The sequence below is a fragment of the Amblyomma americanum genome, chromosome 5 (genome assembly GCF_052857255.1).
Source record: "Amblyomma americanum isolate KBUSLIRL-KWMA chromosome 5, ASM5285725v1, whole genome shotgun sequence".
NCBI classification, from domain to species: domain Eukaryota; kingdom Metazoa; phylum Arthropoda; class Arachnida; order Ixodida; family Ixodidae; genus Amblyomma; species Amblyomma americanum.
In genome coordinates, this window is record NC_135501.1 from 149350023 (window position 1) to 149494201 (window position 144179).

The window sequence follows — 144179 nt, forward strand, 5'->3', positions numbered from 1 at the left end:
ATAACTCATGGAGTCGATGATGTAGCTGGCGCAAAAAACAGCAGTGATCCTAACAATCAGGCATGCAGCATGAAGCCAGTATTTTAACTCTATGGCCTCATTTTGTGCACCATGGAAAATTACCTTTTGCTACTGATGACGACGTCGAAAAAACTAGTGCCGCACCTTATCTGATGAGCGGCACTAGAGTCTTCAGCCATGGCCTCCGATATGTTGCCTCATAAGATGGATGATGATGATGAATTTTTATGGCTCAAGGGCATCTGCGGCCAAAGAGCAGCATGACCTAAGGTTGTTTTTGCCTCAACTCAAGGTGGGGTCAAAGACCCATTTCCCAAGCATTTTGCCCTAAAGAAGCCGAGCACCAGGCAGGGAAAGGGTGTACCCTTTGTATCACCGGTGGGTGCCCGGCGGCACTGGGGATCGAACCCCGCAACCCCTGCATGCGAGGCGGATGCTCAAACGACTACGCCACCGCTGCGGTGTCTCGTCAGATTAAAGATATTGTGAATATTTCTTCCACGTACGAAACAGCCTTATACGCTGATGACACTGATGCTCTCTTTATTATCTTGAGCTTAAAAGCTATAGAAAACATATAGAATTATTGTTTAGACAGCTTAACAGCACTCCCCGAGCCATGCAACTGCGATGCATTGTGCGCCAGTCTTTGGGACGGCCCCATGCGATCCTCCGGTCTTCGGACGGTCACAGTGCTCACTTAATAATTTGTGTTTTTTTTTTTGGTTGCCTCTCTACTCTATCAGTGTACTTCGTTGCAAGCTCTCTCGCACTGCAGCCTCTGTTACGTATTGTATCGCACAGGCAGCAATTTTCGAGAACATTCTGCAACATTCGAGAACATTCGAAACCACCTGCCCCCTTTGTAACTTGATTGCTGGCTTCTTGCTGAGCTTGCCGCGCTGAATCGAGGTCATCTCCTCAGTGACCGTAACCGCTATCACCCCTCCGCTCCCCCGCACACATACACACACTATAAGAGTGTTTGGGAGTGCACTCAAAAAGTCGCCAATGGGCCTCGCTGTCGCTTGTAGAGTATGCTGGCACATTATATATATATCCGTCCTGTTCACTGCTGCACTTTTTTCACATGGGTTAAAAAAGGATCGACAACACACTTTAGCCACTTCATTTTAACGTGATTGACGGGTAACGACTCAATGCTTTCGCGCATCGGCAGTCACACTACTAAATCAACGGGCATAATAATGAAGTCTTCGAATGTCAGCGACATAATACGCTGTTTCAGAAAACGGGTCATTGCTTTTCAAAACATGCCAGAATAATGACGCGTTCAAAGCGTTAAGTGGCGATTACACAATGGAGCCACGGTGGGTGTTGAGCGGTAGCTGGTATTTCTAGGTTGTGATATTCTGGCCTCTTTCACGAGCGACCTCTGCTTTTTAAGCCAGCACCCGATGATCATGGTGTCTTTAAGGACCGGCTTTGCCTCCTCGGGCACGAACACCGTGGCCCGTGCCGTGTTTCACGAGTGACTTCTATCTCGCGGCCGCGCACCTTCGGATCCGTGTGTCTCACGTCGATTTTACTTCGAACGCGTCGGTGGGTACGATAGGCCCTGCGCTCTTTTGGTCTCCTGGGGCCACGAACTCATCGGTTTGCATCGCGCTGCGCCTATGTGGGTATACGAAGGGCGTGGTCGTGCTTCTCAGAGCGTTCAGTTTGAGAGTGTCTTCTTCACAAGCCTTTTAATGCGCTGGACGTGGTTTTGTTGCAAACGGGTAGCCTACCGGATTACAACTAAGGTAGTGCGATGCGGGAGGCTCAGTTTATAACCAAAGGTTTGCGCCTGTGATCATAGTAACGAGAAGATTGGCCCGGGGGGAGAGGCATCGGCTCTGTGCAAGCTGCGGTCATGTGATCGCTGGCGTTTTTTGACTACGATGACGACAGCAAGTGTTAGCATGAATACATCGCAATAAAAGCTTAGCGATCTAAGCAGCGCCATTCTGTAGAACACCAGCTATAATTTTCTTAACCCTCCATTTTTCAAATATCCAATATAGTCACTAGCATAAAAGTTTTTTTTCCAGTTATATACCATTTCTTTGCCGTTGTTCGTTATTGTGGCCTTTTTTGTACAGGTGATTTTATATGAGAGTCTGTATTTGGGTTGATGATAACCTTAAATTTTACGATTTATGTTGTTTTGTGACATTAGTAGAGGTGAAAGCTGTTCATTGCGTTCCGCGTGTCACTTCAGTGTTTTATAATGATGCGTCTACACAGGGGTGTGGGGTGCTTAGCTACCTGTCAATCATTTTGCCCTTTTCCTGCCTGGTAGATAACCTTTGTTGACTGAACAAAATGATTTGTATAGCTCATGAAGGGAGCACTGTTTTAAAACTTCATGTTACTTAAAGTTGAGACTGTGTTTACAAGAGTGCACGCAGCCGTCTCCTCCGTGGCCACCATACACAAGGCATGAAAAGACTACAAAACTCGCTTTTGGTAAAGCAAATATTGAGAGAATAAATATTGCTGCATGTAAATCACATTTTCTGAACAAGGCTGTTTATCAAGGTTGCAAGCACCGCGCTAAGCGAGATGTAATATTACACTTTTGCGATAATAGAGCATTTGATAGAGTTTTCACTGTTTGTATCTGTACACACAACAGCCGGGTGTGCTATATAGGGATATGAGTTCGCCACTTTTAGCAGCCGTTTTACCTGTTCACGTTCGTAAGTTCGAACTTATTTTAATTACAGTCTTTCCAACAGGTACTCGAATATTTGTGCAATCGCTCCTCCATGCCGACCACGCGCGCACACAGCAGTCCAGTGAGCAATGTGAATGAGTGCAGGAACGCTTAACTGGAGAAGCCTGTAGTGCGTCGTGTCGATGCTTGAAGACCAGTACGGAATCATGAAAACATCAAATGATCTTGCAACCTTTAAACTTGAGCGATAGTAAATGCTTACGTCTCCAAACGACCTACGATGATATCAAGCTGTGCATGCAGAGCGGGGAGATGAGGGCGTGCACCAGATGACGCTGCATTTTTAATGCCTTCAATGAAGTGTTCGTGATCAGTTATGCTGCAACGAAAAGAAGGACATACCGTGCAGCGCTCAGATAGCGGTCAGTCAGTGCATTAATATTAGACCCGACCTTTCTTGTTTAGGTGCTTAATTCCAGAATCGAGCGTTATCATCCTTCGTCGGAGTTATATATGTCTTGACGCCTGTACTTCCTTATTTGTATTGTTTCGATATTCTTATGGAAGGCATATTCATTCTTCACTACCTTGGAGGTGGAGTAGAACATTTACATATACCACTTCCGCTTCCTGGTTACACTGTCGCTTAATGGCTACATATCTTTTAGTGTATGCCCTCTCCAAGAACGAACTCTTTACGGTTGTTTCCAAATAAACCGCCATTCCCCAGCTGCGGCTACCTCAATCCTGGAACTTCTAGAACTCATACGTCCAACAAATTCTCTCTCGCCCATGGCTACCCTTGGAGTACACTTCTCTTCTCTTGTAGAACATCTCTTACCTTAAGTAGCTATGTATTACCTGTTCTCAGAATTACAGAGTCCATGACTTCCACTTATTATACCTGGCCCTTGTTAATATATATATTTACCTTAGGTTGGTTCCCTGGCTGACTTCAGCCTTCTTTGCCCATCGTGCGCCCTTGCTTTATGCACAAACAGCTTTCGAAAGCAGCTAGCTCAGGATAACATATTTATCAAGTTAGTACTTAATAAAGTAAGACTGGGAGAATAAAATATTGCAATAAGAGGCAGATGGTTACTTTTTCTTCAAGCTGTCAACAAGAAGCACGTTTTGTTTGCCGAAACCTAGGTGTATGTGAATTTGCAAGGGACTTTTTCTGAGCAAATTATGTTGCTGGGCGGCTTGGTTAAGAGTCATTCTGAGAAGAACAGCGCTGACAGACAACGACAACGGATGAGGACAAAGAGGACACACAAGTGCGCTAACAATAAGTTGTTAGAGCATTCGTGTGTCCTGGTCCTCGTCGGTTGTCTGCCAGTGCTGTTCTTCTTAGAATAATCTTTTACTGAGTTCGGCTCATCCGTGCATAGGCACAAATAAGCCTACCCAGAAAAAGTGTAAAATAAAGACATTTCAAAGATGTGCAAAAGACCTAGATATTGCTGAATTTAAACGTCCCAAAATTCGCGCTAAAATCTCCGTATTCTTTAAGTAAAAACACAAAATAGAGCAAATATCTAAAGCTGTTTGCTTTCCCGAGCGATATCAGACGGAATGCTGTTCAGCCGTGTATTAACACACTAACTGAACAATTTTGGTAACCCTATCGCTCGAGTTGAAGGCGCCGTATGCAGCAGTGGTTTTGTGACATGATGCAGCTTCGGCGGACATAGGAAAACAGGTGAATAATGCTAATTAGACGGTTGAATATTTTGTAATAATTAACACTTATCTATCACAGTTCGGCAAATCTTGGCAATTAGAGATGCGTAGCCGCTCGTGTAAGAGCCATATCAGTTTGTAAAGCTTCCAAAATGCGATTACCTTCGGGGCTTTGGCCCCCAAAACTTTGGCTATATCGTGCGACAGTACATGCGCTATCGAAAAGCATGCAGGCAAAGCAGTCCCTCCTGTGCATGTAGCTATTCACATGTAGCATGTAGCTAGTCATGTGCATGTAGCTAGCCACAGCGCAAAGGGCAACCGCCTTTTCGAAATTTGAGAAACTGATATGGCTATTAGAAACAGCCAGATACAAAAATTCAATTGCAACCAGGTGCCGAACTGCAATTGTTAGAAAGTTAATTATCAGAAATTGCTTGGGCGGCTAAGTAGTTAACGTTATTCATCTGTTTCTGGTGGCCTCCAATGTAGGTATTGCTTGTGCAGCAGATCCCCTTCATACCTCAACGACCCTATTTTTAAAAATTACAGGTATTCCCTGAAACGCCTGGTATATTTTAGCAAGTCCATCATTTCCATGTAGATGACTGCCCAATTACTTCCTCGGCCACTCTGAATATTATTCTCGCCTCAGCGCATGTGCAACTGTGTCTTAGCTGCATCCAGCTTCAAGCTTGGTTTCGCGATTCTTCCTGTTACATACGTACCGCCCAAGAATTAAAATTACTGTCAGACAGCTGTTATTACTTTAATGGTTTGGGAGTATCACGATGGGGTGTTTGTTCATACCGGTTTTTTTTTCATTGAGCTTGCAAAGCCCCCCAAACTGTCCTGTCCCCTACTGCAGTGTTCCAAATCGCAGTTGTTCTGATTAAATTCTCATGCAAAAAATACTTAGTCGGAATTCTGCCAGCACTCTGTCGGATTTTGTTAAATTCGCAAAGTGTGCCTCAAAATTAGATTTTGCATTCTGTTGTGTGGTAAGCTTAGGAGGAATAGCCACATTTACGTCAGCAGCTCCCAATTTGCTTATAAATTCTTGCTCCCGATTTTGTGTCTTGTTTGTACATAGTTCTTGGATACCTGACAACTATATCTGTCTTGCCTAACCGTATATTTTTTTAATTTTGCAGGCTTAAAACTTGCTGCACTGCTTGCGCTCAATTGTTCATTTCGTTGTCGTGCCTACTTTTTGCATGTCGATTAAACCTGACAGTTCCCTAAGTGTCGCTTTATGCAATGAAATATCAAGATATAGTTCTCTTAGTCTTTTTATTTAAGCCGCTGCGGAGGCTCTGTGTGTATGGTGTTCGGCTGCTGACACAAAGACGTGTGCTCGATACCGGCCACGGCAGTCGCGTTTCGATGGAGGCGAAATTCTACAGTCCTGAGTACTGTGCGATGTCAGTGCATTTTAAAAAACCCCAGGTGGCCGAGATGATCCGGGGCCCTTCACTACGGCGTCCCTCAAGCCTGAGTTACTTTTGGACGTTAAACCCCATAAACCAAACGAAACCAGTCTTTTATTACATTTCCTCTTTCAAAAAAACATACTGCTAGTATAAAATGTCGTTTCCCATCTTTAGCTCATTTCGGTGATTTCTCACTAAAATCGCACTCCGGTGCAGTCCAATGAGTAGACCGCAAGTCTCTGTAGGTTCGTTGTACGCGCTTCCGCTTCTACATCTGTTTTTGCTTTCTGCTGTTATAAGCTAAAAAACAACTAGTGCTGGATTAACTTCTCACGCATCACTTGGCACAACTGTTCGCTATAAATTTTTTCACTTTTCAACCAAACGCTAATACTCTATATCGCCAACTTGCACCGTGGGGGAACTCCGTCAAACGTTGTCAGGCGGAACCTAACTATAGGATACTGGCGTATGCAATACATCACAGTAGATGTATACCATGAAAATAAGCTAACACCAAAGGAAGGGCTGCAGTACGTTTAATAGGAGTCTCTATGATGTATGGCCACCAGCTTACCAAAAATTCTCCAAAGGGAATCATCAGAACGAAGGTACCCTATCAAAAAAGACATCTGAAAATTTATGTTTTCGCAACAAGTTTTTTGTAGTAGTTTGGGGCATCGCTTTTATTAACCACTACACATCTCCACTGCGCACCTGAATGTCCCATTCCTGCTTTCAGAGGTGAGCGCGAGTGAAGCAAGCGAAATTTAGACAGCTTGTTCCGCAAGTGATGTGTATAACGTGTATAATAATTTATAACTTGCGTTTGACATCCTTTCGCTTGCAGTTTTCTTTTGCCTTGTTCACGTTTAAGAAATGAAGTTATGTCAGAGTAACAACCATGCTGAATACGAGAATATGTGCATTGTTTAGAGAACCTGCACTTTAAGAGAAACTAAGAAAAAAAGGCATGCATGTTCCACCCTTCCACGTTAGAGGGGCACATAAAAGCAGCTAAAGTTACTGCTCCTTTCAAAAAAGATGATAAGAAATGTTTATCCAGTTACAAACCAGCGTCTGTTTTTCCAGCATTCTCTAAAGGACCTAAAACGTAATTCATATACGAAAAACTTCTTCCTGCGAAGCTCATAAACTAATCTCTGACGCTCAATTCAGTTTAACAAAAAACAAATCCCCAGAGCTAGCACTGATACATATCAAAGCACATATTTTAGAGAGTTTTGAAAATAGGGAAGTCGTACTGGGAATATTTATCGATTTTACGCTGGCTTTTCACTGAATTAATCATAGCCGGATTTTCACTAAAGTGGCCAGATATGGTTTCCGAGGACCGTTCACTCATTACTTACCTCGTATCTTTCATACCGCAGACAGTGCGCTAGTGTAAAAAAAAAACAGCAATCTTCAGTTAGACGATAGTGGGTGTCCCTCAAGGCAGCATCTTACGACCGTTCCTTTTTAATTTATATATTAATGGTATTATAAAACCGTTTACAGATTCTCGCTTTGTACTATATGCTGATGATGTGACACTGAAGTGTTCTGTATCAACGGAAAGAATAGCCCATGAAGTAGTTGCGGCATTGAGGGCACTTCAGTCCTGGTCTGTCGATAACTATTTAATAGTAAGCGCAGATAAAACAAAAGCAGTTAGCAGTTTTATTTAGAGGACGAAGTAAAGATGTAGTGCTTGCACACTGTGTCCAGATCGGAAAAGAAATTTTAGAAATGGTCGAAACTATAAAGTTAGTGGGAGTTTATTTTAAATATCACCTCAATTGGGACAACCATATAAATGCTGTCTTAACTAAGCTATCAGCAAATGTAGGCTTTATAAATCGGCATCGTTACTCGGTGCCGACTACAGTTATCTCACTGTTATATTTATGTCATATTAAAACTTTGCCGAGTTGGTCTGGGGAACGACCACTGTAGTTAATAAACAACGTAATTTTTCTCTGCAGAAGCGTGTATTATGATTCATTTACAATCTTGATCTCAGGCCTCACACAGCTGATTTGTTCGAAAAAAACGACCTGGTCCGAATTTTTCTATTACATGATGTGAAACTAATGTAGAGGTATACAAAGGGCACTATAAAAAAATCTTAATAGCCTACGCAGGCTTGTTAACCTCACACGAAACATGCCAATCTGCCGTAGTCAACAATCTCACCTCTGAAATGTTACCACTTGTAGAACAAACTTTGGCTTACAAAGCATATCATATGCGTTACCGCTCATTCTGAAAAACCTTTAAGCGCAGCATGTTGATCTATCGCAATTGTCCTTAAAATAACTTAAAATATACATTTCCTCGAAATAATTTCCAACACAAGCACTCCTGGAATTGAACTACACCAAGCATCATGAATAAAAGCCAACTCAGGTTCAGGACCTAATTCGCACATTACGATGCAGCACTTTATTATACACCAGATAGTAGCCGCGCCATCGCTTCAGTTCTATCTAAGCATAAATCGCTAAAGTTATCGCTTTAAAGTAGGCTGCGTGGAGATTTGTATAGAACTCTTCCTAAATTTCTCCCCTGTTGATAGTGTAACTTAGGCGTGGTGCGCTGTAACGTGCATCACAAAAATTGGAAGCACTCTTAAGCTCCTCTTTAAAGGAATGAGCGATAGCGTTAACACGTTAATACCCACATATGCGGAATAAGTGATTCTCTAGTGTACATTCATAGGTCCCTGGGAGTCCTCATAGTACTCTTGCTGCAGTGGTGCAGCAGTTGCGAAATGCGCCACTGCCCTGCGATAGCAGATACTGCCCCCGGTGCGGCTTGTGGGTCCCAATTTGCTGTTCTCGAGGAACCTCTTGCACCAGGGGTTAATTTAACTGCCACCGGCCATGGTGGGCAGTTTGCGAACAATACGGAGGGCACGTTGTGATGGCGCCACAAGGTTATATTGCTTATCTGACTCACCTGCCGTTCACGTGCCTCCCAGGTTGATTATCGGCTGATTTTTCGTTCGTTTTTCGCTCACGGCGAACCACGCCGACGACGGACTGCGACGACGACGCCGGCTTTTCTGCGACAAGGGCCCCTTAACGCTACCGCACTAATAAAGTACAGCGTTGGCGAGGCTAGCTGTCACGGCTCCGAAAGGAGTGCGAGGCACCTTCCCGAACCGATGAAAAAGGGGTGGAGCTTGACGCCCAGCCTTGGCTAGTTTATGTTCAGCGTTGCAAATGAGGACACAGCCACAACGTCAGTCAACAAATAACAAATGTATTCTGAGGAATATACACAGGTGCATCGAAAGTAAGGATTTCCACGCATTTAAGGACAACATCGACGGTTACTACAGAATAATTTCTACATGCGTACACTGTAGGCGTACATTCATAGGTATGGTAAATACCATACAAGCGGTTACAACTATTCAGTCAAATGTAACTTTATCGGGCTGCATGCGTACTGCACACATGCGCTACAATTACAGAAGACTAGTGCGGAAGAGCTCCCATTGAAGTGAAGTTGGCAAAAAACGAGCATATAGTTGACCGGCGTGCCAGCGGCAGTCCTCCCACAAAGACGATGCCGGAAGAGCGTTTCTCGAAGAGGACAACCCTTCCTGACCCCTTGGGCAGTCGCGAAGTTCTCTGCGGCGGCGGCTCGGTGATCCGGGAAGGCTTGGTGGGAGGAGCGCACTGAAGCTGGGGGGATTGAGTGCGCTTCTTTTGAAGCCATCGGTCGCATCATTGTGAACAAGGCTTTCGTGGGGGAGCCGAAACGTCATCTCATCCTTTCTTTTGGTCGGCGCCTTCTATTTTCGTCATGTAACATCCCGACCAGACGGGTTTCCGTCAGACGTTAGACTTCAAGCATATTCGCCAGGTGTATGGCCAACCCATCAAAAAGACGCAGCTACGTTACGCCTCATTGTGAACAAGGCTGCCGTGGGGGAGCCGAAGCATCATCCCATCCTTTCTTTTGATCGGAGCCTTCTATTTTCGGCATGTACCATCCCGACCAGACTGGTTTCTGTCAAACATTAGACTTCAAGCATATTCGCCAGGCGTATGGCCAACCCATCAAAAGACGCAGCTACGTTACGCCTCATTGTGAACAACGGTCCCATGGGGGAGCCGAAATGTCATCCCATCCTTTCTTTTGGTGGCGCCTTCTATTTTCGTCATGTGCCATCCCGACGAGACAGGTATCCGTCAGAGATTAGACTTCAAATTTCCTTGACTCAATCAAGGTAATAAGAGAGAAGGGGTTGCTAAGGGCATTCTTGATAAGATTACGCGTCGATGAGAACGCAAGAATCTTGATTTAAGATTTGCGTTTTAGCAGAATAATCACCGGACACACTCTCTGATGTTTTATAAAATTGAATAATGAAGAGGACCTGGGCATATGCAGAGAAAATCATTTGCTTGCCATCAGTTTACCCTCTTCTTTGGGCTCTTTTCACTGAAACCTGGCCAATCCTCTGTCGTGGGTATGTGCCATGTCATTAAGGCAACAAAAAGTGGCCATGACCGGCTGCCGAAATTTTTTCAGCTGAATATATTTCAACCGTCAGAGGGAAAAAAAAGCCAGCCACTCCGAGCAGAAAGTAAGAAAACGGTTGCACATGTAACAACTTGGACTGGGCATTTATTTATTTATTTATTTATTTATTTATTTATTTATTTATTTATTTATTTATTTATTTATTTATTTATTTTACCCTCAGGGCAAAGCAATACAGAGGGGAGTGGGTAATACATAAAACACTGAAAATACAAACAACATCAGAGAACAATAAATTATCACAACATTGATAAGTTAGAATAAGGGATCAACACAATATATCATTCAATAGAAGCGGTAACAGCAGACCTAAACAATACAGGGTCAGGAATTGTGGCAACTGAGGAAGGAAGGTGGTTCCAGTCATATGACGTACGAGTAATAAGAGAATCCGAGAATGTTTTAGTTTTGCATGTAGAAATGCCTACGTTATGTAAGTGATCTGTGCGGCGTGAAATATATGAAGGGGGAAGAAGTAACTCGTAGCGAATAGACTCATGACGAAATATTTTGTGAAAAAGGAACAGGCGTGCAATTTTGCGCCGTGATGCAAGTGAAGTTTGGCCCTGACAGCTTCACTGACAGCTTCGTAAACTCCAGGCTTCGGCGGAGTCAAGCTGTGATCACCAAGACAGGTTTGCGTGTTAAGTACCGAGGCATCAGGTTACTCTAAAAAGGCATTTTTTAACTGTTGCCTCATTTTGTACAATTTCCGATACCTTCACTCAACGCAGGAAGATCCTAAATAAATTTGCTGCGGAAACAAATTGTTGCTTTGAATGGTGAATAAAATTCGTTCCTGCTGTGTTAAAAGTTTCATGCTGTTGTCCGACTAATGTCGTGCGCGAATTCCTGTGCGATAAAAATTAAATAAAAACTGGAATATCTTACCTTTTTCTTCACTCCTGTATGTCGATGTCAACAAGATTCTGCGCACGAACCACATACCCAAGTAGTCCCTAAACAAGCGTTCAGTGTTCCTCGATCCCCATGATTCTTCAACATATTTCTTCGAGCTTTCATGCGAGAGATTTCGCAAATGACATGTTTTAGTGTTGCAGTGTTAGGTGCCGCACTTATGTGCCGCATAAAAATGCAAAAATCTACGGCAAGAAATTCAGCTGACTAAAGACACAAAGGCGTAGGATGCCATTGCAGAGTAACAATGCCTGTTTATTTCAGTGCTACGTGGCCCGCCTGCAGTATCCGTGACACCATAAATTAGCGCCGACGCAGCCGTTGCAGCCCTCATAGCCGCACACGTCCTGGTGACAGTCCTGCAAAATAAATTATGTGACATATTAATAGATGAGTAACGCTTTTTGGCTGTTTAATTGCTCCGATGACTAAGTACAAGTATGGGCTCAAGAAATGGTATGAGGTCGGGTTGAAGGTTCCCAGCTGTCACTCTTGCTACTTCCTACAGACGCGGGCAAAATCCAACCACCTCACAACCATAGCATTGATCATCAGTAGGATCACGTCAGCTCCGGATAATGGGCTCTTGCAGTGATGCTGAGTTACCCTTTTATGCTCCAACCACGTCCAAGATAGAAAAGATGACAGAAATGAGGATGCAGTCTATCATGCCTTAGAAGTTTATAGGTGATGTGCCCATGTTCTGAATTTCACTCATGAACTTGACGAAAATGGAAGCCTACAGGTTCTGGATTTTCGTTTTTTCTTTGGTGACTCGCGTTTGGAACAGTGGCCCCCCAAGGTCCAGAAAGGAAATTTTGACTTTTGAATGGCAAGCCGCGGCCATAAGAATAAATATCGGTTTAATCCGTGCTACGCCTAGGCTACTCAACTGCAGGAACACGCGCGTGCTTCCCGTATTTCCGCTTCTGAAGCGTTCTTGAACTCAATTCTGTTGTGTGCTCAAATATTTCGCCGGACGCTTCCTAAGGTAATCCTACTGTCGGTCCTCTTCCATGGTAAAATTATTGCCTGCGGCTTCAGATTGCGATTGTGTTCGTGGCGACTGGACGCAGTACTTGCAGACAGTACCGCCGATGTCAACGCTGTTGTGCTGGGTCGCAGGAGCAGAGTTCGCGTGTGACATTTTCAGAAGCGCCTCAAAATGATGGTTCCATCTCGAGCGCAGTTGATAAGAGATTGTTGCGCTGCCAGTGCGCAACTGCTGATTGGTCGCGACGCAGCAGGCCAGCCCAGCTTACTGACACAATCGCGGTATCTTGTGCCCTCTCGGCGTTTCTTGCCTATAGGGCAGTATACCGCGTGCTACATGTCGCAGGCGCTAGAAGCTCCTCCTCACTGCTGATGCCTGGTGGTGCAACTTTATTTGGATGCCGTGAGTGTCTGTCTTCAGAGCGTCGTTATTTTTAGTGATCATATAGAACATTGCGTAGTTCTCGAAGCTCAAACGTAAGATACCGGAATTTAAATTTACAAGAAATAGAAAACGAGAATCTTGAACCTCATTCTAGCTCACTTTACTCTTTTACGTTGGTCCTAGAAGTGCTGATTTGGACGGACGAAAACCGGTGAGACAAAACTTGCTTACAAAGAGTGGCCTAAACACAGCCGTTAAATGCATTTCTGGATTCAAACTTCCCGTTAATCGTAGCGCAAACCCAGGCAGGAAAAGTATTCCGCGCTTTGCAAAGAGTCTAAGGCCTCGTCGATACGCGTGAGTGGATGTACATATCTGAGCGTAATTGTTTTCAGGTGCCAACAGTCTACTCGTATCGAGTGGATGCACCCCTTCTCAAAAAGTGGCAAGTGCAGACTACCGGGTATTATACGATTCCTGAATAACACAGCGTTGCAGCATGTCGTCAACTTGTTCGGCGAAACCACGGCGCTCAGTAAACTACACAAGGTACCGGTAGTGGTGCATAAGGGGATGAGCGCTGGTGTTGATTTTGCAAGAGACGGCAGTCGTCCATCCCAAGGAAGCGGAATTTCGACCGGAAATTAAGAAGCTGCTCGCGTTGGATCGGCTCGAGGGTGAGGAAGGCATAATGATGGATGATGTTGCTCTGCAGTAGAATTACTGTCAGCGAGAAGAGACTGTCAGCAACAAGGTCGAAAAGAAGAACAGCAGGCTCAATACGGCCAGCGCAGCTGCTGTGAAGCAACGTAGCGGTAGACAAAACCGGAATGACCGCGAAAGTTATACTGACCCCAATTCGCAGGTCAAGGACGGCGAAAGGCAAATATATTTGGCGTCGGCGGAAAACATGAGAGGTGAAAAAGATCTGTGTCTTCAATGGCAGAAGAAGCACGAGGAGCGACGGGGACAGCGCTTACGTGTGTGATAAGAGCGTCCTGAGCAACGACGAAATTTCCGAAGTAACTCAAACGCGTCACTTCAAGGATATCGTCGGGCGCCCCGACCCAGGCCCGGAGAGTTCTCCCTGCGAATGGGCAAAGCCGATGAGGGAACAATGTCGAGAAAGGAGATTCTAGTCGAGAATGGCACTAGGGGAACCATATTTTTTAATGTGTAGGCTCCTGGAGATTAGGAACTAGGACGGTGCCGAGGGCACTAGGCTGCACTTTCTATGCGTCAGCGTTCTGAAGCGACCGACCTGGAACAGGTGTCGCCATCTTTCGAAGGGAACGACAGTTTCTACTCAGAACAGATATGAAAGCACCAGTAGCGCCTTCAACGATGGCGGCAAAAGTGTTAGCGGGAGAAAGCCGACCAGTAACACCTTCGTGGATAGCGGCGATAACGCTATAGTGGGAGCAAGATGGGCACTTTGATATTCGAGTGGATATGCGGTTCGTGCCTCGGGAAATGCAGCGAGGTAGCACATTCCTAAGAGAGAGCGACGATGACGTGAAGTAAACCCACCAGATGTGTACGCCCAGTTGTCAGAATGCGCATCTCGTGGAATCGGGGAAAATCGCTACGGCGATGGCCAATAGTCGGAAGACATCGGCAAATTGTTTTCTACTTCATAAGGGGGCCTGTTCTCCTAACGTGTCTTCTCTATATTTGGCCTTGGTTAGTGACAGTTTGGCAGTGTAAGGAAATCACCTTGTGCCCTCATTGTACCAATAACAATGGCTCAAATATAGTTCTTACCATGGGAAAACATCGACTGCTCCTTAAACACCACTTATCATTCACGTGCATGCCAACTGCAATAATTAGTGACCGGTTGACATCAGCGGTGGAGCATTGGCGAGAACAGCTGATTGTTGAAGAATCTGTGAATGTAATGAACGCAGGCACTTACCACTCCTACACACCATGGGTCGCCACTTCGCTTTCTTGGCCGCGATTTAGGGTCACAGCCGTTGACGCTGAAAACAGAAAAAATTGGTACCATACTGGCTTGATCTTTCCTATCGCTGAAGCTTACAGCCTGCACGACAGGCCTGTACAAACTTTAGAGGGCCTTAATTACCGGCCTCAGCGGCAGAATATTTTGCAAGCAGCTGTGTAAGCATACTTCAAAACAGTTTTTAAAGGTTGTGGATGGTCGAATTAATATATTCACGTGGCAGCGTTAGGGCTTCCGTTCTGCAGAAAATCTGGCGTGGTCGTCGTCGGTGCTGTGAGCGCAAAATTACCGCAGAAACGGCCTACGTGAGCCTCTTTGGCCACATGACCTTGCGGTGTCATCACAACCTACCCATAGCATTGTGAGAACAAATTGAACGCAGTGGCAGGTGGCGGTCACAAAAGGCCGCCACCGTCTAGAAGACGAAGTAACGAGCGTTAGCAGTTTGGTTTACTAGACGAGGAAAGCGAAGAAGAACGCGCCTATCGTCTCAAGTAACAGAATGCGATAGTACGTTTTGAAACGGGGTGGATTGCCACCATGCTCGGCTACGCGTACGCGCACGCCACCTAGCGGAACGATCACCGCCTAGCGCCGTCTATCAAAGAAATTACGATGCACGTCAACCTTTTGTCGAGTTGGACCCCCACGAGATACGTCCGAAACGTAATTTGCTACGGAAACCTAGAATTCGGCTTGCGGTGCGACATGGTAACGCTTCAATTGGTGATTGCATGTATACATAGTTGACCAATGAAGTAATTGTGGTTTTATTTCTGTACCACAAGCCACAGGTTTTATTCGCCTGCCAAATTCGGCATACCCAACTGTACCCGGATGGGTGCCCGTTGTTGTCGGCGTATATATAGCGGAACCAATGTATACACGTATAGCGATCCCGTAACGGGACAGGCTGCCGGTCTTCGTGGAACCAGACCCACCAGCCTAGAGCAGAGCGAACCTCTGGACCCCGCCATCTCGCCCCCTGCCGGAGGCCTCGCCCTCCGGTGGATCGTAGTCCCGGCACCGCGCTGCCCGCCGGCTGCCCGGGAGCCGCCTCCTGGGTCGGTCCCGCTCGTTCTATACAGACTGCGGCGTCCATGCCGCCTCCTGGTCGTGCTGCTGGTCCGGAGAACCGGGCGCCTCTACCAAAGGCGCACTGCATAACGTTCGTGCCGAGCACGAGGGCCACGGACGACGACATTGTCGACGGCACCGAACTCATCGTCGGCCCGAAAGGGCTGCAAAGCCTCCAACACGAAGGACGGTGGAGGTTCTGCATCACTGTGTCCTCCGCCGGGGCGGCACAGAAGCTTCCAGTGGAGGGAACGTTCCCTTGAACGGGACCTCTGTTCCAGTGTCCTGCGTTGGGCCCCTCCGTGATCCACGTGACGGCATTTCGGGTGCCCCTGTTTGTCAGGGTCGCGGCGCTGGCCTCGCCACTGTGCCCCTACGGCAAAGTGCTCGAGATCTCCAATCAAACGCCGAAGGGGCGACGCCACGTGAACAACGGCCCGCGACTCGTGAAGATGAAGATCAAACAGGTGGTGCCAGATGCCATGTTTGTTCAGGGTCACCGTGTAATGTTTGGTCAGAGGGGCATCTGCAAGGTTTCCTCCGTGACCAGAGCGGAGATGTCGGCGCGGCCTGCCGCTCGCCGCGGTGCGCCCGATGCGGCCTATTCGACGGCTGGATGTGCCTCGACGTGCCGACGGCACTCCACGGCTCACGCGACGGCTCACTGCCTGCGCCCGCGTTCCTACGCGGCGGCGGCAGCGGCGCCCAGAAGAAAACGGAGCCGCCTGCTGTGCAGCCACCGCAGGACCCGGTTCTCGCCCTCGCGACGGTACCACCTGCGGAGACCACGGCGCGCTAGGACGACGACACGTCTCCCGCTCCAGCAGAGCACGTGTCAGAAGCCCTGGCCGAACCACAGCCTGCTGGCCCATCGCAGGAGGAGCCGAAGAACACGGCGGACACGGGGTCTACGGACACCCTGACATTTCCGGTGCCCGGCGATCTCCCCCCGATCGTCTTCACGAGCTTGTTATATTCGTCCTCCTCTGGCGACAGCGACTCTCCCCGATCGGCGGACGAGAGCGGCGGAGCGCTCTCTCGTGGCGCCACGGGCCGCCTCACCGGGGACGTCCCCTGCTAACAAGCGACCGACCTGCTGAGCGCCGCCGGCCCATCCTGACGTCCACGGCGCCGAACACCACCAGAAGCGGAGAACGGCAACGCCCAGGTCTCTGCCTACTGCAACCTGACCACGACGCCACCTGCGGACCACGCCTTCCGAGGTGCGGTAAGACACGCCACCGACCGCTACCCGCCGTACAACCCATGGACTCCGGCAGAGTTTCGGGGAAGCACGCCTTATCGCAGTCCGCGGACTCGGATGGCTCACCTGATCCGTCCCTTCCCGAGCAGCTAGCGCAAGCGAGCGATCCCGCGAGGGGCCCGTTGAACTTGTCGGCAGAATGTCGGCGCCCTGTTGTGTCACCATGGCGGGGGTGTATCTCCTCTCCCTGAACGTTCAGGGATTTCGCAGGGTGAGGTGATGCACTTCGTCCGCGCGCAGGGCGTTGACATTCTCTTCGTTCAGGGATGAAATTTCCGTACCGCGCAGAATCGCTGCCTCGTGCCCGCTTTCTTTTCACTCACCGCTTTAGGGTCGTGCGGTGTCGGTGAGGTATTCATCAAAAGCCACCTGCGCTCAGGCGCGCATTATACGTACGGCGTCGACGGTCGCACGTTGGCCGTTGACTTCTCCCTTAACGGCAGGCGAGTGAGAGCATTGGCAGTGTACGCGCCAGAACGACGAGGCAATTCTTCATTTTTTATTGATTCATGCCGGACTCGTACCCCACTTTCCTAGTGGATGACTTTATTTGTGCCCTGGGCCCCACGCGCGATGTCTCCGGGCCCGATCAGAGTGGCCCTTGTGCCGGCGCACGATAACTACGGGGCCTATGCACGTAGGTCCATTTGTCAGACGCATGGGTCTCCCTGCATGGTGACAACTTCGGGGCCACGTGGGCGAGAGGGAAGATGGCCAGTAGGCTTGATAAATTTTTGTTTCCGTCCGGCCTCCCGCGATTCGTGACTTCCTGCCAAGTACTCGCGGTTACCGCGAGCACTCTACGCATCTCCGATCATCGACCGCTGTCAGTTGTGCTGGATTTCGACGGGTGCGACACGCGAGTAGACGCCTGGCGAATGGACGCCAGCCTGCTGACAGATTGGTCGGCCGTCGCTTCATTGCAGCGTCCGCTGGGTGCTCCGGGCTCGCTCGATGACACACCACTACCGTGGGATGAGAGGAATGGCGAGTGCTGTGTGATCTTTATCGCGGAAGGCTGGCTGCGAAGAGCACTCATCACCCGCGAACTAAACGACACTCTGGCTCACATGCGAGTAGTTAAGAGAAGCGCGCCGCTCACGTTTGCGATACGCGAATACCTCAACTTATTGAAAGCGCGCTATCAGACGCTTTTGCCGCAGTACTCGCGCGCGGCGAGCCGTGCCCTCGTTCAGGACAGGCCCGTAGCTGATCCCTCGGTTTTGCGGCAGGTTCACGCAGGTGCCCTCGAGGGGGACGCGCCTGCATTCATTGAGGAAGTCGTGCTGCCCAACGGGGCCGGGAGCAGCAGCGTCACGGACCTGCGCGACGTGCTCACAAGTCAAGTGTCCCAGCTGTTCGCTTCTGGTGTCGAGTGGGCGGGCGGCCCCACTTTCCGCGTTGCGGTTCGCGATTTCTGTCAGGGCTTCCCCGCAGTTCCCGACGAGCTCTCGCAGCAGCTCTGCGTGCCGGCGACGCGAGATGAGCTCCGCGCCACAGTAGCTAAAATGAACGCTGCCTCGGCCCCTAAACCTACCGGTATCCCAGTCAGTTTCTGCGCCAGGCTCTACGATGACTTAGATCGTCCCTGCTCGATATGATTAACAGCTTTCTGACGTACGAAGTAAGACCAGTCTTATAGGGAGGGCCAAATCGTGCTCATTTTGAAGCCCGGTGGGTACCCATCCGACCCTCAGGCGTGGCGCCCGATCACTCTGCTCAACGCAGACTACAAGATCTTGGCGTCATTGCTGGCGAACAGGTTCAGCGCGATTCTGCCCTCCCTGGTCAGCCCTGCGAAAACGTGTAGCGTGGCGGGCCGTTCTGTGTTTTCCGCTGTCGCACTTACTCATGACTTGTTCACGTTCACCTCGAGAGCGGGGATCCCGGCCTGCTTTGTCTCGCTGGATCAGTCTAAGGCTTTTGATCGTGTCGAGGACCGGTACTAAATGGGTGTCCTAGAGGCCTTCGGCTTTCCCCCGGCCTTTTTAGCGAGAGTCGGGCTTCTTTACTCGGGGCTTACAGCCCGTCTGAAAGTTAACGGAGCGATCAGCGCCCCTTTTTGTGTTTTCGGAGGCGTTAGGCAAGCCTGCCCCTTGTCGCCTACGATGTTTGTTTTATGCCTAGGCAAGTTGCTGCGTCGTATCACCCAGAGCCCGTCCGTGAGCGGGTTTCCACTGCCAGGCTAAGGCCAGGTGAAGGTTTCGGCGTACGCCGACGATGTGTCCCTATTTCTGCGTGACCACGTACAGTTACGTAGGGTTCTTGCGTCTTTTCGAAGTGTACAGCGAGCTGTCTGGCGCCATGCTAAAAAGGGGCAAGTGCAGGGTGCTTCGCTCTGGCACTTTCGCGTCAAATCTGTTCGGCGACGTCGAGTGGGTTTCGGCCGTGAAATTACTCGGTGTTTTTTCTTGTCCAAAGGAGATGTGGCCCGCGAGAGATGGACGCGACTCAGAGCGACGGCAGGGACGCGCTTGGCAGTGGAGGTACATTTTCGTTTGTCGCGACGGGAGCGCGTGTTTATTGTGGAACAAAATTATGCTCTTCGCTGCTTTATGTTGCTCGCGTGGCCAGCCCGCCACGTGCTTTCGCATGTCGTCTGGCCACTCTTTGTGGTTCTTTCGTTTGGGCTGGAAGGACGGAGTTGGTTTCCCGTGCCCTACTCCGTCTTCCAAGTCGCATGGGCGGGTTTAGACTGCCGGACTTTCGCGTAATGTGCTGTATCTTTGCTCTTAGCGGAGTGCGCGACCCCGTTGGTGCCCCCGACTATCCGGGGAGGGACCACCTTGCTTACCTCCATGGCACATCGCGGCAGCTATTTTTTGAGCGTTCCTCTGGCCCCACAGCCGAACGCCAGGCGAAGTTTTTCCAGTATGTCTGTCAGACGTTCAGGTCCCTAGCGCTACCTTGCCTGGGGTGAACGTGTTTCACACGACAGCCTCCCACGTCTGCGAGCTCCTAGCAATAGAGGACGCTACAGATGAACAAATCGAGCGGTGCAGGCAGGTGCGGTGGCGGGACTTGACATCGTCGGCCCTTCTACACGACATCCGCGACTTCGGCTGGCGGCGAGGCAGGCAGGTTTTGCCCATTGGTGACCGCATAACGATGTGGGGGGTCGCACCCTCTGGCCAATGTCCGCAATGTGGTATAGTCAAAACGCAAGTGCATGCCATGTTCGATTGTGTTGTCTCTGGGACTTTCTGGGGACTTTTGTCACGCATGTTTTTCACCTAATTAGATGCTCGCACTAGAACGCGTGATGCATTCACGCGGTTGTTGCTCTGCGTGGGAGCTTTTGTTTTGTGGCGACAAAGAGGTGTCGCGTCACTACAGCGGCGGTCACAGAGGGCAATGTTCCCACTGGTTCAGCGCACGCGGCCGCGCCTGTTTGAGCCGGCCTGCGTCGACCTTGTCTCCTTGGAAGAAGCGGAGTTTCTGCGGAGGTGGAGCACCCACTTCATCATTTTCAGCAACGGCCGTGTGTCCGGGTGGCTGCTACAATACTAGTGGCGTGGTAGTACGCGGAGCGCGTGTGTGTGGCGTGCGTGCTTCCCCCGCGTTTCGTGCAGACTTTGGAACAATAGTGACTCTGGTGGACTCCAGCGTGCTGTGTCTTTTATAGGTTGTACTAGGCGACAGCAGACGCATTATTCTATAATTATTTGTTCCCTTGAGGGACGACAGTCCCTAGGTTGTTTTGTTTCGCCTAATAAACTTGCCTTTAAACCTGCTTTAGGATATTTTTTTTTGGTGGGGGGGGGGTTGAAAGGGATGAGAGGACACAACCAATTTTAATGGCTGCCATCTTGAATTAGATAAACCGAAACTATGCCGCCATTTCGTCCCCTGACGTCATACTCACACCGCTCCACCTATATCCACCCTATTGGACCGTGACGTCATCATTAACACGCTGCGGGTGGTTGTTTCTACAATGCTATTGTAGATGGCGCTACAAGTCTCAATACGCGATGCGCTGTTTTCTAGTTGCAGCCACATATGGCACTTTGATCTCAGGGTGGTAGGAGACCTCACGAAATCTCGAAACGTGATTAGTAGTTGATGCCACAGATGGCGCTGTGATCAAGGGTGGTAGCAGACCCCACGAAATCTCGAAACATGATCAATAAGAACTAACGCTCTTAAAGATGATTGGTCACGAGAGCTTGCTAGGAAAAATCAACCGGTGTCGTACATGCCCCGTCGGTGGCAGCACCTGCCACCGCAAGCCACTGGCGCACAGATTAACCGCTAGTACCAATCAGCCGTTAGTCGTATGAGGACTTCCATGTGTTTATGAATCTAATGTCTAGAATTATCAATGCCACATATATGCGCATTAGCCGATTAACGGTATCACGGCACACCCTTAAAGCGCACCTGAAATGCAAATTGTACACATTGTATCTTTCGGAGCCATGACTGATAGACGGAATTCTGTTACTTGCTTCGACAAGACTGTTCAGTAGGTGTTCTCAACAAGGCTAGACTTAAAATAAATACGTCTAAGATCTCTATCAGGTTTAAGTTTTGTCACATTGCTCGAGTTGGAAAGAACAGTTATAAAAAATGAACTTTTTTCTAATAATCTAAAATTCGTCGGTTGGGGAGGTCCAGTATCTGGCACGTTATATATACCCGTGCGCTCAACAATAGCACTATTTTCACAGTGACTAGGGGAGAGCGCAAAGCTAAATTAGGCCATCTTGCTCATAGTGAAATCAAGTAACGGACCTGTAATGGCGTGTGCCTGGTCTGACATCTACAAAATAGCGGTTGGCCATTTTACTGATTCCAAAGTGGAGATGATGGTCTGTGCTAGGTACGGGGCTGTCACCTTAGAACTGAGGTTTTTATTAGACGAGTTTAAAAACCCCTATCCGTAAGACATGCACAGTGGTTTTCTTTTCTGAGGCTACACGACACAGACAAAAATTAGCGAAGACACTTCAGCTTCGCCTAAAAGTTATGGCTTGACAGCGTTAATGAGTTAATTCCCATGTATGCAGAATTGCTTTATTCTCCACTTTACATTCATATGCCCCTGGGAGTCCTGACATCAATAATTTCCGAATGTTGCAGCGGTTATGCGAAGCGGCACTGACCTGAGATTGCAGGTGCTGCCACCGGTGGGGCTTGTGCGACCCAATTTGCTCTTCCCAAGCAACCTCTCGCTATCAAACATTAATTTAGCAGCCACGTGCCATGGTGGTGAGCGCTCAAAATCCCTTGGGCAGGTTGTGGTCGCGCCTCAAGGTCACCTGACGTAGGTGGCCAACCTAGGTTGTTTCTCCGGCGGGGGCCACCTGGGCCACCCTACGCCACTCTATTTTTCGCCGACAACGCAGACAACGCCGACGCCGGGTTTTCCGGGTAACGGGGCATTTAGCGCTGTCGCGTTCATAAAGGTATATGCCGAATTTTGAAAACATTTTCTATTTCATAACCATCTTTTCCTTTCATACTATTGCTGCAAAATTAGAGTCCATTCTTCAGGAAGTGCACTACTCTTAGCATTATTATTTAGTTGTGATATTGAATTTCTCATAAATTTATGTATTTATTTAGAGCGCCATAGTTTTTGATGATAGCTGTTCAATTACCTATCTTGTAGAACTACAGATTGGGCTAGTTGGTGTTGATGCATAGTGGTGGTTCAACAGCGCTAACACACACAAACCAAGTAAGAGGATTGTGTGTCTCGTCTCTTACTTGGTCTGTGTGTGTTCGCGCTGTTGGACCACCTATCTTGTGTCGCTTCAAAGCTGTTGAATTTTACATATAGGCGTGGGTGGTAGGAAAGGATGCTGCGGCCAACATTTTGCCCTTTGCTTTCCTCGTGTACTTGTTGTTTCAATACTTTGCTATTTACGCACATGGAACGCCTTTTTGAAACCTTCGCGCTGTCTTCGCATGGAACATGTGATTGGTAGACTGTTATGAACACGTCACAACTCGCTTTATGCTCGATCCATGCTCAGCGTACTCTTGTCGTGAAATGTTCGCTGAAAGCAACTTCCAAGCAGAAATTTATAATCTTCTCATCCAGTGCCCATTGTTTGGCATTTATTCATGGAGTAATTCACAATTTTAGAAACACCTTGGTGATGTGATTTTTATGCTTCGTGGAAGGACAGATAAAAGAGTACGCTTTTCCGTTAATACCGGACGCAGTAAACAATTCACGGTGGGCACACGAGCACAAAACTCTGACAAGCAGTATAGCGACGTGCATTTATAGCCTTCGCATATTTTTAATAGCATGCGTTAGAGAACAACGACAGGTGTTAATTGCCGACTGCCGATCAAGCTTTCGAACGTTAGCGGCACTGCTTTTCGGTACTCACCACATGTACGCAACAGTTCAGTAAAGCAACTGGGCGGTGTCCAGGCAACAATGCACTCAGAGGTCAATACCGCTTTACACAGAATAATTATAACGAAGAGGAAAGCATGAAAACATGCTGCCGTCTAACTTCATCCAGAAGTAATCACTTTCCGGTACTCCAGAATACATACCTTGGAATTAGACTGTGCACACACAGAAGGAAGATGACGGCGCACACCAGACAACGGTGCATTGTGAATGTCTTCAATAGCTCGCTGTATCGATGCTTTTTCTTTCTTGCTGCTGCAACGAGAACCAATATATGGGCCATGCAAGGTTCGTTTAAGAATTCGACTAAATAATAATATTAAGTCCCACAATTCTGCGCTGAGGCTTTCAGGTCTCAGGAATTAACGCAAATACCTACCCTCAATTGAGTGGCAGCGAAGTGAAATAAGCATATTAGAGGGCACTGAGATTTCGGCGTGAAACTTAACAACAAGCTGTCATCAGGTAAACGGCCTTCATATATTGTTATTCATATATTATTGCTGCATGACTGCTGTTCTCTCCACTATCTTAAAACCCCTTTTTGTTTCTATAAATCCGTGTGTAGGAGCTCAATTTATTCAGCGCATTTCTCTGTAACATATACGGAAGATTGAATAAGGTCTACTACTGAATATTATTTCGGAACGCCCTGCACTTTCTTTTAATCATTACTTATCAGTGAAGCATCTGGTTATGACGCGGCACGGCTAACGTCGTTTCTGGATGAGAAAAGAACCCTTATGTAAAACTAACCTGCCTGGCATTTAGACCTAAAGTGATATACCATTAGCATGCAAAGCAACGAGTTTTGAAATGCTCATCTTCTATTTGGCCTAGTGCCTAAATGAGCACAGGGCTTGAAATTATTCTGATTTCCTATAGTTTCCTCTTCTGCTCGAAGGAATCTGAAAGCAGTTCGAAATGCAGCCAATCTGAAACGAAGAAAACTGATCTGAAAAAAGAAAACGCTGATATAAAAATATCATAACCGCTTCACCTGTTTTTCATCGAGAGCCTTTAGTTTCTCCGAGGGAGATCAGCTCTCTTTTAGGAAGGCACTTGTTCTTGAAATAAAATGCATACCATAAACCACCAAGCCTGCCTGACCAATTCAAGCAGCTCGACGCAGGTATTTTGTTTTTTAGTGAAAAACGCTAATTTATGCGGTCAAACCAGCTCATCGGTTTGTGCGAACCTTGACCTTGAGGGTTACCTTTAAGAAATCATTAATAAATAAATAAAGTGTTTTCGCGACTACGATTTCAACCTGCGGCGGCGCAAACGGATCAAATTCGCTGGCCAGTGCACAAAAGCAATATGATATCGCCGCAGCCGATCACGCTCCTTTTTAAACTACAACACACTCTCGCCTTGTGCATTGCACATCGCTTCTTAATCAACTAATGCTACTATAAAACATATATTTGGGATTTGATCTATATGGCGGTAGTAACAGAGAGATGTGCGCTGTTTGAGGTGGCGTGGAAAACGTTGTGGCAGAAACACGGCCTTATAGCAACACGCGTAGGCGTTGACAGCATTGCAGCAGAAACGCGACACGGCAGTTTAGAACGCCGGCATGCATTGGGAAAAATGGCGTAAACGATGAAAAAAGTTGAAGACTCGCATAACTGCCTCCCTGGGTCAGTGGACGGGTCAATCGGATTTTCATGCACTACTGAGGACAAAAGTTTCCGGGACGCTAATTGTAGGAACAAAGTTTATATAGCTCCACCTCGCTACACCCCGTCGCCTGATATGGTATGAAGGCATAACAGGCCTAAATGCTCCTTCCTCTCTTCACAATATCACGCGACTGTGTAGCGAGGTGGATATGAAATCAACTTTTTTCCTGGAACTAGCGTCCTGGAAACTTTTGTCCCCAGTAGTACGTGGCGGTGTTGTCACGTGCAAAAAACTGTACTTTCTCATATTATTCTGTACTTAGAGGAGCTATACCACAAGCCAATTTTTGATTCTTCGTTTTGCAGTGCCAGAAGTCAAGGTCTTCAAAGTAGCTCCTTAGTAGTAACATGAAGTCGCAGAATTTCAAACGCGTATCAGTACCTACTGAAACGCGGAACGAAGTTCAAGTGCATGAGGTTCTAACGCTCATAATATCTCCCTCGTACAGATCCCATCCTTGACAGAACAGGAAATAATAATCATCTAAGCATCTCAACTCCCTTTAACCTTTTCATGGAAGTTCTCGTCAATCTCTGCATCAACTCTGCCAGTAAAAAAAAGCACAAAACTATAGCTACTTTTGGTCGGAAAATTAATAATGGCATCTGAAAATGCAGCGCGTTTGAAAATACAGCGAAATCAACAACTTTAACACTTTCGCAGCAGATCAACACTGTTCTTCACAAAAACCAGCTGGCAATAGTAGTATTCCTCGACATAAAAAGGGCGTTTGAACGCGTCTGTCACTCCGGCTGGCTGAAAAATTAAAAGCATGTGGATTTAATAATAATTATCTCCAGTTCCTTGCTAGTTACCTTTCTGACAGAAAAAAAAGTAGTTGTGAAGAAGACACACTCCGCATTCCTACCCACCACTTGTGGGGTTCCGCAAAGGTCTCTATTGGGTCTGGTTTTGTTTTATATTTTCCGCAAGCTATTTGATTTTTCCCGCAAGCCATTCGATTTTCAAAGGCTCTAATGTACGCGGATGACACTGCTCTTTTGTTGAAAGCTGAATCGCTGTCTTTCCCGCAAATCAGGATAACATCACAAGTGTCTTATATTTCCTCATGGTTTTCTGCAAATAAATTACAATAAATGTAAATAAGACTGAAGATGTAGTATTCCACTCTAGGAGAACAAACATTGATAATGGTACGATTCACATATCATAAAACAGCGTAGGATTCAGCAGGTGTCTTCTTACAAATAACTCGGCGTCATCTTTGACCAATACCTGCACTGGCAAGAAGACATCGAAAACATGTGCAACATGATGGCTCTCAGCTTCTACGCGCATATTCAGGCAAAGCAGTATTTTCCGTACAATGTACTTCGTTCCTTGTACTTTCCGCTGTTTCACTGTCACATCAGCTACTGCTGCGAATCGTGGGGCCAAACATAGAAAACCTATTTAGTTTCCATGCAGAGATCACAGAGGAGAGCTTTGCAGGTAGTTGGCCATGCGCCTTCAAACAATAGCTGCAGTTGTCTATACAAGAAGCTTCGCATATTATCAAATAAATCCATGCTTAATTACGAAATATGTGTATTGGAAAATCATATTATGGATACTAATAATCCTCTACCACTAAGCTCTTTCTTATTCCCGTACCTTAATGTGATATGTTATCAGTTCAAGCACGTGCCTATGACGTAGGACCGTCTCGGCACATGCTATAAAAGCAGAGGCGTCGTGGAACAAAACACATTCGTTCCTGCCTTCGCTCGTGCGTCGTGTCTTCTCTCGGCCACGACAGAACAACTGGCGACGAGGATGGGATGATGCCACGATTCTGAAGCAAGCACCGGCGCAGCGCTGCAGCGGAACGGACGGCCGGCCCACGATAAGAAGGCAAGCGTTTCAAAATGGCACTCCCTGTAGCTTCGCAACGTTTCGGAAGCATGCCAGAGTTTAACCCAAGAAGCGACGATATCAAGTCGCATTTCGAGAGGTTTGAAAATTTTGTGGCCCTTAACGACGTTCCGGAAACTAAGAAGTTGAGCTTGTTCTTGAACGTAGTAGGCAGTAAAGTGTACGGGGAGCTCAAGAAAATTCTAGTCCCTGACAGTCCTACTGACAAGACCTTCGCAGACATAAAGAAGGTACTTGAACAACACTTCAGTTCCGAGTACTCAGTAATAGCCGAACGTTGCAAGTTCAACAAACGCACGCAGCAGGAAGGAGAATGCGTCAAGGAATTCATGACGGAACTTAAACATCTGGCGCGTAATTGTGAGCTCAAGGCGTTTCTGAATGATGCTTTGAGGGATCGCCTGGTGGCAGGATTGCGCGACCAAGAGACTCAGAGGATATTGTTCGCAACGGAAAACTTAACCTTTGAAAAAGCTTGCAAGATTGCGCTCGAAAAAGAACTTGCTGCGAAGCAAACAAAGGAGCTGCATTGCCAGGCAGAATGCTCGGCCGACGTAAATGTGGTTCGAGGAAGAGTGGAAACGAAAGCCAGGCTGTCAGGAAGAGGAAAAGAAAAGGTGCAAAATCGGACAGTTTGTTATCGCTGTGGAAAAGGGCACGATTCAGACAAGTGCTGGTATCGCAACGCGAAGTGCCGCGCATGTGCAAAGACGGGGCACCTACGAACGATGTTCCAACAGAGAGAAAGTCGTCCGGTGAACTACGCTGAAGCGACGGGCGAAGAATCTGATTATTCTCAGGCATTTCACGTCGTGCTATGCACGAATGATAAGAAGCGAGGCTATAAGGTTTCCGTGCAGATTGAAGGGAAGACCCTTCCTATGCTTTTGGATACGGGCGCAGCTGTCACGTTGATGCCTGAAAGAGTTTTCAAGCAATGGTTTCCGCAGATTAAATGCAAGCCAACCAAAACAGTTTTGAAAACGTATACAGGTGAGCCTGTAAAGCTGCGAGGAAAGGCGACCATGACCGTTGAGCATAACGGCTGCAAGGCTGAACTTCCACTGCATATAGTAGAGGACCAGGGCAAGGCTATGCTTACACTTCTAGGCCGGGATTGGCTTGAAAAGTTGCAACTTGACTGGAAAACCGTCAGTGCTATCACAGAAAACACTGATGTCGATTCTCTGCGAAAGACATTTCCAGAATTTTTCCGTACAACACCAGGAATAGTCCGCAATTTCGAAGCCAAAATAGCCATAGACCAGAACTGTACGCCTGTGTTCTGCAAAGCTCGGTCTATGCCGTTCGCTACTAAAGAGGCAGTAAGCGAAGAACTTGGTAAGCTGGAAAGTCAAGGCATTTTAAGAAAGGTCGCCAGCAGCAAGTGGGCGACGCCCATCGTACCGGTTCCGAAGCGTGGAGGTGGAATCAGAATTTGTGGAGACTACAAAGTAACAATCAATGCAGTACTCAAGACTGATTGTTACCCGCTCCCGCTTCCTGAGGATTTGTACTCAATGCTAGCCGGTGGTAAGGTGTTTTGTGTGCTGGACTTGTCCTCTGCGTACCAGCAAGTGCCTCTCAGTGAAGATTCCAAGCCACTGCTCACGATAAATACACATCAGGGGTTGTACGAATTCCAAAGGCTACCATTTGGAATTGCGAGCGCACCAGCTTTATTTCAGGCCATGATGGATAAAGTACTAGAAGGAATTCCTAACGTCGGGTGCTATATAGACGACGTCATCATCACCGGCAACAGTACAGAAGTTTGCTACACAACTGCCACAAAAGTTCTGAAAAGACTTAGCGACCACAACATAACCCTCAAAGAGGAAAAATGCAAGTTTTTTCGTGATTCAGTTGTCTACCTAGGGCACAAGGTTTTGAAGGAGGGCATCTATCCCACCGCTGAAAAGATAAAAGCAGTACGAGACGCCCCGGAGCCCAGCAACATCACAGAACTCAGGGCCTACTTGGGTCTTCTAAACTTTTATGGCAAGTTTTTGCCGAATTTGGCAACTGTGGTAGCTCCTCTTTACCAGCTTTTTCAAGAAAACCACAAGTGGAAATGGACGAAACAGTGCAAGAAGGCATTCGAAACAACTAAGGGAATGATTTTGAACAGTGAAGTGTTAGCCTTATATGACGTCACAAAGCCACTTGGACTTAGTTGCGATTCTTCCGCTTACGGCTTGGGAGCTGTGATTTTTCGTGAAATGCCAGACGGAACGGAACGGCCTATCGCATTCGCGTCTCGTACTTTAACAAGCAGCGAACGGAACTATGCTCAAGGGGAGAAAGAAGCGCTCGCGCTCATATTCGGCTTGCGCCGGTTTCATCGTCATCTGTATGGGCGCAAGTTCAACCTATACACCGACCATCAGCCGCTTATCGGACTTCTTGGGCATGATAAACCACTGCCATCTTTAGCAGCTGCACGGATGCAGAGATGGGCACTGACGCTAACAGCATATCAGTACGATCTCAAGTTCAGGAACGGCAAGAAAATGGAAGTCGCTGATGCACTGTCACGGCTACCGCTGCCGACAGCCTCAGGCAACGACGAGCCGGAGTGTTTGGCTGTTTTTGACGCAACCCCGCTGACAGCTAAAGAAGTCGCTCTAGAAACAAGCGAGACCCCCTTCTAACACGCGTTTTAAGCTACGTTCTTTTGGGATGGCCAGAGCATTACTCTGAAGAGCTGCGACCGTTTTTCACACGGAAAGATGAACTGTCTGCTGAACAAGGATGCGTAACTTGGAGCAATCGAGTGATTGTGCCGAGAACCCTGCAGGATCATGTGCTCTCTCTGCTGCACGAAGGACATCCAGGGATGCCTCGTATGAAGATGTTGGCACGGGCATACGTGTGGTGGCCTTTCCTCGACAAAGACATAGAAGAAACCGTTCGGAATTGCCAAGTTTGTCAAAGCACTCGGCCAGCAAAGTCGGCCGGGCCTCTGCAACCATGGAGGTATCCAACAAAAATTTGGGAAAGGATTCACGCTGACTACGCTGTAAAAGACAGCGTCAATCTGCTAGTAGTGGTCGACGCTTATTCTAAATGGATTGAAGTGTTCGGCATGACATCGACAACTACCGCTAGAACATTGGAAAAACTGGACACTCTCTTCGCGGCCTACGGCTACCCCGAAGAAGTAGTTACCGACAACGGCCCGCAATTCACTTCGGATGAATTTGAACAGTTCATGAGGCACAGGGATATCAAACACACGAGGACACCTCCGTATCATGCAGCTTCAAATGGAGCCGCAGAGAGACTCGTAAGAACGACGAAGGAAGCGCTCCTAAAACAGGTTCTGCACGATAAAAATGAGAGAGTAAATAGTACAGTACAAGACCGCCTGAATAAATTTCATTTCGTTATCGAAACACCCCACATTCGATGACTTTGCGGACGCCTGCTGAAGTTTTCCTCAAGCGTCTGCCCCGACTTACTTTGTCTCTTCTCAAACCTAGTTTTGCAGGGGACATGGCGGAGCGTCAGAGACTAGACACGGAACAACGTAACGACCGAAGAGGATGCGCTGAATCCTTCTCCGTGGGCGATGCAGTCTACGTGAAAACTACACGTGGTGAGCCTGTATCGTGGCTTGAAGGTACTGTTGAACAAACAAGTTGTCAGCCCAGTCACGTACATGATTAAGGTTCAAAGCCGACTACAGTTCACTCACGTTGATCACCTGCGGACCAGAAAGACCAGCGTATGGACTGAAGCCACCAATCATACGACAGCACTAACCGGTCAGGAGAAAGATGGGGCGAATGGTCTAGGAGGTTCAGTAGATCCGCGATGGGTTTCCGAAGATTTGTCTTCTCAAGAGGTCTTTTCCAGGTCCCTGGATCGGACAATCGAAGTGCAGAGCCAACCTTCTCCAAGAAGAGATCCAACTCGGGGGACCTCTTCAGAGCCAAGGGTGTCCGCCGACCAACAGACTCCTCGGGCCCTGCTACCAAGACCACCACAGGACCCACAAGCAGTGGTAGGTGGAGGGCATCCAGAGCGCGGCGAGACCAGATCTAACGGCACAGCACATGAGGAGCCTACCCCTACAGGAAACCAGTCATCAGCAGTAGCATTGCGACGAAGCACCCGTGCGCGAAACCCTCCCGAGAGATACACTACAGAAGACTTCAGGAAGAAGAGATAGTAGTAATTAAAATGACTTTTGTTTCACTAAGAAGGGAAGAATGTGATATGTTATCAGTTCAAGCACGTGCCTATGACGTAGGACCGTCTCGCCACATGCTATAAAAGCAGAGGCGTCGTGGAATAAAACACATTCGTTCCTGCCCTCGCTCGTGCGTCGTGTCTTCTCTCGGCCACGACAGAACACTTAACACAAGATATGCATTAAAGGGAAATTTCAATTTACCTGCCTATCGCAATGTATACGGGAAACGCTTAGTTTAATTTACAGGCGCAAAAGTGGAATACAGTGCCTATTAATGTGAAGCTTGCAAATAACTTTAAAGTGATCTGCAAGTTTTTCTTTCTTAAAAACCAGAAAATTCCTGGAGCTACATCCTTTTTTAACGGTTTGTTTTACCTTTATGAAGTACTTGCTGTTGGGCTAGTTGGTTCTTCATAAAATTGAATGGCGCAATGGAACAAACACAGGAAGGCGCTCTTTATGTCTCTTGTGTCATCCTGTGTTTTTTCCTTTGCGCCATTTAACTTTATGACCTTCTTTCCTGTTCCTTATCGCTCTGTGTGTTTCTTTAAGAGTTACTTCAAGTGCGCCTTTTGTTCCAAGCCGTTCTTTATTGCTTACTGAAGAAGTTGGTGCGGAACAACGAGGAATAAACCTTAAGTTGTGAGTAGCGCTCGTCTGTGTTTGTTTCGCTTGTCCTCGTTGTTCCGCGCCAACTTCTTAAGTATGCATATCAACCAACAAGCCCAACTTTCTGCTCTCCTAAGCGTTCATTATTGCTGTTTGTGTTTCTTTTATTTTCTTTTTTTTTCAATTTTTGCTAATTACGACTGTTCGGTGCATCTTATTTTATTTTTGTACTAGACCGTTTCACTAGCCGCACGGCTATCGGTCCGAATACTTTTTATGTAATCCCTTGTACTGTCAAAATAAAGAATAGTTTGCTTTCACTCCGAATTTAAATGTCACACTCCATGAGATGGGAAGTTAGAGAAGCAGTTTCAAAATTATTTTTGAGCGCTCCACTTTGCAATATTCAATTTTGAAGCGGTCCTTTCAGGCACGCGCAAACACATGAATATAAACTCTGCATTACAGGAAAAATATCTTCCTCGCTCATTATTTCTCATTATTCCTTGATGTTTCTCTATTGGACTAGACAGATACACTCTCACACTGTTTCCCCTATTACACTAGAGATATACACTGCCGCCCTGCATCCTGAATCAATCGCTACCTTGAGTCAACTTCAATTCTTTTGTTATCGTCGGGAAGTTTTCTGTAGTAAGCCTTACTTCGAGCCGGTAGCGGTAGACATTGTTTTCACCCTAAGACTCCCTATCAAGTGCTCTGCAACCAGCTTAGTTCACCTGCTTAATTGTTTTATTGTCTACGTGCTCTGTCCTTAACTGTCCAGATGCAAAAGCGCTGTCTCAGGTTTTCCAGTAGACTGTCAGTTATCAATAATGAGATAATAGTTCTCGAGAATAACGGTCCATGAGTCGCTTATAACAAAAAGTCGTAAAGTAAACGAAAAGAAACTCTCTGAATACAGGATGTATCTCCACATGCCGCTTTCTACTGAAGTGTTAATTAGGCAGCATCTTGGCCACCAGAAGAATATTTACGCCCTCATCATTATCTTTAAAGATAGTTAGCTCAGGATGAAGATAATCGTGGGGCATAAGTCGCAAAGCGGCACCCTTTCTGGTATGGCTGCTTAGATCTCAAAAGCACCTGTAGATATTTGTACCCAGGAAGCTCATAAGGGCTGAATGCGAGTTTGACTGCATGAGAAGCAGCTACAAGAGCGTCTACCCATGCATTTGCACAGCATGGCAAAATGAAAAATTCAGACATCTCTGTAGTACGAAGTAGGAAAGCGCTAAAGAAGAAAAAAGTTGTAGTCACCACGGCATTTTAGTCTTCTCACCACCCTTCCCTAGAGGCCTCCTCTAAGATAAAAATGTTTGATCTGTTTAGCATAGTGTTGATTTTCTTCTCAGTGGTGTCGGCATTAACGTGAAAAAAATTTACAAAAGTCAGTCAGCACTGCGCACTGCCATCATCTCCACTGTCGGAACAACGAGTTTTCGTATCAACGAGGCGTAAATGAATTCGCAGTATTTGTCCGCACAAACATTGTCTACATTTGAGTCGTTCAGAGTATACGTAATGTACTAACGGGGGACGGCCTGTTGCTTTAAATATGGTAATTTTGCTTACCAGAGGGTTATAGGCTGCTATCAAGGGCGAACTTCGTTTTCGTGGGCAAAGATTCATGGTGTTTTATTTACATCTATTTAATCTCTGATTATGAACCTACTTTCGCCAACGTTTCTCTGAAATATAGGGTTATATGTGTCAGGATTGGCAACTTGTGTTGTGTTGCTCTGCACGCAAACTAGAGTGCCGGTATCACAGATGAATGAAAAACTATCCGATCCTATTAACACAATCTCTAAATCTATACATCAGAACAATCCTGTCGCTGTCATACCCCCAACATTGGGGTGTATCGTGCTTTTGGTAGGATTAGTTGGTTCCTTAATTCAAAACGCAAATAACCGTGTTTTCAAAACACTACAGAGAAGCCTAGTAATACACGCTGACGGAATTGTTGGGCTATGGTTTCATAAAGAGGCAAAGCGCCAAATAGGACAGCACAAGAATAAGAACAGCTCCCAGTTGCGCATACCTCTTCTCCCGCCCTAGAGTGCTGTGTTATTACGCTTGGTGTTTTTATGAAACAACACGCAAGACTTTCATTTCCTAGGGCTGTTTTCGATTTGCAAGTCAGTTTGCTTCTTTTCCAAGCATATGCTAACGAGGACCTCATCTCCCTACACCTGCTTGCTCAACTTCTACTCATGTCAAGTTGTACATAAATATCGCCTCTGCCTGCGCCTAACTTCTTCACATGCAATTGTCACAGTTTTCTTTCATGCTTTATTAAGTTCTGAGCCTTGGTGTTGTTACACTTCTATCACTTGCCTCTACTCGCCAATTTAACTGCTTCTTTCTTTCTTATTATCTTTGCAGTGTGAGAGACTCAGGCACGGGGAGTGAGTTTCCATAAGGAGTTCCGGTTCCTGGAAAAGCTCGCGCCACCATCCCTTACTACTCACCTTAGTTGGCAATTATTTAATTAAGCAGTTCACAAGAGTAACTATCAGGCAAAGTTATTCCTAGCAATCTCTCATTTTAAGTTAAATTCGAAAAATATGCCTCGCCTGCTGCTTTTAGCATTGCATCATGTTATAGGCTTACGAAGCATGACCTACTTGCGCTCTTCCAGAGACATCCAAGCTCACGCATTTCAAAAGAGGCACAATAGAAGTCTTGGTCCCAAAATATTTCAAATTTTCTGGTCTTGCGCAGTTGCGTGCTTTATCTTTCCAGGCTGCTACATTGCTCCAGTGCCTCTTCACATTTCTTCATTTGATAGTGGCACTTACCTTCTGCTCAGTATTAATTTTGACTGCTTCACTCGTTTTACTTTATCTCTAAAGTCTAAGTATTTTTTCCGCTAAACATTATGTTAAGTACTCCTATTTTTCTAGATGTTTCTAACCTCATCAAAAGTTACCTAATATCGTATCTGTATTGCACCATTTACGGTCTACAATTTTATGCAGGGAGTTCCAGAATAGGCTGTAAGCTTTTACTGGTTCTCAACCTGTTTTCCCGCTTTGGCTTCAGTATTTGGATATTCTGAATGACAAAAAAAATCAATTTTGTTTACACATTCTTACGTCTTACGCTCCTCTTTGCAGATACGGTTGCCATCATTTATTTCACTTTATTACCTATCTTTATACATCGCATTGCCAAACTACACTGTCTAGTACTCAGTTCTAGTTGTCAGAGCAAATTTCATTATGTCTGGGTTTTAGCGGCTGCATAACATTAAAAGAAATACATTCTACAACAATACATCAAAAGAAAACATTCTCCGCATAATTATCGACCCATCTCACTTACCAGCATTCCGTGTAAAATAATGGAGCATGTTATTTACTCTCACCTTGCATCGTTCCTTGATTTTAATGCCTTTTTTACGGACAGTCAACATGGATTTCGGAAGTGGTTTTCTTGCGAAACACAGCTTTTAACCTTCACACATGATCTAAACTCATTCCTCGACAGGGGTTCTGTTGTCGACTGCATTTTCCTCGATTTCTCAAAGGCGTTTGACAAGGTCTCTCATCAACTGCTTTTTTTTTAAACTTAGTAAACTTAACCTCGACCCTAACGTTCTTAGGTGGCTGCATTCGTTTCTCACTAATCGTTCACAATTTGTCACCGCTAATAATGTTTCTTCCTTCACTTCTCCAGTTGGATCTGGAGTACCACAAGGCTCTGTTCTAGGGCCTCTGCTTTTTCTTACATATATATCAATGACTTACCTGACGATCTATGTTCAACAATAAATCTTTTTGCTGATGACTGTGTCATATACCGCGAAGTTAATATTGACTCTGTTATAGCTCTTCTTCAATCGGATATTGATCATGCTCTTGAATGGACTAACAAATGGAACATGGAACTAAACATAAAAAAGTGCAAGTACATGCGGGTTACTCGCCGTAACACCACATTGCCTTCATATCGTCTTAATAATTGCAGCCTTGAGTCTGTGCCTTTTTACAGATATTTAGGTGTCTTCATTTCCCATAATCTTTCTTGGAAAGTACACATAGACTATGTAAGCAATAACGCTAACCGCATGTTGGGCTACATACGCCGTAACTTTAATCTTTCTTCTAGCTCCGTAAAACTGCTTTTCTACAAGTCGTTGGTTCGTAGTAAACTAGAATATGCTGCATCTATCTGGGACCCCTATCAAGAGACACTAATATACCAACTCGAATCTATACAGAACCGTGCGGCCCGTTTCATTCTCTCGAATTATCACCGTAACTCTAGTGTCAGTGCCATGAAATCAAGCTTATCACTCCCACTACTGTCGCAACGTAGAAATATATCCCGCCTTTGTCTATTCCATAAGATTTACTACGATAACCCCATCCTTAAGAGAAAATTTATAACGCCACCTTGCTACGTTTCAGCTCGGATCGATCACTATCATAAAGTTGGTATTCTTTCATGCCAAACAAACCACTTTTACAACTCATTCATCCCCAGCACATCGGCACAATGGAATCACCTTCCCCGATCGGTCGTCGAAATAAATGACCATTCTGTGCTTAAATCGGCTTTAACTAACTTGATGGTAACATAGTACATTTAATTCTTGCGCCCTGCCGTTCATTCTTTTCAGCTTATGTGGTAGTTAAAACAGACCTGGTCTGCGTGGTATGCTTGTTTGCGTGGTATGCTTACTTTTATGCTTACTTTTATTCTTTGCTCATAATTTCATGTTAAATGACTATTACTTTGTTTGATTGCATTTGCTGTAACGTACTGATTTGCGCGAGCCATATTCTTGTTCACATTTTTGTGTTACTTGTGACTGCTGTTTCTTTGTTATTTTGTCTATTGTACCCCACTCCCGTCTGTAATGCCCTGAGGGTACTGAAATAAATAAATAAATAAATAAATAAATAAATAAATAAATAAATAAATAAATAAATAAATAAATAAATAAATAAATAAATAAATAAATAAATAAATAAACAAACAAACAAATAAATAAATAAATAAATAAATAAATAAATAAATAAATAAATAAATAAACACAAGAAAGATGGTTCGCACTAACCTTGTTATATGTTCTCAATGACGAATGAACGCCTGACCACCAAATCCACTCCAATACGATGTGTGAAGCTGATGTACAATGGCTTCAACTAACTTGGCTTCACGTCTTCAATGAATAGGAAAGCGGCGGATCGCGATGAAACATCTCACAGGCCTGATGATAAACACTGCTCTATCATAGCCGGTCTCGACACCAAGACAACCTCAGATAAAACGCGCCTTGTTGCTCGGTCGTAGCTTTTGTGTCACACACCAATCCTCTTCCTACAATATTGTTCTTTTGAACCGAAACCCAAGTTCTACCGAATAACTTGATAGAGATGGTTAACGCTGAAAAAGTGTTCTGAAACCTAATCACAGAATACAACACATAGGACGAATGAATTTTAATTCCTTGTGTGGGATATCACATGTCCATGGGGAAATAAAGTTCGTGCTAGATTAATAACAAGGCTGAAAATCAAAACGTAAACATCAGCAAAATGTTCAGCCAAAGTGCGTAGTTGCTCAGAACTGAAACGGCATCTTGTGAGCGGCTTAGAAAATTTCTTAGCGCTTGCAGCGTCGGTAATGCTGCTTTAGTTTAACACTTTTTCTTTTTAATTACTTGAAATTGTTTTGCAGCCCTCACTGCAACAAAATTGGAGGTATAGATGCTGCATGAAATCTTCGATCACAGTGCCACTTACCCAGAAAGCTGGTCCGAATGGTCAGCATAAACGCAATTATTTATGCGTGGTAGGTTTACTGGTGTGTTCTCCTCAACTTTTACAGGAACCTGGCCTGCAGGATGCACGTGTTGGATTCTGTACGGTGCTTTAAATAGGCGGCCGGTAAAAGGCTGAGTGTGATTTGCTTCTCGACTTTTTTAACATACAGCAAATGAATTTCTTTGGCTGTATGAGTAATGTAATTTTATTGTTGTTTTTAACCCTTAGCTAGTGCAATGCCTTTCAGTACTGAGAAATGAAAACATAAGTAATAAATGAAACGTTCTGCGGCCACATTTTTATTTCTTCTTACACGCCACTTTACTGAGGCTGTTACAGTAGGAGGAAAGAGGAGATAAAAATGTAGGAATTTTTGACATAATACCAGCAAGACAAGAAATCACAAAATATTTACAAGAGGCAATGGCTCTGAAAAATTGTTGTATGAATAAGAGCCCAATGGTTCCAGGCTGAAAACTCCAAAGTTCAATGGTCAAAACAAAAAAAAACAATATATCAAGGCACTTTGGCGATAACAAGGAAGAGAGTTGAATATTCTGGAAACTTCTATTTGCTGAACACTTGTTGAAGTTCAAGAAACTATTTAGTAATATAAAGACGACAATGAAGCATGCGCGTAGTAATTTCAGGCATTCTATGCGGGGGTGTTGAAAGTGTTGTCACGCTTGAAATTGTATAATGAGAAGGAAAGAACAGCCGCGAACTTTCTGATGATAATCAAGCAATGCGAATATCGTTGAGTACTTCTTTTTCTCCACTGGTTCAGGTTTATAGCTGGGCAGCTTTTTGAAAGTTCTATACGAAACAAACATAATCAGGAATGAGGTGTACGAGAGCTTTGCATGGTAACGGTTTGGTTGCTTCTGGTTCTTTACGTAATGTTTAAATGCGGGTATTCGAAGCAATTAAAAGTTCCTTACGTGTGACTGACAACTCTTGACCGAGACATATGAGCGAAGGTTTTATGTTCTGATATATTTATGTTTCTAGCAGTCTTTTAGACTGAAACCCTAAAATGAGGACTTGAAACGTCAGCACAATGCACGCTTAGAAAAAAGTGTGGACAGTTTTACAGAATCAAATGTTTATTTTTCATTTTGTGCCCCACCTGAATATTTCGCAACTGAATCTCTAAATAACTCGTAATCCAGCAGTGTATCAGTGTTGCGTTGCAGTACATAATCTACATCGCAAAAGAGGGATCATTAGAGTAACAGAATGCACTAAAATTATCACATCAGAAGACATGTGGGCCTAGGTTGTAAGCTTCTGGAAAGTGTGATGATACGTTCACAGCAGAGCGCATGGATGTGCTGAAGTGCACAAGGTGTGAATTATGAGCTACGAAGCTGGCTATATAATTCCTAAAGAAGGTTTCATTTAAGTAATACAGTTAGCTTGCTGGGCGAATTTTGGATTACCCTCTGGGCTTATGCTTCGATAACTCAACAAAATGCCACCAATATTCCTGCTCTCATTTAATGAGTGAAAAAACTCGTACGTGACTTGAAACGACTTTGCAAGGACTCGGTTATTACCAGAAACTATGTTGAAATTGTTCAGAATATTGAAGCCTTCAAAAAATTCAATAGCTTGTTTAAAAATTATCTTACAGCATTCTGTATGAGTGGCAGTTAATGAAATAGGTCTGTATTCGGAAGGAAGTGAGTGCACTGGAAATAGTAAAAAGACTCGTGTTGCAAGTATTGAAGACTGTGGAAGATTGTCGGTAGATAGCAATTCATGAAAAGCAAGGGTAATGATACTGCTTGTCTAATTTTAAGTAGCGAACAAAAAAGACGTTAAATGTGTAATCAGCGTTGCTATTTTTATTATCTACATAAATAACAGTAATAAACACAGCTTTTCTTCAAACGACATAATATGTAGAAGGGTACAACTAACATCTGAAATTAAGAACTTTGAGTTATCGAGAGCGATCATTTAATGTAATTAATTACGCTTAAACGCAAAAGCTTTTGCTAGTCAATATACGCAAAAATGCGTTGCCATATACGTTAACTGTAAGGGAAGTGCGCTCACTTTGTTGTGTGGATTTCAAGAATTTCGAAGGTCTTATTGTACTCTGTGTGGCAAACAAATGTTTTAATAAAAAATCCTGTGTGGATTTTCACATGCGCAGAAGTTTGTTATTAAAATCCCTAATGTCTGCATCATTTACAGGATCGCTTTAGGCTTGTGCTTGTGTAGTGTCGATACATGGCGGGATAAACGCATGATTATTTTCTTCACCCACGGCCCACCAGCATTATATATTGCGTTCAGGGCAAAAATTTGCAAGTCTCTTCTACGTTTTAAACTGTGAAAAGCCCGCTAAACCACTCACATCACCGGTCAAAGATGGACCTTTAACCGCCTCAAATGACTCGCTCATATTAAGTCTTATGCCTTAGACTAAGAGCCGCTTATAGAGTCTTATGTTTAGTACCATAATTAGTATGAACGAGATCACAAAAACTACATTATCAAAAGTGAGATTTGAAAACGATATGAAGAAAAATACAGCCTGACAATATATTGAGTCATCAATACCACAACAATAAAAAATTCAAAAATACTCAGAAATATAGCGCTCAGGACAGCAGCGGGTATCGTTTTCTCGTGAGAAATCTTATTTAGTCCTATCTGCTCAAGCAGTGCAAATGTTATTGAGAAGAAATACTTTATCGCAAAAGCAGCTGGCAGGATTATGAAACGCACCAACTTTCACAGATGCATGACAAATTAAACTTGCGCCAAAGGTACGCAGTTCACACAGAGTAGGAGCAGGGAAAAACTTGAGACAGCAGTGTGTACCAGAAAGCCAATAAGGTCAGCCTAACACTACAGTTAATGCAACAGCGAAATCGTTTATGCTGCTCTGTAACAGAATGTCGCCAGTGCTAGTAATGAGGAGGGAATTTGCAGTAATTATCGAAAGAAAGTAAAAATACAACTGACAAGTCTTGTTGCGCAAGTATCCAACACAAGCACGTCGTTATTGCAGCAGTAATGCAGCCAACACGAAGTGGCTGGCGTTTTTGAAGCATTGTTTTTGAAATGTTGCCAGACACTTTCTCGAAAGCATTAGAAATACTACTCCGGATAAAGCGGGCGTTAATAGAATTCTACACTAGAACCTCTAGAGAAAGTGGAGCCAATATCCCTAAAGTATTCACATGGTTCCCTATGTGTTTAAGTTGTTACTCTGTACACAAACTGCTCAATTTCTTTTAACCAATAATGGTCGTTCAGCTTGATTTAAAATATAGTCTGCTGAAAAGCACACAATTTTAATCCACTGGTTCCACGAACTCCTCCTATTACTGTGCCATTGCTCCCGGTCAGGGTAGTTAAATTTTTATCCAAAACATTGCGCACTTTCTCAAGACAGAGTTCACTCTTTCTTTTAGATGACTGGGGAGAAACCGTGTACGACTAAGTTATTTCTGGATGAAGGAATTTGTGAATCATAATTTCAAGTGAAAATGAAATGTAAAGTACGTATATCAGCCACACGACCCAGAAGTTCACTGCTGAGTCTGTCGTGGTCGGTGAAAGGATTTTAACGAGGACTGTAATGCGCCTACACGTGAGAAGTGTGAAGTCACTCTGAACAATGCGAATGATATAGTAGAAAAGGCTAATAGCGTGTTGGGAAAACTTAACTCATGGTCTGAAAAAAATTCCCTACTAATAAACACACGGAAAACGAAGGCGATATTTTTTAGAGCTAAAAATGTCAAATGGGCTGTACATACAGATTTAGTATTGGGTGGTAATATAATAGAAATAACTAATGTTGTAAAAACACTTGGTGTTCACTTCAATGAATTTATGTTATGGGACTACCACATCGAGCAAATAGAGAGTAAGCTAGCTCGCGTTGTCGGCATACTCAGAAGGTTAAAGTGCATGATACCTACTAGAACAAAACTTGTTATTTACCATGCCCTCTTTGACTCTCATGTTAAATATTGTCATTTGGTTTGGGGTACAACGACGCAAAATAATATTCAAAAGGTTTTGACATTAAAAAAAATGCAGTCAGAGCAATTGCGGGTGCCACATACTTAGCACATACGAGTGCTCTATTTGCAAAATACCGCATTATGGATGCAAGGGTTATTCATCAGTACCGTGTAATTCAGCAGTACAAATCTCAGGTACATAGTGACACCACATTTTTTTCTGACCTTGCGAATCTACGGGAAAATACCGCTGTTCACAACACAAGACACTACGAATATTGGTATGTACCTTGTCCACGCACAAATTACGGTTTTCAAACACTCAGGTATGTGTTGCCATCTTTCCTTAATAGAAATGCTTTCACTAATCAATCCGTTCTTTCCGTTTCATATAACGCTGTCAGAAATATGTTCTTACAAAACAATCAATCATATCCAACTGTAAAATAAACTAAGTATCCATGTGCTGTGATTAAACTATCATTTGCGTGTGTGTAACAGTACCGAGACTATTCTGGTGATCTGGTGTGAAGATATTGTACATATTTGTTATTTCATGCATTCTTTTGTTATTGTTTTACTGCTGCTTGTCATCGCCGTGCCAAGCCACTACGGGAGATGGGAGCTTTGTCAAGCCGCGTGCGCGGCTTTTTTTCCTTTCTCCTCAGCCATTGTACATGACTGAAATAAATGCAAATGCAAATGCAAATGCAACAAGCTTGAGATTCTTCAACCCCAGCACTTTTAAAGTGTACAGCAGCTAACTCCAGCAGCACCAATTTAAAATTTTTGCTATATGATAGGTGCAAATTATTTAGCAGTTCTCAGTATTCTTGTTGTTTGTGTAAGAAGAAAATATTAAGATTATACCGTTGGAAATTTTCGATGGGAAAGAGCAACAAGCTCATTGAGTTGTGACGGTGGTGTAAATAATTTAGAAGTGCTCAGTATTCTTACTCGGTGTGAGAAAAGAAAATATCAAGATTATGTCGTTTGAAATTTTCGGTGGAAAAGAGCGACATGCTCATTCAGCGATGATGGTTTTATGTACGTCGACACCTCTGCACTTTTTATCTACGTGGACAGCTCGGGTGACCGCATTGGTTGTGTAAATCACCTTAAACAGGGCCCAATCATCTGGCCTTCTGTGCTCAAGCTATAGGTCGACGACCCCTTACGTGCCACATATATACACACACCCCCAACTCATCAGTCTCCCGTAGGCTTCAAAGATCGCCATCAATCGGATGCTGTTTTCAGCTCTTCTGCAAAGAAATTAATCCCCTTGTTCCACACTGCACACAAAGTTTTCGAAAGACCTGGTACACTCGTGTCATATGTATTTCGTCCGTGCGCGATTACTGAATACATTTCACGTAGGTCCAAATATGCCATATGTACCCATATATGTCATGTGTTTGATACATCTAATAGATATAAGAATTTACTGGGGGGGGGGGGGGGGGGAGGCGGAGAGATTACCGCGGCAAGGAATTAAAACAATTGGCGGTGGTTTAGCTCTGATTAAACCTCGAGTGGCGCGACAGCTACAGCTGGCCAAGTGGAACTTCGTCACCTGACCAACCACCTGACGAAGCACGTGATGAGCCACGCGCCGCCGGCAGCTTGCCCGCACCACGTGACCAACCACATGACAGCGTGCCGGTGCCACCACAGGGTGGCCGCGCAGCCACGCTGAAGGCTCGAAATGCTACCCTAATATAGCTACTACTATAAAAGAAGTGACCTATAATACCGCTGCTATGCAAGTTCGGAGAGTAAAAGGTAAAAACAATATACAATGGTGATAAAAAACCACCTTTACCATGATTTGAACCGACATCCTTCACAGGGGCAGCTCAGTGCATTAACGCCTACATCATGACTGCGTTCTTTTTTGTACATGGCATTTACTACACTGAAATTATGTTTTATTTGCACGTATTCACAGAGCGTTCAGGAGCACAATGGAAACTGATAGCATTTGCCTTAAATGAGAAGACGCACCATTTTCCTTCATGTCCGGTTCTTTCTCTCACATGCAGTCCGTAACCAAACGATCCCGTCTTAAATGTACCGACTCTTCTGGCAGACTCTGGGGTTGTTCTTCTGACATTGTGAAACTCGATTTGCACTGTAATGAGCGTTAAACATCTTGGCATAGTTCATGATTCACAAAACACCAGCTCCTTTCTTGCCTGTGTTCTTTTCGCGCAAGTATTTTTTTCCTACACGAGAATCTCGACCACGAGAATGTCTGGCGTTATTTGTTACGTAGCCTACGACTGAAAGCAGAGGAAGTCATATTTGTTTTACAACTAAACGTGTATCTAAGCATAAGCAGATTGGTAACTTTCGCGAGCCGTTCTTTACAACAAAAAGTTTCCACAAAAAGCGAAACACTGAGAAAATTTTGCCTTGGTTCGTCACTTGTTAGACACTTGAGTTGCTTCTTTTTCGTGTGTTTCTTTAAAATTCGCGTGACCGTATACGACGCACTCAAAAGTGGCCGTTTCACACAAGGCACTTTGAGTTCATCTCATACACGTCAAATTTTTGAATTCACGAATGCTACTTTTTGTGACCGGAATGAAAACGTATACAGCACGTGCGTGTTCATTCGAGGCACTTGTGACACTTATGAACTTGCATGCAGCCCGTATCATTTCAGATGAGACACTTTAGTTACCCATATGAACTCGTATGAAGCATATGCGTTCATATGAAGCACGTTTCTTTACACATATAGCCCATATGCTGCCCATATCAGCTGACACATGGCACATTTCTAACATATGACTGATGTGTGTAACAAATATGGATTCATATCAGATATTTTAGTGCGGAATTCTACAAAAAAACTGACGGTTTTAATAACCGCTCAGGCTCAGTAGAAGCACCGTTCAGGCGCATCTGCAGTTGTTTTGTACAATGTACGGTATCACTGAAAATACCAATATTATGGTGAGGCGACCAAACAATAAAAACCTTGTTATTCTTGTAATGTGTTCACAAAATTCAAAGAACGACGTCTTCGTTTATTCGGCGGTATGTGTGATTCAGGTCACTGTCAGAGCATTCTGGAAAACCCAATGGATAAAAAGCAAATTTCAATTTAAGACAGTTCGGTCATAATTCAGCGCTATTGTTAAAACAAAGTATGCAGGGCCACTGAACGCTATTTGTTGCAAATGTTAAACATTTACGCCAATGTAGCCGGAAAGTCAGGTCAGCGGGCAGTTGCTCCCATTGTTTGCTAATAATATATTATATTTCATGTGCCCGTGACAAGCGGCATAGACGATGTTGTTGACAATTTAAGTGGCTGGCGTCAAGCTCAGATACCTCTTTATTGAAGTGCCCTATTAAATTAAAGATCTCTGCCGGAGAAAGCGACCAGTGCATACAGCAGCCGGGGAGAAGGATAATGCCCGCTGCTCATAGCTTAGCTCGTTTGAAAATAACAACGAAGTTATCACGCACAGTACCTAAAATGGTTTAAGAAAATTTCGCTATTGTAGGAAATTTCATGAATTAATATTATCGTTCCAACATGAACTTGTCTCGTCTCGCTGAGGAAGCAATGAAATAAAGAGGAGTTTTATGGTTTATGGGGGATTTAACGTCCCAAAACGACTCAGGGTATGAGGGACGCCGTAGTGAAGGGCTCCGGAAAATTCGACCACCTGGGGTTCTTTTACGTGCACTGGCATCGCACAGCACACGGGCCTCTAGAATTTCGCCTCCATCGAAATTTGACTGCCGCGGCCGGGATCGAACCCGCGTTTTTCGGGCCGGCAGCCGAGCGCCATAACCACTCAGCCACCGTGGCAGCTAATAAAGAGGAGTGGCGGTGCCGATAAACAGGTAGCATAAAAATATCTATAATTTTGCTGAGACATCATCATGCAGTACGGTCGACAAGCTATTCAGAACAGAGACAAGTAAGAGTGCGTTGAGCCTGTAAACTGTTTTTTTCTACCCAATACCGAATTTGAAAGCAAAAGCACCGCAGCGGCATTTCCAATGTTTGCATTTGAAATCATTTCCATCAGCAGTTGCCGCTCCTCTTGGTAGCGCGCAATTCAGTGATCACAGCGAACTTTGACGATGAAGTTCCTAGGATACCAAGAACAATTCTGGACACTGCCGTTGCTCTCACAAGGGTTATGGTTGCTCCAAAATGTTATGGACGCTTCAAGCACAGCAAGCAGCAATTGATGCAGGCGGTAATCAGTAAAGATTGTATGAAAAATATCTTATCAAGCACCGCGGCAATGTCTCTTTTTAAACAGACATCCAACGAATACTGATCAAAAGCCTGAGAAATTAAATTTAACTCACAGAAGATTGGTTTATGGTTTGTGGAGGTTCAACGTCCCAAAGGAAGTCAGGCTGTGAGGGAAGCCATAGTGAAGGTGTGAAGTTCGCTGAACTAGCCGTGGCACCAGTCGGTCTCGTGTTCGCGAGGATTGCAACACCAATGGAGTCACTCAACCGCAGAGGGACGCCCGACGAGGACTCGGCGGCTGCTGTATTGTTGGCAGCGTGCCGCCAACAAAGGAACCCGCCCGTCGCTGCCTCCCCTTCTTGCAGTGAAAGTCCCTGTGTTCTTGGCGCCGTCAAGGGAATAACCCGTCTTGAAGCAGCTTAGGCATGCAAGGTGGTCGATATGTGTGCGGCCGCAAGGAGTCACCGAGGCTTCGGGCATGCAGAAGTGGCGTCTGGGTAGGAACAAGTGACCATGAAGCGCGTTCTTTCCATGACGACTGTCTTTTTCTTTTTCTTGTTACTGTAAAGAACTGAACGTCTTGAGTGATTGTTCCTTCGGCATACGTTTGTCTGGCATGCAGGTATGCGAAAGCGAAAACAGATGACAACGTTAGGAATGTAGTAACTTCTGTGCGGTGGGGAATGGCAGTGGTGTTTGTGCTGTTTGTTTGGCTGCAACCTCTCTTTTCCCAAATGTTTGGCTGGGCAAGGCAATTGCCTACTTTTGTATTTCCTTTCCTCAACCAATGATTAGTCGATATTATTTGCCCAATCTGTGATTACTTGGCGGAAACCTTATTTTCCTTTCCCTAACCATTTATTGGTGACGAAGGTCGCTTGGTAGCTTATTGGTTGCTGCCCCCGCTAAGGGCGGAGACAGAGGTATTAAAAGTAAGAGCTCTGCGTTGAATCTGGGCTGAATTCGCCTGATCAACGGTTTAGTCATGATGTAAATAGTTTTCTCCTTGCTCTCTTCTTATAGTTTTATAAAAGTTGCCATAAACAGTTACCTTCTCCTTTCCTCGATTGACGTGATTGTGCGCGAGTTATAACCACCAACTACAGGGTCATCAAGAAACCCCGATTTCAACAACAAGGTGTTTCCTCTTATAGCCACATTGAAGGGGATCGCAACTGAAGGGCTCTGGAATTCTGACCGCTTGGGGTTTTTTAACATGCACTGACCTCGCACAGTACACAGGTTTGTAAATTTCGCCTCCATCGAAATTCGACCGCCGTGGCGGGGATCGAAAAAAAGCCTTTCGAATCACCAGCTGAACGCCATAACCACTGAGCCACCACGACGGCTAACAGGTAAGAGAAATAAAAAGGCAATATAGCATTCATTAGAGCGCGAAAAGAGGTTTCAACCTGGACAACATGAACCCCATCTGGGTGTGCGCATCCCCCATCCGTCTCGAATTACTGCGCAGATAAGTTCGCCGACTCATATCACAATCTAATATCACAACAACGGTGCAGAGATTTTTCACTGAGTCCGGGGCTTGGAATCAGCATCCACATTCACACTCCTTAACTAGTCTTGTACTTCGTATTCTTTCGCGCAAATCGTTGTGTCCGGCATCGGTCTTTTACTGCCAACAACGAGTCTAACAAGTGAAAAAAGAAAATTGGTTTTAGGGAAAGAAAAAGAGACAGTAACGGTCTGAAATATTGTTGGACAAGCCAACCACGACGTGAGGAAAGGAATGATTAAAGGGACACTGAGGAGAACCCTATCAAATTTTTTTTGTTAGCAATATCTGATAGTTCGGCATTTCATGGCTTTGTTGACGCTTGTCCGGGAGCGAAAGATGCATTTATTTCAAACAAATTTGGATCCGAAGTTGAAAAAATTTTTCCCGCTGCTCCGATTCAAACTCGAGAACTCTTATGACGACACAGAGAACTCTTATGACGACACAGAATGGAGTGACGTGAAACGTGACGTAAACGGAGACTCCGTGATTTCTGGCCGCTAGCGGTGCGGTCTAGCAGCTGCCGAAATGAAAGCTACCGCCACCGCACGTTGAAGGCATCTATCGGGGGTCGCCACCGTCGCTTCGTTTACGTTTGCACCGGCGTCTTGCCAGCGTTACGATGGATCCTGTTCCCGAACCCGACGACGTAGTTCTCTCAAAAACTCTGGCCTGCATTTCAGCGACCTCAGCCCCAGAGAGCGTCCGATGCTTTTGAGGGAGCACGGTTAAGTTAGGCGTCGGCGGGTGGTTTCCCCCTTCCTCAGAGAGCAACCGTTGCAAACTAAATATCGTAACCCCCGTGCGGGGAGCCGCGAGGGGTGCGTTGCGCCTATCGGAGGCTGGCCGGGGCTTTGGGGCCAACGGATTGTGATACCTAGAACGGAGCGGTTGCACAGCCCAGCAGGCAGCGTCGAGGTCTCCTACGGTTGCAAGGGCCAACTTATTTATTTTTTGTCGCAAAAAACAAATGGGTGCTCGGGGGCAGTCGCGTTTAAAGTCGGCGGCTTTAAACCAAAGCCGGCGCACGACGCTTCAACGGCTTCCGCTAGATCCAACGGGCCCACTGGATCTGGCTCTCTCGCCAACTTGCATGTACCTTCAGATATGTACTGCGAATGGATTAAAATACCCGAGCTCGAAAAGAACAGCTCCGCCGAACTGCCGCAGCTATTGAATATAACGCGCACCTCGCCGCGGAGCCAAATCAGTCTGGCCGGGCCGGCGGCGGCTGGCGCACTCGGCGCGAAATAGATACATGCTCCAATCTCCCCGCCAATGCGGTCAGAGTGCGCCGAAGCCGCCGAACGCGTCGGCGGTCAAGCGCAGTTGGAGTATAGAGGGTCTCGCTTTGACCGACGTGACATTGCCGTGCAGGGCGCGCGCGCTTCGCAGCAGCATAAACGCGCGTCTTACCAGAGCCTGCGCTTAACCGCTAACCAACGTATTCAGCGGCGGCATCCATGGTAGCCACGGAAACCCGCCGCCCACTCACTAAATAAAAGAAGAGAAGTCCGGTGCGAGGTTCGGAATCGAACCAAGGCCTTCGGCGTTTGATGCGGAAACGCTGCCGCTCCGCCACGACGGCTCAAGTTACAGCCGTCAATAAAGGCGCATCTAGTGAATGCACTCTTCTGATGCAGAGATCTCCGCGCTCTCGCTAGGTATATCCTGGCCTAACAGAGCTAGGCCATCAGCAATTTTTTTGAACTGCCTTGTACCTTGTCTCCCGTCCGTAATGAACGATTTCCGTTAAGTAGTTTGAAGTTGACTGGCACAGCCGGGAATGTTTCTCCGGGCAAACGTGCGAATACACAAGTGCTGCCTTGTACGATCACCGACCATCGTGCCATCATAGCTTTTCATCGACCGTGGCAATCATCTGACAGGCCTTAACAGGCTCCTTCAAAGGTTAACTAGCACTTGAAGCGGCACTTAGAGTTCCTCTGCTGTTCGGCGCTTGTAATTCGAAGCGCGTCAAAAACACAACCACGGGGCACGCAAAGCTCATAGGCGCGAAGCGCCATAACAAATCGAAACTCTCCTGGCCGCCTGTGGCGCCGCCAAGCATCCGTTTTCTTTGCTTCCAACATTCAGGTTGTCTTTTGCCTGCCTTCCTTGTGTGATAAAAAGTGCACTATTGGTTTTAAAACAAAACTTACTTCAATATTGATCTGCGCAACCTACATTTGTCAGCCTCAGATTCGCGAAACCAAGTGGATGGAAAATTCCTTCAAGGTGGCGTCTCTTGTCCTATGGCGTCACCACGCTTGTACTTGCGAGATTGGCCTGTGGTGGCGAAACCTGTATTTTAGTTCTTGCTATTTTCTATTTTACAAGAGCATTGTTTTCAGTAAGAGCGGCGTTTTTGTGATCAAGAGCTGGTATTCTATCGATACAAGTCAACTTCAATTTTTTCTCAGTGTCCCATTAAGGGGTTACAAGAAATAAAACCTAGAAAAGCTAGACGGCAATCTCATTAAAACATACTCCAGATTTTGTCTTGATAAACCGGTGCGGAGAAGAGCCCGCTTCACTCACGGCAGGCTTCAATGCGCGGAAAGAGCGAATTTGTCCCCGGGGCATCGTACAGAGCCAAAGCGCACAATACCGAAAATTATGTTCGGAGCGGAAGCAATGGCCTATTATCTATGACCTCCAAAGCCGTGGATCAGCGAGGACCTTTCACTGTCTATACAGAGGCCTTGAGCCGGATGCTAGACGACAAACAGTAGTTTCGAGGACGGCCAGATCCGGCTTGCCGAGCCACCAAAGTGACAAACAACATGTTCACCTTTCCTGGTACGTCCTTTCTGGTTACTCCCCTCCACTTTGGAACCTTTAATAAAAACATTCACAAAAACTAACTCTTGGCACTAAGAGGTGTGTACCACCATAAACGCAACTGAAGTCTCACACGTCTACCCAGATTAACCAAAATTTCCTACTAGCATGAATATTCTGTTCCCAAATGTTGCTATTCGCATCAAGCATGCTAACTGCCTCTTGAAGTGTTTCGTTTCCATCGTCTAGGAAGTGGGGTTCCAAAAGATTAACATAGTGGGTCGAAAGTGACTATTCAGATGGCCACCTATTTTTCTTCAAATTTTAAAATGGTTTCCTGCATTATGTGTTCTCTCTACTGTTCGAACGCGTAATCACAACATGGCCAGGACATGCTCGTTTCATGCCCGCTTGGTCTCCTGTTTATTATTAATTTTGAGAATGCAATAGTTTAGGCATGTTCAAACGTCGATTGTCTGGAAACCATGATATACGTGATTATTAGCAGCTCTAGGAGTGAGAGCTGCTTCGTGTCCCGAATATTTAGAACAGCCGGCTATCGTTACAGCCCTTTCCACTTTGGGTTCAAACTGGTGCTCTCTCATGTCTCCGTTTCAATTCATCAGCTTTGTATTCTGTCTTCCGTTATTCCTGAGCTTCGAAATGCTCGCCGACAGGAGGGCGGCACACGATGGTCATAAGGCGGCCCAGGCGGCCTATCGCGTTGCTTTCACCGAAGAGGAGCGGGTAAACAGTATAGCACCTCAACAGCCGATGGTCTGTTATGGAGCTGCCCGGAGCTAATATGATGAACTTCTGAACGCGGCGAACAGAAAACACTCAAAATGGAAATATAACCCCGAGAAGTTGTTCAGCTATAAGGGATGCGGCCCATGGCACCAGGTCTTGAAGCCCCGAAAAGAGTCAGAGAGGTCGTGCGCGCTTTTCTGGGTAGAAGATTTGAAGCGGAATAAGGCGTCAGGTGGCTTCCCAATAATCGTGTGCGGCTAACAGCATCTATTAGAAGTGCTGGAATGTGCCACGCATCTCATGCGACACATATTATGTATAAGTTTTCTCCACAACGATGTAGGCTGCTATTTTGCGCGATTGGTAGCGTATATGTGCATTTGGTAGAAAGGAATACAGAAGGCCTCTACCAGCTCTACGCCATTCATTTACACCTAACACGGCTCGAGCAGACAGGAGTTCGGCCGCTATGTGCCTTGGCTTGCCGCTGTCTTGACCTCTATTACTCAACCACAACCGACACGAGAGACAGTTACGAGCACCAAGACACCGGCACTTAAAAAAAGATAAATCCGTCGTAGCCGGCCACAGCACACTTTTTTCTTTCCTCCTCAATGAGCACACCATCAACCCGACTCTATACGCATGCTACAGCCCCTCATACGGAGCCAAACCTATCGTGTACCAGTCGACATTAGAGCTGCCCAACCACATGATATAAACTTCTGTTTCTTATTGCTATTCATGAAAAGTCGCTCTTACTAGCGACAACCCTAATGAATGGGGAGGGCTGATAACGCGGGCCTGCAGAATTGCGGCTGCTTTATACTTAATCTCTGGTCCGCGTACTTCACGCAGGCAGGAAGACAGTAACACTTCATACAAAATAAAAAATATTTCCCCTTCCTTCTGCCTGCGTCTTGATCACGGCGCCAAACTCATCTCGCCGAGTGACGACTTTTCAAAATACATGCTGAGGACCCAGACACCAGTTTCTAAGAATTTCTCTTCCACAAACTGATGGCTGTGGATTTAGAGCCACCCTACCTCGGCCCCTGACCTCCCGCTTTATGAAACTGCGCCGCTAAGCCTACTGTCACAAGAAACTTAAGAATCGGCGGACATCTTGTAAGCGATGGCGACCGATTCCTCCAATGACCTTCCGCTTTCGTTTTAACCCCTGTCATACATTTAGACCATAGGAAGGAGAGATCTACATAAAAATATACGGGGAACAAATGGTAAGAGTTTAAAACTGAGCTTATTTATGCAAGCCATTTTCAGTATTCTCAAAGAAATATCGGAATAACCAATACGTTGCATTTCCAAACCAATGACCTTGAAGGGCGTTACAGCAGGCGAACTGCGGACTTGGCACTTAAGTGCTATCCCGTTCAGTATAAGTTCCAGTGTGCATCCGGTTGCAAAGCTCTCTCGTCGAAATAGTACGAATCCGACTCTGCTTACTCTTTGTGCACACAGCTGTCCGAGCCATACTGACCGCGACTGTACGTTGACACTGAGCATGAACCCGGAACGCCGTGTTCCCCTTTGCGCTAATCTTACACAATGCCGGTATGCTGGAAACTTCCCAGATGACACCGTCATGCTCCTCCAATGTAGAAGACCATTACCACGATCAATGCCATATTTCCGTATGTCCGGGACTAAGGCATCCTTGACGTCGTCTCCTCTCGACACCTTCCCAGGCTGCGTATTAAAGACTAACAATGCAGACTCCGGCGCTGCAGTCGTCTTCGTTTGAACGCGGTATATAAGCAAGGTGACCCTGTATTGCCATTCACTCATTCACCGCAACGCAGTAATTGAGATTGTTTGCGTCGGTATTTCAGAACGTAAGGAATCATTCGTCGATAGAACTTGACTAAAAAGTAGTCCTTCGCGAAGGAACAGCATCTTAGTGGCATGACAGGCAACCCCAATCGTGCATCTCGTGCGCCTAAAGTGTTATAGTACGTTCTTACAGACGCCTTGCATTTTACAGTAAATATATTCAAACAAACCTAAGTAATTCTAAAGTTATAAAATTCGCGCTAATGTAGCTACAATCGTGCAATTACAACTATTGGTCGTAACAGATCGTCCAGGTCAACTTTAGTTGGCCCACAGTGCCCCATAATTTAAGGTGCCAGTTCACAAACCTGATCTGGACAACACGTTCACTGGTCCTTTCTACTTTCAGGAACAATCAGGCGCTTGAGAAATTGAACATGGAAATGCCATGTAACGCCACTTGTGGGCTATTGGGGACAGCACTGGCCACTGAAGCATCCTCAATGCGTGTTAGCCAGCAACTTACATCTCCAACGCAGGACTTCTTTATTCTGTTTGATCTTAAGGTTGGGTCGCAGTAATTCACGCTGAGAAGAAAAAAAAATTAATTTTTAGCTTGATATTTCTTTGCGTCACAATCTGTCGCTTGTACAAAGACGAGCGCAATGTCGAAACGTCCTTAAAATAGTATTTTGCACAATATTTTGTAAATAGCTGTCTAAGAATGGCTCAAAAAACTAGTCACTATTTTATGAATAAATGCAAAGAAACATCCTCCACACTTAGTTAGCCAAGGCTGAAAAACATATTTACATTGCTTTCTCAGCGAAGAATGCCCGCTACGAGTTTTTGATATGCCTTGGCCAGAAATTATGAAGGCCAAAATCTTTACTACGTTGATTTGTATCGATAAAGCTGAAAAACATATTTATATGGCTTTCGTAGCACAGACTGTCTCCTACGAGTTTTTGATGAGGCTTGGCCGAAAAGTATTAGAGCCAGGACCTTTATTGGACTAGAGTATTACTCAAGATGATGTTTATTACGTTAAGTTATATGGCTCAGTACAAGGAGCAGACGGTAATCAGCACAGAAAACAATTTCTTCCAGAAAGAATACAAAGTGCTTCCCTTTCACCTTCATAGGATTATTACGCGACAGCGTATACAGCTCGTTCGGTCGAAAAGCCGTCGGCGTCGTAGTGGCAGTAGCTGTAGTTTACGGCACCGCGCGTCGGAAATATTGGTGGGCTGTGTAAAAATCAAAGCGCACGTACACTCAATGAATAAAAAAAAACCGGGGACTAGGCCGGCAATCGCACTAGAGGATTTTGCGTTCGAGAGGGGCGCTTCCACTCCGCCACGACGCCTTATTTTCTTTCTTTATTGCATGGAAATAGTGCCGATGTTTGAACATGAATAAAGGCGCGTCAAGTGATGGCACGGGTTTCTTAGAAACCTATCTTCGACACCTGAAATGAGGCGTGCATGAGTAATTGTGAGGATGTAAATTACAGACGTCAGAACTAAGCAAGTAGCATGCGTTTACGGTAAATTTCCGCCGTGCTTGGCGTGCACTCGCAGCGACATCGTGTGGCACCCACTGAAACCCCCTTCGCCATGCACGGTGCTGGCCCGGCAGATGGCGCGCGCTGACGGAACCTTTTTGCGTCGGAGTAGTGTGGTTCGTTTCTGAGGGGTGATGTTACCAGAGCTTTCTGCGAGTGCTACTGAGTTGTCTGTGTTGTTTTCAAAGGCCTCCTAGAGACTCCGAGCGATTTGTACAACGGAAAAGGCGATGGCGCTCCGTGGACTCCCCGGCAGCCCTTCAACACGCTGGCGCGTTCTACTCTTAAAGGCGAAGCTTAAGCGTCCTCTAATTTTTATTCTACACATTTTACGAAGACATAAAGAAAAGCATCAGGCCTGCGTACTGAAGGTCAGATGAAGTAAGCGCCTGCGACCAAGTACTGCCCTACAACTGAATGAACTTCTGCCAAGCTACGAGAGAGTTGCTGAAAGGTTCAGGTATCTGATAAAAGCGGCCACAGCACTCTCATTATACGCCAGAAATGTGTTTAGGTTGCCAGTATTGTTTCCTCAGTAGAGCTAACACATCAGCCAAAATATGCTCAGTGTTAAAGATTTTCAACCTTATATTCACCTACTATTCTGAGTGGTCGATGTCTAATTGTGAGATTTTGCAGCAGTGCATTTCTCGTGCCACTGCTCAGCCGCGTTATTTTACCAAGTTTCGTTATTTCGGCGATATCTATTACTAAAATTTGTTGAAGAAGTTCTTCTGCACCATTTTAGGACTGTTGAGCACTGTGTATGGGGTGAGAAGAACGTGGCTAGCAGTTAGGCATTTTCATTTTTCGTCCCCATCTTGCTTCCTAGTTATGCTCTTTGACTATACAAAAACTGCGCTTTCTCTTAGCGTAGACAAAACAACTTTTACAAATGAGTGATTTTCTTACACAGCCAGTATCAGTTCTTTGCACAGCTCCGAACAACTGCCAATTATCAACTCACTATTTCTCTTTCCTCACCAAACATGTAAAGCAATCCAGCGATAAAATATGGTCACTTGTGCGGAACGTTCCTTGCAGAGCTCTGCTTTAAAAAGTATGAAAAATGTTTCCGCTCAACTAGAGCAGAGGGACGAATGTGTGGAGTTCACGAACTGCGTGCCTTTTCATTAGGTTTTCCATACACAGACAAAACAAGATTGCATACACCAGATTACGCTGCATTTCGGATCTCTTAAAAAGGTCAAGCGCTGTTCTTAGTGCTGAAATGAGAAAAATAAATGTACGACTCTTGGTTCAGTTGAAGCTAGTTCCTAGGTGCTAAAGCTAATCAGCTGTTCAAACCACGGTTTACAGCTCACACAATGTTAACACAGTGCAAGTGCGCTGCGGTGCAAATGTTCTGGTGCTCGGCCTGTATTTATTGTCTGATATATATTCCGGTTTCAATAGCCGTAAGGTAGCTGGGGCATAAATGGTTTGTTCGGGTTACGTAAACCTTACAAAAAAAGTCCTTTTATAACTATTTTTATACTTTTGTTGATTCTAGTTGATTAGCAAGCTGGTTTAAGAGTCATTGTGAACAGAAATAACGAATCAGCCATCCGTATCACAACGTCTTGACAAGCAACATGACGGCAACTAAACTTTAACTTTATAGCAACTTTTCATCAACTGTTCTACCAGAAGCCCCATCAATATTTGAGAAAAAGTTCTAATATAAAGTATTTACCTCGTACTGACTCGAGTACGTACATCTATTCTATCTAAATGCTTCGGTTTTATGGCTACGAACTTCCACCGTTCTGTACACTTTTATGATATTATGGAAACACCTAACTCTCGCCAAGAAAAGGAACAACGAGTGGGTAAAAACAAATGACGTTTCGGGACCAATACGTGTCCCTTGTTCACTTATGAAAACGAAAAACGGAACGGCCGTGTTTATACGAGTGAAGGTCGCAGTAATGAGCATGCGTATGCTGCAGGAATGGGCCCATGTGTCCGATTAAGAGTCTGAGGAGTTCATTTGACATGGAATGACTCTAGGAGTAGGCGGGAAGATGCTGATTTCTTGGTGGAAATGGTACTGGCTGCGTCCCAGGCGATAATGTGACTGGTGCCCTTCTGGTGATCTGCCAAGGCGTTTTCCTCGGTGCCCCCTTTGGCGACATCATTTTTATGCTCCCTGAGCCGTCTCCTGTAGTTCCCAGTTTCGCCGATGTAGGCTGTGTCGCAATCCTGACAAGGAATCTTGTAAACATCCCCGGGGTATCTAGTGCTTTCAAGCTTGTCTTTCACTCGCACAAATTGCTGTCTGAGCTTGTTTGTAGGCACGTGGCAGAGTTGAACGTCATAGACACTGAAGATTCTTGTCAGTGTTTCGCTCACACCAACCGCGTAAGGAATGGGGACTCGCTTCCGCTCTGTTTTCTTCGGTGCTGTGGGTGGATTTCAAGATCGGCGTTGCTGCGAGTGAAGAATTTGCCTTGGGCAGCCATTTCTAGAGAGCTCTTCTATTATTCTTTTTTATTCTTTCCTTCGCGCTTTTGGGGTAGAACATAAGCGTTGCGGGCGTGTGAAGAACGCTGATGCCACGGAACGCTTGTGCCCAACCGGATGCGCAGAGGCGAATTTCAGGTATGGGTCTGTATGTGTGGCTTTCCGGTAAACCGACGTCACGAGGCCATTCGCTGTGCGCTGTACTAAAACATCGAGAAAGGCAATGCGGCCGGAACTCTCTTCTTCCAATGTAAACTGTATCGTTGGTTGGATGGAGTTCAGATGCTGTAGTAGGGCAGGCGCGTCTTGCCGGTTCAACACGCAGAAACAGTCATCTACATAGCGCAGAAAAATTTTTGGGCGACGAGGAAAAGAAGCAAGGGCGATTGCCTCGATGGTTTCCAAGGCAAGGTTGGTGCAAGTGACCGAAATGGAATCGCCCATGGCGGTTCCTCTCTCTTTACCTCTCTTTGCACACAATGTAGCATGGGCAAGACTACTACAGAGGTGGGAAGTGAAACTTAAAGGCTACGAACTTTTAACACAATAGCAGCGGTAATATACATCGCAAAATAGCACCGAGGGCAACGACTTCCAAGAATTTTTGTATGGGAATTAAAGAATTTTTCCAAGCAGCGAATTCTAAAACACAATGGCGCAAAGAAAAAAGATGTATTTTTAAACATCAGTACTACAAATCAGTGTAAAAAATGTTTACTCTATTAGCCGCCGTGATGGCTCAGTTGCCATGGTGCTCGGCTGTTGACCCGAAGGTCGTCTGTTCGAGCCCAGTCGCAGCTGTCGCATTTTCGATGAAGACCAAAAGCTGGAGGCTTTGTACTGTGCGATGTCATTGCACGTTGTAGAACGTCAGACGGTCGATATAGCCGCTTCCCTCCACTACGGCGTCCCTCATAGCCTTTTACCTGCTTTGGGAGGTTAGACCTCTTAAACCGAACCAAATCTGTTCACGCTATGCAAGCTTCTAGGGATACAAGAGTTGTTAAACTTCACGGCAATATTTCCTGCTGGTAAGTGTTGAGGATGAAACAATGTGTGTAGCAATTTCGGTCCCTTTGTGTGCAACGTGAACAAAGTGTGTGGGCGATCAGGCTGCGTACTGAAAAGCGGAAAGAACTATTCGAAGGATGTGAAAAACCATGTGGACTGCATATCTTGGATGACTTTTTTTCTACAATCGGAGAGCTTGTCACGCATCGTTGAGTTTTGGGCGAGCTGGTTGTTCATACTGGATGAAAATCTTAAGCACACGTACACAGGCGCATATTTCAACTGCATTTTTATTGCGAGTGCAACATACATATAGGCTTCCACAATCAGGTTAATGACAAACATAAAACACTGATAAACATCAACTGCGAGTGTATCGTACCTTTCCCGCATCCAAGAGTGGCCTTCTCAGCACCCATGAAACTAGGCATACTGTGCAGGATCAGCCGTCCGATTAGACCTGGTATTGTCAAAGGCATAATAAAGCATCAAAATAGGTTTGTTGATTGTAAAGAAGGCATGCTCTATTCGGTACCCTTGCCATGTGTCAAATGTTACATCGGCCAAACTTGCCGATGCATAAATGAGCGTCTAGGACAACACTGCCGCAAGTTGCGGCAAGGCGAAGAAGGACATATAGCAGTGCATTGCTGGTCTAAGAAGGGTGCCGTCCTGTATTTAATAAATCAAATGCTATAATATATTCCCATAAGGAGCAGGTGGCCCGGGAGAATGTAGAGGGCAGAGAAATTCTTAGATATAGCCAGGTATATGTCAGTGCTCTGTCGATAGCCTTAACTGATAAAGAATTGAACCTTTAAGATGGGAGAAAGGTAACGTAGAGTCGCGGTGGGTATTCCGCACGTGTGGCATTGCAGATATCAAAGCGTTTTTTGTTTGCCATTTATCTGTTCGAGAAAGCTTATATCTATGTTGCAGTCGCAATAAAAATGCAGTTGAAGTTTGCGCCTGTGAGTTTTCCCTTTCTGGTTCAGGTTTGTTGTATGCGCAAGATTTCTATTCAGCTTATCACGGTTACTTTCCAAACGAACACAATCAAGAACTAGGTGGACAGGAGTCTTGTAGATTGGAGTTTGGTTTGCTTTCGCGCTTCCCGTAATGTGCGATGCATGTCGCCGAGATTTTGAAAAGCTTCTCTACTGTTGATACCGGTGTGTATATGATTTATGGTGTATAGTGGGTATGAAGCGAACAATAAGACACTTTGCTCTGACCACTTCTGTAAGTCACACTATGCAAAGCACTCGTAACTGAAAAAGAAATGTGGGTCTAAAAAAGACGGGGGATTTATTTCTACGCAAATGATGTTGATTTCGCGTTCCTTGCAAAAACTATAATAGTTGGCCAAACCGTTAAAAGTGTTTGATGAACTGTGGTGAACAACTGTGCCTATATTTTCAAGAACTTTCCTTTCCAATGCATGCAAAATTAAGTGCATCAACACAATTCTCTATCTAGTCAGCAGAATTCACTCCATGGTTCCAATTAAGGGTTTGGGTTTAAAACACGTTATAACCGTAACACTGCACGAGAGAGCGACTGTTAAAACTTCAAACAACGAGAGGGACCTTATGAATGCAGCAAAAGATGTTAAACGCGGTGCCAGGTAACAAAGTTAAAGCGGCTAAATGGATCGGCCCCTGAAGCATACGTAGCGATTGGCGTGACCAGCGATGCTTCCATTCCGAAAAATGTGGGTGGCTCCAGCACGTGCTACATGGAACGGCGGGACGGTCGCCTCGGGCGGACGCCGCCGCCGCCGCCACTCAGCCGTCCGCCACGTTTACGAAACTGCATTAATCGTGATTGCAGTTAATGGCGACCGCTATATGTCGCGCGTGCTTACGCCACCTTGCTTCTTCGGCAGCCGGCGATGGAAACGCGGGCCGCCGCACATAAAAAACCACGTGATAACCGAGAGCCGTGTCACATGCTAAGAAAGGCAAATAATTAGAGAGGTTTATCTATTTTAAACTGAATGGTTCAGTGATATTCATTCTTGCTTATACTATAATTTTGATGTTTCTAATCTCTTGGCTTAACTTGTTGATTGCGGCTCCAATGTGTACTCGGAAAAGTACTCGATTTGCAGTTTTTCACCATTTATTAAGTTATGCTTCTTGACTCGCACCGATTCTGTCAAACACCGTCATGTGGTCTGTAAAGTAGTTGTCTATGATTTGCAGTTGGACAGTGGTCATCTTTGCAAGGATTTCTCGCAAGGCCTTAATTGGAGGCCACCATCCTATCGAGCACATTGAATTAGCCTGAACATCGACATTGGTCCAGATCTGAGAAGGTAAAGTTTTGGATGTTGGGAGTAAGCCAAAGTTTTTAATGCCAAGGCCAAATTTCTAGGTCGCCATTATAATGGGCACATTCAAATTAAGTTCGCTCTCGATTTTGGCCCGAATCAGCGACGGTCAAATTTTTGGGGTGAGATGGATCAAATGTTGGTGATGACAAAGGCCAAACTTGGGGACAACATCGCATTGGCCATAGTCAAAGTATGCATAGGTATTTGACTTAAAGTTTTTGCTATGAAATCGCTGAAACCCAAGTTTACTTCAATGTCAAATCTAGATATCAGCTGAAACTCGAGTTTCTGCACTGAATAGAGCCATCACGAAGCCTCTATGTGCTCGTGCGCGGCTTCCTCCTTCTCTGAGCCATTTTATAATTCATTATGCTTTATCTTCAAAGCATTTAAAGCTTACACCTGCTATCGACAACAACAGAGCATTTGAATGTTCGTTTCTTGTGTTCTTTAATTTAGATTAGTCATATGAATGCAGGCATTTCATTATGATATTCATTATTTATTATTGATTGATTAACGAGGGAAAACTGCTTTTGTTTACGTAGTGGCCGCTGAATACACAAATGAAACTTTGCGAACTCCGGGATGCTAGTAAGAACTCCCATCTCTTTAATTTTATGCATATTAAAAAACTACCCTGTAAAATCAATCTTCACAGCAGAATGCACGCAGTATATCTAAATTGCGTCCATTGTTTACTAAATTTTACAAATTATTCTTATAGTTGTTGCAACGTATTCCGGAAATGAACTCAATAGCACTCGGCTGAGAGATAATTGGTGTCCCTGAACTTGCGTTCGGGCCAATCATTTCGCAAGAAAGTGCAAAAATTTCTTAATCACTGCTAGCGGGAAAGTCATGCGAACGCTTGCGGATACGGTGGCACATTTTTATCGGGTGAGATTTTACATTAAGATCGTCTTAAAACTTTTTTCTACGTCTGTTTATAGGCGCTCACTATATGTAAAGAAAGCTGGAGTAGACCATACAACAGAAACGGGCGATCACACCACTGAAATCTTTTCTCAAGGACAGTGCCATTCTCGGAAAGAAGATATTGCTTTTATAAATGTTTTGCTTATTCGCCTCGGTACGTGCTGCCCAGTGCACTGGCAATAAATTTGTATGTTTTTCTAGTATGAATCTGACGTATATGATATCGTTATTGTTCTGCTCTTTAATGTCCTGGCAATCATTCATGTGTTTGTATTATTTATTTTATGTATTTGATATCATTATTCCTGGAGATCATTGTTTCCTTTTCATATCTTGAATTTATCTTTTTGCTGCGATTAGTACATATAGTATATCGTAATTAAATTTTTCTAGGAAATATTTATTGTAATCTATTTTTCTTTTTATATTTGGAGTGTCCGTTATTATAATTGTCATGTAGTTTTTGTGTGCTGTAGCTGTGCTTTGTTGAGCTTTATGTCGCCGGCTTAAGTGTTTTTCTTCCATTGTGTGCAAATCAGTAGCCGGCCCCATAGCCAGATACCAACATGTCCTTTTATGTCCATGTTAATATAAAAAGATCAAACTATTTCTGCCTGATTGGCTTCCTAAATCTTCATTTTTACTTAAAAGAATAAGTAATATGCAGTAGTCACGCGTAGATATTGACACCTCAGTCTGTCGATTTTGGCGGCGGGCTTATGTGAAGACTACTACTGTGCAGCTATAGGCACGAAAAGTAAGAAGTTGCTCGGAACCGATATTGCTGTCTTCGAGTGGCACGGAGACAAAATATATATTTGACTCAACTCTGTGTATACCAAAACACCTTCCGTCATAGCGCTTTTTTATGACAACTACACCTGTGCCTTCAAAATCATATTGAGATCCACAACCTTTATTTTTGTGGATGCGCACTTGCTCGTATACAGTGCTATAAATAGGACAACACTATTAGGCTGAACATTGTGTGTTTCTTGCGTTCCTTCGACCAAGCCTTGAAAGAATTTTTCGTTTTCTTTGAAAACATTGCGCGGTGCAACTCGCATGTTTGGGCGCACAGATATCACAGATATCCGCAAAAATAAATGATTGGTAACCCCATGATGCCTTGAATATTATCGTCACTGCTTAGAATACTAACGCACTTCTCGTTTTCTGTTGTGTAAATTGCGTTGAATTGGGTTGCAAAATAACAATGTACTGAAAATGTTAAACAACCTCCAGGCAAATAATCATTCAGACTGCTGTCACTGGTATGCTTTAATACTTCCCATACAGCACACCTCATTGGCCCAATATTTAAAATACGTTGGCCAAGACCGGTACTTGAAATTACCAACATTTCTCAACATATTTTTTATATTGGGCCGATGCGCTGTGCTGCTAAGGTTATGTCATATTTATGATAATGCGAATGCGATTATAGGACGAGACAACAACATTAGACGTTACATATGCCTGCTTTCCTGCTAATAAAGTCATCTCTCTCCAAACGCCAAGCTGCGACTTACTTTCGTCAACGGTATGTGTGATGGTGTCAACGTCACAGAAATCTGACATAAGTAAAAACCACTCCGCCACCTTTTACCTTAGAAAGGGGCGGTGATGGTTCTGCGTTTATCTGAAAAGAAAGCAAAGACCACTTGCTTCAGTCATTGAACCTTTACAGCTTTCAAACCAACAAGTTATGTCAGCGGCCACAGCTTCCACAAAAGTTCATTCCAAATAGATATTTCAGGCGAATGTGACAAAAGACACAAGCAATGTCTTTGAAGTCTTAACAGGAGAAGGTCGCCCCACTCAAAAGCATTCTTTATTGAGAGGACCTATTGTAACAAAGTATCTAACCACTCGGCCGCAAAGAGAGCAGAATATGCTCGTGGGGGATATGGTAGAAGTGAATGACCGTTGCTCCCGTGCCCGCTCATTAAAAACTTGAAAGCGATATTTTCAGACAAAGACCGTAAAATAGCGAGAAAAGGCTTGAATTTTTCTGTAGCTGTCATCCATGAATACGATCATTGCCCCGACACCGGGCCGTAACTCGCGTATCAAACAGTAACATAAATTCAGCTCGTAAGTGTTGAGGAACAAATATAAATGAACCATAAAATTGTGTGACAATATTTCTTCTTAGTGGTGGTGTTCACTTACGAGTTCTTGTTGAACATGTCAAGGGCGCTGTATGAAGTTACACATATTTTTTTCTAAAGTGATGAAAGAAAAGAGCAGGTGATTTAGGCTTTTTACCGAGTAGCGTGAGGAGCTCATACTGCTGAAAAGCCGTTGTCACCCGTTGGCCGGCGTGAGTCGGAAAACAAACACTAAATCCTAGAAACTAAATTATACAAAAAGAATACAGTCGGAATGTGGGTTTGCACCCAGGTGTTCTGCACGCCATGTGAGCGCGCAACGCATAGGCCTTGAATGTTTTTGTTTGTTTTTTTACCATGGTATTTCTTACAATATTATTCGATGTTTTATGCACATGAACTATCTACAAACATTCAGAAAACAGTGCAGATCAACACACCTAAGCAACGAAGCACGAGAAAAGAGCTAATGCAGAGCACATTGCTAATACACCCTAATACGACACATATAAGCAATAAGGAACTAGAAAAAAGGCAGTGAACAGCACAGCATTGAGAGCGAGTCATTGGTGCGCGCCTGTTAAAGGGGCACCTAGTGAATGCATTGTGGCGCGCATGACTTAGTAACGTGTGTTTGGGATGTGTACTGCTATTGTAATAAAAAATACATGCAGACGGCGAAATTATACATGCAGACGGTATGCATGCAGCCGGCGAATTATACACGCATATGCTTGCAGACGACGAACAGAAGGCGGGACGCGAGGTCAGATTAGAGGACCACAGTTGCCTAATCTGGGTTTCCGTCTGCTTCAGCTGCTTTCTGTCCGTTTTCGCCGCTGGCACTGCTTTAAGCATGAGGTTTAATGAGGATGAACAAACATGACGCCATTTTCGTGTTCCATTTCTGTGGGTAGCAAAAAATTTTACTAACGTGTATTTCTAAATTCCTCCATTGTGCAGAGGAGTAAATAAAATATTCCACTTATATGGAGTAAATAAAACCATTCATTTTGATTGTTCTCGAGGATGAGCCTTTTAATTCAATTTGGGTGTTTTCTTGTAGCGAGATCTACAATACGGTATCATTTCGAGCCGTCAGCGTGGCGGCGCCGTCACTGGTCACGTGGTTGGGCTTGTGGTTGGTCACATGGTGCGGAGCAGCTGCCAGCGTCGCAACGCGTCGAAGAAACCGAGTAGGGAGGGGGAGTGGAGTGGGGGAGAGGAGGAGAGAGTGAATCCACGTCCAGGGATGAAGATGAAAAAGGGACGCCCACTGAAACAAAGCGGCGAAAGACTGAGTTTGCAATTCGACTGAGCGAGCTCCACACGGCCAGCTGTAGCTATCGCGTCGCTCCAGGCAGAGGCAAACTATAAACAGAGGCAAACTACAACCATTTTTTTGTGAAATGTGTGTATACAGCAGCCGAGTGTTTTAATTCTGAATACAGGCACTTTCGACACACGCTAATGACACGGAATTTATTGCGGTTGCTGAAATGTCACTACACAGCTGCACATTGACATGACCCCTACTACATTAAGACCGTGATTACAATGGTCATTATAGGAACGACAGTAAGGCAGGGCATTCAGAAAGCGCCGCTTACCGAACCACTGCTGTATTGCGAGAGCACTGTGGGACTGCTAACGTAGGCTCAAACACTTGAAATGATATTCCAGTTCTACTCACCGCACCTGTTTTTCTAGGTACGGCGTTGTCGAGGTCAGGGCTATTTTCGAAGATTTCTGGTATGCGTAGGCTTTTTTTAATGAGGGAAATCCACCTAGATATATAGATAAACTTAGTGAAACGAACGTAAAGAGGTCGGCCAGAAAGATTGATATTTGCCCTGCTAGTCTTCACTCGGAAATGCGATGAGGCGAGGAAAGAGGGTACTGATAGGTTAAATGTGGTGTGAAAAGAGATGAGAGTCTGCGCACACACTTTTGATATCATAATAACCGCGACTCCAGACTCGTGTCACTCAAAACACGTAGAAACGACCGCATTGCCTGGGCTGCTTGCCATCTTTACGGCGAAGCGCCTGGCAGTAAGGCGTCCGAGAGAGGCCTTCTGTACACACCATCATAATTTATTATCCCTTAAGGGCCCCTGTCGGGGAATTACACACGCTTCAAGGAAGCAGCCAACATTCCGCTCTGGCGCGCATATACTGGTCAAACAACTAGTAATTACATGCTCCACAGTCTCCGTTACGCCACGTGTAGAGCAGTCTGGGCTGTCTGCTCGTCCAATGAATTGTAAGCACATTCGCGTGAAAGGAACGTCTAAACGAAGTATGCATCAGGTATGCATGAAGCCGCGGAGTTCGACACGGTAGCCAAATTTTCATACCCGCCTCTGGTCTTTTCAGGCGGTTTGCCCAGTGTCTGGCTGCTTCCAGTATCTTGTCGCCGCACTCTTCATAAAATTTGAGACAAGGCAAGTGGTGTCCGTTCTAGAGAAAGGCACAACTGTACAGAGGCCTTTGCTGGAAGCACTCTGCTTCTGCACTGAATCTGCTTCAGCATCGGCCTTATTTCCACCGTGCCTGCAGTGTCCAGAGATCCATTGAAATAATAATCTGTGGCTTATTTCTTGAGCAGATTAAAGCAGCTCAGTGATCTCTATTGCCAGCGACTGGTAGGTGGTGTAGCGTAGAAATCGTCTTATATTTTCTAGTCCAGCTTAAAAATCCGTGAATATACAACACCTTTGAAGTTGTGCCCCACAGATGCGCCAAATCACTTCCCTAAGAGCCGCAAGTTCAGCAGCGGTTGATGTTGAAATATGTTCTAGCACGAATTTAAAAGTTATCTTTCGAGCTGGTATCACCAGAGCTGCTGTCGATGCCATTGGGGAACCAGATCCGTCAGAGTATACAAGAACGAGTTCTTATATTCTGACCACATATAAGCCAGAGCAATTTGCTTCAGTGCAGAGAGTGGTGTCATGGATTTGTTTAGTATCCGGGAACATGCAGGCGTATCGAATGCTGAGCCATCACAAATGATGGCTTCACTGGATGATATCATTTTTACTCAAAATGGAACGATATTCGTAAATAATAATATCTGGAAATTAGGCTGCTTTACAACTTGCACTCGCTTATTACAAACTTTATTTCGACCGCAACAAAGTAATGGAAAAGAAGACACAAAATATCGGCGCAAGACTGGGAGCACCATATATAGTAAGATCACAATATCAGTGGCAAGAATAATGTAAAAACCGAAACACATTTGTGGTTAGAGAAATCTAATGTGCCGAATAATATTCTTATTTCCCCAACAGCATGGGCCGAAAGCTGGACCTCCTGCATGTAAGAATAAGTTATTAAAAATTGAAAATAAAATAATATATTTATGCCACTATTCCTTCTATACCCGGTCACCGGAACAAATAGGATTTGGTGCTATGAATAATTGCATTAAAAGAACTGGAAAGTGCCTTTCAGCATATGCGTGCATCCTGATAGCATACAAATGCCCTGAAGGCTGCAAACGTGGTCGGCAACCACCATCGGCCGAACAAAAATATCAACCAGCCATTCAGGCAGTTTTGTTCAGGAAAGGTGCAAGCAGCTTTTTCACGCTGTGTGCTATAACAAGTACTGGCTTTGCTGCATTTCTGCTCAGCGCGCCATGAAATTTTGCTGCAATCCTACAGGACAAATGCACAAAATATCTGCAGTATGACAATTGTGGCGATGATATCCGCAAAAAAAATTACCCATAAATTTAGATTAAAACCTCCCACTATTACATAAGAAATACTCAACTGCTCTATCCTAGGCCAGCTGAAGGCATTGTCCTGTCATGTGCCTTGTCGAGGAAAGCATGAGCTCTCTATTCTCGCTCAGTTTCTCAATCCCCAACTGCCCTTTCTGAACAGTGGCCTACAGCTACCTTCTTCGTTGCGCCTCCAACTGCGTCTTTTTCGCAGTCGACTGCGACAGCCCATTGCGTTTAAAAACTTGTACTCTTCTACCATGTAGTCAAAACGAGTGCCATTGCTGTGGCTGCTAGGAGACATTCGACCGGGAGCTGGGTGGATTCCTCAGTGTCTTTCGCACAGAAAGGTAAGCTGCGCTAAGCACTCAACCCCGTTGACATTCCATTATTTATGGGTGTCAACAGTCTCGGGTGATGGGGACCACAACGAACACTCATCCCCGTTGACATTCTATTGTTTATAGCTGTCAACAGTCTCGGGTGATGGGGAGAACAACCCACAGCTCTTATGGTTACGGTAGCGCTATTTATTTAAAGGCAAATTTAAAGAAACTTGGTTGGGGCGAAGGTGAAGAAAAGCACTACAAGAACAACAAATAGTAACCAAAAAAACAGTCGCTCTTCCTAGACCCCTTCCCTCAAAGCTGCGCATGGTTTAGGTGAGCAGCACAGGGTATCATGAATGGAAGCCTGAAGAGCTTCACAAAATAAGAAAATTTTTGAGTGGTTCGTACTCACAAAGGCCAACTTGATGCCGCACTGCTTTAAGCGTTTGATAATTGCGGCTAATGTTCTGGGACACGTTCTTGCTTTGGTTCTCACGTGAGAGGAGACCAGATTCCTCTAGGAAAATTCTACCCACCGGGTGCTATGATGATTGGTTGATTTATTGGCCTTCTTATCTCCAATCATCGTCACTTGCTGAGGTCGCCACCAGCGACATATATCTTAGTTGTGGACCGCTGCATGTCGAATAAATGTTTCTAGTTTACTGCCAGTTTTTTTCCTGACATTGACGTCTGCCTCCGTGCTGTCAAAGGTGCCACATGAAACATGTGTAGTTGCTGCCCATACCGAACAGAGAGGAGGACGTGGCCGTAGTTTCTAAGAAGTTAACCCTCAGTTCGAACTCCTATTGGACTGCGGTGCATCGGAAAAGGAAGCTTCATATAAAACGAAGCCTTTGACGTATTGTCAGGAGAATTGTTCTTTCCCAGGGGAATTAATCACGACAAAGGCTACGCTAGAAGGAGCGCACGCTTTATAGCACACAGTTCACATGACTCTACAAGCCAATGTTTTCGCAAACATTAAAGTCAACCGTGCTCTTAACACAACAAATGTAGCATCACGCTAAAAGCCATATCGAAGCGTCCGAACCAGTCACGTGTCGCGTGGCGTCCGCGATGTGGTTCTGTAGAAGACGAGCTGGTGTGGGGCTTGCCTACCAGGTGTCTCTCGTTACTGGAAATTGCGGCTCGAGGCCGCAGAGGCGTCCAAGGCTCAGCCAGTTTGGTGCGACACCTGAGCAGCGTCTGACGAGCAATAGCGACAAGCGAGAAAACCTAGCTCCGACTAAAGCACATATAACTAGCAACTCTTTCTCGCCGTTTCTGTAATCATCTTATGACTCTCGTCGAGTCCACAAAGCACACGTCAGTCATAAGACCCTCAACAACAGCACCCGCCAATGCAGCCACCACGCTCAAGTCACCCCAATCGACCCGAATAGAATTGCAAAGAGTGGGGACAGCTTGCAAATTATTACGCACAGAGTTTTCCAGGCGAACCTTTGCTGACTCCTTCCTTCACGAGCTTCCATAACTACACCGGCGCGGTTAAAAGCCAAATATCTGTCATGAGTGTCCGACGGCAGCCCTATGTACCACGAGTGAAACGCCACGTTCTCGCTTAACTAAGCAGAGAACAAAAATTAACCACCATGAAGTACGACACCTTCAGGATTTCCAACCAACGTCCGCATGATTTACTGTGGTAGGGCTGCCTACCTCATTAGAGGATGCGTCTATGGGATTTCTCATCTGATGCCCCGCAAGCTAGTTCCACAAAACTACCATGTGATGTCGACGTCTGCCTGCCCTGACCGTATTAAATAAGGAATCGTCTCACACTTTCATCATCCGCATCCCGCTTTGCATAACTGGGTAATAGATACCCCGCGCCTTTGGGGGAAGATCCCACAGAACCGTACGTGAAACTGATAGAAGCAGCCTACAGAGGTTAGGTTGTTTTGCGGTGGAACATCGAGCATCCTCAGCAGGCGACGACGCAACTCAGCCACATTCTCGGTGCGGCAGAAGAGACAGAAAAGCGAGCGCGATTTCTCTCAAAACTGCAAAGACATGGTGCCCTATGCACGATCAAAGAACTGACCTTATATCAAGACTTAAGTACCGCTGGAGTAGAAGAACCTGCGACCTGGATATCGTTATTGGCAGCCCTAGAGTTTCTAGGCTGGTCGACAGAGGAGCGGAATCATCATCATCATTATCAACATTATCAGCTTCACTAAACGCACTGCAGGGCAAAGGCATCTCCCATATCTTTCCAATTAACCCTGTCCTTTGCCAGCTGCGCCCGCCCTATACATGCGAACTTCTTAATCTCATTAGCACGCCTAACCTTCTGCCGTCCCGTGCTACGCTTGCCTTCTCTTGGAATTCACTCCGCTATCTTTAAGGAGGACTAGCGGTCATCTTGCCTTCGCATCACATGCCCTGCTGAAGCCCATTTCTTCTTGTTGATTTTGACTACGATGTCATTAACCCGCGTTTGTTGCCTCACCCACTCTTCCTGCTTCAGGTCTGTTAACGTTACACCCATCATTTTTCTTTCCATGGCTTGTCCTTAACTTAAGCTGAACCCTATTCGTTAGCCTCCATGTTTCTGACCCATAGAAGAATACCGGTAAGATACAGCTGCTGTACACATTTCTCTTGATGAATATTGGTAAACTGCTACTCATGATCTGAGCTGAGCTGAGTCACTCAGGAGGTGACCAAAGCATGATCAACGATTTAAACAGGCAGAACACAACGGTGGGTCTAAAAATTAACATGCAGAAAACCAAAGTAATGTTCAACTTTCTAGCAAGAGAACAGGAGTTCACAATTGGATGCGCGGTGCTGGAAGTGGTAAAGGAATATGTCTACTTAGGGCAGGCATTGACAGCTGAACCGGACCATGAGAGGGAAATAACTAGAAGGATAAGAATGAGGTGGAGCGCATATGGCAGGTTTTCTCAGAACATGAATAGGAGCGGATTATTCTGTATAAAGTGTAACCTTTGAGGCAAAGGTGAAGAAAAGGTAAGGGACAATCACAGTGCAAGAACAACAGATCCGTATTAGCAGGCGCCACCTGGTAACGGGCAACCACCCAGGATCGATATTCTTAGTTCTACAATAGATAGTGCTCGAGCGATGTGGTTTAGGAGTGGTCTTTTTAGCGGTCAATCAAGATCTCTGCTGCGATCAATTCTCACTTGTTACACAACACCGACATTGTGCTGCTCTCAGTTCAGTTGAGGAACTTAGTATCCCACCCCAAAGAACCGGTAGAGTGTCCGCAGGAGCGGGTATCCTGGCAACGCAAAATTGCTGCTAGGGTGAGAAATTGTGATTGCAAGACCACGCCGGTTTTAACAATTTACAAGCTGAGGTGCTTATCACAAGAGTTATATAATTCCGCCGCTAAGTAAAGGCGCGAAGTGTCCATTTCAAGTTGATACCAAGCGTCATGGCAAGATGAAAGCGCTCTGAATCAAGTCGAAGGCAAGGTACAGGGCGACCTCGCACAGCCGTCATAGAGCTCATGGGAGTCATCTCTTCGTTATTTGTGAAGAAAGATAGCATGCGTCAGTTTTGCATTCATTACTGTTGTTTGAAGAAAAAAATAAACGTGTGAACCTTCTCCAATCCTAGACAGGCTTGACAGACTCTACAACGCAAATTTCTCTCGTTAATGCATCGTGAGAGCGTCTACTTCGAGGTCGAACCTCGTGAAAGAAGTTAAAAGAAGACCGCCTTTGTCATGCTGGTCGGCCACCTAGAGTTTAAGGCAATGCACATTGCACTGCTTTTTGAACATGAAACTTTCCAGCGAGCCATCGACACGGTTCTAGCAGGCTTCAAGCGGGAAGACAGTTTCCTGTATCTTGAATACGCTGCAGCTTTCCCGACATGCTTTGAGGATTACCTACAGTCTGCATGGATACTCAACGAAATCATGTATTAAATTGTCAGTGACTGAGCACCCATCACGCGCAGAGTACTGCCGCTGGAGCGAAATTTCCACCACCTACTACAATAAGTCAGTGCGCAGAATTCTTCGGTTATGTGCCTTCATTCTGTGGTTTTTAAGAAACTCTCGTTCATTGATGGCGGTGGCCTTGTGCCAGGCGCAGTACTCATTCAGAAGGACGAAGTAGATTCTTTCGCCTTCTACAAAGCTCGTCTCTTTGAAACAGAGAAACCAACTGTTCTATGAGTGAGTGAGTGAGTAAAAACTTTATTGAAAGAAAGTGTAGATTCGTGGTCAGTAAGTGAGGTCCAGACCATGAAGGTCTCGTACCGCACAGGCCCATTCGGCAGCCTTGACTTGAGTGCCTCGGTCGTCGCTGACCTTTACTGAAAGCCACGCGTCAGGTGAGGGAGCAGCCAAGAGATCTGGGGGTGGGGGATGTGCTTTACAGTCCCAGATTATGTGGTCTAAAGTAGCTTTTGCACCGCAGAAGCGGCAGTTAGGGCTGGAGGTTGTAATAAATATGTGCGAGTACACATTTGGGTTGGGGAAAGAGTCGGTTTGTAGTCTTCTCCACGCCACCTGCTGCTCCCTTGACAGAGAGGGGTGCGGCGGCGGGAACTGCCTACGTGCGAGTCTAAAATGGGTGATGTGGTCGTGATAGGAGGTTAGCGCTTCACCGGTTGCCTCCGGGTTCGGACCGTCTACTGCTCGGCCGGCTTTAACTCGAGCTTGTGCGTTGGCGGCCTCGTTTCCGGGGTTTCCGGCGTGCGCCGGGACCCATACCAGGTCAATGTCTCGGAGGGGAATGTGTCTTTAACATTGTCCGGGATATTTCTGGCCGTGAGATGCGGCCTTTGGCAAAGTTCGCAATGGCATATTTGGAATCGCTAACGATGGTTGTAGCGTCCGTAAAGGCGATAGCAGCTGCAATTGCAGCTTCTTCCGCGGTTTCCGCGTTCTTGGTAAATACTGTAGCGGCCATGAGTGGAGTGGCCGGGTCCGGGTCCTGAGGATGAGATACCCCACAGATGGCGAATCTGTGGGGGCTGTCTTGGTAGTTGGCTGCATCGACGTAGATGACGTCTGGAAGACTCTGCAAGCGTCGATGCAGAGCTCTGGCTCTTGCTTCCCGCCGACCCTGTTGGTTTTGCGGGTTCATGTTCTTGGGTAGAGGTAATATTTTTATCTTTTTTCGGATATGGCTAGGAACGGGGCCTGGATGGTCCGCCATACGCTCCCCTTCGATGCCAAGTCTGTCCAGGATAATTCTGGCCGCTGCAGTGCTGGAGAGTCGAGCCGTCTGTGTTGTTAGGTGGGCTTCCTTAAGTTCAGAAAAGGTATTGTGTACTCCCAGGGCGAGGAGTTTCTCGTTGGCTGTGAATTTAGGAAGGCCCAACGCCGTTTTGTATGCATGCCTTATTAGGGTATCGATCTTTTGTTCTCCTTTCTTGAGATGGAGATATGGGAAGGCATATGTAATTTTGCTGATGACGAATGCTTGAAGGAGTTTGTATAGGTCGTGCTCCTTCATGCCTCGTCTCTTGTTGGCGATGCGCCTGATCATGCGCGCCACCCGGTGTACTGAGCTTTCGAGTCTCCCCAGTGCTACAGTGTTGCGGGAGGTGTTGGAGATGTGGAGTCCTAAGACCCGTATGTTCTCCACTTCATCTATGTTTTTGCCTTGGATCATAATGTTGATGGGGATCCTGTCTTCAGGTTTCTTGCTCCGCCGTACGATTAGGAGTTCTGATTTTGGTTGGGAACACTCGAGGCCGGCTCTCCTTGCCTCCAACTCAACCGTTTCAGCCGCTGCTTGGAGAGCTTCTTCAATTTGTCCATCGGAGCCGCGGTTCGTCCAGATAGTTATGTCGTCGGCGTACAGAGTGTGATGGATGTTCTGAATTGCGTTGAGCCTGTCTTGAAGCTTGATTAAAGCCAGATTAAAGAGGAAGGGGGACAAGACTGCTCCTTGTGGTGTCCCTCTGTTTTCAAGCCTGATTGGGGTGGATTTCAGTGGTCCAACGGTGATCTCCACCGTTCTATTTTCTAGGAAGGCTTTAACATAATTGTACGCCCGTTCGCCTGGTTTGAGGTCGGCTAGGTGTTTCAGAATGGTATTGTGTGACACTTTGTCGAATGCCTTTTTGAGATCGAGGCTTAATATTGCTCTTGTGTTCTTAATGGAGGGGTCGAGTATGTCACGTGATAGCTGGAGCATGACGTCTTGGGTGGAGAGTCCTCTTCTGAAGCCCACCATGGAGTGTGGCATGAGGTTGTGGTCTTCGGTGTAGTCCCGCAGTCTGTTCAGAACCACGTGCTCTATGAGTTTCCCGAGACAGGATGTGAGGGAAATGGGCCTAGGTTGTCCACGTTGAGTTTCTTGTTGGGTTTTGGTATAAATGTCACTCGGGCATGTTTCCAGCTGCTGGGAATGATTCCTGTCTCCCAGCATACGTTGAATAATCTGTGACTGCAGTGACAGATTTCAGGTCCAGGTTACGGAGGACCTTATTCGTAATCAGATCTGGTCCTGCCGCTGAGGTTGTTCAAAGCTGGCTCAGCGCTGCCCAGACTTCTGCATCACTGAACGGCTCGTCCAGCTGCGGATTTGGTTGTCCCGAATACTGTGGGCTCGTTTCTCCGTCGTATGCGGTATTTAGGTATTTGTCCCTGAGGGGGTCCAAGAAGTAGTGTTCGTCCCCGGAGTGTTGACGGATGACTTTAGCGAGCTGTCCTTGCGCAGCCGACTTGGACTGTGTGGGGTCGAGAAGGTGGCGGAGCAGGTGCCACGCCCTCTTACTACCCAGTTGTCCGTTCAGGCTGTCACAGGTTTGATACCATTGTTGCCGGGTAAGTTCTATCGCATATTGTTCAATTTCTCTTTCGAGTTGGGTGATTCGACTTCGTAGCCTTTTGTTGAGTCGCTGTCTCTTCCACCTCTTCATAAGACTATTTTCTGCCTCCCACATGTGTGCCAATCTTGAATCGAGGTTAGGTTGTGCGGCGTCTGTTGTTATTTCGCTTGTGTGTGACTCTACATCCTTACATATTGATTTAACCCAATCTTGGATGTCTTCGATTTCAGTAGGGGCCGTTTGATCCCGTTCTTTCCGAAAATTTTCCCAGTCTGTAAATTTCGTTACCTTCCAGCCCTTCTTCCGAATCTCGGTGCGAAGGGTAATAGCCAGAATGTAGTGGTCGCTGTTTAGATCCGTGCCTGTGTTTCGCCAGGCGGGGTTTTGCACATTCCTGGCTAGCGTGAGGTCCGGGGTGGTGTCTCGGCTAACGCTGTTGCCAGTTCTGGTCACTGTGCTAGGATCGTTTAGTAGCGAGAGTCCTAATCCTTGGATTTTGTTCCAGAGGATGTTGCCTTTCTTGCTTGACTTCTGGTATCCCCACTCTACGTGTGGCGCGTTGAAGTCGCCCGTAATCACTAGCTGCCCATTCTTGGCTAATTTCGTGGTGGACTCTAATATTGCCGGGATTTCTCTGGATTGATCTTTTGGGGAGCTGTATAGGTTAAGAACGTATAGGCTCCCCTGCCTCTTTCTGACGGGAATAATTGCGGTGAGTGTGTAGTCTGCTTGAGAATCGTCTAATTCATGTTGAATGGCCGTGAGTTGGTTACCCACTAGCGTGGCTGTCATTGCTGCTTTGTGTGGTATGTTTTTTGTGATATGGTTTTGTATCCTGGTAAACTAACGGGTCCCATCGGTTCTTGGATCGTAATAATGTCCGGTTTGACTTCTAAGTATATAATATAAAGCTGCAGATTGGATTTTTTGCCTCGAAAACCTCTACAGTTCCATTGCCAGATGATGATATCTTGATTACGAGCTGCCATGTTGGGGCACTGTCAGCTGCGTAACGGCGCTCGCTATTGCGCTCACTTGGGCTTGTGATGCCTTGATGGCGTCCATCATTTCTTCTCTGGTCTGTTGTAGGTTCTTGGCGATATCTGTGCATGTCGCGTCTAGGCTATCTGCTCGGGCTTCCAGCTTGTTGACCCTCTCATTCTGCTGGAGAGCTACCTTGGCTTTAACAGCGAAAGTTTACGTCGGTTGGGACGCCGCGTCTGTTTCAATTCTCTTCTTGGGATTCTGGGCCTCTTGCTGGTCTTTTGGGGCCTGTCTTTTTTGAGCCTTCGGTTGTTCTATGTCCATACCCGCATCTGATTGCGAAGTGCTATGAGTGCTATGAGTGTTCTATGAGAGACACTCATTGCCTTCCAATCGCATAGGAAGCATATAGCAACCTCCCCTGCTAATGCGGTACTCCTCCCATGGCAGTCGTTAGCCATCGCCCATAGTTCTTTCTCGTCAACCAAAAAGGTCACCTAGCCTAATCACTGTTTGGAAAAACTGACAGGGGTATTCTGGTCTCGGCACAGGCACTCCTACTCAGGCTGCCTGTCAGAACAAAGGTCGGACAATCATTTACAGACTTTCATCTTCTACCGAAGAGGCGATAATTCTTAACCCGCGTTGTGTTCAAGCAGGACTTGTCTTCCTTCTGTCTAGAAAATGGCATTTTCATGAAGACGTTCGCGCCTCCGAAGGCCGGTTATCTTCTCTTCGTTTCTAACCGCCTTCGAGAAGAATTGATGTAGGTTTGAAATGGCTTACCATTATCTGTGAACCTAAGAGTTACTCGTTATTTATGCTGAATTATAGAAACTTTTTACTGATACGACGATTAGTCGACGTCACGGCAGGCGATGCGTGAAAACAAGGCGAGACTACCAGCGACAGAAAGCACCACCGACCAAGCCAGCAGGACGTTTGAAGTCGATTCCAAAATCAGCGAGGCTATTCGAACAGATCAGCCTGGCATTCTTTTGTCCTTGGGCGATTTCAAAGACCAGAAACAAGTTGAAAGCGCACCGACCGAATACGGTAATCTACGTATACGCCCCATGAAAGCCTCTAAGGACAAGCAGTGCAGTTATGGCCCCACAAATTCCCGACGGAGGTAGTCAAGCCATCAGCACTGCCCGTCCAGAAGCCACCTTAAACTGCCAATTGCCAGCTGATTGTTTACGTCCACTTAATAACGGCCTCAAGAGCAGTTAAGCAGACCATCGCAAACAAGCTTGCGCGAATGTCACTGTGTAACATATGACTTCCAACTTAACCCTGCACTGCGTAGTATTCGTCAGCAACACCCGTGTTAAGGAGACCTATATTACAAAGGCAGGGAAACCACACCCACGCTAGAAGCTACGAAGTCTGATATAGGCGACGAAGATAGCCTCGACGTCGCCACATACCTTCACTATGGTAAAAAGCCGCACACGTCGCGCTTCTGCGTATCAAAGGCTAACAGACCACCGGCTCCTAACAATACAGTATTGCTCGAAGACAAAGTAGAGACACAGATGAATCCGTTCCCTGTTGGAAGACGGCTCCTCAGCGACGCTGCTCATGCCCACAACTGGCACATGTGCTTCTGAAGCTCTCAAACGTGGGCTAACGTCTGGATCTTCGATGTTTCCTCGGCGGTTTTATTTTTTTCTTTGCGCACAAAGCGCGAAGCAATCCAGAAGTAATCAGGAATAGCGTCGCAAATCTTCATTACGTTCTCTTTCGAACGCTATTTTTGAGATGAAGGTCTATGCCTAGTAGCGGCAGTCAACATCAGTCACCCGCACATACGCCGACCTCTGCGCAAGAGATCATAAAAGGAGTAGATTGACTATGAATGAACCGCAGGCGTAAGAAATAGCGATACAGCTTTGACGTTGACGTCGGGAGTGAAGCCGGGACGGCTGACTCCTGTGTTCAGCCCAGGAGTTGCCATATCCGTGTAAAGCTCGGACCAGTCGCATGGAGCACCAATGTGTTAAAAAGGTCATCAGAGGGACAAATAGCTTAAAAGGGCAGCAAGGCCTTGTATGCAGGATGAGGTTCAAGCGAAGCAATGGTCGAAACCGTAGCGGTGGACTTAAACACCCGCGCTTTGATGTGACAACCCCTGATGTGGCAACCACTGCTCCTAAATGAGTGGTCGTGCGCATGAGGTACACTTCTGGTAAATTAAATTTGTGTTATGTATGAAAAGGTAACAGCAACTATCTCGCTTCTTGCTGGACAACAAAAAGCGGCTTGAGAAGACACAAAAGATGGACTGAAAGAAGGAAGAGATAAAGAGGCGCCGTTGTAAAGGGCTATGGAGTTGTATCGACCATGTTGAGATTTTTACTGTACACCGTTATATCATAGCACACTGAAAGCGTTTTATTTGGCGTTTCGTCTCCATCGAAATTGATCGAGGAAAAGAACTACAGGCGACCGCCACCAGTAAGTGAGTTACATACAGCTAGACAGCAGAACGGTGAGGTCAGTGAGAGCTCGGCGAGAGAGGCTTTGGTTAAACGAGGCAAATTTTCTGATGAGCAGACTGATGGACAGCCGGACGGAAAAGTGTAAACGGCTACACATGTATTGCCTGATATATCAGTGTGCATCGGCAGGTAGATGGACCTAGGTATCTGCCAAAGCTATGCTTTTTCTCACGTCTCATTTGGCGTGAACGTAACTGCAGCAGAAACTAGCTGCTGCGTTTCATTTTGTAGTGCAAACAAAGAGGTCAAAATATTTACGGACGATTAGAATTTACCAGTGATAATTACCTTGGAACTTTTACTCCAATGAATGGTTTTACTGGGTTGAGGCGAAGTGGGTGGTGGTTAATGCATGGTGTTTCTGGAGGGCATATGGCTTTCCCACTGCACCTTTCAAATGAATTTCTTCCGCGCTTTCTCCTTCCGCTGTTACATCGCCTTCTAATTGGTGGATACCTTTGGAGAGTTGAGCTGCGGGTTGGGGTGGATGGTACGTGGTGCTTCATAAAGATACAGTTCGGTGCGTGGCAGTTGGTGACGCTTCTGGATGCTGGAGATTTCACACAAATTAAACAGCAGACACATGCGCAGAAACTTGGCCAGCGCGCGTGGCCGCTGGCCGCTTACGATCTGCCGCCCCACTGCAAGCAGGGACACCAGAGCTGCAAGCACCGGTGCGCACCCGTTCCACGGGGACAGGTTCGAGGACATCGAAGACTGGTTGGCCAGCTTTGAACGAGCGGCGGGTTTCAATGAGTGGGACGGCGGGCGCAAATTGCGCAGGGTCTACTCTGCGCGGCAGGACTCGGCCAAAACTTGGCTCTAGAACCACGAAGCTTCCTTTACCACCTGAGAGGTTTTCCGTCGAGAGCTGGTATCGACTTTTACTGCCAGCGAAAGAAAAGAGAAGGCTGAAATCGCCCTGCTCTAGAGATCAAAGCAGCCGAATGAGAGCGTCGCGATGTTCATCGAGGACAGGACACGACTGTTCAAACGGGCCGACCCTGCTACGCCCGAGGCCAAGAAGGTACGCCACTTAATGCGTGGCGTAAAAGAGCAGTTGTTCGCGGGACAGGTCCGTGACCCGCCAAGAACAGTGTCCGACTTTATCAAGCAGGCGATGGGTATCGAGCTTTCTCCGCAAAAACGGTGCGCACTGCGGACGTCACGCTACTGTGGCAACTGCTTCGCATTACACGCGAAAGTCGCTGCCCGCCGTGGAGCTTGGGGAGCTTGTAAGAAGCCTTGTGCGCGAGGAACTGGCGAAACTTCGCTTTGAAGCACCACAGGCCAGCGTCGCTGCCGTAATAGAGGAGGTCCGCGCCGAAATCCCAAGAGTTGTGCAGCCTCCCCCAGCTCCACACCCGACGCCCTACGTTATGATGTACAGCGACGCACTGTGAAGTCCTGGGATAGCGATTCGAGCTTTTCTATTGTCGCTCCTGCGGCTTCCCTGCAGTACCTAATCGCAGCAGTACCCTCCGTTCTGCAAGAGTCCAGGCCCGCCATGAGCAAAGCGCACGTGTGGCGCTCGCCAAACATTCGGCCGCTCAGTTACCACTGCAGGGAGCCCGGCCACATCGTCCGACACTGCCCCTACCGCAGAATGGGTTTAAGGGGTTTTTCACCTAACGCACCTCAACCGCGCTACGATGAACAACCACAGGATATCAAGCAGTACCTGGCTGATAAATATCAGTCCTCGACCTCGCACCGACGCTAGTCCCCATCGCCATCCCCAAGGCGGTTCTCTTCTCCCGGCCGCCCGTCGTCCTCTGGCCATTTCAGGGGTACGTCCCCACATCGGGAAAACTGAAGACGGCGTTTTCCGGGGGTAGGGCTGCCGCTACTGGACCGAGTCAAGAACCTCCACCTGACGATTCGCCGCGACGCTCCGACCGACGATGACCTGACCCGACGACCTCGACGAGGCGCTGCGACCAACTGGTCTCCGCCGAAACACCGGTATCCGCCGACAACCACGACGTTACCGCACTCGTTGATACCGGCGCCGATTTTTCTCTAATGAGCAGACGGTTATAGCCACGGCCCTGACGAAGGTTCTGACCACTTGGTCTGGGCCGCAGATCCGAACAGCTGGTGCCATGTGACAACTTCGATAGGTGTCCGCACTTCGCGAATTCAGATCTGCGGTGTTACTTTCCCTGGTTGATTTTACTGTGTTACCCGAGGGCTTTAAGGACCTCATACTCGGTTTGGGTTTCCGTCAGGAGTACGATGCCGTTATCAACCTTCAGTATCTACTCGTGTCGTTTTCCACCCAAAGCCCTGTCGAAGACGGTACCGAGCCATGCACGACAAAGTTATGCGTCTATCACGACCAGTTATTGATCCGGTCAAGAGCCAGCATATTTGTTACTGTAAAGTGCGATAACTGCCCTAGCACTCAAGACATCGCTGAAACCAACATCTCGCTGCTCCTGCGTCGGCAAGTCTGTGTAGCTCACGCAATTATTGTATTGAATAGTAGGCGAACCGAACTTTTGGTGACCAATTTTTGTAGTGAACCTCAGTGTTTGCCTGGAAAAACAGCTATTGCGTATTTCGAAGAACTAAGCGAATTCGCGGGATAGCAAGCGTTCTCCGAAATCCCGGCATCAGTTGAGGCACCGACCACTCCCATAAAAACTGACGTGAACCCTAACCTCCCGTCTAATCAGAAACGCTGCCTGGAGAGCATTATCGAATCTTTCCGCGACTTTTTTGCCTCGACCTCCAAGGTTAAGCAGACTCCGCTCACATAGCACAACATTATCGTTGACGCAAACCAGCGACCGTTATGTCAGCCGCCTTATGGGATCCCTTCGAAGGAACGTAATGCCGTTTGCCACCAAATTCCAGGAAAGCTCCAGGACGACGTGATACAGCCGTCGACGAGCACATGGGCATTTCTTGTTGTTCTTGTGGCGAATAAATATGGAACCCTGGGATTCTGCGTTGATTACAGACGTCTAAGCTAAGTCACCAAAAATACGTTTATCCTCTGCCACGCATTGATGACTCCATGGACCGGTTACGCACCGCCACGTACTTTTCGTCGCTAGATTTACGCAGTGGCTATTGGCAAATTGAGGTCGACGAACACGACCGGGAAAAGGCCGCCTTTATTACAGCGGATGGTCTGTACGAATTACGAGTGCTCCCTTTCGGCATGTGCTCGGCTGCGGTCACTTTCCAGCAGATGATGGACAACGTGCTTGCCTATCTAAAATGACAGCCGTGCCTTGTGTACCTGGATGACGTTTTCATCTTCTCCGCCACGTTCGAAGAGCACCTGAGGCGCCTGCGCATTGTGTTCGCAGCAATTCATTCGGCTGGTCTTTCCCAAAAGCCGGAAAAGTGTCACTTCGCTTTCCTGCAGTATAATTTTCTGGGCCACATCGAGAGAGCTAAGGGAGTTAGCACTGACCCCTATAAGACAGCCGCCGTCACTGCTTTTCCCGTGCCAACCGATAAGCGAAGTGTCTCAGCGTCTCTGGGTCTCTGCGGGTATTACGGCGTTTTGTGCAGAACTTCTCCAAGATCGCAAAGCCCCTCACCAGCCTCACGAAAGATGCCGAACCGTTCTTCTGGGGACAGGAGCAATAACATACCTTCAAACACCTCCGCACTCGTCTCCAAAGTACGCCCATTCTTAGCCCCTTCGACGAGTCAGCCGACACTGAACTACACACAAACGCCAGCAACATCGGCCTCTGTGCTGTTCTTTTGCAGTGGAGGATGGCCTCGAACGCGTAGTCGAATACGCAAGCCGCACCTTGTCACGTTCGGAAGTGAACTATTCCACCACTGAAAAAGAATTCCTGGCAATTGTGGGGGAAATTATCAAATTTTGCCCGTATTTATACGGCCGCCCTTTTAGAGACGTCAGTGACCACCATTCGCTGTGTTGGCCAGCGAACCTCAAAGATCCCTCGCGACGGCTTGCACGCTGGAGCCTTCGCCTTCAAGAATTCGATGTCACCATCGTTAATAAGACCGGTAGGAAGCACAGTGATGCCGACTGTCTCTCTCGTGCTCCTATCGAGGACAGCGGAGCTCATCCCGACGACGATTCTGCTTTTCTCGGCGCCATCTCCACGTCCGTCCTCACTCAACACCAAAGAAACGACCGTGAACTATGGCCTCTCATTCAGTATCTTGAAGGCAGTGCTGAGTCACGCCCGCGAATCTTCTCACGTGGACTGTTGTGTTTCTGTTTGCGCGATGGCGCTCTGTATAAGAAAAAAACTACAAGACGGAAGCTGTCTATCTGCTCGCCGTACCTGTGGCCTTGCGCGACGAAGTCCTGCAGGCGTGCCATGATGACCCATCTTCTGGTCACCTGGATTTTTCCCGCACATTGGCGTGGATACGCTAAAATTACTACTGGCAAAGGGTTGCTGCAGTTGTCCAGCGTTACGTAAGAACTTGCCACGAGTGCAAGCGTCGCAAGACGCCGCCGACTAACCATCCGGCCTACTGCAGCCTATTGATCCGCCTCTGGTCTCCTTCCATCAAGTCGGCGTGGACTTACTCGGTCCATTTCCGGGGCCCGTGCTAGGTAACCGCTATATTGTGGTCACCATCGACTACCTCAACCGGTACTGTGAAACTAAAGCTGTCCCTCGTGGTACCGCTGACGTAATTGTGAACTTTCTCGTAAAAAACATCGTGCTTCGTCACGGTGCACCCATCATCATTGTAACTGATAGGGGAACGGCGCTCACCTCGGCCCTTGCGCAGGAGGTTATGCGCCTTAGCGGCGCAAGTCACCGCAGAACAACCGCTTACCACCCCCAAACGAACGGCCTCACCGAATGGCTAAACAAGACGATCGCCGACACTAAATTTCATGTATGTAGACGCCGACCACCGGAACTGGGACGCCATACTCTCTAATTCACATTTGCATATAATGCTGCTTTACAAGAAACGACGAGCTTCACTCCATTTTGTTTAGTGAATGGTCGCTAAGCCACAACCAAGCTGGACGCAGTGCTTCTTCCGAATAGTACTGCTTCATCTGTTATGGGTGCTGTCCAATTCGTTCGTCACGCCGAGGCCGCCCGCCAACTCGCCCGACCGCGCATCCGGCACCAGCAAGCCCTCAACGCTCGCCGCTATAACCTCCGCTACAGAACTGTTAGCTACCAGCCCGTCGAATAAGCCTGGGTTTGGAGCCCAATCCGCAGTCGTGGGCGCTCGGAAAAGCTTCTGCGCCTATATTTTGGCCCCTACGAGGTACTTTACCGCCAAGTCAGTGAGGTTAACTATGCAGTTCTCGCTCAAGGATCAGCTCTCTCCTCTAGACGCCCGACCTCCGAAGTCGCCCATGTCGCACGGATGAAGCCGTACCACGCCCGCTAGTGCTTCAGGCGTGTTTACACTTGACGCCAGGAACATGCGCCGTCCCTGCTCTTTCTGCTTCTCATTGCTGCGGCACCTAGTCGGTGACCTTTAGAGAGGGGGAGTAATGCCACAGTACGAATCCATCCGGTGGCGCCGTGGCGTGACCGAACTGTTTTAGCTGGGACTTGCCATGCCTTGGGCATTCGAGGGACTAGAGGTTTTGCCAACTTCCTCGCTCGAGCTGCCCAGCACGTCTAATTAAACCTGTTCTTTGTGCCGCAGACGTTTATCATAAAATTATTTTTCAATTAAAGAATGCTTTCTCGATATCTTCCGCACCAAACGAGCTCCAATAATGAAGAACTGTAAACCGGTGTATGGGAAATAAAGTGCAATAAAGCTTTTTTGTCACAAAAATGGCTGTCGTGGCACCTTAAAACACGCTGTATTGCACTGATGTTATTATCTCCGCACTTAAGATTTTAGTCATAGATTCACGAAGAGCAGGTACCAAGGTTAAGAATATCGCTGTCGTTTATTCCCCTTGTGAACCAGGCGCATCATCAGCTTTTAATCAGGTCTGTACTCGCTCATTCTTACTGGAGTGTATGAGACATCATTGAAGTTCTTACTGTTCCAACTTTCACTACATTACAGACATCATGGTTACAACTCTACTTTAAATGGCGCGGGAATCTATCGCATGAAAACGAAAAAAATACATAAAAAGTATGCACTAATTGGCTGAATATACTAGACCGAAGAAATGCATTTGTGCATTTTTTATGATTTGCTTCTAAGACATACCGATAAATAGTATTGCACCAATTACCCATTTTATGTATTACGCATAGTTCTATCCATGCCACAGTATCACATATAATAGGAGTCTAAAAATAAAATTATGAAGGAAAGAGGTTTGAAGAAGATGAAGAGGTTGGCGATAAGGATGACGTGGATTAACTGAAGGCTAAAGAAGATGAAGAAGAAACAATCGGTGAGGGGTAGAGACATGATTGGTGGAGAAGAGAAGAAGACGACGACAAGGCTTACGTGGACTAACGCCAAGGCTATAAAAGGGAGAGGGAGAGCGAGGCACGGGGGAAAGAACAGAGAAGCGGAGGCTCCATCGGGTTAGGGACGCTACGGCTGGAAGAAAGCGACGCCGGCTACTGCTCCGGTGAGCTCGCGTTCTACGGCTTCGCATCGTGGACTTCCTGCCGTTCCCGAGCCCGTTCCGGGAAGTTAACTGAGAACACTACCACCTTTTACGGCCAGGGGTGTCTCCAGCGCTGTTGCCACCCATCGGGGAGGTGCCCCCAACGCCAACAACACCGGCATCACCTCAGCGGGCGCTTGGACCGGGAGCTTGTACGACGCAGCCAGCGAAGCCGCCAGCGACGCCAGCCGCAGCACGTCGAACGCCATCTAGACGCCGGCTACGGGACCCATACAACGCCGCAGCCGCAGCGAACCAACCGTGAGCATGAACGCCGACCGCTAACAGTAGAACGCTAGTATTAGACGCTGGTAGCAATGTTTCCGGGTCGTGAGTAATTATAGTCTCTGTTTTGTGCTAGTTTGTTAGTTAGTTTTGTGTGCTAGTGTGTGTGTCACGCAGGGTGTATTAAATGTGCGTCTGTGTGGGTACACCTGTCGCCTAGTCCATTCTTTCGGTCCGAGTGTTCTCCGGGGAGATCCGTGACACACAGATATCGAAGTTTCTGGCACCTTCCCATTGAAAGGCTTCACGTCTTGGTGGAATTCCTTGCAATCGCAGTGGTGACCTAGTCCTTTGAGCATTCGCTTCGAACACTGGAGGTGTTGAATTCGATGCCCAGTGCCGTCCGGTGCCCACAAATGATACAATGGGTGCAACTTCCCCTGTCTTTGTGCTCGGATTCTCAGAGGAGAAAGGCTCGGAAATTGTTTCTATGACCCACCTTGCGCAGAGAAAAAATACCTAAGGCCACGCTGGTACTTGGCCAAAGCTGCCCTTGAGCCATAAATCTCTCTATCATTGTCATCATAAAATCCCTTGTGCCCGATCACTTTAATGACTTCAATGCAACAAATAAATTACGCGGGGCAGCTTTGTAGTTGAGCGCAGAAGTCTTTTGTGGACGGAACAAATACATGGCCAGTTTGTGTTCTTCCGTCGTTCGTGTGGTTGTTGCCTGAGTTCTCTTTCAGTGCGTTTCTTTCCCAGGACTGCCCTCTATCTGGCTTCTACCGAAACTATACCCCCACTCCCCCATAGTATGTGTTTGACTGCCTGCATAAAGTTCTTGCTCGCGTTCACACGCAAACTGTTTCCTCTTGAGCTTCGGCACAGGTTTTTCACATAATGCGCTTTTTTTCCCACTGGTGGCAAAGCCTCCCGCTGGCGCGTAAGCAACACGCGAGAACTTATTACACATGCAATACCTTCAGGCTACAGAAATGTCCTAAGAGTGGCGTCAAGAGCAACTGCAACTGAACGCTTACCGCTTTTCCTACACACACGTGCAATGGCGCTCCTACACAGTTGAACAGACAGCAACGGTGGTGCAGTACCTCCGGTCTAGATCTCGTAACCACGCTACAAGTTCTCCACACGTTTATTTCGACAAGTTTTGGCATGTGGCAGGCAGGCGCCTTCCCGAGACGATGCTGCACTATATTCCAGGTCTGCATGCAAAACAAGCCCATAAGTAAAAAAAAATTCGCTGATTTAATTGCTGAGTTTAAAATATTTTAATGCATTTTCTTGCTCTAGTTTTTGGTGCAGTATCCGTTGCACCACGGATTATCGTTGCCGATGCACTTACAACCCGCGCCGCACGTTCCGCCTTTACCGCAGACCTGCAAAAACAAAGCAGTTACCTATTTTTGAACTCAACCGTTTTGGTTAGGCACATAGGCGGAAACAGTTCGCTTTAAATTTAAATAACCTCCCACGTCACTGAAACACATGTGGCATTGTTGCCTTTCACCTTTTTTTCACTGATGCCGCCCCATGACTAATAATCCTACTAAGGAAGAAGTGCATCCGGTCGAACGCTATACTCAGGCACTCTTACAGTTTCTCGCATCTTTTGAGGTTGTGTGCTTTTATTTTTAACAATACCCTCAACGACCCCCAAGGGATATTAAATAAAAGGGGCGGAACATCATTACACGCTCAAACAGAACATGGAACACAAAAGGCAGGCCTATACAGATAATAAAGGATCAAAAAAAGGCATCACAGTTATTATTAGACGCTACTGTCTCTCGGCTGCTCGTTCCAAATTTTATTTCCAGGAATCAAAGGTGCAAATTTCAAAAAAAAAAGACCTAAAATGCGGTAAATATATATTGAATGGCTGGTCGGTGTTTAAAGATATATGCGAAGGAGGGCGAAGCTTTTTCAGTCGGAAATGGTAGTGCTGTGATAGAGTATGAAAAAGTATTGAAGCACAAAACTTCGTTGTCGGTGCGGCAGTGTTTGAAGATTGAAAGAGTTTGGGAGATGTGTAATACTGTCGTGAGTGTAGTTGCCTGTTGTGAAAAAAAATCTCTGTGTTCTGTAATAATTCGAGTGACTGGGTTAAATAAGTCTTACGCAGATTCCAAATAATAGAGGCATTATCCAGGTGCGGTCTGACTAGAGTGTTGTTCACTATAAGCTTTATTTCAGGAGTGGCCATGCAGAGTATTTTTCTATTCTGTCCAAGTGCCTTACTCGCCTTGCTGATGGTGCATTCAATGTGCTGATCCAATTATAAGATAGTTGTCATTATGACAGCGAGATATTTACAAAAATTTACCCGTTCAATGAGAGCATTGTTGATGTTCGTTTCATGAGCTCACTGGCCCTGGTGTGAGCAGGAAGCAGTTCCGAGAGAATCCAATACGACGGATGCCAGGTACGAAGTGATAACTTCTGTTTTTGCATGCCTTCAACCACAAAGGTGGCTGGTGGTCAAGACCAGTCCTCTGAACCCTCTGCTGCTCATGGTAATCAGAGCACCATGGATGCTGCTCCTATGCGCACCAAAGAGCTGGTTGGCCGCCAGTGCCGCCTAACGTTTTCAGGCCCCCGTTACTGGTGCTTGAAGGTGCAGGAGCTTCAGTAACAACGCCAAGAGTTATGAATGAAGACGTGCAAGAATTGGAGAACAAGTTAAAAGCCCCGTCTGCTGGACAGCTGCAGGTATGATACCACATTTGACTACGTGGTTAATGAGCCAAAGGATAGATGTGACAACGCACCGCTTACACTAGGCACAAAAAGAAAAGGACCTGAAAGAATTCCTATTGTTTTTCGCCCGTCAAAGGAGGGCCGAAGCTTTATTCAGGTGAATCGAAATAGCGTGTAATATAAAACTGGGACATCCGCCAAAAAAGAAAGTAACATCATTCAGAATGAACAAAGACAAGAACTTCTCTGTTAGTGTCGCTTCTTTGGCTGCTACCAAGCGTCTGCTATTGCTGTCTCATGTCGCCGGTCTACAGGTCGCACCCTTCATACCTGAGACATACACAAGGAACGTAAGGAAAATACGTAAGGTACCTCTTGAGTACATTTATGGGCAGCTCCTAGAGTTTTTGAGAAACGCTGGAGTGACACCAGCCAAACATCAGACAAGGCTCCGGCGCCACGAGGATGGAGCGGTGGAGTCCTGTCGTTTTAATCCGTTATTCCCACTTTCAGGGATGATAGCCTTGGGCAGAAAAGGGTGCACTAGGGATTTAAAAGTCACTCCATTCAAGAGGTCTTAGGTCTTCCTCTTTGATGCTTAAAGCGTGATCGGGTTGCCGTAATAGCGAAGAGCTGTCACAGTCCGCGCCGATGCAAGATCTGTTCGGAGGCTCATGAACACAAAGAGGGCAAATCACTACTGCAACACAAGTGTGCGCGAACTTGTGCGGTGACCATGCTGCTTCCTTCTTTGGATTCCCGCAAAACATAGCGGCTTCATCTCTACGACAAGAAACAATTAATGGATGACCACCTGGTCGAAATGCTCTGCTTCCTAATCTGGACTCAGTGAAGTCCATACGGCAGACATCAGTGCCGAATCCACGACCACAGGTTTTCAATTTTCAGACATACCTCTCTGCGTTAAAGAAGACTTCTCGGCAGAATTTCAGCACCGAAGTGCAGGATAGAGCTTCAGCTGGCTATGTCGCACGCGCCGGTATTGAAGCGACTTGCTCGACAATGAGAAGGCGGTCAAGCGCGAGATCCTGCGTCGGATTTGTCGGTCGCCCGCGCGTCCGAGTTGAAGAGGCCTGTTCAGAAATGGCCTGTGAGTCAAGTGCAAGTTCCTGTCTCGGATCCTCTAGGGGTGCATTTTCAGCGTCCTTACATCAGGCCTTCGACAGCAGCACCGGAGGTAGCGTATGCGCCTGGAGACAACGATTCCATTTGTGTGGTCCAGTTGGTTCTGCCCTTCCTCTTTGCAGCAGAAGGAGCGATTAAGTCCACCCTTCCATATGCAAGTGCCCCCCTGGAAGTAAAGGTTCTCTCTATGGAGCCTTTATTGGCTGAGCTGGCTGGCTGAGGGTTGTGAGCGTAAAATAATCAGGGTACGTTCCCTCCTACGGTAGTCTGCCGCCTGCCGGCTATAGCTGTCGGCGGGAAATGCATGCTTCATCGTGACCAACACATATCAGTAAGGCGGAACGTTTTTTCTCGCGGAAGCGTGCATGACGTTATTACAAATTTAGCAGCATATCTCATACGTGCGCCGCCGCTTCACCGTAGGTGACCACTCGAATGAAAGGCGATAAATCCTGTTTTTCCATGCCCGCACCTCAAATACGTGCATGAAGTCCCACGCTGGAAAATTTCTTTCTGTAATGAGCCACAGAAGAGGTGATGGACATGCGTGCCTTATTTCGCAGATATTTTGCAGCGTATATCAGAATATGTGCTCATTTCCATTCTGCAGAACACATGGTAGACCTCGCGCTCAGATTGTGATTCACGCGTTAAGGAATGACAATCCTACGTGGGTCTTTATGAGCGCGTACTAAAAAAAATGAAACACGCATCTTGCAATTTCAGGTAGCTCGCATCCTGCACAAAGTGTCCGATTCAACGGCCGAAGTCGGCGCGAAGCCGCTTTGACTGCCGTCTAGCAAGCATGTCAGAGCAAGAACGGCGCTGAGCGGCTTGCGGTTCTGAGTTAGGTGCGTCCAACGCCCATAAACACTCTGAGAGCACAGAATGCGAAGTAAGTTTTCAGCGCTCTTGTTTTCGTCTCCCCTTTCCCTCCGTTGTTTGTCTTTCGCTGTTGTAATAGTGAGACTCTTGTTCGCCGGTACGCCCGCAGCCTAATTTCCATGTATTAATTCGGTAATTGACCACTGAGAGCGAGCCAGAGCTCATCGAGAACGTAGATAAATACTTCAGCAGAGCCATAGCTACAGATCTGCAATTAGTGGCGTCACGTTCACCTTGCTTTTACGCAATTGAATTGATTATGGAATCTGTATGTTCGGTAAAAATGCCTAGTTTGCAATCAGATAGCGCTAGGCTATTGGTCTAGCCGGACTCGGTATTCCTCTTTACTGTCGCTTAAGTGATCATTGAAGTTGTGTAGACTCACAATTAGCGCTAGTTTTATTGAAGGTGCGTTTTGATATTTTAGAGACATTTTCATGTATATGCTGTTTAATAATTCATAAATATTGACAAAAGTGAGTGCAACCTATATACGTAAGGCCTTAGAAACGCTAAAGAAATACACTAAGAAGAATGCATTAAAGTTTCATTAACACAAATATTTAACATCGCTGTAAAGGTTCTAAGCTACATCAGGGACCTCAGTGGCACAAATTTTTGCGTGGAGAAATCGCACTTTATCTCACTGATGCTGCATGGGCCGCGCTGTGAACACACCGCTCTAAGGTGAAATTTGTAGCGAGAGCTACACTACGCTACCCAGTCGAGCATTTCGCCGTGAGCCTAGAAGGCCAGTAGTGGGCACGCCCGAAACCAGAGGGGAGCAGCAGGTGCGCGGCGCATGACATCAGAGTTCGCCGCCGCCGCCGCCGCGCGAGGAGCCGCTCCGGCCCGACTACGCTCGCCGGCACCGCACGTGAATGCGCATGCGCGGCAACCAGACAAGGGCATCAGGTGCGCTGCGCATGACGTCAGAGCTCGGCAACCAGACAAGGGCATCAGGTGCGCTGCGCATGACGTCAGAGCTCGGGCCCCGCCGCGGCCGCGTGGAAGGTCGTGTGGATAAACCGCGTATGTGTGGCTGTGTGTTTAAAAGATCAATTCTTCAGACCCAGAAGTAGAGGCCTGGAACTTGGCCGCTCTGCAGAGAACAAATCAACATCAGAAGGCTAAATGAGCCGCGGAGACGCCTGATCAAAGAGAAGAACGCCTTGCCAAGCGGAGACGCCAAGAGACGCAGCGTAACAAGTGGTGCATAGCAGCTCGCATGTTTTCTGCGCAAGAAAATCAAGATGAAGCAATGGCAACATCATCATCACCAACAATTGAAGAGGAGGATGTAAAAGGTCGTCGTATAACTGACCACGCGATTAGACCAGGGGGAGCTGCAGCTCTCGCTACGTATATACCAGCTTAGCTGAGCTAAGCCACTGCCAATTTTTTAAAAACTTTGGTTTTCTATGGGTGAATAACAGTCTTTTAACAAGGTTTAGTAACCAGCTGGGTAAGCCAATAATTTATTCGCTTCATTTTTATTCCTTCAGAAGTGTACATATAGCTCTGTTTGTGCTCTCTGAAAACCGGATAAAGTTCATTTGTGTGCTGTTCATTAGTCAAAACACTGATATTAGTAAAAATGGCTACGAAGAAATTCAATAGAGCCAAAATAATCGTCAGGAATACACATTGGCGGATGTCGAGGCTTTAAAAGCGGTTTTGCATTATTTGCAAACCGTGCAAAGGCTGGGCAACGCGCATCGGCAAGCAAGAAATGTGTGTTTTTATATTTATCGAAGTTGTTCTTCCCAGGTTTTCCTTTCCTCTTGCCCTCTGGCTGATTTTCTGCCTACGTGTTGGTAGTTTTGGTGGAATATTTCTTATTTACGTTAATTCTGTTGCCGTGCACAAGCAAATATATACGATCAGAAGTAAAAGCTACTGTGAACTGCTGAAAACGACTGAAAGTTGCATACAGCTTTGATAAATATAAAAGCACACATTTCTTGCTTGCCGATGCGTGTTGTCCAGCCTTTGCATGGTTTGCAAATAATGCAAAACCGCTTTTAAAGCTACAATATCAGCGAATGTGTATTCCTGACGTTTTTTTTTATTAAAAAGCAGTACTGTATTTGCCCCTTCCCTGGGCGTCCTGATAAGGTAGCCCTTAACTGCAACAATCTGATATCTGTCCCGTTTCCGGAGCGTCGCGCTAAGGCGGGTTGGTAATTCAATTGTACTGAGTTCGAGACTTCGAACGAGCTGACGAGCTTTCTTTACCTATTTTTGTAACGCATTAGACCATATGTTTTTTATTTCTTATAGCCGAAAATTTTGTAATTGTAGGCGTGCGTTTAATCGTGGTTATCACAGAGCCCGAGTGGCTTAGGAGGGTCTAGAAGCATAGCGTAAGGCTTACCCAGCACAAAGACAAAGACCGGCTTTCTAGCCTTCGGGCGCAGCCGAGCATCGGGGCATGACGGTAGCGGAAACAGTTACAGTTGACGCACTACACTTTTTCCCAGTAAAAAAGCGAGCCATTCTGGCGACGAATTGCACTCGCAAAAACAGAGGGACGTGTAGCGGTTGAGGAGCCAGCATCAGGTGCGTGGGACGGTGGGAAGACGTCCAGCTTTCCTTCCGACAAAATTACCTTGGTATGAAGGGTGGCCGGTGACAGGCATCACCGAGTGGCCGATTGTCAACGGTTCGTCAAAGGCAAGAGCCATTATCTTTGTGCCTGTAAACTGAACAGCCCCCCTCTACCGGCCACACTCCCTTCAATAAAACCGCTGTCAGCAGCGGGGCGCCACAAAAAACCCCTTCCTTTCTCTTACAAGGGGAGACTGCATGACAGAACCTTTCCGACTCTTTGGAATGTCTCAAGCGTGGGGATCGCACGCGGGGTCATAACTGAGGTTGCTCTGAAGAGGCGCCGGATTGACACCAGCGGAAAGGCAATCCGCTTCCGTCTAGTTTATTTGTGTTTGTTTGTGTTTGTTTTACCTTGACAGAGGGTTTGGCATGCACTATCAAGGTTGTAGGGCGAGACGCGCGATTCACTTTTTGCAATCACTTTTGCGGAGATCACTCTCTGCATCGCGTTTTGTAAATAATTTGATTACTTTTTTGGATTTTGTGATTTGGGGAAGAGTGTTAATATGGTCTAAGTTGAAAGCGGCAGCAAGCAGCAAGCCACCGTTAGTGTTGATGCTTGCTGCCATAAGATGCTTCTTAAGTGCGAGAGGAACTTTAGAAGGTTTAAAACCGAGCCTGCAACCAAATTCGTTGTTCTGGGCTAGGTTTAGATAATCTGCAATTTTGGCTATGCCGAGGGGGGAAGATTTCCCTCTTAGCCAATTAAATCTTCTTTTGCACTCTGTTAAGATATTTTTATTATTACGTAATGAATTTAAGTTTATTGGCTTTTTAACCCCAGTCGCCACAAATCATCATTACCCTGTCACTGACGGAGCACTCGAGATGCGACCAGCCTTCCCTTCCCGAAACCGTATAGGACGGAGCAATCTTGGTGCAAGAAAACGGACCAAGAAGAAGCTTTACTGGGACCATCGTAAGGGTTTGAATGGTTTACATGGACGATTTCACGGCCATGGCGACGCAAGTCCGCACCGGGTGCAACGGGTTTATTCATGAAATTCACAAGAGGCGTTTGCTGGACGACTCTGTAGGAACAATGATGCCGATTAAGCAGCTTCCGTGAAAGGCCAGCAGTTGTGGCAGTCACCAAGAACCACTGAAGGCAGTTGGAAGTTATAATTAAGAGCCCTGGTAGGTCGGCAATGAACGAGCGTGCTTATGGCATTCTTCGGCTTACGTGGCGGCTTCGTAGTGCTGCATGGACTCGGAAATGTGGAGGCAATAGGAAAGAAGAGCGTCCATCATGCAGGTTGACTCCCGCCAGTATAAAATATAGAAGGTATAAAATAATAATAATAATAATAATAATAATAATAATTGGTTTTGGGAGAAAGGAAATGGCGCAGTATTTGTCTCATATATCGTTGGACACCTACACCGCGCCCTAAGAGAAGGGATAAAGGAGGGAGTGAAAGAAGAAAGGAAGAAAGTGGTGCCGCAGTGGAGGGCTCCGGAATAATGTCGACCACCTGGGGATCTTTAACGTGCACTGACATCGCACAGCACACGGGCGCCTTAGCGTTTTGCCTCCATAAAAACGCAGCCGCCGCGGTCGGGTTTGAACCCTGGAACTCCGGATCAGTAGCCGAGCGCCGAGGTAGAAAATCCAGGGGCAGGGGTTGGTTTGCGTCGTGTGGTTATGTGCGTAGATAGCGAAAGGAAGAGACTAGTCCCAGTTGGAGTGGTCGGCGTTCCCGTACATGGCCAACTTGTCATTGAGGTTTAAGGTTAAAACAATGTGCCAGGCCACTCCTTTAAAGGTGGTAAGACGTAGCGGTGTGGTGGGTAATGCGGCATTGCTTCAGGAGGGTTTCAATAGCGTTACACAGGAATACGCGGCCCAGGGCGCTGAGCAGTTCTTTAAGTGGACCATAGCGTAAGATCAGGTTCTAGAAAATAGAGGAAGCTACGTCACGCGCGGGAGAAATCTGTAATGGAGATTTTTTCGTATAACAAGTTCGATTGCTCGGGGCTACAACAGTCAAAGTGCTGCCAAAAGGTGTGGAGTTGTAGTCAGGAAGCCGCAGAGCTCTTCACCAATTCGGTCACAGGGTCGGGCGGGACAGGATTACGGCACAGCGAAGTAGGTGAAGTGTGAGGAGATACTTTACGTTGTAGGCGAATCAGACAAGAGAGCCCAACAAGACAAACAAAGTGGTGCATTCCACGCCAACCTATACACGCAGGCGCGTGTAGGTTTTCAAGGCGCCGCTGTGAGCACACTGGGGCTCGCGTTGAAAGCATCGTTGTTGTCGGTGCGTTTATGGCGGTGAAAAACCAGAAGCCACTTGTGTCTGTCGAGCAGGTAATCCTGGCGATAGGGCAGGCCGTCCCTAATGGAGAAATGGCAAGCTCTAGACAATGGCTCGGGACAAATTATCCGTGGGAAGAATCGAAATAAAATCTACAATATTGGTGATCCAGTGGTCCTTCCTCTACTCGAGGGACATGTCGGTAGTGGCATGCGAGGACAAATCGCAGGCTCAGACCGGATCACATGATGAAACGCAAAATAGCGGTGAGCGGAAGAGAGCGGCCGCGTTAGTATGCTTGAGGCGGAAGCGATAAATGACAAGAAATCATGCTTCTGTTCGTGTAGAGCCCGACGAGCGAGGCGGCCCGGCGGGTCTGTCTCAGAGGACAGCTAGCACAGAACACGGTGACTGGTGACTCCATACTGCGGTCAGCCGTGGAAGTAGGGGCGATATTGTCAGATTACCTAAATAAAGGCTAAAAATTCGCTTTCCAGAACAGACTAAGTTTTCGAGAATGTTCGACTGGCGTACGCAACAATATATACTCGGGGAAATCCGATTTCTTTTGTGCGAGAACTGCACCGAGTCCAATACGGCTGGCGCTACATTGAATCTCAGATGGCGCAGTCGGATCAAAATGGCGCCAGATAGGAGGTGAAACCATCAGGCGGCGCAAAGTGTTGAAGACGTCATCGAAAGCAGGCGTCCTAGCAGATAGGTCAGAGCTCGCAGCGATAAGCTGAGTCAAAGGGAAGATGATAGAGACGAAATTCAAGCTGAAGCACCAAAGGGACAGCAGATGCCGATAACGTTACGGAGCGGCTTCAGTAAGGTTGTTCTGGGAAATTCGGCAACTGCGCGAAGTTTGGAGACATCGAAAAGTGGGCCATACTTAAAACAATGTTGCCTAAAATGATGAGTGCTTGGGTGGCAAAGCAGCATAATTTTATAATCAACCGAATCCCAGTGCCATAGGTACAAGTGACTACGTGCTGCAGTCGAAGGAGATGGCAGGAAATTTCCTTTGAAATGACGACGATCTTCAAGATTGCAAAGAGGGGTCTGCCATTTGTGACCACTGAGGATAGTGCCACAATTCGTTAGAATGTTGCTAGGCAGTTTCACACCCCAAAAGGCGCGTCAGTGAACTCATATAAACCGTCAGGTGATATGAAGGTTTTTGAGTGATCACCTTCAGGCATCAATATGTTCAGTAGGCAAATCACAAACGAAAGAGGAGAATAAGCCGCCGCCAAGGCTCAGTGCTTTATGGTGCTCGGCTGCTGACCCTAAAGACGTGGGTTCGATACCCTCTGTGGGGGTTGCATTTCGATGGAGGCGAAATGTCAGAGGCCCGTGTACTGCGCAATGTCAGTGCGCCTTAAAGTACCCCAGATGGTCGTAATTATCCGGAGCCCTCCCCTAGGCGTCTCTCGTAGCCTCAGTAGCATTGGGACGTTAAATAGCACAAAACCAAAACCAAAGCATTTTCTTCCCCGTCAGTCATGCTCCGCGGCGAATTCTTGGGGCGAATTGAGAAGCTTGATTCCTCTCTTACATATCCTCTTATTGGTACCAACGCTTCATTTGATGTTGAAGTGCTCATCTCCTGCTATGTTGCGACCAATCCAACAACCCACTAAGTTGTTTAATGTGCGATTCAAACTGATCTGCGCCCGTACATGATGAACTCTTCACCCTCATTCGGAGCTTTCGTTCTTCCTTCCACCTTGGTAATACTGCCTTGCGCTGCATGTCTGTCGTTGCCGACAACATCGACACCGGTACACTGATTACATGATTACATGTACGACATGCTTCTTCTGGGTATCATACAGCCCTAGCACAGTTTGTGGGCGTCTACATTTTTGCTGGTGAAAAATAAAGGTTGTTCCGCTCATTTCGACGCTTATTTGCGCCTGATCAAGACGATCACACACAAGGATATGTTCTTTACCACGCATCGATGACGCCCTGTACTGCTTCCAGCGAGCCGAGTTTTTCTAGTCTTTTGTTTCCGCTTTTTTTACTGGCAGGTGGCGATGCCTAGAGGTGATTGCTCTAAAACCACGTTCATAATACGTGATAGCGAACAAATTTTCAACGTCATGCTGTTTAGCCGTTGCAACGCCCCGCCAACATTCTGAACAATCATAAACACTATCCTCAGTGGCCGTGCCTTTGCTATCTTGATGATATCTTCGTGTTTTCAACGTTCTTTGCTTCCCATCTACTCGCACTCAATCACGCCTTCACTGATCTCAGTGACGCTGAGCTTCAGCTGAATATGACAAAGTGCCGCTTAGACACCCAAACGCTCATGATTTTAGGCCAAGCCGTTTTTAAGGAGAGTGTTCTGTCAGACCCCTCCAAACTTCGCGCATCGGCCGAAGTTCCCAGATTAAGTAAGTAAAGCAGCTCCGCAGCTTATTGGTCCTTCTCTCTAAATTTCAGCCCTTCATCTTTAATTGCGCCTCTATCATCACCCGCCTGACTCAGTTGCCCGCCGGCAGCTCGAATGTGGCATCGTGGACGGCCGCTTGCGATGACGCTTTCTACTCCTTCCCTCGCCTTTTGGTTCCCCCCCCCCCATCCTGAGTCACTTTGATCTGACCGGTCCAAGTTAGATTTACACTGACGCCTGCGGTTTTGGTCTCGGTGCCGTGCACCGCTGTGAATACATCTGAAACTGTGCACATGTCTGAGCCTGTGGTCTGTCCTCGCCTGGTAGCACTGGTGGAGAGACCCTTGTATCGTCACCCTTCCACAGTTCCGTTCGAGTCCCGCTACAAATTATTCGTCCCGAGCATTCATCCGTCAAACTCGCTCTTTCTTCATTTGAGGAGACGGACTTATCAGTGGCCTCACTAGGGGAGCGCGGATGGTTCGATCCGCACTAGGTGTAAACTTAAGGGGGTGCAGCTATAGTTGAAGACCGAATGACCGTGGCCGGGACGCTACGCTTTTTGATTAGTCATAATTTGAAACGCGGTCACTGTTTCTAGTCCGAAACCCAGAGCATTCTATGATCAGTTCTCTGAAGTGCACATCCTGGTCAGATAGTTTCATTACAGAGAAACTTTCATCCAAGGCTCGAGGCAATCGAGCAAAAAGCCAAGCATTGGTCAACATGAGAATTTGTCAAAATTACCACTCAGTTAAATGTCTCACCAACCTTTTCAGTAGTCTACACCTGCAAGTATTCGTGAGGATATTCCTGTCTGTGGCATCGCGATAGGGGAGGAGGGTTCGATTCTTAGGCCTTGCAGTGTTATCTTTTGAAAGGAAACTGCCAGAAACCTTCGACGTTGAAAAAATAATCAGCAGCTGTACAGCCTTCATGATAAGAAATGTAAAATTTTAATTTCACGTTCTTTGTCTTGTTTCATACAACCACACTACCACAGTTACACAGCTACCACACTGGGTGTGGCTGACAGCGACGCCGCTGGGGCTGCTCTGTTAGCTGATCGATGCTCTATTACCTTATGAATGCCAACAGCGTCTGGTTCTGTACACGAGATCGTACACGCATATTCGGTCGACATTTTCAATTCCACAGAAAAAACATTTTTACTATAGAAGTGCACTTTTCAAAAACCATTTCTCTTCCCGCAACAAAATCACAACGCTAACTTGGTGGACGTGCTGATTTTCCTAAATTCGTAAAGCCTACACTTTATATCCGTGCAAAATATTTTTTGCACGCCAGGTGTCGATATTTTTCTGTCGGCACTACACGAACAACCTCATGAGGTGATGGGTATGGTTTTTCTCCCAGGATGGACGTCGTGTAAAAAAAAAAGTGAAGACGACGCATTTTGAAAAGCGTACAAAACATGAGCCGTATATCTCCTCAGATTAGAAGCCTAGAAACCGGACGCTTGAGACATTATTATGCGGTTCTTCGGAGTTCTCTGAAGCTCCTCTCACCTCAGTACGAGCGTCTCACCCATACCCCCATGGGACGTCACATACTCGACAGGATTGGAATAAGCTTCGAAACAACCGTCGCCGACAAGGCCCAGCTTCCGTCCAATATTCATGGTAACCTTATTGTTACCCCTCGCCCTAAAAACATGAACCAAGTGTTTCATGTTCCACGCACTAGGACTGGGCTAAATTCCCTCACAAAAAATATGTTGACAGCTCGGACAGTGGTCTATGTCGCCGCCGCCGAATGCCCCGATCGCGATGATTTTTCGCTCGCGGTTGTAAACTACGGTGGACGGCCGTTGGTTGCGTGCTCCATTCTCGTCAGACCGTCTGAAGAAGTCGAGAAGGCGCCCATAACCTTGACAATGGTCTTCACCTCTGCAGAAACCATATTCCGCTACTCTAAATCTGCGAGTCGTAATTTCGCCAAAGGCCGGGTCTCCCCCGTCACCCTATGTCTCATCCGCTCCACCAAGGACCAACTCCGGCCGATCCAATTGGTCTGGGTCCCTTCGCACTCATTCCATCCAGGGAACGAGGCGGCCCACAATCATACCCGAGGATTCGTCGATCTGGATGCAGCGTCGCCCGTTCCGCGGACGGCGAGAGATCGTATAGTACACATTTCATAACGTCACCACGTACTACCGATTAGGTAGACTTCTATATCCCCCCGCATATACTTCTCTGACCAAATCCACTAGGTTGCGTAGAGGCAACTCCAAACGAATACTTACCCTAACCCCGCCAGATATACTTGCATATACCCTGCGGTATACTCCCTTTCCTGTAAACTGTGTGGTCAACATGCCACTCTATCCCGCATACTCAACGATTGCCCTCGGAATTCCCCTCCTCAAGGTTTGCAGCTCTCGAATCCAGACCAGTGGGATGCGGCACTCCTCAGTTCCGTCCTTGACACACAGATCCGGGTAGTACAAGAACCCTAGAAGCCGCCGAGTGCAAGGGGCAAATGGCCACTTCATGTGGCTGTGCCCCACACCATCTGCTACATCTGTTGACGAAAATATAGTTTATCCTCATCCTCCTCTTCGCAATGTCCACACTCATGTTGGAGTGCCTGGTAGCATTGCTTCATGTTTGAGAATGCACCCCACCACCACGAAGACACATGTGTTGCCAAGTTTTACAAAGTATTTAGGAAAAGATCTTAAATTTCAATCTTTGAAATCTTCCATGTCTTTGCACCCTTCAGAAATGATGCTTCAGGACGCGGTCAATCGCAAGCTTAAAAATAGGTTGCATTATTTTTATTTCTACACTTAAAGGTACCCACCGCGGTGGCTCAGTGGTTAGGGCGCTAGGCTACTGATCCGGAGTTCCCGGGTTCGAACCCGACCGCGGCGGCTGCGTTTTTATGGAGGCAAAACGCTAACGCGCCCGTGTGCTGAGCGATGTCAGTGCACGTTAAAGATCCCCAGGTTGTCGAAATTATTCTGGAGCCCTACACTACGACACCTCATTCTTCCTTTCTTCTTTCATTCTCTCCTTTATCCCTTCCTTTACGGCGCGGTTCAGGTGTCCAACGATATATGAGACATATACTGCGCCATTTCCTTCCACCCCCCCCCCCCCCCCAGAAAAAAAACAAAGCCAACCACTTGAAGGTAAGCGAATGCGATCCTATTGGCTGCGTTGCTGTTACCATTAGAACGATGGATTAGAAGGGTCGAGTCCCAACTTGAAACGACCATAACTGGTCCGTGGGCATGAAAAAAAACTTCTTTACTTTAAAGAGACCGTATGCGCTATTCAAATGAATTTCTCACAAATACCCGCCTGTATTTGCAGTTACAGAACATTATATTTAAATGAGTGACGTAGCAAGCATTTTCACCTCACTAAGCACTGAAATTTGAAGGTTATGTGTTTGCAATGTAGAAACACAGAAATAAACTCAAAATATGCTTTACATGAAAGCACCACACCAAAATTGCTTCGTTTTCCTGTGGAGCTTTGCAAAACATGCCAGCCGCCAAGTGTATAGACCTCATACTCCCTCCTCTCAGAAAGGACATCAGTGTGAAACGATGAAATTCGATAGTTTAATGAAACAAAAATTGCGTTTATCGGCAGCACAGGATAACACAGCGCCGCACAGCACTAGCCCCAAGCCCAGAAGTTCAGCGAGAGTCGGCTCTGACCTTCAAATAGTCCGAAGTGTGCGTTCATCAGTCTTTACTGTAACTTCTGTGCTGGCAAATGGCCTAAATTACAGAACATTGTTGCATGTCCATTTGTGAACATGCACTAGTAGGGAGCATTCGAAGTTGTGTGTTACCTCGCAGGGACGTAGTGAACTTATTGCAGGCCGGTAACATGCATCGATTGAAAGGGCGAATTCGTCTTGGTTATCATGCTCTTTCCAGAGTTGTCAAAATCTGTTGCGGTAGAGCTGCGCTGGCTTGTTTATATCAATGTTTCCTGCGGAATTACCGCAGCAATTATCGAAATTACGCGGAATTATCGCTTCCTATTTTAATTACACCATAGAAGAATCTCTTTTTGGGGTTTTGTTTGCTGCCTTGACGTATTGCTCTTGAACTTGTTTTGGTGACGCTGTTTCTGAGTGTCAGTATAGTCTGGATTATTTTCCGGCCCTGGTGTTTCAATTATTTCAAGGTCCTGGTGCTAAGAATAAAAAAAATACTCGTCATTAAAAATTTTCATTCGCAATATTTCACATTTTTAAGCGGCGCTTCATCAAGAAATACTTGATATGTCTACGTTAATACGTTAAGCATTGTGTTTTCCCTAAACCGCCGCTCTGCTTTTGAACATTTGCACTTGCGATGGGCCGGTCCGATTGCACTGCCTCAAATGCCATCTCTGTATACCGCGGCGGCTGCGTTTTTATGGAGGAAAAACGCTAAGGCGCCCGTGTGCTGTGCGATGTCAGTGCACGTTAAAGATCCCCAGGTGGTCGAAATTATTCCGGAGCCCTCCACTACGGCACCTATTCTTCCTTTATTCTTTCGCTCCCTCCTATATCCCTTCCCTTACGGCGCGGTTCAGGTGTCCAACGATATATGAGACAGATACTGCGCCATTTCCTTTCCCCAAAAAACCAATTATTATTATTATTACCACATACAGTGGGAACAGAAACCCATTCGTTCTGTTTCGCTCTCTGAAAACTTCGAAATCAGCTTTCTGGGGGGAATTAATGCGATGTTCGGCAGCTTCTTAGTCACTCCTTTTATCATTTAAGACGCTGACTTGATGGCGGCTGTAGTGTGCCTCGGTGATCATGCAGCGTGGCTGGATGCTGCACAAGGCCCCGATTCAACCAGAGGCATTTTTGCCATGCCCAGTTGCCGCGAACATACACTTTGGGCTGTGCTGGAGTTCATAAATTTATGACCTGTTTTTAAAGTAGCTTTCTGTGCTGTTGCTGACATATGATACGCACATTAGTACACAAGGGTACCGTGCCGTCTAGCCACTCAAGGACTTTCCTGAGTGCGTAAAACGCGTGAGCCGAATCGCGGGTTGTGTGGTCCAGTATGATAGCCATACTCCTGGATCCTTTTGTTGCTTATCGTGACGACACAAATGAATATAGAAACTTGAAATTTCTTCCAGTGTTACGAATCGTTTCTTCAGGGAGGACACCTCCCCCCCGTTATCCTATACAAATTTGAAGCGTAGGACAGTGCTACTCTTTTGCGAAAACTCCTTTTCCGCTACTCGCCCCTGAAGACGTCTTATGTAGTCATGCGTTATCCATCTTGTCAGGCATTCCCGAAGGTGATCCAGAAAATAATTCAAGTTTGATTCCTTTCTTTATTACGTCGCCTTTTCCCCACATTCCACATAACGCGTCTTCATCTGTAATCCGAAGCCCTATGCACCGTAAGAGCTTGAACGATTGGACGTGCTTCGCACTCGCCATTGAAGCATTTGTGAAGACGAGGGCTGCAGACGGACAAGTAGTGAAGGTTTTAGATCCTTTTCTTATGCCTGATAACTTTTTCTAGGGAGCACACGGCCAGCTTCATATTTGCGAAATGAACGCACACACGTAAGGGGATGGAAATTACCCAATTTTGCCCCAAAGCCTGCAAGATTTTTTCGCCCAAGGGGCGTGTCGGGTTTTTCTGCTTTAAACATGATGTGTGCATTGCGTATAGATCGCGTCATTCTATGAACTCTTTCTGTTAACAACATAAATCACTTATTTTTTGCTTATGCTTTGTCGAGAACAGTTCAGATTTGTCTTTTTTGAAAGCAATCACGCCTTTTTGATCCTTGCGCTATGTGCATTTTTCATTCATTGTATTATACTTAATGTAATCAGTCACCCGGTGAAAGTGCACTATAAAGTGTGAGTATGGTTTCTGTTGCTATTGCTTGTACGAGAGTCGAGGGCTCCTCAAGCTCCTTGCATGCAGCTTTTACTTCAGCTTCCTTCATCCATGAGGATGGGAAATAAATGAATAATGAAATAATCTCTTGTGTGATTGTTTAGTGGTGCCTGCAGGTGGTCTTGGCTGTGTCGCATTCTTGAGTACGAGTCCGGCAGTGACCATACACAAAGCTCTTCTTAATAATTTTAAACGTTCTAATCAGATAATGTGATGCTAAAGGCGTTATACCTTGAATACGTTTCGTCGGCATTGATTTTGCAAGAAAAGTTAATAAGCGACAGAGCTCGGTATTGCAATGAGAAGTGTCAAATATACGCTTCATATTAACTGCCTGTTCTGAGCAAGCACAAAAATTATCCGCCGTGGTTCTAGCCATGACTCCCGCTCCAGTACGCTGCAGTCAGATTTCACCGGGATCTTATTGTTTGAAACAAGTTAGGTTTCTCAATGGTTTTCCCTGGAGTAGGAATTTCGACTGCTCTTTTTCGGCGCTTATGGTAATCTCAAAGGTGGCACTTCCGAAGCTTTAGCATAAGTTTTGACCTCGTCAAAAAAAGGCTTCATCAGGAACAAAAGATTACTGTGGTTCTAATGAGTGCGGAGATTTCGTGGTCAGCTTAATCAAACGACTAAAAAAGCCTCCACACGCTAAGTCGTTTCTACAGACGGAAAGCACTCTTCAGGCAGGCACCTTTTCAGAAAAACACTATTCAGATCGTGGATGCTGTCAAAGCTCCTCTGGTTTAAATTTCTTTTTCATGTGCCTCCTGAAAAATCTGCGCAGCACACCCGTTTTAGACTATATTTCTGAGTCAATAAAGCAAACACAAAGAAGAGAACAAGGTGGTAACCGGGGCTAGTCGGTATTCCATAGCTGCAGTACAAATGCGCTGAGTTTTACAATAACAACACGCGACACGACTGGACGCAAAAGGAAGAGACTCTGATGAACCGTAGCCGGCTTTGCTCAATGGCAACTAATTGCGACCAGGGGCTCGCATCGAAGCAGCGCTGAAGTCCCGTCGAGCTATGAGAGGAAAACTGGGAAAGTTTAAAATTTTGAGTCACTCCGCGCTTCTCGACATGCTATATGTTCGCTCAAGGACGAAGTTCAAGGCTTCGCCCGTAGTTTTGTAGAGGCCATATCCGCTGCTCAATTAGAACTCAGAATCTCAGATTACCATCTGTGTGGGTTGGAGCTGGGGGCGTACCCTCAAAGAAGGTCATCGTTGTAGTGATAGGCGCAGAAGAGCGAGCGCGGCAGTTTTCGCGACTGAGTACAAGCCCCGGTGATGATAATTAAAGAATAATGCAACTTTTGGGATGCAAATTTATTCAGAACCTCTCATCGCAACATTAATTTGCAGTGATTTTCTGTTCACTGACCACTTTGTCATTTTATGTTCGGACCCGAACCTTCTAACCCGCTGCTCTAGTGGTAGCAGCGATTCTGCTGAAAAGTCACATTCTACAAAAATAATGCAACATATTAATGGGAAAGCATTTATTGTCCCATTCACGAAAAAGCCGGCGTCCGTGGCCGTCCATGGGCAGAAAATCTTCCGCTACGTCGCCATGATAAGAACACGTTCATGATCAAGAACTGCTAGAAATAAGCACCAATGACAGACAGGACGACCCAGTGCTTGTATGCTTCGTCCTATCTGCCATTCGTGTTTCCTTCGAGCAGTTCTTCATGACGTATACAAATTTCCGCAACTTTCGGCTTTGCCAAGACATAAGGAGAGGATTGCACGGTAATAATTCCATTCGATGCTTCGCCGGAGTGACAACAACACTACTCGTTGTTGGCGTTTATTTTCTTTTTAGTGTCCCATAAGGTCTGCGTTTAATTTTACGATGACATTCTGTACAACTCTATCCTCTTGTAAGTAAGCGCTGTGTCGCGTCTATTCCTCTCTCGTTCTTGTAGTCTTATGCTGTTTCGCCTTGGTCTCGCTTGTAAGCGTTCGTTTGCTTTGTCAATAAAAAATTACGGCCGACGTCACCACATCGTACATTTTTTAACAAAAGGTGTTTACGATACATGCCTTTTTTCTTGCGCTCTTTCATATTTAACAAGCAGTCGCTGCTTCCTGACATTATCAACTTTGTGTTTTTGTTGGCTCACTGAAAGTTTTCCAGTGATTGGCAGCTTAAACTAGTCCTCAATTTCTCATTTTTAATGATGCGATTTCTAGCTGTAATCTTATAAATAGCATTTCCAGCTACTTTAAATATTTAGTAAGAATTAGGTGCTTCTGAAATTGAGCAAGCTGCTGTCGGATGATGTAGTATGTGGAACCTCTGAGAGAGCGGTCGACCACTGAACCATTTATGAATGTGTAAAAGGAAAGCACTTACAAGTCCAGCACAACCGTCAAATGGTGGTCTCAACGTTGGGTCGCAGCCATTCACGCTGAATACAAGAAAAAATGCAAGTTATTAGCGTCTGTTTTCTCGTCGTTGCAAATTTTCAGCCTGCGCAGAAGACATGCACGAAGCTTAGCACGAAGCTTATAAGACCTTAGCTGCGTTGTTGCCACAAGTTTAGAAGCATTTTCTGCCCCTTAAGAATAATTGAATGAACACATACCTCTTCGTCTCTTATTGAGGACGGCGAAGTATAATTCTGTTGCTCTGAGCGAACTCAAGAGTGAGTTTTTCGTGGTGGCTGCCTTATAAACAAAGCAGGCCGTGTTTGTCGTCCAAGCTAAATAGTTTAAATTCGTCCTAGTAGTCAAGAGTAATTATATCAGATTGATTGCACAATTTTTTAAATATAACAAAAAGGGTTTTGCTATCTTCTGCGGGATATGCTGGTGATGAATGTATTTTCGTGAACCCCACTGTAACATTACTTTTTCAGGGGTCAGAAAAGGACGACGTCTTTTACGGCTCAGTCCAATTAAGAAGGTGTATTTACCTTCAATGCAATCGAGTGACCGGTGCAGCGTTTGTAAATCAGTGTCCCAAATATCCAAAGCTTCGACCAATACCTAGGTAACGCGGCTTAATTTGCGAGGGGCACGACGTTTCAAGAACAGGTTACAGTACGTTCAGTGCATAAAACCACTTCTGACCATATTGTCCTTTAAGGTTTCCTCACCAGAGGAGCCATAATACTGATTAAATTGGCACTTACGACGGCATTTTATCAATAGTTGTTGCACCTCACCTCTGAAATTTTTTTAGCTGCTGCTGTCTGATGACTTATCAGCAATATTTGTCTCATTTTCTCCTTTAGTTCTTTTTTAGACAAAGATTATCGTTAAAACTGTTCAACAAGCATTAATTTTATCGCTACAGAGCGAATGGGTAGGGGGCTGAGTAATGGGTGTCGACAATAAGTAACAAATTTTATTTCCTCAATTCAAACAAATTACTGTGTTTCTGTGAGACATTTCGATTCTGGTGGGAGCAGACTACCTTTTCCGACCACTGTTGTACCTACACAGATTACTCTTTCACATAGGGTACACAGGTAGTGCTTTTTTACTGTTGCTAGCATGTGAGAACACTAGCGGAATTGTTTTCCGAGGTGCCCACAGATACACAAAATCTCCAAACAACCATACGGCAATTCTCCAGAAAGCAATTCCTCCCAGTGGCAGAAAGCGTGTTACGCAGATGCTTCAGAACCAGATAAAATGTAGAGAAAGACATTTCAGCACTCGAATAGAAGCTATCACATTCTGAGACCGCAGTCTACCTACCTTGGCACTAGGCAGTGGATGCACAGAATGAATATGATGGCGTAGACTGCACGCTGCATTCTAAATCTTCGGATGGCTTCGTTATTTCGAATGCTGAAACGAGAACAAAATAATGTGCAATGCATGCTTTAGTTAAAGCTAGTAACCAGGATACAGAGACAATCAATGTTTTCAGTCCCGGGCTACAATGTTTTTAAAAAATTCTCCCTAGTTACAATGCCAGTTGTTCCCTGGGTGGACATACATGAAGCTACGCAGCGGAAGGCGCTGCCACGTACATACTCTCTAATGCAGGGCCTAACCGGCGCGGACGGAGGTGGGTGAAGTTGCACTGAAGCATCGTTCGCGCCAGATCTGCGGCGCTCATGTCTTCGAGCAACTCACACCAGACTCAGTGCTTACTGCGTCCTTGGAACGGCTCCGCTTTCTACTTCACTACCGCTCGGAAGCATCTGGATCTCAAGCCTCGCGCTTTGTGTGACCTTTGTCGTGAGTGGATGGGACTCGCAGTCGTAGGATGCCACAAAACGCTTCGCAACGTCTGCCGGACGCTGAATATTTCAGAAAGGCGGTAGCCCAAAACATCCCTCAGTTTACTCACAGGAACTCACTCTAGGACCGGCTCACATAAATGCCTTGCTGGAAAATATGCGGAAGCCTGCGCTTTGAATATTTGCCCACAAAATGAAATGCAAACAGCTACGATAACAGCATAAGGACTAATTCTAGCAAATCGCTGGCGGAAAGTTTTAGTCAGAAACATTTATTTTATGGACAGTTAGAGCCTCCTGATAATTTGCGCTATGGCAGCCTCGCATAGGATGCGCCACATGCGCACAGTCTTTAATTATGCCGCTAGCGCGTCCGAATTCACTTCCTAAGGTGTGTGTGCAGGTCGGAAGGTGCTGCCGACTGCTAATTTTCAGAACTAGGCATTCTCACACGAGGTCTGTTCATGCCTAGGGATGCTTCTTAAGCGCCATCGCTGCGGTGTTGCATTAATGTGAAGCTTGCAAATAATTTTAAGCTCTGCTGCAAGTTTTCCTTTATTGGCAACCAGGAAGGGCCCTGATCCTACAAATTTTATTGGTTTGTTGACCGTTTTGAACTTTTTTTTCCTCTTCCTGATCATACTTTTTTTTCGCCTTTTTTATTTCTGTGCTCCGAGCAATTTTTATTTCTGTTTGTTTTTCTTTGTTTTATTTTTCTTTCTGTTAATTAAGACTGAGTGGTGTATATTATTTTATTATGCACTAGACTGTTTCACTAGCCACACGCCCATCGGACCAATTATATTTTTTATGCACTGCCTTGTACGTTTAAAAACAAGGAATGCTTTGACTTTCATGTTGAACAATGTATTGAAACTTGAAGTATCTGCCTGATAAGACTCAGTGATGGCCTTGTAGTGGGAGCTGCTGCAGGGAGCGTATGCGGATGCAGACGTCCGTTTGGTTGCAAAACTAACACTGGTGAGCTACCATGACCACAACAGACCTTTCTAGGATCGAATAAGCATTGAATATCATCTGGGCGAAAAAGCTAAAACCTTGTCTTTCTTAGTGAAGAGCGCGTTTTGATAGTAAGGTGCGACACAGATCTATGACTTAAACGCAGCCACCTAACTTCAGGCAGACTTCCGTCTGGCGATGGGGAGGCATAGCGGTTCAGGAAAACATACTCATCAAAGATTAAAACGGAAGTTTCCTAAACATTGCCGTTTCAGCACCCTTTCGGGGCTCTTGTGCACAATGACAATGAATGAGATGAGCCTGTATTCTATAAGTGTGCGTGATTGCATAATGAGTGGATGTCGACATTAGAGAAAATAACTTTGGTAAATTTGACAACATTGTTAGCCATCTGTTTATGAAAATACTCTGAACGCGAGCTGATAGATTTTGGTGACCAAGATGTTGGCATTAACCCAATCAGTGTTGTGTTCTTTCCTTTCAGAATGTCCGGTATGGTCACTAGCGGACGTGCGGCCTCTCTGCTATTGTTCTTGAGCTCGTTTATTCTTCTTTTGCAGTAGTTTGACACAGCAATGTATAACGCACCGCAGTCTTTGCTAAATACGTATTATACTACTCAACGAAAATTGGGCTTTAAAAATGGTATACCCCATGACAGAACTGTTGTTTTACGTTGAAGAATGGCATATGTGCAATACACGCGTCGTATATTGGCAGAATTTGCGCCAGAGCCTCATATGCGCTTTGCGTGTAAGGCACACTCGCGCGCTTATGTTGTTTGACGTACCGGTGTTGTGCACGTCACAAAGTGACCAGTAAAAACGATTAGCAGAAGCGGCAGACGACCTCAAAATCAGGAACCAACATTGGGGCGCCACGGTGGGGGAACATGCTGATAGCCACAGTGCAAGGGAGTCCCAAAGTTTGACGTAAGGGAGGTCGGAAGGAAGCAACTTTTGTCCAGCACGTCTCTTTCTATGCGCCTGAGCGCCACCGTACTGTCTAAGGCGTTTGCCGGCCGCGCATCACTCTGGGTGTGGCATTTCTTATTAGCGCTGTCGTCCTCAGCCGCGACAACTTGCTTCAGTACTGTTTGTTTTTTAGTGGTTTATCGTTAGCAAGGCTTTTATTTGGAAAAAAAATTCTTTGCTGGTGCTTACTATGCTGAACTAACCTCAAACTGAAGAGAGGGAACTGCCTGACTGTTCCGTTATTGGAATGTTCTTGAAACGCAGTGTAGCTTGTTGTCATGAGGCCGCTTCAGTGCTCGGTTACTTGTGCTAACATTTTTTTTTTACTCGCCACTGTACAGAGCGGTATTTTTGGTCTTTGAGCAGCTGTCATGGGTACCAATAGCTTCCTAGGTCAGTATGCGCTTCACAGATCAAAAGAGCACACACCGGAGCAGCAACATAAACGGACTACTCGACAGAAAATCAACGACGCGGCCGCCGCGGTCGGGATCGTACCCGGGAACTCCGGCTCAGTAGCCGTACGCGCTATAATCACAGAGGCACCGCGGCGGGTAGAACTTCTTGTATTCAGCGTTTGTGGAATTAGCGTTCGGAGGTGTCTCTTTGTTTGATTTTTCAGCGCGCAACTGCTTCTAGGTCTAAAGCTCACGATCACACGCTAAAGCTTTCAGCTTCACAGCACGTGAGCAGTAATAAGTGGCCTCTGAAGTTTTGGAAAAGGTGTGCTAGCATGAACTTATTATAAAATTACCGAAAACTATCAGGTACCGTCTAGTGTGAAGATTACAATATGCTGATGCCTATTTAAATAACGCCTAAATTACGTCCTCTTCACCTGGGGCTAGACTACACTACAAAACTTGTGAAAACTACATGTAATATAAACAGTTCGTTACTCGTAGATCAAGTTAATCACAGTTACACCATAGCAGTCAGTGTTGTTTTAACTACAAAATAATCCCAATGAAAAAGATGTCAGACTTATTGCTTTGCCACACCTAACCTGTGCGCGCGCACGGTGTCTACGACTGTGGACGTGATTTTTTATACCTCTTTTAAGAGCGTCTAAAGCGGTTTTCGAGAAGCCAATAATACCAGCAACATTTTAAATGCCTTATCAAAATAATGCTAGGCAAATTCGTGCCTAGAAATTAGTAATATTTTACTAACACAAGAAATTATGATGAATGCCGCGAAACTCTATGGTGCGCCTAGGGAGTGCTGTCTAGTGCTGTAAAGTTTTTCTTCTCTCGCGCACAGCAAAGCTACACTAAGGAACTTTCACTCTGATTTATTGTTGCGGAAATTTCTTCTAATGATGGTGAAAATACTTAGCAAGGCATGTCTTCTCTTCAAGAAAAGGGCTGAAATTCTTTGAGCGTGGAAGTGTGTGCCGTGAGTGAAATACTTAATTTTTTGCGACTTTTATAATATTTTTGTGAAATGGGAGATTGGACGTAGATACAAAATTTTCAGATTCTCTTACAGTGCCGCAAATCTTTATACTGTGTGCTTGTTCATTGTTCAAAGCTGCCGGCACTCAGTTTTATCACTTTCTTGTGATGCATATCTTGACAAGATTTAGCTCGATTGATCGCATCTATGCGGAGCCCATGCTACATTGTTATAGAATGATGCGGTAACTTCCACGGCTCATCTTGAAAGTTTGCAATCAGCTATGGTGCTCCTAGGGAGTGCTACACTAAAGAACTCTCACTCTGATTTATTGTTGCATAAGGTCCTTCTGATGATGATTAAAATGCTTAGCAACGCATGTCTTTTTTAAGAAAAGAACTAAAATTCGTTGAGCATAGAAAAGTGTGCCGCGAGTGAATTTCTAAAGTTTTTGGGCCCTTCATAATATTTTTGCGAAATAGGGGTTTGGAACTAGATACAAAAATCTAAGATACTTCTCGACAGTAGAACTTGAAGAGCGTGTCTTTAAGCTGTGAAGCCGTGAAGTTGAAGCCGTGATCAGATTCATCTCGATTTACCGCATCCAGGCGGAGCCGATTCTAGGTTGTTCCAGAATTTTGCGGTAACTTCTTAATTGAGCATGGCTGAGAGCGGCGGGCATTATATTCGACGACCGTTGAGCATGCTTGTTGATGAGCCACCGCCGAGTCATTCAGTTCTTGCTGGGCGCAAGCCAGCCGAAATGAAGAGTTTCGCCTAAAGCGATTTTCGGTGTCTTCTTGCTCTCCGGACTGCACTAACCACTACGTGACATCTGGTGAATGTGCTGACCTGCAATTCTGCTGTGCCCCCTATGATAAACCCTGGTGCGCAGTGAACGCCCGTCGTTGTTCACCAGCCCCGTGAGCCCCGGACTTTCTAAGGCAACCACACGAAGAAGTAAAAGACTGCCTGGACGTGTACGACCGTGTAGCCGGGCGGAACTCCTTTGACGAGAGTGCCAAGCTTCGTAACGTTTACTTTGCATTCGACTGTCCTGCCAGAACGTGGTTTGAAAACCACGAATCTTCCCTCACAACCTGGCGGACCTTCAAAAAGCACCTACTGGGAACGTTCAATAGCGTAGTACGCAGAGAGTGGAGGCTCTGATGCAGTCTCAAATTCAACACCCCAACGAGACCGTGGCTGCGTATGAAGAAGAAATCAAGCTTCTTTTCAGCGCGCCAACGCTGACATAACTGGAGAAAAGAAGCTCACCTTTGTGATGCGTGGCGTAAAGGAGTAACTGTTTGCCAGCCTGCTCTGAAATCCTCCGAAATCCGTCACCGAGTTCGAGATCAAAGCTTTTACCACCGAAAAGATCCTTGATGCCCGGACCCGCCAGTAAGACCAACCATTTCAAGCGCTGAAGGCGAGCCCCACAGGATTATACCTCTGCAAGTGGAAATAACCTGCGTGATGTAATGCGCGAAATTCTTTGAGAACTTCGCCCACTGTTGCCATCCTCAACACAGCAGACGCAGTTGACTCTGTTGACGTCACTCACGGACATCACCCATGAAAAAGTAAACATGCGCCTGGCCTCCCGCCATCGCCGACACCAACAGAAGCTGAAGCCATGACCAATGCTGCCGCACTATACATTCCTGCGCCCCGACGAGACCCCCCAAGCCCTCTTCGGCGGAAACCAGCTCTACAACAACGATGGCCCCTACCACCCTCACGCCTACCTTACGAGCGACGTAATGGTTATAGGAAATGCGACGAGTGGAGAACTGCCGATAACAGCCCACTGCGATTGCCTTGTGGCCATACCAGGGAAATACTTCGCCACAGCCCGCATAGACACATCGGCCTGCGGCGTTTGGCCATCGATGCCCCACGACCGCTCCCCGACCAGCGACCATGCAAAATCGACGACTACCTGCACAGAGAGGAGTACTTGTCGTCAAGGCTTCTGTCCCGTTTGCCATCGCCGTCCACCGCATATTTTTCATCAGCGGGCCAAGCTACGCCGCGGTTGTCCGAGGAGGGTGCTCTAGTCCCACAGGAAAAACTAACCAAAGCAACCTCTGCTTGCGGAGGAAACAAACAAGATACTCTAGTGAACACGCCGTATGTAGACGCCGCAGCTGCTACGCTGATGCCGCTCAGAAAGAGCAGCTCAACCCTCACTCTATTCGACTTCGCAATGATGCCGCCATAATGAAAAGCCCTGACGACACACTCTACCCATGGTTCATATGCCCGACGAAGCCATGGATCGACGCCGACCACGACGTGTAACGCAACAGCCAGAACATCTGACTTTGAAGTGGCTGTCGACGGCTGCAAAGTTACCTCTCTAGTCGAAACAGAAGCCCATTATTCGGTAATGAACGGAACATTTGCTGCGATGCTAAGGAAGCTCAGGACCGCTTAGGACGGCCCAAAAATCCGCACCGCAAGAGGCTACGTCATTACGCCATCGAAATGATGCACAGCCTGAGTGACCGTCAAAGGACGTAGTTATGCTGGGAACTTCGTAGTGCTACTGCAATCTACTACGAAGTGATCTTCGGTAGAAATTTCCTGAATCAAAATCAAAATCAGGCGATCATCGACCTGCGACGGACGAGGCCGCCCCTTTGATCACAACCATGGAGCAGCGTGTTTGCCCGAGTGTCTTGGACAAAGAAGTGCGCATCCCGCCTCAATAAAGTGTCGTTGTCACCGCAGGCGCCACGAAAGCCATTAACACTGAAGCCATCACCAAGGTCACCACGCAACGTGCTGGCTTGCAAGTTCGAAGGATCTCTCTGGCCGCCTCGCTGGATGGAGTCTGTGCCTCTAGGAGTTTGAATCACCGTCGTTTGCAAGTCCAGACGCAAGAACTCTGACGCGGACTGCCTGTCACGAGCATCTGTAAATGTACCGCCGCCGGACGACGATGAGGACGCCTTCCTGGACCCATCAGCTCCAGCTCATTTACCCAGTAGCATCAATCGGACCCCGACCTAAAACGGCTGATCGAGTACTTGAACGGCCAGGTTTGTTCACACCCCGCCTCGTTCAAGTGAGGATTGTCTTCGTTCCGCGAACATAATGATGTCCTGAAGAAGAACTTCGCAGCGATCCAAACAGCATACCTCCTTGTTGTACCTGTAGGTCTCCGCAAGACCTTCTACAGGCTTCGCTCGGCAATGCGACCGCTGAACATCTCGTGTTTTCTCAACCCTCCACCGCATCCAAGACAAGTATCAATGGCCTCGATTGTCTGCCCTTGTAGCATATCATGTGAAAACCTGCCGAAATTGTCAACGATGAAAGACCCTTCCAACCCGACCAGCATTATTTCTGAACCCTAATGAATCCCCTTAGGGCCCTTCCAGCAGATCAACATGGACTTGCTTGGTTCTTTCTCAAAGTCAACGTCTAGAAATAAGTGGATCAGTATAGCAACCGACTACCTGTCCCGCTACGTAGGCTAAGGCAAAAGCCCTACCGTACGGAACAGCAGCGCAAGCCACCAATTTTTTCGTGGATTGCATTCTTCTGTGACACTGCTCCCCTGATGTGCTCATCGCGGACACAGGAACCACGTTCGCGGCGGAACTGACGCAAGCCATCCTTCGCTACAGGCAAACTAGCCATCGGAGGGCAACTACATACGATCCACATACAAACGGACTGACGGAGCGCGTGATCAAGATCATCGCCGACATACTCGCCATATATGTCGATACCGAGCGCAAGACCGGGGACGTTATCCTGCCTTACATCGTCTTCGTCTACAGTGCCGCAGGGCAGGAGACCGCTAAGATGACGCCTTTTACCGACGTCCATAGCAGGGAGGTCACGACCAGGCTAGACGCCATGCTGTCCAACGGTACCGAATAAAATAAGGTCGACGTCGCCGCCTTATATCAGCGCGAAGAACTAGTCCGAAGACTTGCCCGATTACGAATCAAAGACCAGCGTCGTACCGACGCCAGACGCTACAACCTACTAAGACACAACGTGAAATACAAGCCAAGAAACCAAGTATGGGTTTAGATACCCATTGGCCACCGCGGATTGAGTGAAAAGCTTTTGCCCCGCTAGTTCGGCCCGTAAAGGGTTCTTCGTCGGCTAGATGAGCTGGACTATGAAAGCATCTATGACGAAATGATTGCATCCCAACTACGCCGCGTAAGACCCGAAGTTGTCCATGTCTTCCGTCTAAAGAACTATTATGCGCGCTAAAATTAAGGGCTTTGTGTTTCCACACTCTATGTTTATTTTGCACAATCAGTTTTGTTCTCAGTCGCCATATGTTTTAAAGCATCGGTTAAATGCTTCTTTTAGAGGGGAGTAATGCTCCGAATCTCTGTACCCTTTGTTCATTCTTCAAAACTGCCGGCACGTGGCTTTATCGCTTTCTTTCGTGATGCAAGACGCAACCAGATTTATCACGACTGTTGTCATCCAGGCGGACTTGATTGTGCGTTGTTCTTGAATGTTGTGGTAACTTTGCACGCCGTGTCTCGATAATTCTCTGTGAGCTTTAAGTTGAGCACGGCCGAGATCAGCATGCATTTTGTTGGAAGACCACCGAGAATGCTTGTAGCTACGCGGCCGCCGAGTTATTCAGTTCTTTGCGGGCGCAAGTCAGCCCAAATAAAACGTTTTGCTTAGAACCTTTTTTTGCTGACCTCCTGCTCTGTTGTTGGGCGGCAGCCATGACTACGTTTCAGTAGTAAAGATTGCCTGCCAAATAATTTCTCTAAAGTAAAGTTTTGCCTTTAGAGTCATCATTGGAAAAGCTACTCATAAACTTTGTTAAAAATGCAGATTCTTCCTAAATCTACCGTGTTTGGTCGAAAAAATTCGTTATTTGAAAACAGTGTGTACATCCTAAACCTTTGGCTCTCATGTGGGTTTTATTTGTTTTCCCATTTTTCTGTACGTTAGTGTAGAGTACTTTTATGACTTAATTCATAATTTAAACGAATCATTTGTAGTTACATACAATGATCTAAATGATGTTGATTTGGGTTCATGTATTGTCAGCACCAGTCTCCTATTGCCCAAGTTTGTCTTATTGTTTCAAACTACCATATGGCAGCTCTCATTCAAAGCCCTCGCCATCATATAAATATTGATCGCAAAAAAGTAAATAATGATATTTTTCCATTCCATCCTTCTTCTGGGTAACCAAGGCCAAAGGCTTCTACCTATTCTCTTTCGGTGGTTCGCGGCTGCCGGTATGAAGCACTGCGGTTTTGCTTTCATCCACTCGGTGTAAAGAACCTGAGTTAATTTCTTCGAGCTTTTGCTGTAAAATTACAATTTTGCGTGGAGCCGGCACATACCAAAAGCGCCTAGCAGAATTTCGTAATTATTTTACCACGTAGCGTTTCTGGCACGGACAAAGGCAACTTTCCTTCCTGCCCGGCAAGTTATTGCATATTGTTCACCAACATCAAAATCTTTACGGTTTGCGGTTTGATAGAAAAGACTGCTCAATCGGCGGTCTCTTTCTCTACGCTGGTTCCTTTAGAAATGCTGCACCTCCTAGCTCGTCTCTCTTCTCCGCTACTATGTTACCCTTTTCTTTCCAATTGTTCAAAACAAGAGTCACCTACTTACTGTGTAGCTGAGGTTGTGCAGAGATACAATATTCGTTCACTGGAAGTGGCTGTGTGCTTGTGGTTACTTGCGAAACAGGAGAATTGGCTTGTCAGAAAACCTTGGCATATCGTCGTCAGCGGAATTTGTTCAGGGACTTAAATAGGCGGTCACCAAGAAACGAGCCTCTCCGCTTCTGACGTTACAGAAGAGGCGGAGAAATATTTACCCTTAAAAAAAAAACGTTCAGTCATGTAGTGAGCATTATTGATGGTTGCTTCCCTGTTGGATAATGCTTAGTGTTTGCAATCAAAGCCACCAATAAAGAGAAAGAAATACTACAAAGGCAGACTACGTCATCGCTTTTTAGAAAACAATGCATCAGGCGAAGTAAAGCCTAAAATTTGGAGAGTTGGTGAATGCTCATGACGTAAAAAAAGTAATGCGACGGAAACACGACTGAAGGACAGGACAACGCCGTTCGTTTGTCGTGTTTCCTTCGCGCTATTTTTAACATTGTGATCTATCCGTCAGTACTGTCCAGCAGAAGACACCAGTTTCACATTCGTCGTTTTCTTCTCACAAAAAAGTTAAAGATACGTAAACACCACACTTCATATAATCACTTTAGATACTTGTATGCACTGCTTTGCGGCATCGCACCATGGTGTCTCTGAGCGAACTCAGTCTCTGGGTAGAAACAGTGAACATACTACCAGACTTCATCCTCGAATAAATCGAAACCATCCGCTCGTCGTAGAAAACAAATGTGGAAAGCCTAGGAGAGGAAAGCTAGAGTCGCTGAGATGTTCGCTTGATCTCCGTGCTCGGGAGTCGTGCAAATTCATCACGGCACGTGTCAAAACATCGAATATAAAGCACAGCTGACATCCCGCTAACAACAAACCGGCATGGCCTCAAAGAAGGCACGAGAAAAAAAATTGATGGCCGATTTGCGCTGTTAGGTCAAACGTGCATTAGGTCTGCTAGCAATTCTGTTTTTCACTTCGGTTTCGGTGTTCAGATCAAGTGTTCAAAGATGGCTGTTGTTCGGGTATCAATAATAATTTTTTGTTCATTTTGGTCATTCTATCATTCACATTCACAGATTCCTGGGATGGCTCATTCCACTCCTGGCGCAGTGCTGCAACGGTTCAGCGATGCGCTACTGCTCTTCCATTGCACATGCTGCCATCGGTAGGACTGAGGTTGCTTGGGTTAGGTTGCGACCCAGGTTGCTCCTCCTGAGCAACCTCTAGCGGTTAATTGAACTGCCACGTGACATGGAGGGCAGGAGACAATATACAGTGTGTTTAACCTGTCTTTACGCAATATTTAAATTTAGGCTTTTAGAGTTAGAAGACGCGTTTTTTCAGTACAGCATTGATGGAATGGTAGTGATCGTTCGGTTCGTGCGCACAGTTAGCCCATTCGTTTGTGAATAGTAGGGCGAGGAATGGCGAAAATTCGATGCGCAGGAACGCAGAAGCTTCTCCACGACGTCAGCTTCGAACAGCCGACCACGGTCTCTGATAACTTTTGGGGGTCCATGTCGGGAAATTATTGAGCGCAGCATAAACAAGGACACATGATAAGCTGTAGAAGAGGATAGGGCGGCCGTTTCAAAATATCGTCTAAGGTAATCAACGCAAGCCACTATCCAGCGGTTCCCATGATACGATTTGGGGAATGGTCCCAGGAGGTCTTTGCCTACTTGCTCGAACGGTGCGGCATGTGGTGTTACAGGGTGAGGCTGACGAGATGCAACGCTAGTAAGGCGCTTATATCGTTGACACTGAGTGCAGCTGGTGACGTACCGTTCAGTCGTGGCCCGCATTTTTGGCCAATAGAAGCGTGCCTAGGTACGCTAGAGCGTTCTTGCCGACCCAAGATGTCCAGATGTAGGGTTGTCATGCATGGCCTGCAAGAGGGAGGTGTACATGCTCTTCGAAACTACCAGAGGCAGCGCTGGCCTGTAGAAGAATAATTTTTCTTTCACAGGAGGCTATCTCGCACGCAGAAGTGGTTTGTACCGGAGGGGTTTTAAGCCTTCGCAAGGAGATACCAGAGGGTTGAATCTCTCTGGTGTTCCGCTATGAATGTGGTGAAAACAGGAAAGACATTGATACTGACGCGACGCAGGTCGTCAAAATCACCTATGTTAGGCTCCGCCTCAGAAAGAGGCAACCGCGAAAGACAGTCCGTGTCAGCGTGCCGGCGACCGCTCTTGTAGGCGACTGTGTAGTCAAACTCTTGTAGCCGGAGAGCCCACCGTGCTAGGCACCCACACGGGTCACGAAGGTTAACGAGCCAGCAGAGGGCATGATAGTCGGTTACGATAGTGAACGGGCGTACGTAGAGATACGAACGAAAACGCTGCGTGTCGAAGACGACGGCGAGGCATTCCTGCTCGGTAACCGCATAATCGCGCTCCGGCTTACTGAGCGAGCGACGTGCATACGCAACAACGTGCTCTTTGTTGTCACAGCGCTGGACTAGCACAGCGCCGAGGACAACACCGCTGGCGGCGGCATGAATCTCTTTGGGGGCGGAGGGATCGAAGTGACGAAGTACAGGGTGAGACGTAAGAAGGAATTTTAGTCGGCGGAAGGCAAAGTCGCACTCAGGGGTCCACTCGAAAGCCACATTTTTCTGAAGCAGTCCTGTCAGAGGGTATGCGATGTCCGCAAAGTGATGAATAAAGAGACGAAATTATGAGCATAGGCCCAAGAAACTTCGCAGCTCTTTGACATACTGTGGTGGCTTGAACGACTCGACAGCTGTAGTCTTGACTGGATCAGGTCTGACGCCGTCTTTGTCAACGAGGCGTCCGAGCACTAACGCTTGATGCGCACCAACGTGGCAATTTTTATAATTACGCACAAGGTCAGCTTTGCGCATACAGTTCAAGACGAGAGCTAAACGGTCGTTGTGTTCACTGAACGTCTTTGCGAAAATAACATCATCTAGGTAGCACATGCATATTTCGAACTTCAGAGCAAGGAGTATAGTGTCCATAAATCTCTCGAAGGTGGCGGGCGCATTAAAAAACCCGAATAGATTACATTGAATTCTTATAGGCCTTCATGGTGGGTGAACAGCGCAAAAAAAGTGGTACAAATGCCAAACAGGGCTTGTCTTGCCTTTGTCGCGCCTTTGTTGCGCTGTTCACCCTCCAAGAATGCTTACCAACTCGCTGAAATTTCACCTTCATATAGGCCGTCAGGCGAAATAAACGCGATTTTCTCTTTGTCCGCTGGATGCATAGGGATTTGCCAATACCCCGACCGGAGGTGAATAGAAGTAGTAGGCTGAAAAAAGGCAGTCGATGGCATCGTCGATACGAGGGAGGGGCTATACGTCTTTTCTTGTGACTCCATTTAGACGACAGTAATCTACGCAGAAACGCCATGATCTATCCTTTTTTTCCAACAAGAATTACAGGAGCAGCCCAGGGACTCGATGACTCTAGGATAACACATTTGGTTAACACCTCCATAACTTGTTCATTGATCACCTTGCCTTCAGACGGTGACACTCCCTAGGTCTTTTGTCGGATCGTATGTGAGGCACCAGTGCCAATCCTGTGCAGGGACCGAGACGAGGGCATGGAAGATAAGCCGCCGGGCTTTGAGAAGTCAACCGCAGAGGAGTGTCGCAGGAGGACGCGAAGACGCGGTGCCACGCCTATTGCCCGCTGACGACTCAGACGCTCGACTTCGGCACTGAGTACGGGCACGCTGCTTCATCCGGGTTTTATTTGCAGAACTGAAATTTTGTTTTTAACGTGTGTTTTTTTCTCGCATGGAGAATTTTGTGCATGCGCTCCGTAGAGGCTATAGCGTCAAATCTGTTGGCAGCATCCGCACGCACGACGCCTGCTCTAAAACATTAAATGTCAGGAATGCGTTTTGACTGCGATCGGTTTTTCCCACAACCCAAGCACCAGTGAGTCTGATGATGGCACCTTTCAGTCGGAATTAAGTTTTGACAGTGAGCACGACGGAAACCAGCCTGCACCGTTTGTGGCCACGCTCAGGCGCCCGATTGAAGTTTCCAGTAATTGTTCTTATAGCAAGAGTAGCTTTCGAGATATATCTTTGGGTTTTGACATTTAGTGGTCAATAGAACGTCAAACATTTTGCGTATTTCAGAACGTTTATTGGGATTAGTTTTGTTTCTAAAAAATGTACGGTTACATGTTCTCTGGTAGTCTTCTATAAAATCTTGTTTTTGGTAAATAAAATTTTGTGCTGCAGCGGAAAATTCGTTATTCAATGTTATATGCCTAAAAAGAGCATTTATACTGCTTGGATTACGCATCTTGCGTAAAATTCTATATTACATAGTTTTTACAAAAAAAGCTAGTTAAACATGCAAAAAATAATTTGCCACATGTTAAGAAAAGAGTTAAAACTCTCCTCTGAAGTTGTGACGGGTAAGACTGCCATTGGCCAGATGTGTAGTCCTTGCCCAGCATGAAGGCAACACAATTAACTGTTGTGTGCTTCCTCCAGAGCACCCACCATGTTGGCGCCATTAGCGGAGGCATAACACTTAATGAAACGAGTGAACAGCATCCCATAACTTTTGACTTCCTCGAGGATGTTACCTATTAGAGACCCAAACTGCGTGTTAAATCCTGGGCGTTACCCTTGTCTTGACAAGTTACAGGGTACAAAAGGTACAAGGTGCAGGGTACGCCACTCCTTTATCAGTGTTGAGTAAAAAGGATTAGGCAAAGGCTACGATGACGGGCTCACCATAAGAAAGAAAAAATGAGTTCTTCGCGGAATGCTTTCGGCCGGAGCGTCTATAAAACATAGTATTAGGGAATGCGTGGAGGGGTCGTTATTAGCATTTCGATCGTTTTCGGTGCTCCCTCACTCAAGTTAATGCTTTTCGTTCATCACTCGGCAAAGCAAGAGCTGCAGGCTAGGCAACACGTAATAAAAGCTTAAGGAACGGTGCTAAGCCTTTTGCAGACTCAAGTCGAAGCGAAATGTTAACGCTTTCTTTCCCAACATCCTAAACTAGAAAGTATCAAGAAAAGAAAGCTTTGAGAAATTCCTGTACACAAGAATCGATTGTTCAGAGTTTGCTTTGATGCTTGTAGTCAGTTACACCAAAGCAGCCGCATGCGCATGGTAGTCAGCGGGTGGCTTTAAGCCCATGTTGAAATGAAATTTCTAATCGGCAATAGATCTGCAGATTTCTAGTCACGTTCCTGGAAATGGCGCGTTGTTGATTGTAACGAAAACAATCATTTCGAACATCCACAGAGCGCCATAGACCACTTGCAAATGTTGAGGACATCAGCTGTTAACTCGTTCTGAGCGGAATTTGTTGCCATATATATGACTTCTTCGAGACTCTCATATATCAATTCTGTATTAGAAGAAAAACATTCAGCTTTTGAAGCCTTCGAAATAGCGAACACGTGCTCACACCCAACCGTGACATTTTCAGTCACTGTGATCAAGACGCGATTGGAAATTTCGTTTTTTTTTCCCATTAGCGCCATTCTCGCATGTTAAACTAACCCCTAGGGCGCGCTGACGATAATTGCGTACGGCATTGAAAATATTGCGCATAGTTCGCGAGATATAAGCTGTCTTTTGCTTTTTACAAATGTAGCTTTAAGTCCTGGAAATAACGCGCACATGAATAATGTTTGCCCTCTAGAGCAGTTTTTTGTTCATAACGTGCTGCAATATGTTTTCACATTCTTCGTTGTAGTTTTCGCGTTACAGCTATCAATCAAATCCTGGTTCTGCAGATTTTCAGCGAGGATTCTACACGCACCTTCACCCTTTCGAAATGTCTTCGCACCATACACCGACTTTATTATCCCCAAAGGAGCCGCTACTGCGTATTGGATTTGGACTGCAAAATATTTATTTCGTCAGAAGGCAAAATGCAGATGGTCCGTGCTAGGTTGCTATCAATCCACGGCTGACAGTGACCTGAGTAGCTCATTCAATGACCTGGGTCTGAACGCCCAGGTCTGAGCTCAGCAACACGGCATTCTATTACTCAAGACTAGGAACTTGTATTAGAGATTCCGATGGCGCTCCTCTTTAAAGTAGGATTTTGATAGTAAGTAAGGAGTCATTAAGGATGACGTCTGGAGTCGCCTCCAGGTGTCCTCCTGCTCCTTATCAAAGGTTTTGCATGGGGGAGGGAAGATTCTCCTTTCAATTTGAAATGGTTAGTGATATCGTGATAGGTGCGCATGATTCCATTCAACTCAATTCAATTCTTTATTTATCTAGAAATAATGTATCCTGGAGAGGGTCAAGAGCTAAAAGCTGTCTCGACAGCTTGACTAGGCCCATGACCCCTTCTAAAAGGCAGTAGTGGTTTACAGCAACAGGTAGTGTCCATATAAATTGACATCAAGAAATGCAAAGAACAATGAGATTTACAATAGCAAAAATGCAATTAAATTATTAACTAAACAGCAAATGATTTCAGAATGTGTCTACAATAACTGTACTTATAGTTTTAAACACAGCAAAATACCAACAAGAGAAGTTAAGCAGACAGAAATATAAAGAAAAATAGAATACATGCATGTTCATAAAAAACTGCACTTGCAAATGAAAAGATAAACATGCATAGCCATTCATTCTTTGAATAGAAAATACATTCTCAGTTCTTTTACGCCGCAACTCATCACACATTTATGCTCATTTAGAAAAAATGTCAGAATATGCTGTAGTGACTGAAATTTATAATTATTTCGAAATTTCGGGCGGACTCACACATCTTCATTACGTGTGGATAGTGTAACATGCCTTCTTTTTAGAGATCCTAGATTCATTAAAAATTCTTGGAAAGCTATAGTGGAAAAGTAGAAAACAAAAATCACATGCGTTTCAAGGCATTGGCGGCTTTTGAAGGCCAGTGGCATTCTGAGGCGATTGGTGGAGTTTTGTTGTGACGCGTACTTAAACCTTACAAAGACGTTAGCGCGAGGAGCGAGGCGGCGGCTATGTGCACGGCGCATTCATATGCTTGCGTACGCGTTCTTTTAAAGAACACGAGCAACAAGCTTCTGTCTAGAGCGTTCGCATTCAGTTGTCGCGGACAATTTTTTTTCCATTCTTAGTTTCTGCGCAGGCGCCCGAAGAAGAAATCGTTAATATTTCCTGTAAAAAAACGACGGACAAGAATTTTCAATGTCAATGCCAAGGAGTCCACTAAATTTCGCAGCTGTTGGGAGTTCTTGGACGGGAACGCCAGAATGTTTGCACTCAGCACTTCGTCGATCAAGGGAATAAATAGAGTGCTTTTATAACAATTAAATGGCGGTATGCAAACAAAAGAATAGGTCCATTAAAGAGGACAAATTCCAGATGCCATTCTAGGTGGTGTTATGAACCTGAATGTCTTCTGAAGTAGCACTTCACAAGTAGTACAATAACAACTAGCCCAAATTTCGATTCTGTATTGGAAGTACTTTCTCGAAAAAGGTGTAATTGATGATGTGATATGTAATATTTGTCTCGTACTATGCATTTTTAGGGCTCTTACCTTCATCAGCCAAGCATAATAAAAGCTCGAAATGATCCGCGCATGTGACTCGTCAAATGATTCCAGCGCTGTTCTTCAGCTGAAACGTGGCGTTGCGGTTTTCTAAACCGTGAACTCGGTGCAAACCACTCAGGGCTTCCATTATAAGCGGACAATTCAGTATAGGTGCCGTTGTCAAACATTACACCAAAATTTACCGATCTCAGCCAGCCTGTGGTAGACACCGATAGACTTCTGGGGCGATCCTCGGGAGGCTAGAAGAAAAGGAATACTTCAAAAAGAGAAATAATCCTGCTAGAGCATGATGTAATAGAGATCGCTATCGTTTACATAAAGGTGTGCCGGTCATTGAAATCAATAAAAGTATGGGTAAAAAAAAATTGTTCAGGCATTGGTTCACGAGAAAGTGCGCTGAAAATCTGGCGCCAAAAACCGCGCGAAAAAATTACACCATGTTTATGCCTTGTATTGGCGACGAAGGCAGCAAAGCAATTTGTGCAAAGAGCTGGAACATAAAGTAGTCTCTTGTGAAATGCTTCTCTAGGGCATTTGAGATTTCGGATTGCTGCACGAAGCTGTCATGTTCATTTGTTCCCTTGGAGGTCATCTGTGCGTGTAGACACAACCACTCACCATTATACCGGGCCCCTAATTTGCGGTGCTTCCAAGCGAGCCTCATTTTTAACATTATTAGACATAAATAAAGCGACCCTAAATGTGTACCAAAACATGCCAGCACTTCATTTTCTATCTTTGCTTAAAAGGATCTAATTAAGTGTAGTGAGCAAATCTCGTTCTAGCCTCGCCAAACCTTTTGGACGAATGAGAGGCAGGGCACAATAATTTGATACGTATCCTTGTCTTAGAATGCTGTTTTATTAGCTTTTTTGTGCTTTTTTCTGCAGATCGAAAAATTTAATAGTGTATTTACACATATAGGTGATGAGCTGCATTGGGTCTTGTCGTCATTCCAAATCTATATTTTAAAGTAGCTCTTACTACCTTCTTTCAAACGTTTATTGTCGCATTGCTCCTTCCGCAAGTTCTGAAAATATTTAAAATAGGTTCACCCCAACGCCTCATACGGCGAATCCTGATAAACCAAACCGCCGGAAAAGCTCACCTTCCTCATCTGCAAATACCAATTTCCAGCGGAAACGGATTTTAAATCAAGGCTGCCTTTCGAATGGCTGTTTTTTTCTCCGCGGAAATTTGAATTTGTAGTTAGGTCCTTAAGTTGAAGATTGTTTTCAAAAAAAGTTTATCCATTTGGTATAGAGCAGAAAATTGGAAAATTATCATTGGAAGTGTCTTAAATAGCAGTAAAAACACAATCTCATAATACCAGTGGTATTTATACATCGGACCGTGCAACTTTCTCTAGAGTCTGAAGAAACATATGTCACGAGCTACCCAAAGCTCTTATCTGAATGCGCGGAAATATTGTCGTGTAGCGATGACGGCACTTCCAGCAGCGGTCACTCGGTGGCGGTTACTTGGTAGCGGTGAAAGCTACTAGCGGACTCTGTGGTCGTCGAACAGAATGCCCGCCGTTCTCGTCTGTGCTCAATTTAAAGCTGATAGCACACTTTCGAGATATGGTGTGCGCAGTTAGAACGTAGGATAGGCTCCGCCTGTATGCGATCAATCGAGATAAATCTGGTCGCGCCTTGGCTCACAAACAAAGCGATAAAGCCGCGTGCCCATAGCACTAAAGAATGAAGAAGCACTACAAAGATTTGCGGCAATATTCTCCACAGTGAAAATATTTGATGCGAAATTTTCTCACCTTCAGGCAGCACAACGCATTAACTGAAAGGAAAAAAACTTCTTATGGTACTTTTAGAGACAAAGTGAAAAAATTATGGAACGCGAAACCACAAGCAGTTTAGTGCCTAGATCCTAAGATGGCGGCGGATCTCCGCAACACTGACTCCAAGTGACACCTTCGTGAAAAGTACTGCGCTCTAAATAGATGTCAGCAAAGTATAGAGGCGGCTTTCTTAGACTTTGAGAAGAATAGAAACAAATGCGGTATTTTAGTACATGGCGCCACCTAATATTTGAATTTACTATCATTTAGATATTTGTGGTGATGGGCAGCAACATGTCCTCTACAGCAAATTTCATTCGGTGATAAAATTACTGCTTTTTAAGCTTGAAAAAAACCTTGGTTACTCTCGTAATTGAGAAAACTGACAAAATGGATACTGCTCCAATTTTGTCTAAACGGTGTCCAGCTTGATCAAAGCTCAGACACCATCCTGCTATGGCTATCCGAGGAGTCTGTTAGTTGCGTCCATCGCTCGCCTTCAAATTGGGGCCTCTCATGTCAAAATATATGTCAGGTTGGGCCATAACTGCTTCTTTGACACGATATCCTTAAGGTCTGCCGCAGGATTGTCCGATTCCAGAGAGTATCTCCTCTTGAGGGAACAGTGTCCTGCTTCGACTGCAACTACATGTTTGTGATGAATTCATATATTTCATCTCTAAATTTAAGATTTTATGATAAACCCAGCATGACACCGCTGAGCAGTTCATCCCTTTTAGTATGAAATGATATCTTTAGGTCTTCAGGCTATTTCGTTTAGCAGAATAACTTGTCGCTTTATGCAGCGCACCCCTTCAGCGCACATACGTACGTATGCGAAATAGCCTTTTAGGCCTCGTGAATATCGCTGTGCCTTATAATGCCAGTTAGCGTATGTTGTTCGATTAAACGTGAAGCAAGGCCAGTCACAACAGTTCATATGTGGTCGGAACCACTAGGTACTCTTATATCACTTTCTCGTGAGGCCTGTAGGTTATGGTTCGTCCACAAAATTTCCCGCAGACCTTCAATTTATGGGCGTGCTTTCAATATCGTTTCAGATACGCACAATTTCACTAGCAGCCGGGGACTTCCGCGTAGCAAAACTGGCTATTCAAGAGTTCTTCGGCGACAAGCCGTTTCGCCGCCTTCTGGTTAGAAACGTTGGTGGAAGTCATGAGAGTGACGGTGGTAAAACCCAGTGAATTTAACTAAAGGTGCCTATAAAGTACTCCCATTGCAAACACATGCTGAACGGCATCGTCGAAAATTTTCTCTTTGAGCTGCATACGTCATCATTTACCGCCTTCTCACGAAGTGTTTCAAGCAAGATGAACAACGTCGGTCAGCACTGAGCATGGTGCCGCCTTTTTGCAAACCGCGTATACACCGTACTGCCGATTTTACTGCTGGACCCACTTCGAAGTGCCTTTCAATCCAACAGTATCGCAAATGACCAAAGCATACCAGCTCCACAAGTGCGCAATTTAGAGCCGCCGCGGCAGTCTCACATTCGCTCTGCTTTTGTTGAGCGGCGCAAGAGCGGATGTTCTTTGGGAGAAATTGCTTTTTCTCCACTGGAGAGAGCTCGCCGTGGCATGGTCCGGTGAGGCGCATTCTCAATTTCCAAGTGATGCAGCTGTCGGGAACAGTTTCAGTGCCACCTAGAAGCACTGAATACATGCCTGGTGCCTTATGAGCTGCCCGACACTTTTCAATAGACATATTTCAATAGACGCGACGTGCATCTGCTGTTTGTTCCTGTATTCCTCACTGCTTTATGATCGAACTTAGTTTGATCACACGGGCCCGTTTTTAAGGACGGAATATTTTTTTGAGAAGGACTAAAGGTGCCCCAATGTGAACAAAATACTCACCTCAGCACAAGTCAGTATCTTGTGTTTTAGTTCCTTTGCTTCTTAACTGTTGTCTTTGTCCTGTGCTCCTTCTGAATTTAAAATTTAAATAGCAGGAGAAAATCTGTGTGTGATGCGTGCTGCGTAGCTTTCAAGATTATCAAGGAAAGTTGAACGGTTGGATGAGAATAGTTTTGTGCTTTATCGGGTTTAACGTCGCAAAGCGACTCATTCTATGGGGCACGCTTAAGTGAAGTGCTTCGGAAATTTAAGCCACCTGAGTATCATTAACGTGCACTGCTATCGTACAGTAAAGGAGCCTCTAGAATTTTGAAAGGCATTTGGAAAACAATTTGGAAACGCAATAGAACGCATTTGAAAACAGTAAGGCTCAGTGTGTCAATAACGCGCAATTCCAGCGCAGACAGCCGATGAAAAATATTGGCAACCTTAGTCATTGCTTGTTCATTCGTTATGTATCGACGACAGTCAATCTTTGCTCTTACTCAGCGATAAATATTTAACAGGGACATTTAATTCTAATATCTGTTGGTAATTCCATAGCGCTGGAAGTCGTTGATACGTTTGAATGAAATTTTGTGTAATTATTTCATGGCTTTAACTGTAGACCCCTACGCGTCTGTCTGCACACACACAGACATTTCTTCGGGTAATCTAGCTAGGGTTACATTTTCCCCCAGAGGCGTCTGGACATGACGACACGGACGCAATGAAGATGAATCAAAATGTGCAGTTGTCACTTCCGATCCGTTGCCATCGGCTCCGTTACTGAGAATTCATCTCGTCGACAACGCGTTTTATTCCCGATTAGTCTTTCAATGCTTTAACTTTAAACACTATAGTCGGGTGCAACTCAAAGAGCAAGCGACGAATGTTTCTCAAAGGAGGCCCTCCAGCAATAGGCATCGACCCGCTGTCATTACATCGCGGTAAACCGCCTCGCAGTTGGTACGGCTGCTAGCAGGTGTACCCTAGCAAGTCCGCGGTGGTTGATCGCCACATCGTCACAGTACTCAAATGCCATAAACTTTAAGGCTTCTACTGATGATATTTGCTACTTTCCTGTGATATAGTGTAAAGCAATAGAATCATACTTTAAATCAAACGTGCACATATATACTGGTAGTAGTGGCTCTACAGTCAAAGCTCACGCTGAAGCGTGGCTACCGACTTCAGAAGTTGCCGGCAGGCGCCCAAGGCCGCAGTATGTGGCCGGGAAACTTAGAAAACAGAAAGTTGCACTGGCTTCCGCACCTACGGCTCTGTGCAGATGCTCAGCGTTCCTATAGCAAATAATAACAAGGCGGTGGCGTTGCAAGGAGATGGAGAGATAGTTGGAGACATCTACAGGACATGCGGGGCATTCTTGCGTCTGACTCGCATCGCCAAAGCCTGAGCTCTTGTCGTCATAATTCGGGACACCCCTTGGTATCGACCAATCTTCGCCATCACCTTTTCTCTCACGTATTTGTTAATATCCCACACCAACAGACGGTGCCAGACTGCTGGATGCTGAGGTATAGAGTAAGAGTTGGCGGGCCCAATAATGCCGTTGTAATTCAGAAGCAGAAATAAATCAAAACAAAGAGTATGCGTGCTCTCTTGCACTCCTAGTTTGCTGACTCTCCCGAAGAGGACGCGACGCAAGCCTTGGCGCTCCAGCTGCGAACGCCACTTATTTTTAAAAGAGTTCAAAAAACATTCTCTCCTGCCCGCCGCAGATATCTGTCTTCCCTGGCAAGGCGGAAAAAATTACTTGCTTTCTCAACGCGCGCACAGTTACCAGGAGGTCTGACTCAAGACGTCATGTATAGTAGTCGACACATACCACGATAAATAAAGGATTTAAGACAGTGTATAGGGACAGGCCAGTAACGTGACAGGTCTTTCTGAGCGTTGTTTTTCGTAATGTTCTCGTACCACTAACTACTCAAATTTAAGGTTGTTATCACGCGACACAAATATTCGCACTAGCCGCAGCGGTGGCTGAGTGGATATGGCGCTCAGCTGCTGGCCCCAAAGACGCGGGTTCGATCCCGGCTGCGGCGGTCGAAGTTCGATGGAGGCGAAATTCTAGAGGCCTGTGTACTGTGCGATGTCAGTGCGCGTTAAAAAAACCCCGGTGGTCGAAATTTCCGGAGCCCTTCACTATGACGTTCCTCATAGCCCGAGTCGCTTCGGGACGTTAAACACTCATAAGCCATAAAGAGATATACGCAATGTCCTAGCAGCTCCTACTTTGCGCCAGAGAGGGACAAGGCATTAGTGTTCCATGATGTCAGCTTTATGAAGCTATTTTCTGTAACGTTCATTTTCAGATCCGAGAGCGAACCTTGATTTGACGAGGCCAATAGCTAGTTCTGCGGGAAAAAAAATGCCAAGTTGAAAATGAAACAAATATGTGCGCCGGAAGGACCAGAAACGGGGTAGATACTACGTAGGCATTCGTAATTGCTGCTGTGTGCGCAAAACAATGTACATTTGCACCTTAGTCATTACAATTGTGGTTTTCCTTTCACTTCGCAATGACATTGCGGTCGCGTCACTGAGAATAATTTCAAAAGCGAAACGCAACCCGCCAGTTGCTGCTGTGCAACGCGCAGCGGATGAGCCAACAGCACAAGCCGCCCATTCCACTGCTCTTCTCCGCAATTTCCCTTGCGCCCAGCCACGTGTACGGTGCTATAGAGAAAACATGTTCTGTGACACGTAGAATTCGCAGCGGTGGTTGTGGCGTCAGCCGGGTACGGTTTAGAAGACAATTTAAGGATGCGTCTCATATGAGTACTTTTAAGCGACATTTTTTCAGAAACGTTTTCCGATTTCGAGTTGTCCTAGGATGTTGTCTCATAGCGTAGGAAAGCCTATTACAACCTAGAGCCCATTGTGGAATTATGAAACAAATTCAAAAGCGATGTATATTCAAAACCAACGCACTCTGTGCGTGAGCGAGTAACCCGGCCGAGGAGGTGTAGGGGGGGGGGGGGGGACCACTGGGTGGGAACGCAGCCAATAGAAACAGACATAAAGAAATTTTTGGTATATATTTTTTTGATGACACAGTTTCCATGCAGGTGGTCGTTAGTTAATTGTTCGCGAGTAATTTTAAGTAGATTGCGAGAAAGTGTAGCACCAGAATGTGTAAATGACACTTTTTCAAAAAAGCACGTCGAATGTTTATTTTCTTGCCGGACACAGGCTGACAGGCCCTCTATCAGCTGGGGGTGTGTAAGAATAGCACAAGCTTCTCGTGGAATCAGCATTGGTTTCGTCGCCACGACAATGTTCCTCCTGTAGACATTGATTCTCCACAGTCGCAATGAAGTACCGTGAGAAACACGGCTCACCATGAGCTCCTACTACTTCTAGCTGTTCGCGTTACTGAAAGAGCCTTCTAGAGGCTTTTCTCGAAAGCGGTGACCGAAGAATTATCCTTGACCATGTCAGTGGGAGCACACAGAAGCGAGACGGTAAGGTTTGTAAAACTGTCAGCGCGCAATAGCGTACGTTTATGCAGCCTGTACTCCTATGTGCTCCTCTAACGTTTCTGATTTTTACGGACTGCGCATTATGAGCACGCGCTTCGAAGACGCTACAGCGTCAAATCTCCTGGCAGCCACAGCACGCGTGACGCCCGCTTCAAAACACAAAGAAATCTATGGATTCCGCTTTGACTACGGTTGTTTTTATCCATAGTCCGAACATCAGTCGGTCTCATGGTGGCACCTTTTCTAAGGAATTCAGTTCTGACAGTTGCCATGGCGGAAACCAGCCTGCAATACAGGCGGCCACACTGAGATGCCCGACAGCAGGGCTTCCAGTTCCTATTTTTGTAGCAGACTAGGCTTCAAGGTAGATATTCAGTCTTTCTCATTTATTGGCCAATCGAACGCCAAACATTTTGCATATTTCAGGCAATCTTGAGCATTTTTTTTTTAGAAAAACGTACCTTTTAGATGTTTTATTGGAGTCTTTTATAAAATCTTGTTTTCGGCTGAAACTTTTTGTGCTGCAGTCAATAATTCGTTATTCAAAGTTAAATGCCTAAAAAGAGTATTTATACTGCTTTGTTCTCGTATTCTGCGCGAAATTTTAAATTGAATGGTTCTTGGCGGAAAAAAAACTAGTTAAACCAACAAAGACAATAATTTACCCTATGTAAAAAAGAGTTAAAACTATTCCCTGAAGTTATAGAGGAGAGCACTCCCATTGGCCGAATGTGTATCCTTCGCCGACCATGAAGGACACGCAGTTATCTGTTCTCTGCCTGCGCCAGACGCCCATAATGCTGGCGCCATTACCGGATACATGTTGCTTAATGAACCAAGTCAACAACATCCCATGGCTCTTGACTTCTTCCAGGAGGTTGCATATTAGACACCCGGAATGCCTCTTGTGTCCTGGGCGTTAATTCTTTCTTGACTAGTTACAGGGCGCGCCACACCTTTGTAGGTGGAGAGAAAAGAGTATTAGGTATAGTTCGCGACGATGTTCCAAGCATAAAAAAGAAAAAAATGAGCTCTTCGCGGTATGCCTTCTGCTGGAACGTCTATAAAACTCTGTATTATAGAATGCGTGGAGCGATCGTTATTAAACCTTTGACCGTTGTCGTAGCTCGCTCACATATTTTTTGTTCATCACTCTGCAAAGCAAGAGGTGTACACTCGGCAGCATGCAATTAAAGTTTAAGGAATGGCGCTAAGCCTGAGATCGCAGCGAGTTCGCAGAATCTAGTCAAAGGTTAACGTAAAAGCCTTCATCCCCGATTACCTAACCTTGAAAGTATCAAGAAAAGAAACTTTTGAGACATTCCTGAACAAACAATCTCCTGTCGAGTGCTTGCCTTGATCCTTGCATCATTTACACCAAAGTTGCTTCAACGGGCCTGGTTTCCAGCGGGTGGCTTTAAGCCACGTTGTAACGAAATTTCTAAATGTAGGCATATCTACAGATTTCTACTAACGATCCTGGAAATGACTGGCAATTGAATGTTACGAAAACGGTCATTTCTGTCATTTACAGAGCGCCATCGATGTGTCACGGTTGGGTGTGTGAACGCCGAACCATGGCATTTTCAGTCAGCGTGACCGAGGCGCATTGGGGAATTTTTATTTGTCCCATTAGCGTCACCCTCCAATGTGAAATCTACACCCAGGACTCGCTGATGGCAATAGCGGGCGACATGAAGATATTGGTCGTAGTTCGGGAAAAAGATCTCTTTTGTTCCTAACAAATGTAACTTTATATCTTGGATATAACGCGGTATATGCAATGTGTTTCGCTGCACATGAAGAAAGAATGTTTCCCTTCTAGATCAGTTTTTTTCTTCTTAATGTGCTGCAATATGTTTTCGCAATCTTCGTTGAAACTGCTTTTGTGCTAGAGCTATCAATCAAATATTTGTGCAGCATATTTTTAGCGGGTATCCTGCAATGAAGGAAAACATAGCGCAGCAACAGCAAATGTCAGTTTATTACTGATCCATAACGACTATAGTCCAGCTCACCATTCTTTTGAGAAGTTTTCATTGAAGCACTGCTGTCTTTTCTTTGCTGCTCGTGACTGCAGTTACTTTTCATTGAGTTGTGCCGCCTAGCTTTGTGTCCCTTTGTGTCTCTCGGACCACGCCGACCTCACAAAGGGAAACGTGCTATTGAAATAGGAAGCGCCGCAACTGGAAGCCTTGAAGGAACTTCAGCGTCATTAACAGTCCTTACCTATCCTCGCCCAATTTGAGGAAAATGCCGAGAGTGAAATTCATACTGACTCAAACAGCGTGAGCGTAGGCGCTGTCCTTGTTCAGAAAACCGACAGACTGGATAAAATAATCGAATACGTTAGCCGCTCTCTCCAACGCCGAGGTTACCTATTCGACAAGTGAGGAGTACTTGCCTTCATCTGTGCAACGTATAAATTCCGCCCCTACCTGTAAGGACGACCGCTCAAGGTGGTCAGCGATTAGCACGCACTGTGCTGGCTAGCCAGTTTGAAAGACCCCTGCGGCCACCTCGCTCGATGGAGCCTGCGCCTAAGGGAGTTTGAAGTATCCGTAGTTTACAAGTCCGGACAAAAGCTCTCTGACGCTGACTGCCTGTAACGAGCCCTTGCAGATACACCTCCGCAGGACGATGATGGGGACGCCTTCCTGGAAACCATTAAATCCAGCTCTTTTGCTCAGCAGCAACGCTCAGACCCCAGCGTAAAACGCCTCGTCGAGTGCTTAGAAGGCATGCTTTCTTCACCCCCCGCCTCGTTTGAGCAAGGATTGTCTTAGTTCTGCGCACAGAGTGATGCCCTCGCGAAGAAAAACTTCGCAGCGAACAAACCAGCCTACCTCGCTGTTGTACCTTCAAGTCTGCGCGAAGAAGTTCAGGCTTCAGAGGACGGGCCTGCTGCTGGACATATAGGGTTTTCTCACTTCCTCCACCGAATTCAAAACAAGTATTACTGGCCCCCGACTGTGCGCCGATGTCGCGCATTATATGAAAACCTGCCGATATTAACAACGATGAAAGACCCCTCCCACCCAACCAGCAACCCCACTGCACCCCTCTGAAGGCCCTTCCAGCAAATGGCATGGACTTGCTTGGCCCTTTCCCTAAATCAACGTCTGGAAATAAGTGAATCATCATAGCGACCGACTACCCAACCCGCTACGCCAAGCCAAAACCCTACCGAACGGAACAGCAGAAGTCGTCAAACTCTTTCTACAGTGCATACTTCTGCGACACGGCGCCCCGGATGTGCTCATCACGGACAGAGGAACAGCATTCACGGCAGAATTGACGCAACCCATCCAGCGTTGCGGCGAAACCAGCCAACGGAGGACAACAGTTATGAAAATGGTCTATAGACAGTCTATAGACTTTTTAAAGACTCTATAGCCGTCCTTTATACTTTGCTTTTTGTCTGTAGTCAGTCGATAGAGAATCTATACACTAAAGCCAAAAACCGCCTTAATTTCCTTCGGTCTATAGATGGTGCCTAGAATATCTATAGACTGAAGTCTATAATCCCCTCAATTTCCTTCTGTCTATAGATCGTCCATTGATTATGTATAATCTAAAGTCTATGACAGACTTAATTTTCATTTGTCTATAGACGGTAAAAAGATTATCTATACACAAGTCTATAACCGCCTTATTTCCTTTTGTCCATACACATTATATAGACCATCTATAGACTCAAGTCCATAACAGGCATAATTTTACTTTGTCTATATTCGGTGAATAGATTATCGATGGACAAAATTCTATAACATCTTTAATTTTCTTCTGTCTCTAGATGATCCATAGACTATCTCTAGACTAGTTTATAACAGACAAAAGTTTCCTTTGTTTATAGACGGCCAATAGATTATTTGTAGACTGATGTCTACAATGGCCTTATTTCCTTTCGTGCATAGAAAGTCTATGGACCATATATAGACTAGTCTATAACAAATTTCCTTTGTCTATAGACGGTCAACAGATTATCTATAGACTAAAATCTATAACCGCATTATTTTCTTTTTTTCATAGACAGTCTAGATACAATATATAGACTAAAGTTTATAGCAGAGATAATTTTCCTTTGTCTATAGACGGTCAATACATTATCTATAGACTAACGTCTATAACCGCATTAACAGGCATTTGTCTATAATCGGTCCATAGAATATCTATAGACTGAAGTCTCTAATCCCCTCAATTTCAAAAGCACGAAGTAGAGTGTGTAGAAATCTCTCGATGGTGGCGGGCGCATTACAAAGCCCGAATAGAATTACATTGAATTCATATAGGCCGCCAGGAGTAACTAACGCTGTTTTCTCTTTGTCCGCGGGATGCATAGGAATTTGCCAGTACCCCGACCGGATGTCAATAGAAATGGTAGGCTGAAAAAAGGCAGTCGATGGAATCGTCGACTCGAGGGAGGGGCTATACGTCTTTTCTTGTGACTCCATTTAGACGGCGGTAATGTACGCAGAAACGCCAAGATTCATCCTTCTTTCGAACAATAATTACATGAGCAGCCCAGGGACTCGACGACTCTAGGATGACACCTTTCGTTAACACCTCCTCCACTTGTTCATTGATCACTTTGCGTTCACACGGTGACACTCGGTAAGGCTTTTGTCGGATCGGATGTGAGGCGCAGTGCCAACCCTGTGCAGGTTCCGAAAAGAGGGAATGGAAGATAGGCCGCCGGGCTGTGAGAGGCCAAACACAGTGGAGTGCAGCAGGAGAATGGCCAACAGAGCATGGCGGTCATATGTGGAAAGCGAGTTGCGAGTTGTTTCCCCCCCATTGTGTGCATCTCGCCTGCTATTATAAAGCCCCGCTCTGGCGGGCGCCGCGGCGAGTGCCGTTCTGTCGCGCTCCCAGCGGCCACGTCTTACGCCACAGCGCGCCACAGCCGCCTAGTGGCACAGGGCGGGTGGTCTTGTCCGAAGTTGTTGAAGCACTCCTTCCCCAACACCAGACAATTACTTGATGCCACAGCTGCCTACCAGCCGCAAACTGACGGTCTCACTGACCGGTTTAACCGGTTTAACACACTTGGAGACATGGTATCAATGTATACTGCATCCCACCACACTAATTTGGACAGTGCTCTTGCACTCACTACTTTTGACTACCACACGGCCACTCAGACCACATCAATAGTTTAATCTTCATTGCTACTGCATAAACGTGAAGCGCATTTTATATTACATACCTTTTAGTGGAAAAAGCTAGTTAAACCTAGGAATATTATTTTGTCAAGTTAGGACAAGAGTTAAATCTCTCCTCTAAAGTTGTGACGGGTAAGACTGCCATTGGCCAGATGTGTAGTCCTTGCCCAGCATGAAGGCAACACAATAAACTGTTGTGTGCTTCCTCCAGAGCACCCACCATGTTGGCGCCATTAGCGGATGCATAACACTTAATGAAACGAGTGAACAGCATCCCATGGCTTTTGACTTCCTCGAGGATGTTACCTATTAGAGACTCAAACTGCCTGTTAAATCCTAGGCGTTATCCTTGTCTTGACAAGTTACAGGGTACAAAAGGTACAAGGTGCAGGGTACGCCACTCCTTTATCAGTGTTGAGTAAAAAGGATTAGGCAAAGGTTACGATGACGGGCTCACCATGAGAAAGAAAAAATGAGTTCTTCGCGGAATGCTTTCTGCCGGAGCGTCTATAAAACATAGTATTAGGGAATGCGTGGAGGGGTCGTTATTAGCATTTCGATCGTTTTCGGTGCTCCCTAACTCAAGTTAATGCTTTTCGTTCATCACTCGGCAAAGCAACAGCTGCAGGCTAGGCAACACGTAATAAAAGCCTAAGGAACGGTGCTAAGCCTTTTGCAGACTCAAGTCGACGCGAAATGTTAACGCTTTCTTTCCCAACATCCTAACCTAGAAAGTGTCAAGAAAGGAAAAAATTGAGACATTCCTGTGCACAAGAATCGATTCTTAAGACTTTTGCTTTGATGCTTGTAGTCAGTTACACCAAAGCAGCCGCAATACGCATGGTCGTTGGCGGGTGGCTTTAAGCCCATGTTGAAATAAAATTTCTAATCAGCAATAGATCTGAAGATTTCTAATCACGTTCCTGGAAATGGCGCATAGTTGAATGTAACGAAAAGAATCATTTCGAACAATCACACAGCGCCATCGATCACTTGCAAACGTTGAGATGACATAAGCTTTTATCTCGTTCTGAGCGAAATTTGTTGCTTTATATAAGACTTCTTCGAGGCTGAGAGATCAATTTTGCATTAGAAGAAAAACAGTCAGCTTTTGAAGCCTTTGAAATAGCGAGCACGTGTTTAGATCCAACCGTGATATTTGCGGACTGTGTAATCGAGACGTGTTTGGATCGACGGAGTTCTGCTTTTTTAACTTTCAAATGGCGGTAGAAGCAAACAACAGAATAGTTCTCTTAAAGAGGACAAATTCTAGATGCCATTCTAGGTGGTGTTATGAACCTGAATGTCTTTTGAAGTAGTACTCCCTGTGTTATCTGCTAAACATAGCAAAGCCGGCCGGTTGCAATATGACGTTGTCTAAACCAACCTGAAACAATGTAATCGCTAATATAGCAAGTACTCTTGTAAAAATGTATGAAGCGCACTCAGGACAACGGACAAGGAAGACCAAGCAACACAAGCGCTTAACCGCAACTGGGAATTTATTCAAGAAACACACAAAAAGAGAAAAAACCACAAACGAAACAAAAGGATTCACGCAGGCGCATCAGGATAAGTGCTCATGCATGCGCGTCGAGATAAGAAAACTCCATTTCATGCAGAATCACCATTGGGTCGGCAGCACACGTTTCCTGACTCTGACGTATGTGATAGGCCTCTGAAACCTCTCTGGTTAGCAGATTAGGGCGTCGAAACAAGATTTTGGTTTGATCAAACAAAGGCTTGGAAACGCTGCCCTTTGAACAGTGCTTAGGGAGATTAGATGAAGGCGACTTTTTCAAGGACAAAAAATGCTCTTGCAGGGGCAGCGGTTTTACTAAAGTGACTTTAACTAAAGGTGCCTATAAAGTGCTCCTATTGTAAACGCGTGCTGAACGGCATCGTCGAAAATTTTCTCATCGAGCTGCATAAGTCATCGCTTACCGCCTTCGTACGAAGTGTTTCAAGCAAGATGAACAACGTCGGTCAGCACTGAGCATGGTGCCGCCTATTTGCAAACCGCGTATACACCGTACTGCCGATTTTATCGCTGGACCAACTTCGACGTGCCTTTCAATCCAACAGTATCGCAAATGACCAATGCATACCGGCACCACAAGTGGGCAACGTAGTGCCGCCGCGGCAGTCCCACATTCGCTGTGCTTTTGTTGAGCAGCGGAAGAGCGGATGTTCTTTGGGAGAAATTGCTTTTTCTCCACTGGAAAGAGCTCGCCGTGCCATGGTCCGGTGAGGCGCATTCTCGACTTCCAGGTGATGCAGCTGTCGGGAAATGTTTCAGTGCTACCTAGGAGCACTGAATACATGCCTGGAGCCTTATGAGCCGCCCGACACTGGCTAAATGTGCAATTTGGTTCAACCTCACTGTCCGTTGGACGCTCGTAACTGTACGAGACATTTCAATAGACGCGACATGAATCTGCTGTTTGTTGCTGTATTCCTCACTGCTCTAAGATCGAACTTAGTTTGATAACACGGTGCCTTTTTAAGGACGGAATATTTTATTGGGAAGGAATAAACATGCCCCAATGTGAACAAAATACTCAACTCAACACAAGTCAGTATCTTGTTGTTTTTTCTTTGCTTCTTATCTGTTTTTTTTTTCTGTGCTCCTTCTCAAATTCAAATTTAAATAGCAGGAGAAAATCTGTGTGTGATGCGTGCTGCGTATCTTTCAAGATTACCTAGAAAAATTGAAGGGTTGGATGAGAATAGTTTTGTGATTTATCAGGTTTAACGTCGCAAAGCGACTCATGCAATGAGGGACGCTTAAGTGAAGTGCTTCAGAAATTTCAGCCACCTGAGTATCGTTAACGTGCACTGACATCGTACAGTAAACGAGCCTCTAGAATTTTGAAAGGCATTTGGAAAACAATTTGGAAACGCAATATAACGCATTCGGAAACAGTAAGGCTCCGTGTGTCAATAACGCAATTCCAGCGCAGTGAGCCGACGAAAAATATTGGCAACCTTACTAAATGCTTCTTCATTCGTGATGTATCGAGTACCGTTAATCTTCGCTCTTACTCAGCGATAAATATGGAACAGGGACACTTAATTCTAATATGTGTTGGTAATTCGACAGCGCTATAAGTCGTTGATACGTTTGAATAAAATTTTGTGTAATTATTTCATGGCTTTAACTGTAGACCCCTACGCGTCTATCTGCACAGACAGACATTTCTTCGGGTAATCTAGCAGGGTTCGATTTCCCCCGGAGGTGTCTGGACATGACGACACGGACGCAATGAAGATGAATCGAAATGTGCAGTTGTCACTTCCGATCCGTTGCCATCGGTTCCGGTACTGAGAATTCATTTCGTCGACAACGGATTTTATTCCGGATGAGTCTTTCAATGCTTTAACTTTAAACACTATAGTCGGGTGCAACTCAAGGAGCAAGCGACGAATGCTTCTCAAAGGAGGCCCTCCAGCGATTGGCATCGACCCGCTGTCATTACATCGCGGTAAACCTCCTCACAGTTGTTACGGCTGCTAGCAGGTTTACCCTAGCAAGTCCGCGGTGGTTGATCACCACATCGTCACAGTACCCCTGCGTCATAAACTGGAGGGCTTCTTTTGATGGGATTTGCTACTGTGTTCTTCCATTGTGTAAAGCTATAGAAATAGACTTTAAATCAAGCATGCACATATATACTGGCAGTAGTGGCTCTACAGTTAGAGCTGTCGCTGAAGCGTGGGGACCGACTACAGAAGATGTCGGCAGGCGCCCAAGGCCGCAGTGAGTGGCCGAAAAACTTCGAAAAAAGAGTTTACACTGGCTTCCACAACTACTGCATCCTATACATGCTCAGCGTTCCTATAGCAACAAATAACAAGGGGGTGGCCTTGCAGTGAGGTGGAGAGACAGGCGGAGACATCTACAGGACATGCGGGGCATTCTTGCGTCTCGCTCGTATCGCCAAAGCCTGTGCTCTCGTCTTGATAATTCGGGACTCTCCTTGTGATCGAATGATCTTCGCCCTATCCCTTTCGCTCGCGGATTTGTTGATATCCTTGATATCCCCCACCAACAGACGGTGCCAGTCTGCTGGATGCTGAGGTATAGAGTAAGAGTTGGCGGGCCCAATAATGCCGTTGTAATTCGGAAGCAGAAATAAATCAAAACAAAGAATATGCGTGCACTCTTGCACTCCTAGTTTGCTGACTCTCCCGAAGAGGACGCGACGCAAGCCTTGGCGCCCCAGCTGCGAACGCCACGTATTTTTAAAAGGGTCCAAAAAACATTCTCTCCTGCCCGCCGCAGATATCTGTCTTCCCCGGCAAGGCGGAAAAAATAACTCGCTTTCTCAACGCGCGCACAGTTACCCGGAGGTCTGACTCAAGACGTCAGGTAGTCGACACATACCACGGTAAATAAAGGATTTAAGACAGTTTATAGGGACAGGCCAGTAACGTGATAGGTCTTTCTGACCGTTGTTTTTCGTAATGTTCTCGTATCACTAACTACACAAAATTTAAGATTGTTATCACGCGACACAGGTATTCGCACTAGCCGCAGCGGTGGCTGAGTGGATATGGCACTCGGCTGCTGGCCCCAAAGACGCGGATTCGATCCCGGCTCCGGCGGTCGAATTTCGATGGGGGCGAAATTCAAGAGGCCTGTGTACTGTGCGATGTCAGTGCGCGTTAAAAAAAAATCCCGGTGGTCGAAATTTCTGGAGCCCTTCATTATGTCGTCCCTCATTGCCTGAGTCGCTTCGGGACGTTAAACACTCATAAACCATAAACAGATATTCGCAATGTCCTAGCAGCACCTACGTGGTGCCGAAGAGGGACCAGGTATTAGTCTTCTATAATTTCAGCTTTATGAAGCTATTTTCTATAACATTCATTTTCAGACCCGAGTGCGAACTTTGATTTGACGAGCCCGACAGCTGGTCCTGCGGAAAGAAAATGCCAATTTGAAAATGAAACAAATATGTGCACAGGGAGGGCCAGAAACGGGGTAGATACTACGTAGGCATTCGTAATTGCTGCTGTGTGCGCGAAGCAATGTACAATTGCACCTTCATCATTACAATTTTGGTTTTCCTCAGCTCGCAATGACAGTGCGCTTGCGTCATTGAGAAGAATTTCAAAAGCAAAACACAACCCGCCAGTTGCTGATGTGCAACGCGGAGCGGATGAGCCAACAGCACAAGCCGCACATTCCACTGCTCTTCTCCGCCATTTCCCCTTGCGCCCAGCCACGTGTACGGTGCTATAGAGAGAACATCGATCTGTGACACGTAGAATTCACAGCGGTGGTTGTGGCATCAGCCGGGTACGGTTTGGAAGACAATTTAAGGATAGGTCTCATATGAGTACTTTTAAACGACATTTTTCAGAACAGTTTTCTGATTTCAAGTTGTAATAGGACGTCGTCTCTTAGCGTAGGAAAGCCTATTACAACCTAGAGCGCAATGTGGAATTGTGAAACAAATTCAAAAGCCATGTATATTCATAAGCAACGCAGTATATGCGTGAGCGAGTAACCGGGTCGAGGGGGTGTAGGGGGAAAGGAACTACTGGGTGGGAACGCAGCCAATAGAAACACACATAAAGAAAACTTTCGTATATATTTCTTTTTGTACACACAGTATCCATGCAGGTGGCCGTTAGTTAATTGTTCGCGATTAATGTTAAGTAGATTGCGAGAAAGCGTAGCACTACAATTTGAAAATGACACTTTTTCAAAAAAGCACGTCGAATGTTTATTTTCTTGCCGGACACAGCCTGACAGGCCCTCTATCAGCTGGGGGTGTGTAAGAATGGCGCAAGCTTCTCGTGGAATCAGCATTGGGTTCGTCGCCACGGCAACGTTCTTCCTGTACACATTGCTTCTCCATAGTCGCAATGAAGTACCATGAGTAACACGCCTCACCTTGAGCTCCTACCACTTCGAGCAATTCGTGTTACTAAAAGAGCCCTCTACAGACCTTTCTCTAAAGCGGGGGCCGAAGAATTATCCTTGACCATGTCAGTGGGAACACACGGAAGCGAGATGATAAGGCTTGTAAAACTGTCAGCTCGCAATAGGGTACGTTGATGCAGCCTGTACTTATGCGCGCCTCTAACCTTTCTAATTTTTACGAACTTCGCATTCTGTGCACGCGCTTCGAAGACGCTATAGCGTCAAATCTTCCGGCAGCCACCGCACGCGTGACGCCCGCTTCAAAACACAAAGAAATATATGGATTCCGCTTTGACTACGATTGGTTTTATCTATAGTCCACAAATCAGTGGGTCTCATGATGGCACCTTTTCTTACGAATTCAGTTCTGACAGTTGCCATGACGGAAACCAGCCTGCAATACAGGCGGCCACACTGAGGTGCTCGACCGCCGGGTTTCCAGGTCCAAGTTTTGTAGCAGACTAGGCTTCAAGGTAGATATTCGGCCTTTCTCATTTATTAGCCAATCGAACACCAAACATTTCGCATGTTTCAGGCAATTTGGAGCATTTCTTTTTTTTTAGAAAAAACGTACCTTTACATGTTTTAGTGAAGTTTTTATAAAATCTTGTTGTCAGCTAAAACATTTTGTGCTTCAGTGCATTATACGTTATTCAAAGTTATATGCCTAAAAAGAGTATTTTTACTGCTTTGTTCTCCTATTTTGGGCGAAATTTTAAATTTAATAGTTTTTTAAGGGGAGAAAACTAGCTAAACCTACAAATAATATAACGCTCCCTATGTCAAAAAATCGTTAAAACTCTTCCCTGAAGTCATAGAGGAGAGCAGTCCCATTGGCCGAATGTGTATCCTTCGCCGACCATGAAGGACACTCAGTTATCTGTTCTCTGCCTGTGCCAGAGCGCCCATCATGCTGGCGCCATTACCAGACACATGTTGCTAATGAACCGAGCGAAAAACATCCCATGGCTCTTTACTACTTCGAAGATTTACATTAGACACCCGGACTGCCCCTTAGATCCTGGGCGTTAGCCTTTTCTTGACAAGTTACAGGGCACGCCACACCTTTGTCAGTGGTGAGAAAAGAGCATTAGGTATAGCTCAAGACGACGGACCCAGCAGAAAAAAGAAAATTGAGTTCTTCGCGGCATGCCTTCTTCTGCAACGTCTATAAAGCTCTGTATTAGAGAATGTGTGGAGAGGTCGTTATTAAAATTTTTACCGTTGTCGTTTCTCGCAACCATAACGTTTTTCTTTTGCTCATCACACTGCAAAGGAAGAGCTGCACGCTCTACAGCACGCAATTAAAGTTTAGGGAACGGCGCTAAGCCTGAGATCGCAGCGAGTTCGCAGAATCGAGTCGAAGACGAACGTAAAAGCCTTCATCCCCGATTACCTAACCTTGAGAGTATCAAGAAAAGAAAATTTTGAGACATTCCTGTACAAAAAATTCCCTGTCGAGTGCTTGTATTGATGCTTGCATCAGCTACACCAAATTAGCTACAACGCGCCTGGTTTCCAACGGGTGGCTTTAAGCCCACGTTGAAATGAAATTTCTAAAAGTAGGCATATCTGCAGATTTCTTCTGACGTTCCTGGAAATGGCTGGCAGTTGAATGTTACGAAAACAGTCATTTCGATCATCCACAGAGCTCATCAATGTGTCATGGTTGGGTGCGTGAACACGCAACCTTGGCATTTGCAGTGAGTGTGACCGAGGCACACATGAGAATTTTTATTGTTCCCATTAGCATCAGCCTCGCATGAGAAATTAACCCCCCGGGACACGCTGATGGCAATAGACGGCCACGTGAAAATATTGGCCGTAGTTCTGGAGAAAGATCTCTTTTTGTTCATTACAAATGCAGCTTTAAATCCTGGATATAACGCGGTACATGCAATGTGTTTCTCAGGACATGAAGAAAGAATTTTTCCCTTCCAGATCAGTTTTTTTCTTCGTGATGTGCTGCAATAGGTTTTCGCATTCTTCTTTGAAACCGCTTTTGCCTTAGAACTATTAATTACATATTTGTGCAGCAGTTTTATAGCGGGTATTCTGCAAAGAAGGAAAACATAGCACAACAAGCGCAAATGTCAAAGTTTAATGAAATGAACGGTGGCGCAAACAAGGACACTAACAAGAAAAAAAGGGACACCACATGCGTACACTTCCAATTGTTTATTGCGTGGAAAGGTGGCATATTTAAACATTCAGCTCAAGCATGTGACATCGCATTATCGCTTCGAACCCAACACTTGGAAAAAAAAACATCAACAACAGGAAAACGAACAAGAAAAGTTAACCCCTGCAGAAAAAACAACAAATTCTGATAAAAAGAATTAAAAAACTTAAAGGAGGGGACCATCTCTTACCAAAAGCACTGTCACACAATCGTAACAATAGCAGAGTCATACATGAGAATCAAAACCAGTGAGACAGTAAAAACCAATAACAAATAACAATGGTGGAAAAAGGAGAGTCATCAAAAGAAGCAAAAGCAGTCAGAAACCAAAAAAACAACAAGCACTAAAAAGACAAAATGTGAAAGATATGAAATCCCACTGACGTGTGGAAAAGTCTTTATAGGCCAGACGGGTCGCTGCATTGACGACAGGGCACGGGAGCCTGAGAAATCGTTAGAAAATGGAGGTGGGTCGAATTTGCCTCCTCATTGTAAAGAATTCAAGTGTGAGCCAAGGCTTAACAGAATAAGGATTCTGGGCAAGAGTCGCGATCAGGTGGCACGTGAAATTTTTGAGGCTTTTATGATTAATGAGAAGGGAAGCACTTGTGCTAGCGACTCTTCGATATCTGTCGTAGAAATGAAGTTTCATTTCTTGATAATTTTTTTCTGACATCATGCTCAGTGCGACTTTTTAGCTCTCCTTTTCTAGCGGCCGTCTGTTTATCTTTTTATTGAGTTTATCTTTTTACTGTCTGTCGTTTTTTCGGTTTCTGACTGCTTTTGCTTCTTTTGTTTGACTCTGCTTTTGCCACAATTCTTTTTTTATATTGGTTTTTACTGCCTGATTGCTTTTGCTTCTC

The 144179-nt window shown here is 45.9% G+C and overlaps 1 protein-coding gene across 1 annotated transcript; it reads left to right on the forward strand.

Annotated features, from left to right (window-relative positions):
• Positions 1 to 29771: 29771 nt before the first annotated feature.
• LOC144134255 (uncharacterized) lies at positions 29772 to 113607 on the forward strand. The gene is made up of 3 exons (XM_077667211.1): positions 29772 to 30278; positions 30794 to 30941; positions 113303 to 113607. The coding sequence occupies exons 1-3, from the start codon at positions 29772 to 29774 to the stop codon at positions 113605 to 113607; spliced, it is 960 nt and encodes a 319-aa protein (XP_077523337.1).
• Positions 113608 to 144179: the final 30572 nt, after the last annotated feature.

Coding starts and splice junctions, on each gene's coding strand:
- LOC144134255 (XM_077667211.1), top strand. CDS start 29,772: ATGCCTCGTATGAAGATGTTGGCACGGGCATACGTGTGGTGGCCTTTC. Junction 30,279..30,793: donor TGCACGATAAAAATGAGAGA/GTAAATAGTACA, acceptor GGTCTTTTCCAG/GTCCCTGGATCGGACAATCG. Junction 30,942..113,302: donor CACAGGACCCACAAGCAGTG/GTAGGTGGAGGG, acceptor TCGCGGACACAG/GAACCACGTTCGCGGCGGAA.